General features: G+C 44.1%; 1 protein-coding gene, 1 long non-coding RNA gene and 2 pseudogenes across 19 annotated transcripts; 1 reads left to right on the top strand and 3 right to left on the bottom strand.

Moving 5' to 3' along the window:
- The first annotated feature begins 8,995 nt into the window (after window positions 1–8,995).
- Window positions 8,996–9,279, top strand: LOC129029029 (cytochrome c oxidase subunit 7B, mitochondrial-like; annotated as a pseudogene).
- A 10,924-nt stretch (window positions 9,280–20,203) lies between these two features.
- On the bottom strand, window positions 20,204–33,014 carry LOC129028997 (protein CREG2-like; annotated as a pseudogene).
- Window positions 33,015–39,028: 6,014 nt separating this feature from the next.
- LOC134737773 (uncharacterized) lies at window positions 39,029–43,190 on the bottom strand. The gene is made up of 3 exons (XR_010123022.1): window positions 43,072–43,190; window positions 40,733–42,499; window positions 39,029–40,369 (listed from the first exon to the last, which is right to left on the bottom strand). It is a non-coding gene; the product is annotated as an uncharacterized LOC134737773 (long non-coding RNA).
- Window positions 43,191–44,027: 837 nt separating this feature from the next.
- On the bottom strand, window positions 44,028–120,881 carry LOC129028744 (DNA-binding protein RFX8-like). 18 transcript variants are annotated; one of them, XM_063649255.1, is made up of 15 exons: window positions 120,160–120,881; window positions 112,551–112,674; window positions 98,490–98,551; window positions 96,900–96,986; window positions 75,373–75,436; window positions 68,762–68,872; window positions 68,089–68,166; window positions 65,232–65,345; window positions 63,904–64,054; window positions 61,235–61,293; window positions 59,310–59,466; window positions 57,014–57,108; window positions 52,678–52,975; window positions 49,128–49,444; window positions 44,028–44,393 (listed from the first exon to the last, which is right to left on the bottom strand). In XM_063649255.1, the coding sequence occupies exons 2-15, from the start codon at window positions 112,620–112,622 to the stop codon at window positions 44,217–44,219; spliced, it is 1,842 nt and encodes a 613-aa protein (XP_063505325.1). In that variant the 5' UTR covers window positions 112,623–112,674; window positions 120,160–120,881; the 3' UTR covers window positions 44,028–44,216. The 18 variants fall into 18 exon arrangements, with proteins under 18 accessions (XP_063505325.1, XP_063505326.1, XP_063505331.1 ...); XM_063649256.1 differs by having other exon boundaries at window positions 120,198–120,881; XM_063649261.1 differs by having other exon boundaries at window positions 52,678–52,792; window positions 120,160–120,878.
- Between the last annotated feature and the right edge of the window lie 23,298 nt (window positions 120,882–144,179).

Raw genomic sequence — 144,179 nt, 5'->3', positions numbered from 1 at the left:
TAATCATATAGAAAAGTTGCCCATTTGGGGGGTGTATAGTTCCTTTTTTTTTTTTCTTTTTTTTGAGACGGAGTCTCACTCTGTTGCCAGGCTGGAGTGCAGTGGCATAATCCCGGCTCACTGCAACCTCCGCCTCCTGGGTTCAAGTGATTCTCCTGCCTCAGCCTCCTGAGTAGCTGAGATTACAGGCATGCACCACCACACCCAGCTAATTTTTGTATTTTTAGTAAAGATGGGGTTTCACCATGTTGGCCAGGATGGTCTCGATCTCTTGACCTTGTGATCCAGCTGCCTTGGCTTCCCAAAGTGCTGGGATTACAGGTGTGAGCCACCACACCCAGCCAGGGCGTGTATAGTTCTACAATTTTTTTTTTTTTTTTTTTTTTTTTTAGATGGAGTCTCACTGTGTCACCCAGGCTGGAGTGCAGTGGTTCAATCTCAGCTCACTGCAACCTCCACCTCCTGGGTTCAAGTGATTCTCCTGCCTCAGCCTCCTGAGTAACTGGGATAGCAGGCATGCACCACCACGCCCAGCTAATTTTTGTATTTTTAGTAGAGATGGAGTTTTGCCATGTTGGCCAGGCTGGTCTCAAACTCCTGACCTCAGGTGATCCACCCACCTCAGCCTCCCAAAATTCTGGGATTATGTGTATGAACCACCTGCCCGGCCAGTACTACAAATTTTAAGACACGTATGTCCAGATTCATGTAACCACTACCGCAGTAAGGATACATAACAATTCCAACATTCTAAAAACTCATTCATGTTATTACTTTATAGTTATACCTTCCACTCACCCCCTTACCACTGATTACACACTATATACCATATAAATGAAATTATATGTTATGTAGCCTTTTGATACAGGCTTCTTTAACTCAGCGTAATGCCCTGGAAATTCATCCAAAGTTGCTGCTTGTAGAAATCATTTTTGTTTTCATTGCTGAATAATATTCCACAGTATGGATATACCACTAGTACATTTACCATTTTTAGGCCATTTGGGTTGTTACCAGTTTTTGGTGATTATGAATAGAGCTTCTGTAAACATTTGTATAAAGGTTTTTCAATGGACATAGTTTTAATTTTTCTAGGAAAAGGGTCAACAAACTATAGCCATAGCCTGTGGGCTGGCTGCCTGTTTTGTTTTTTTTTTTTTTTGAGACGGGGTCTTGCTCTGTCACCAGGCTGGAGTGCAGTGGCGCAATCTCGACTCACTGCAACCTCCACCTCCCGGGTTCAAGTGATTCTCTTGCCTCAGACTCCTGAGTAGCTGGGACTACAGGCATGCACCACCACGCCTGACTAATTTTTTTGTATTTTTAGTAGAGACGGGGTTTCACTGTGTTAGCTAGGATGGTCTTGATCTCCTGACCTCATGATCTGCCCTCCTTGGCCTCCCAAAGTGCTAGGACTATAGGCGTGAGCCACCGTGCCCAGCCATTAATTTTAATAAAGCTCAACTTAGCCATTATTTTCTATTATAACTCATCCTTTTGGTGTCATGTCTACGAACTCTTTGCCTAACCCTAGGTCAGTAAGATTTTCTCATATGTTTTACACTCATATGTTTACATATTTTCTCATATGTTTGTAAATTGATTTGTAAAATCAATTTACAAAGATTGCTGTAGCACCTTTGTAAATATCAAATGCCCATATTAGTGTGGATTTATATCTGGACTATCTTTTTTTTTTTCATTGATTTATGTATCTATCTCTTTGCACATACCTCGCTTTCTTGATTACAATAGCTTTTTTTTTTTGGAGACAGGGTCTCATTCTGTTGCCCAGGCTAAAGTGCAGTGGTGCAATCTAGGCCCACTGCAGCCTCTGCCTCCCAGGTTCAAGCAATTCTCCCACTGAGTAGCTGGGACTATAGGTGGGCACCACCATGCCCATCTAATTTTTGTATTTTTTGGTAGAGACAGGGTTTCAGCATGTTGGCCAGGCTGGTCTCAAACTTCTGACCTGAAATGATCCACCCATCTTGGCCTCCCAAAGTTCTGGGATTACAGGTGTGAGCCACTGCACCCGGCCTACTATAGCTTTATAATAAGGTTTAAAGATGGTAGTGTGATTCCTCCAAGTTTATACTTCTTTGTCAAAATTGTTATCACGTTCTAGTTCCTTTGATTTTCCACCTACATTCTCTAATTTAATTATCTATATCTATGAAAAAATCTGCTAAGAACTTGATTGGAAATGTGTTTGATCTATAGATCAATATGGGGAGAATTGACACCTTTACTGTGTCTTCCAATTCATGGGAATGGTATGTCTCTCCATTTATTTAGATCTTCTTCAGTTGCAACAGTATTTTGTGGTTTTGAGCGTATACAACCTGTACATGTTTTGTTAAGTTATAAGTTCTGTTTTTATAAAGCTAATGTAAATGCTATTTTTTTTTTAGATTTCAGCTTTAAATTGTACATTGCTGGTATAGAGAAATACAACCTCGTATCCTGTGACATTGCTAAACTAATCTCCTATTCTAAGAGATTAATTGTAAATTATTTGAGCTTTTACACATAGACAGTAATGTTATCTGTGAAGAGGGACAGTTTTAGATCTTTCTTTCCAATCTGTTTGCCGTTTCTTTTTTTTTTTTTTTTGTCTTATTTCAACATCTTGAACTTCTAGTACAATATTGAATAAGACTGGTGTGAGAGGATATTCTCTCCTACTTAATGATAAAAGTCTTTTTGATCTTAAGGGGAAAGAGTTTCACTGTTAATTAGGTCATTAACCACCATGCCTGGCTATTTTTTTTTTATTTTTTAATTTTTAGTAGAGATGAGGTATCATTAAGTTGTCCAGGTTGGTCTCAAACTCCCTGGCTCAAGCGATCCTCCTGTCTTGGCTTCCCAAACATCTGGGATTACAGGCTAGAGCCTGGCTAGCCACAGATATTTATAGATGCCTTTATCAGCTGTGCCTGGCCAGCCACAGATATTTATAGATGCCTTTATCAGATGGAGGAAATTTCCTATTCCTAGTTTGCTGACAGATTTTATCATGAATGGACATTGAATTATGTCAGATGCTTTTTCTACATCAATTGATATGATCATGTAATTTTTCTTCTTTACACTGTTAATATGACTGCATTGATTGATTTAAAATGTTATACCATCCAGCCGGGAGCAGTGGCTCACGGCTGTAATCCCAGCACTTTGGGAGGCTGAGGCAGGTGGATCACCTGAGGTCAGGAGTTCAAGATCAGCCTGGCCAACATGGTGAAACCCTGTCTCTGCTAAAAATACAAAAATTAGCTGGGCATGGTGGCAGGCACCTGTAATCCCAGCTACTCAGGAAGCTGAGGCAGGAGAATCACTTGAACCTGGGAGGTGGATGTTACAGTGAGCCGAGATAGCGCCATTGCACTCCAGCCTGCGGACAAGAGTGAGACTTTGTCTCAAAATATATATATATATATGTTATACCATCCTTGAAAGTCCCAGGATAAACCCTATTTGGTTGTGATGCATTTGTTTGTTTATTGTGGTAAAATACTCATAACATAAAACTTACCATTTTAACTGTTTTTAAGTGTACAATTCAGTAACATTAAGTTTGTTCACCATGTTGTGTAACCATCAACACTATCCATTTCCAAAACTTTTTGATCATCTCAAATAGAAACTCTGTGCCTAATAAACAATTACTCCCCACTCCCCACTCCACAAGCCCCTGGTAACCCTAACTCTACTTTTTGTCTTTATGAATTTGCCTACTAGCATTTTTTGTTGTTTTGTTTTGTTTTTTGAAACAGGGTCCTGCTCTGGCACTCAGGCTGGAGTGCAGTGGCATGATCTTGGCTCACGGCAACCTTCGCCTACTGGTTTCAAGTGATTCTCAAGCCTCAGCCTCCTGAGTATCTGGGACTACAGGCATGTGCTATCACATCCAGATAATTTTTGTTTTTCAGTAGAAATGGGGTTTCACCATATTGGCCAGGCTGGTCTCCAACTCCTGGCCTCAAGTGATCCGCCTGCCTCAGCCTCCCCAAATGCTGGGATTACAGGCATGAGCCACTGCGCCCGACCTCGTGGCTTTAAATGACTGAATATGTATTGACATTTTATAAACTACTTGATTCAGTTTGCAATCTTTTTTAGGGTTTTTGCATCTAATTTCATGAGGGATATTGATATTTTCTAATTTCCCTTCAGATATTCTCTTTGATACATAGATTAATTTAGAAGTCTGTTGTTTAATTTTAAGTGTTCAGGGATTCTCCTATTGTTTGTCTTATTGATTCCTGGTCTACTTTTGTTATGCTCAGAGAACATACCTGGCATGATTTCACTTCATTTAAGTATGTTAAGGCTTGTTTTATGACCCAGGATATAGTCTATCTTGGTGAATGGTTCTATGTGCACTTGAAAATAATGTATAGTCTGCTGTTTATGGGTAGAGTGTTCCTCAAAGTTCAATTAGATCTAGTTGGCTAGTGGTGTTGTTTCATTCTCCTCCTTTGCTGATTTTCTTTTTCTGTTTTTTTTTTTTTTTTGAGACTGAGTCTCGCTCTGTCGCCCAGGCTGGAGTGCAGTGGCGCAATCTCGACTCACTGCAAGCTCCGCCTCCTAGGTTCACGCCATTCTCCTGCCTCAGCCTCCCATGTAGCTGGGACTACAGGCACCCGCCACCATGCCCGGCTAATTTTTTGTATTTTTAGTAGAGATGGGGTTTCACCGTGTTAGCCAGGATGGTCTCGATCTCCTGACCTTGTGATCTGCCCGCCTTGGCCTCCCAAAGTGCTGGGATTACAGGCGTGAGCCACCGTACCCGGCCTTCTTTGCTGATTTTCTAATAGTTCTATCAGTGATTGAGAGAGGAGCATTGAAGTCTCCAAATGTAATTTTGGGTTTGTCTATTTGCTTTGAGAATTTTGAAGCTGTGGTGTAAGATGCAAACTATTTAGGATTATTATATCTCCTTGGTGAATTAAATATTTTATCATGATGTATGATCCTTTTTTGTCCCTAATGATTTTCATTGCTCTGGAATTTGCTGTGTATGATATTAACATAGCCACACCAACTGTTTTGGTTAATATTTCCATGGTATATCTTTTCCTTTTTTTTTTTTTTTTTGGAGATGGAGTCTTGTTCTGTCACCTGGGCTAGAATACAGTGGTGTGATCCCAGCTCACTGCAACCTCCACCTCTCGGATTCAAGTGATTCTCCTGCCTCGGCCTTCTGCGTAATTGGGACTACAGGCAACACCACTACACCTGACTAATTTTTGTGTTTTTGTTAGAGATGGGGTTTCACCATGTTGGCCAGGCTGGTGTATATCTCCTGACCTCAAGCAATCCACCCGTCTCGGCCTCCCAAAGTGCTGGGATTACAGGCATGAGCCACTCTGCCCGGCCTCTATTCTTTACTTTTAACCTACATATATAATATTTAAAGCAAGTTTTGGCTGGGTATGGTGGCTATTGCTTGTAATTCCAGTGTTTTGGAAGGCTGAGGTGGGAGGACTGCTTGAGGCCAGTAGTTTGAGACTAGCCTGGGCAAACTGGTGAGCCCCTGTCTCTATAAAAAAACAAAACAAAACAAAAAATCTAGTCAGATATGATGGTACATGCCTGTAGTCTTAGCTACAGGGGAAGCTGAGGCAGGAGGATTGCTTGAGTCCAGGAGTTGGAAGCTGCAGTGAGCTATGATCATTCCACTGCACTCCAGTCTGGGCACCAGAGCAAAACCTTGTCTCTAATAAATAAATAAATAAATAAATGAATGCAAAACATTTTTTTAAAAATGAAAAAATTTTAAAAAGTAAAGCAAGTTTCTTGTAAATAGCATATGGCTGGGCACTGCTTTTATCCATTCTGATGATGTCTTTTGAGATTTAGGTTTAGTCCATTGATGTTTACTGTAATTATTTATGTGTTTGGATATATGTCTACCATCTTATTTTATTTTATTTTTTCTGAGACAGAGTCTTGCACTGTCACCCAGGCTGGAGAGCAGTGGTGCCATCTCAGCTCACAGCAACCTCAGCCTCCCAGCCTCAAGCGATTCTGGTGCCTCAGCCTCCCAAGTAGTTGGGATTACAGGCGTGTACCATCATGCCCAGCTGATTTTTCTATTTTTAGTAAAGACAGGGTTTTACCATGTTGGCCAGGCTGATCTCAAACTCCGGGCCTCAAGTGATTCACCCACCTCAGCTTCCCAAAGTTTTGGGATTACAGGTGTGAGCCACTGGGCCCAGCCCCATCTTATTACTTTTTTTTTTGCTCCATTTTTTGTCCTTCTGCTTACCACTTTTTGCCTCCTTTTTGGTTATTTAAATGATTTTTAGCATTCTGTTTTATTTCATATATTGGTTTTGAATATATCTCTTTGAATAGTTTTTTAAATGGTGACTCTAGGGATTACAATACACTTAATTTTTCACAGAATGAACATATTACCACTTAAGTGGAATGTAGAAATCTTACAGCTGGATAGGTATTTTTACCTTTCCCTCTTTACATTATAGATGTTTTCTATTACATTTACATGCATTGTAAACTCCATTAATGTTATAATTTTTGCTTTTGCTTTCTTTTCTTTCTTTCTTTCTTTCTTTTTTTTTTTTTTTTGAGACAGAGTTTTGCTATTGTTGCCTAGGCTGGAGTGCAATGGCACGATCGCGGGTCACCGCAACCTCCTGTCCCAGGTTGAAGTGCTTCTCCAGCCTCAGCCTCCTGAGTAGCTGGGATTACAGGCATGTGCCACCATGCCTGGCTAATTTTTGTATTTTTAGTAGAGACGGGGTTTCTCCATGTTGGTCAGGCTGGTCTCGAACTCCTGACATCAAGTGATCTGCCCGCCTTGGCCTCCAAAAGTGCTGGGATTATAGGTGTGAGCCACCACGCCTGGCCTAATTTTTGCTTTCAACCGTCAAATGTATTTTTAAAAACAATAATGGATAGATCCACTAGACAGGGACCATCAAGAAAATACAAGACTTCAACAATGGGTTAAACAAGCTAGACCAAATAGACATCTATAGAAAATTCCACCTAACAATATCAAAATACACGTTCTTCTTAAGCGCACTTGGAACACTCTTTAGCATAACCCATATGCTAGAGCATAAGAAAAACTTCAATGATTCTTTTTTCAATAAGCCTTTTGTACTCCTAAACCCTCAATAAATTTAAAAGAATTGAAATCATAAAGCATATGTGTTCTGACCAGAATGGAATGAAATTAGAAATCAACAACAGAAATTTGAGAAATTCACAAACATTTGGACATTAAACAACACACTTCTAAATAACCAGTTAGGCAAATAAGAAATCACAAGGGAAACTGGGTATGGTGGCTCACGCCTGTAATCTCAACACTTTGAGAGGCTGAGGTGGGCAGATCATGAGGTCAGGAGATCGAGACCATCCTGGCTAACACGGTGAAACCTCGTCTCTACTAAAAATACAAAAAAAAAAAAAAAAATTAGCCAGGCATGGTGGCAGGCACCTGTAGTCCCAGCTAATCAGGAGGCTGAGGCAGGAGAATGGTGTGAACCCAGGAGGTGGAGCTTGTGGTGAGCCGAGATTGTACCTCTGCACTCCAGCCTGGGTGACAGAGCGAGGCTCTGACTCCAAAAAAAAAAAAAAAAGAAAAAAGAAATCACAGGGGAAATTAGAAAGTACACAGGAAATGAGAAGAAATCACGACATGTGAAATTAGAAAATTAGAGAAATTTGAGATGGATAAATGAAGATAGAGCATACGAAAACTTATGGGATACAGCTAAAGCAACATTAAGAACGAAATGTATACCTATAAAGACTATATTTAAAAAAAATGACCTCTAAAAAGTAAGTAACCAAAGCATACCACTACAGAAAGTCATTGAATCATAAAGGAAGACAGTAAGAGGGGAAGAAAGGAACAAAGGATCTATGAAACAACTAGAAAACAATTTTTTTTTGAGACACCATCTCACTCTGTCACCCAGGCTGGTGGAGTGCAGTGGCGCAATCTTGGCTCACTGCGACCTCTGCCTCCTGGGTTCAAGCAATCCTCGTGCCTCAGCCTCCTGCGTAGCTGGGACCACAGGTGTGCACCACCTCGTGGGACTAGTTTTTGTATTTTTAGTAGAGACAGGATTTCACCATGTTGTCCAGGCTGGTCTCAAACTCCTGGCCTCAAGTGATCTGCCCACCTCGGCCTCCCAAAATGCTGGAATTACAGGCATGAGCCACTGTGCCCATCTGGAAAACTTTTTTTTTTTTTTTGAAATGAAGTTTTACTCGTTGCCCAGGCTGGAGTGCAATGGCATGATCTTGGCTCACGACAACCTCCCCCCACTGATTTGAAGCGATTCTCCTACCTCAGCCTCCTGAATAGCTGGGGTTACAGGCATGTGCCACCACACCTGGCTAATTTTGTATTTTTAGTAGAGACGGGATTTCTTCATGTTGGTCAGGCTGGTCTTGAACTCCTGACCTCAGGTGATCCACCCGCCTCGGCCTCCCAAAGTGCTGGGATCACAGGCGTGAGCCACCGCGCCCAGCCAGGAAAACAATTTTTTAAATGACAGTGGTAATCCTTACCTATCAATAATTACCTTGAATATCAGTGGACTTAAAAAAATGATCTCAAATCAATAGCCTGGGGAGAAAAAAGAGCAAACTGTGCTTAAGGCAAGCAGAAGGAAGGACATAAAGGTCAAAGCTGGAATTAGTGAAATAGAAACTAGAAAAACAATAGAGACCTCAACAACAGCAAACAAGTGAGCAAAGGGCTGGACTAGACATTTTTTAAAGATGATACAGAAATGTATAAAAAGCGTAAGAAAAGATGCTTAGGCTGGGTGCGGTGGCTCATGCCTGTAATTCCAGCATTTTGGGAGGCCAAGGCGTGGTGGATCACTTGAGGTCAGTAGCTCGAGACCAGCCTGGCCAACGTGGCAAAACCCCATCTTTATTAAAAATACAAAAATTGGAATTTGCACCAAAGCAGCAGCTGCATTCCCACAGTTCGATCTTCACCTTCAGGATGTTTCACTCGTCAAAAAATGCACTAAGTCACCTCCAAGATCAAAGCATTCAGCAAACAATGGCAAGGCAGAGCCACCAGAAAAGTTCACCTGATTTTCATGACAATACGATAATGCTGTATTAGATAGTGGAGCCACTTTCTGTATTGCTATATGGACATATGTAGCAACACAAATCAGAATAGAATGGAACCTGGACCCTGCTGGCAGAGTCACCCCAAAGGAATGGAGAGATCAGTAATCATCCCAGCTGGTATAATAATGAATTGTTTAAAAAACAGCTCATAATTGATACCAAGTTAAAACACTGTGTACCCATTAAGTTATGGCATTATTGAAGAAATAAAGTACATTTTGAAACCTTCAAAAAAAAATACAAAACTTAGCTGGGCATAGTGGCAGGCACCTGTAATCCCAGCTACTTGGGAGGCAGAGGCACAGAATAGCTTGAACTCAGGAGGCAGAGGTTTCAGTGAGCCAAGATCGCAACACTGTACTCCAGCCTGAGTGACAGAGTGAGACTGTGTCTCAAAACAAAAACAAAAACAAAACAAAACAAAAAATGCTCAACATTGCTGATCATCATTAGAGAAACGCAAATCAAAATCACAAGGAAATATTATCTTACACCCATTAGGATGTCTACTATCAAAAAAGCAGAAAATCACAAGTGTTAAAGAGGATGCACAGAAACTGGAGCTTTTGTGCAATGCAAAATGGTGTAGCTATTACCAAAAACAATCTGATGGGTTCTCAGAAAAATAAAAATAGAATTGCCGTATGCATTTCTGGACATATATCCAAAAGAATTGAGAACAGGGTCTTTAAGAGATATTTGCACATTGCACTTTAAGAGATATTTGCTATTTGATTTATAGCAGTATTATTCACAATAGCCAACATGCAGAAGCAGCCTAAATATCCATCAACAGATGAGTGGATAAACAAAATGTGGTGTATACAAATAATGGAGTATTACTCAGCCTTAAAAAGGAAAGGAATTCTGTTACATGCTATAACATGGAAGAACCTTGAGGACATCATGCTAAGTGGAATAAGCCAGTCGCAAAAATGCAAATACTGTATGCTTCCACTTATATGAGGTATCTAAAGTAGTCAAATTCACAGAAACAGCAAATCAAATGGTGATCACCAGAAACTAGGGGGAGGAGGAAATGGAGAGTAGTTGTTTCATGGGTATAGATGTTCAAGTTTTAAAAGATAAAGTTGGGCCAAGTGGTGGCTCACGCCTGTAATCCCAGCACTTTGGGAGGCCAAGGTGGGAGGATTGCTTGAAGCTAGGAGTTTAAGAACAGCTTAGGCAACAAAGCAAGACTCTCTCTCTTAAAAAAAAAAAAAAAAAAAAAAAAAATTAACCCAGCTCAGTAGTGCACACCTGTAGTCCTCAGCTACTTGGGAGGCTGAGGCAGGAGGACTGATTGAGCGCAAGAGTTTGAAGTTGCAGAGACCTATAATTGCACCACTGCATTCCATCCTGGGTGACAACGAGATCGTGTCTCAAAATAATAAATAAATAAATAAATAAATAAATAGAAATAAAAGATGAAAACATTCTGGAGATATATTGCACAACAACATAAGGCTACTGCATTGCACACTTAAAAATGGTTAAGTTGGGCCGGGTGTGGTGGCTCATGCCTGTAATCCCAGCACTTTGGGAGGTCGAGGTGGGCTGATCACGAGGTCAGGAGATCAAGACCATCCTGGCTAACAATGTGAAACCCCATCTCTACTAAAAAATACAAAAAAAAAAAAAAATTAGCCGGAAGTGGTGGCGGGCACCTGTAGTCCCAGCTACTCGGGAGGCTGAGGCATAAGAATGGCATGAACCCGGGAGGCAAGCTTGCAGTGAGCCGAGATCATGCCACCGCACTCCAGCCTGGGTGACAGACTCCATCTCAAAAAAAAAAAAAAAAAAGGTTAAGTTGGGCTGGGTGTGGTGGCTCACGCCTATAATCCTAGCACTTTGGGAGGCCGAAGCGGGCATTCACCTGTGATTGGGAGTTGGAGACCAGCCTGACCAACATGGAGAAACTCTGTCTCTACTAAAAATACAAAATTAGCAGGGCATGGTGGCACATGCCTGTAATCCCAGCTACTCAGGAGGCTGTGGCAGGAGAATCGTTTGAACTCTGGAGGTGGAGGTTGCAGTGAGTGGAGATCGTACCAGTACACTCTAGCCTGGGCAACAAGAGTGAAACTATGGCTCAAAAAAAAAAAAACGTTAAGTTGGTAAATCTTTTTTTTAACCACTATTAATTTTTTTAAAAATCATTTTTAAAGAGTAGAGAAAATCAACAAAGGCAAAAGTTGGTGTTTTGAAAAAAAATTTTTTTTTTTTTTGAGATGGAGTCTCGCTCTGTCGCCCAGGCTGGAGTGCAGTGGCGCGATCTTGGCTCAGTGCAAGCTCCGCCTCCCGGTTTCATGCCATTCTCCTGCCTCAGCCTCCCGAGTAGCTGGGACTACAGGCACCCACCATCACACCCGGCTAATTTTTTTTTTTTTGTATTTTTTTAGTAGAGATGGTGTTTCATCATGTTAGCCAGGATAGTCTCAATCTCCTGACCTTGTGATCAGCCTGCCTCAGCCTCTGAAAGTGCTGGGATTACAGGAGTGAGCCACCATGCCTGGCCTAGAAAAAGTTTTAAAATTCATAAACCTTTTTTTTTTTTTTTGAGATTGACCAAGAAAAAAGAAAGACTCTAATTACTAAAATCAGGGATGAAAGAAGGGGTATAAAAACTGACTTATGGCCGGGCGCAGTGGCTAACAAAGTGCTTGTAATCCCAGCACTTTGGGAGGCCAAGGTGGGCAGATCACGAAGTCAGGAGTTCGAGACCAGCCTGGCCAACATAGTGAAACCCCGTCTCTAATAAAAATACAAAAATAAGCCAGGTGTGGTGGCGGGCGCCAGTAATCCCAGCTACTCAGGAGGCTAAGGTAGGAGAATTGCTTGAACCTGGGAGGCGGAGGTTGCCGTGAGCCGAGATCGTGCCATTGCACTCCAGCCTGGGCCAAAGTGTGAGACTCCGTGTCAAAAAAAAAAAAAAAAAAAAATTGACTTACAAGGATGCCTTCTTTCTTCACTTTTATTCAACACTGTACTGGATGTTCTAGCCAGGGCAATTAGGCAAGAAATGCAAACAAAAACTATTGAAATAGGAATAGAATAAATAAAACTATCTCTATTCTAGATGACATGATCTTATATATAGAAAACCCTAATGAAACCTCAAAAAAAAAAGACCTAAACTATCAGTGATAATACATGAGTTCAGAGATTGTACCATACAAGGTCAATTAAAAAAAATGAGTTGCCTACTTATACACTAGCAATGAACAATTCAAGTAAAATTAAGTAAACAATTCCATTTATAATATTATCAAAAATAATAAAATAATTATGAATAAATTTAATCCAAAAGTGTAAGACTTGTAAACTGGAAACTACACAACACTGTTGAAAGAAATTAAAGAAGAGCTAAATCAATGGAAAGGCATCCTGTGTTCATTAATTGGATGTAAACATGTCTACACAAAAACTTGTATACAGGCCAGGCATGGTGGCTCATGCCTGTAACCCCAGCACTTTGGGAGTTTTCGATGGGAAGATCACTTGAGTCCAGGAATTCGAGACCAGCCTGAGCAACACAGCAAGACCCCCATCTCTACAAAAAAGAAAAAATGAAAACAAAAGCAAACCTACACATGAATGTTTATAGCAGTACTATTTTTATTAGTAAAAGGTGGAAACAATCCAAATTTCCATCTACTGAAGATGGACTTTTAAAATGTGGTATTAGTGGGCACAGACACACATGCCTGTAGTCCCAGCTACTGGGGAGGTTGAAGCAGGAGGGTCGCTTGAGCCTGAGAGTTTGAAGCTGCAGTTTGCAGCTGCAGTGATGCTCCTTGATCCATGCAGGAGCTGTGATCAGGCCTGTGAAGAGCCACTATACTCCAGCCTAGGTGACATAGTGAGATCTCTGTCTCAAAGAAAAATGTGGTATAGCCATACAATAGAATATTACCTTTGCATAAAAAATAATGAAGTACCAATGCATACTACAACATGAATCAGCCTTGAAAACATTATTCTAAATGAAAGGAGCCAATCACAAAACCTCGTATATCATTTAATGTATATGAAATATCCAGAGTAGGCAAACTCAAAGACACAGAAAGTAGACTAGTGATTGCCAAGGGCTGGGCGGAGGGGAAATCTGGGAGTGCATGTGACTGCCAACGTGAATGGAGTCTCTCGTTGGGGTGATAGAGATATTTTGGAATTAGATTTTGGGGATGGCTGTAAAACATTGCAAATTTACTAAAAAAAAAAAAAAAATCATTGAATGAAATTAAATCCTATGGAGATTAGAGGTATTTTCATTTTGGCCAGGCAATCTACCTGATTAGGTTCAAGCCACAAGTTCCCACCCCTCCATTCTGCAGTCTGGTTCCAAAGTCAGTTCAGTGTCCAAAATCTTCACAGGACTATTCAGTTCTGTCTGACTTGTGCACTACCCAGTGGCCAGTTGTGTCTGTGGGTGATGGTCTCTCAGTTCAGCTGTCAATCTTTGGTGTGTTGAACAGGACCAGATCTATGCAGGAGCAGCTCAAGAATGAGCCCTGGGGTTTGTAGACAAGTTAATGGGGTTGCTTCACTGATTAACTCTCTCTCAGTAATTACCCTGTTGCTTTCATTTGCTGAGGCTTCTCTTTTTAGTCTTCCAAGCAGTAAACAGGCTTTCATTATCCGGCTCTACCATGCATTTCTACATCTGAAGCCAAGCAGTGGGAGGACTGAATTGGAAGAGAAGCAACATGGATTGTTTCTGCCCTCTTGGGACCACAGCTCTGTCAATTGGAGAAGGTTCCTCCTGCATCTTGGCTCCTGGGCTCCTCTTGGGGCTGGTGCTAGTGCCACTGTGGGACTGCTTGTGGGCTGAGGTATGAGAGAACAGGGAAAAGAAAAATGGGGAGGAACGAACTTCTGGGTTCCCTCAGAATGTTAGGAGACCCTTTTCCTGTTACTTGAGCCAGAAAGAGAGAGCATCTTCTGGAGCTCTTTCTATCTACACCCTGGTGCCCACTGCCAGGTTAGTCAGGGGATACCATAGGGGAAACATGGTTATCTCACCACTGGTTTGGTGGTACTTCAAGTTCTGGTCTTCTTGGGAAAGCTGCCTGCAACTCTTTAGTTTTCAATGTCTTCCAATAGCTGCTCCATGCATTCCGTACTGTCTCCCGGCTGGACTCCATGCAGGAAGCCTGTCTCCTCCACAGTGTGCACTCACTCAGGTCATTGCTCAGTTTTATTGTTGGCATTTGTTTGCCTTAATTTTTCAGACTGGCTTCCTAGAGGTTGCTTCTTGTCTGCATAGTTTGTCAGTCAAACATCAGTTAAAGCCAATGTGGCTTCCACCATCTGCTGCTGGATCTATGTGCAATGGCACATAGATTGCCCCGGGCCGTTTGCCCGGGCCATTTGCAAGGGTGTTCTGGCTTTTACTTCCTAACACTGGCACCGGCACAGACACAGGCTGTGTGCCCTGGGCATATGGACATGGATTGGGCTTGCTCTAATCTCTGCCAGCTATGAGCCTTCAGTCCATTTGGGTAGTGTGGAGTTTACTAAGCTCCCTCTGGCTCTCCCACCTCCTGGAGCTCCCTCTTACATCCCTGACTAATCTGCAGGTCATTTGCTTGTCTCCAAAGGCCCAGAGCCTCAGGCTAGGAGTCAGTGGCCTTTCTTCCTCCTGGTCACTGATATGACCACCTTAACTAGCCATGCTGCAAATTAAAACCTTCCTCACTCTTGCCTCTAGCTCCTGCAGCGAGGTGGCAGGGGAGCTTATTTCCACAGGCTGCCCTGCTGGGGGCCACTGTGTGTGTTATCAACAGCTGGGGTAAATGGGGGTAGCAGCCTGGGCAAAGATGCCACGGACACAGGCTGGTCTTATCCAAGGCTCACTTTAATTCCTTTTTTTTTCTTCTGAGACAGGGTCGGTCTCACTCTGTTGCTCAGGTTGGAGTGCAGTGGTGTGATCACAGCTCACCGCATCCTCAATCTCCTGGGCTCAAATGATTCTCCCGCCTTAGGCTCCCATGTAGCTGGGACCACAAGTGTGCACCACCATACCTTTTTTGATTTTTTTTTGTAGAGACGGGGGTCTCACCACGTTGCCCAGGCTGTTTTTGAACTCCTGAGCTCAAGTGGTCCTTCTGCTTCAGCCTCCCAAAGTGCTGGGGTTACAGGCATGAGCCACCATGCCCGGCCAGCTTTCATTCTTAAACACATCCCCATTTGTGCTGTGCCTTTGGTAAAATTACAGAATGCTAAATGGTTTGTCCAGCTACCTTTTGGAAAGATTTGTTGACCTCCTCACTTCATCGTGCTAGAAGTGGGAACTTTGATTACTCTTTAAAGAATCTGAAGATGAAGGGAAGACCAACACATAATTTGAGAGAATGTCAAGACTGAGAAAGGTTTCTGTAGCATGGTGCATGCATGTGTGTGTGCGTGTGTGTGTAGGGAGAGGCAAAAGGTTCTGACAAGAGGAAGAGGCTGAGGAAGCAGGCTTATCTCCACAAGGTGCTGCTGCCACCCAATCATAGGGTCTCTTGCAGCAATTCTAGTCCTGATCTCACAAACCTCATACCCTAACTACTGTCCCCCTAATTGGGGTCCCTCCTCAGAGCTTTCCTAAGGCTCCCTAACTTTTCCCCTCACCTCGGTTGAGGCCTCCATGGTTTGGACTTGTTGGTTTTGCCTTGCTCTTCCCTTGATAAATACACCGTTTATTCCGGTTCAGCCCTTGGAACTTTAAACCTTAACCTAAGCCTCCTGCACCCCACTATATGAGCCCAAGCCTAGAGTATCAGATCTGGATATTTGGGTAAAGATGCAGACAAATTTTGAGTTGGAAAAGAACTTAATTCATTACTAAAAGATGACCTTGATAGCTATATGGGAAACAAGAATGTATCAGGAAGTTAATCCTTTGCTCACACTACACCTGGTGCATGTAATTCCATCTCTGAGTTTTCCCCTTATTATTATTATTATATTTTGAGATGGAGTCTCACTTTATTGCCTAGGCTGGTATGCAATGGCACAATCTTGGCTCACTGCAACCTCCGCCTCCTGAGTTCAAGCGATTCTCCTGCCTCAGCCTCCCGAGTAGCTGGGATTACAGGCGCGTACCACCACGTCTGGGTAATTTTTGTATTTTTAGTAGAGACGGGTTTTCCCCATGTTGGCCAGGCTGGTCTTGAACTCCTGACCTTGTGATCTGCCCACCTCAGCCTCCCAAAGTGCTGGGAATATAGGCGTAAGCCACCGCGCGCACCCTATCATTTGGTTATTAATCCCTTATCAGATAGATAGTTTGCAGCTAATTTCTCCCCTTCTGTGGGTTTTCCCTTCACTTTTTTCCCTTATTGTTCAAGGCCAAGCTCAAGTCCTGCCCCTTTGGGAAAACTTCCTTGACCAGTCTATTACAGAGTGTTCGCTTTTTCTATCCTTTGAGTTCCTATCACATTACTATCCCGTTCCTCTGGCATCAATCATCTATTATGTCCTATCTTTCCTTGTATTATTCCCTTTTTTGTGGTTGCAATAGTACGGTGGGATAAAGGGCTCTTGCCTGGAGAGGCTTGGCAGGACTCTGTATGGTAGAATGGCTTTGATGAAACCCCCACCATCCAGGATCTGATTCTTAGCTGACAAGACACTGTGTTGTCAGTATCCCAAAAGCCAACCAATGTCTGACAGTTAATCAATCAGCAGATATTTATTGACTGCCTCTGCCATGTCAGGTGCTGTGCTAGGCATAGGTCCATGTTAGCCACCCATCTCCAACTTCATCTCTCGCACCAGAGCTTAATCTCAACTAAATGGGAATTCTCACCATTCTCTTATCACACCAGGCTCTTCTTACAGGTGGGTCTCTTTGCCTAAAAAGCCCACTCACCCCCCCGCCCCACCCTCCGCCCTTTCCCCTTTCTCCCTCTGGAAAGCTGCTTCCATGTCTTTCAAACCCCAGTGCAGCCATCACCACCTTTGGGAAATCTTTGCAGATGCCCTACAATCACCCAGTCTCTCTGAGCAATCTCTGTATCCCATTCATATATATATATATATATATTTTTTTTTTGAGATGGAGTCTCGCTCTGTCACCCAGGCTGGAGTGCACTGGTGCAATTGCAGCTCGCTGCAACCTCTGCCTCCTGGTTTCAAGCGATTCTCTTGCCTCAGCCTCCTGAGTACTTGAGACTACAGGCACCCACCACCACACCCAACTAATTTTTGTATTTTTAGTAGAGACGGGATTTCACCATGTTGGTGAGGCTGGTCTTGAACTCCTGATCTCAGATGATCTGCCTGCCTTGGCCTCTCAAAGTGCTGGGATTACAGGCATGAGCTACCATGCCTGGCCTCCCATTCATATTTCTAACATTGATTCTTACCACATTATATGCTGATGCTTTTTCTTTTTTTTTAGAAAGGTCTCACTTTGTCACCCAGGCTGGAGTACAGTGGTATGATCATGGCTCACTGCAGCCTCGACATCCTGGGCTCAGGGGATTCTTCCACCTCAGCCTCCCGAGTAGCTGGGACTACAGGTGCATGCTAGCACACCTGGCTAATTTTTTGTATTTTTAGTAGAGATGGGGTTTCGTTGTGTTGCTCAGGCTGGTTTTGAACTCCTGGACTCAAGCCATCTGCCTGCCTAGGCCTCCCAAAGGGCTGGGACTACAGGCGTGAGCCACCGTGCCTGGCCTCTGATGCACTTCTTTTTTTTGTGGTCCTCAACCTTTTTGGCACCATGGACCAGTTTCATGGAAAGCAATTTTTCCACAGTTGGTGGTGGTGGAGATGGTTTCAGGATGATTCAAGCATATTACCTTTATTGTGTACTTTCCTTCTATTATACATTGTAATATATAATAATTACACAACTCACTATAAGGTACAATCTGTGGGGGTCCTGAGCTTGTTTTCCCGCAACTAGATGGTCTCATCTGAGGGTGATGGGAGACAGTGACAGATCATCAGGCATCAGATTCTCATAAGGAGCACCCAACCTAGATCCCTCACATGCACAGTTCACAATAGGGTTTGTACCCCTATAAGAATCTGATGCCCCCGATGATTTGACAGGAGGCAGATGGTGATGCAAGTGATAAGGAGAGGATGTAAATACAGAGGAAGCTTCACTTAGGGACCGCTGCTCTAGTTGTTCTTTTTTTTTTTTGAGACAGAGTTTCACTCTTGTTGCCCAGGCTGGAGTGCAATGGTGCGATCTCGGCTCTCTGCAATCTCCGCCTCCCGGGTTCAAGCGATTCTCCTGACTCAACCTCCCAAATAGCTGGGATTACAGGCATGTGCCACCATGCCTGGCTAATTTTGTATTTTTAGTAGAAACAGGGTTTCTCCGTGTTGGTCAGGCTAGTCTCGAATTCCCGACCTCAGGTGATCTGCCTGCCTCGGCCTCCCAAAGTGCTGGGATTACAGGTGTGAGCCATCTCGCCTGGCCAGAATGTCACTAATTTTTATTGCAAGGGTAAATGGCTTCTGAGATCTAAAATTTTACCAGGCAGGGTGACTGGCTCATTAGAGTGAAGGCTTTACTTTTAACTCTACTAAGTTAGAATTTGTGATAATTAAGACAGGAGCTGCTTAAAAGCAGCTAAAGCTCAGCATGGCTCCATCTGTGGGGAAAATTTTGCCAAAAAATTATGAAAACAATATTGTAGCATATGCATTTGATTTAACAGAGCACGTTCAAAAAATAAAGTTACCATTTCCTATTATTATAGAATTTTGGCAAGCTGAAAACACCATCTGAAGAGTCCCCTTTCTCTACAAAAAAAAAAAACTCCAAACAAAAAATTTAAAAACCATTTCCATAACATTTGGATATATTCCCTCCATCTTTTCAAAAGGCCATTTTGCACATACTTATGATCATGTATAGTATTTTAGATCCTGCTTTTACTATTATAAGTATTTCCCAAGTAGATTTTTTTAATTTTTTTTTCAGACAGGGTCTCGCTGTCACCCAGGCTGGAGTGCTGGAGTGCAGCAGTGCGATCATAGCTCACTGCAGCCTTGACCTGGGCTCAAGCCATCCTCAGCCTCCAGAGTAGCTGGTCACCATAGGCATGTGCCACCATGCCTAACTTTTTGATTTTTTGTAGAGACGGGGTCTCACCACCACACCTGCCTAGTTTTTAATTTTTGTAGAACTGGGGTCTTGCTATGTTGCCCAGGCTTGTCTTGGAACTCCTGGGCTCAAGCAGTCCTTCTGCCGTGGCCTGGGATGCCCACTCCCTATCCTCCTTCCCTGCCTGGCCAACTTCTGTTCATCTCTCAAGATCCAGCTCCTCTAGGAAGCCTCCCCTCTCCTCCCCTCCCTGGGCTCCTGCCACTGTGGTCTAGCATGCTCTGTGCTCACCCCATCCAACACTTCCCACAGGGAGATGTAATGACCTGTCTCACCTCCACAGGGAAGGAAATGGAATGCAAGACTCAGACAGAGCCCCCAGGATTCTCTACATTTAAGGTGGATGCGGACTTCCCAACACACTGTGCACAGTGACTCAAGGCCTGCTGAATTGTTTATTAAGCTGTATATCTCCTTTCTTTTTTTTTTTTTTTTTGAGAAGGAGTCTTTCTTACTCTGTCACCCAGGCTGGAGTGCAATGGCACAATCTCAGCTCACTGAAACCTCTGCCTCCTGGATTCAAGTGATTCTACTGCCTCAGCCTCCCAAGTAGCTGGGACTACAGGTGCACACAACCACGCCCTACTAATTTTTGTATCTTTAGTAGAGATGAGGTTTCACTGTGTTGGCCAGGCTGGTCTCAAACTCCTGACCTCAAGTGATCCACTGGCCTCGGCCTCCCAAAGTGCTGGGATTACAAGTGTGAGCCACTGTGCCTGGCCTGTTATCTCCTTTCTTAAGAATAAGAATAATAAAAAAAACCCCAGCATTTACATTGAATAGAGGGAAGACTACACCATTGTTCTAAATGGTTCAAAATTTGGCTTATCTATAGTAACCAGGTCATTTTATTCATTTACTTGTTTCTATTATATATTCATGAATACTTCAATTTTCATATGTATTTCACATATATACCATTCAAATTAAACAATATACAACAGGTTATCGTTAACAATTATTAACATTTATTAAGCACCAAGAATATACTGTGATGGTTGCTGTATGAAAACATAATCATCGATATAGTATCCCTGCCATTGAGCTTACAATCTAAAATGAAACACAAGGCTATGAGCCTACCTAAAAACTTCCTTAACTTAGAAATGGCTACTTTGGCAAATGAATGAGGCAAAATGACCTATTATTCAGGTGCAGTGCTAATAAGGCTTTGAGTATGATCCAAAGAATGTTTTACTTGTACCCATTTTTCCCGATTATATTACACTTGCTAAGAAAAACAGTACTTAGAATTTTGGCATGAACAATGAGTTATTTCAAATTGTCTTGTAGGACTTTAAACAAAGAGATGCTTACTGGCCTAAGTTTTCCAGCAGCCAGGGAAAGCCCTATTAAAAATATTATGAACTAGACCAAGTTTCTCTTTTAATCCACTTAAACACTTTTTATTTTTTATTTTTTGAGATGGAGTCTTGCTCTGTCGCCCAGGCTGGAGTGCAGTGGCGCGATCTCGGCTCACTGCCAAGATCCGTCTCCTGGGTTCAAGCCATTCTCCTGCCTCAGCCTCCCGAGTAGCTGGGACTACAGGTGCCCGCCACCACGCCTGGCTAATGTTTTTTTGTATTTTTAGTAGAGACGGGGTTTCACCGTGTTAGCCGGGAAAGTCTCGATCTCCTGACCTCATGATCTGCCCCCCTCGGCCTCCCAAAGTGTTGGGATTACAGGAGTCAGCCACCACACCCAGCCCAGGTACACTTTTTAAACTTCTTCCTCTTCTCCTATACCTAAGGGCTCCAATGATACTACTTATCAGGGAAGAAAGTACTGTATCTAGATAAACTACCCTTAAGTATTACAGGCTTAGCAAGTTGAATTTCTAGAAAATACTCATTCATAGTTTATTTTTATTTTTTATTTTTATTTTTTTTGAGATGGAGTCTTGCTCTGTTGCCCAGGCTGGAGTGCAGTGGCGCAATCTTGGCTCACTGCGAGCTCTGCCTCCCGGGTTCCCGCCATTCTCCTGCCTCAGCCTCCTGAGTAGCTGGGACTACAGGTGCCCGCCACCACGCCCGGCTAATTTTTTTGTAGTAGAGATGGGGTTTTGGTGTTAGCCAGGATGATCTTGATCTCCTGACCTCGTGATCCACCTGCCTCAACCTCCCAAAGTGCTGGGATTACAGGTGTGAGCCACCGCGCCTGTCCACTAATTCATATTTTAAAAGAGGACTGAGCAAAGACAGCAATGGAACCTCTGGCTACAGGAGATGCCTGGCTGTGCCTGATATGTAAACAAACACAAGCAGTCGAGTTCAGGCCATGCATCTTCAAAGTGACGAAGAATATATGTAAATGCTTGTTTTTCTCCTCCATATTTCTCGTGTAGAGGTATATGAGAATTTAGCATCAAGACTCTATACTGCAAACCCTGTCCTATGTTGCCTATATTCATAGTATAATATTTAATAAATACTCCCAAGGTTGTCATTGCTGGTCACATATTAGCTGACAAAGGCACACTGAAGGGACTTTGATTCTTACTGTCAAATGCAAAGATTGTTTTAAACTACTGAACACATACAATCTTAAACTATGTGATTATTATTTTCAATCATTTATGATAATTTTAATTCTAAACGATTACTAAAAAAATTGGTTGTAGTGTATCTGAAAACAAAAATAGAATGTACTCTATAAAGTACATGCACAGAATTTTTAAAAATGCAGGCATACAAATATTTAATGGCAGAGTGGTAATAACCTGAGAATTTTAAAAATGGCAAAACCATATTTCAGCAATTTTTGAAAAAAAAAGTATTTTCCCTAAGAACTCTCTCTTGGCAACTTTCTTCTTAAGTAACAAAGCAGCAGCAACATTTTTAAATGTTCATAAAACTTGCTTTCCATTAACAAGTTTATTAAGGAAGAGTGGTCCTGAAACTTCAGGATAAAACTTTTGATAAAAATGGAATCACTAATTTTGACCTAAAACAGACACTAAAACACCCCTCCTTCCAATTTAAGAGTGTCATTTATACCTCCTACTTATAGAAAATAAATCCAATTAATTATAAGATTTGAAATGGAAAATCTGAAACATACCAACATCATTTTCTTCTAATAAGATAACAGAAATTAACTTCAATGGATTTCCCCAAAAAGAGGAGAATAGAGTTTCTAAAAACTTAATTACAGCTGTGGTAAATGAATCTGGGTTTCTCAATCTCAGATCTCAATGCACTTAGTTTTAGTTGGTATTCTGTGAGATGGCTAGAATTTCTGATTTAAGTATGTAGTATGTATTTTTTTAAGGCAAGGTAAGTTTGAGTACGTATAAAGCATAGATATTAGCATGGTTATAAAGGCAATATGACCGACATACACATTCAGTTTTCTGAAGCAATACATTCCAAGCTACATACAATTTAATTTCATGTCCTATTCTAAGACTACATGCTTAACATTAAGCTTAGAAACATAATTGCTGTAATACATTAAAAATACTTCATTTTCCAATATTGTAAAGTATATTTCCAAATACCTGGTATAAATTTTTTTGCACAAAAATTTAAAAGACATCCTACTAGCTAGCTATTACTACTGTGTTAAGAAGAATTCACAAGGAGAGCAGGTTATAAAACTAAGCATAATAATTATTGCATTTAACTAAAAAAAAATCAAGTAGTTCTGAATTACACTTGTTTTCTGTCTTAGCAATGTGCATATTCACTTTATAGCTACTAGTTTGATAAATATACTAAAGATTGTATAAGATTTGTTTTTCTTGTTTTTGTTTTTCTTGGGTGGTTATTTTTCTTTTCTGTGTCCTTCCCCAACAGCAGTTGGAATTTTCTTTTGAATACAAAGTAAATTAATGTTTATACTGTTTTTTCACCTGAGTCATGTAAAAGGTGGCTCCTTTCATTTTAAAAAGTCATATTTAATTTTGGGGGGCCTTAATTAAAATTTAACATTTAACCACGTGTGTTTTTTTTTTTTGTAAACAGTCTACATGTCAACAAATGGATAAGTGTTAACAAAGGCAAATACTGACTTCATCTGTGTTTTAAACACGATTATATGAATTTTTCTTTTTTAATTAAAAAAATGACATAAAACCATTCATACAGGTCCTCTTCTCTCTCAACTGCTTTGAGATATAGCTTTAAATATGGGTAGATCAAGACAAGTAATGTTGGTAATCTCTTATCTTGCATAGAAAAGAAAAAATAAAGGAACTTCCTTCCTTCCTAAGGTCTCAGCTAGTTTCTTAAGTCTTTTCTTCAGCTCCAATGGAAATTTCTCATAGCACTTCTTACAGACTGGCTTCATGTCGAACTCCACAAACTTATTCCTAAAGATAATAATTATAAAAAACAAGAAATTGGTGGAAACATATTCAACAAAGACATATAAATGATGTGAAGTAATTGTACCGAACTAAACGAAGGCCACTAGGTGATGATATTATATTCATGTTAGTAAAAAACCATAATTCTAACCTCAATTCTTATTGTGATATATATATAAAAATTTAGTATCATTTGAAAAAAAAGTCCTTATAAATTTGTTCTATACATCCATCTGTGTAACATAGACTGTAGATTACATTTTATTCAGTACTAAGTAAATAGGAAATCTAATGTAAATATAATTTACTTAAATACAGTCAATCACTTTTTTTTTTTTTTTTTGGAAACAGAGCCTCGACTGTCACCCAGGCTGGAGTGCAGTGGTGATCACAGCTTGCTGCAGCCTCTAACTCCTGGACTCAAGCCATCCTTCCCACCTCAGCCTCCTCAACAGCTGGGACACAGGTGCATACTACTATGCCTGGCTAACTTAAAAATTTTTTTTGTAGAGACAGGGTCCTGCCGTATTGCCTAGGATGGTAATCACATTTTAGAATACCTCAAAGATAAATTTATCTAAAGGAAAGAATCATATTTTTATAATGTGAATGATTTCTTTATTGGAGGCAACATGATCTTACTTAGTACTTTAAACTAGGTAGCCATGAGGTTTAATTAATTTTAAATTATAAGGGGTTATTTTGGTTATCTGACAGAAAGGTTGGAAGAAAGTTTTTAATCACTCTTAACATAAATGTAACCAGATCACCTGTGGTTGTATTGTAAGCGGTAGCTATTTGAAGAACTCAACTATTCTTTTGAAAAGCTAGAGCAATACACATTATTAATTTATTTTCAAAATGGTCCTGGAGAAGACAACTTTTCAGATAGCCTCCTGACCATCTGTAATGCATTTCCAACAGGTAACCACAGGAGCTTATTACTGTTGAAATCCACAGTGTTTAATTTTGAATTGAGTAAATATACAACGTGGTAACTTGTTCATTGTCTGTGAAATTATATTCAGATAGCATTTGTGAAATAAATCTAGTGGTATATTGCTATCTATGACAAAAATTATAAAATCTGCTGATATTTTTACTGCATTTAAACATTATATTAAACTAGACTTTGCTTCAAGATCATTTTAAAGGACAATGTTAGTAACAAAGGAAATTCCGAAAATCATATTTAAAACGAAAAATCTTCTATTTTAAAACACCACACTGGGAATTATTTTACAGCTTTTCTCCCAAGGTCATCTTAGAGCAAAAGCTATTAAAACTGCCATTTTTTTGATAAAAGAAAAAAAATTATTCCTGTTTTCAGACAGACTACCTTAGCAAGCTTTCCAGTTTTAATCTTTTTTATATTTTTTTTTTGAGACAGTCTCACTCTGTCGCCCAGGGTGGAATGCAGTGGCATGATCTCGGCTCACTGCAACCTCTGCCTCTCAGGTTCAAGCGATTCTCCTGTCTCGGCCTCACGAGTAGCTGGGATTACAGGCACCTGCCACCATGCCTGGCTAATTTTTTTGTATTTTTAGTAGAGACGGGGTTTCACCATGTTGCCCAGGCTGATCTCAAGTGATCTGCTGCCTTGGCATCTCAAAGTGCTGGGATCACAGGCGTGAGCCACCATGCCTGGCTTCATTGTTTTAATCTTACATTTACATTTAATTCCTCTTTATAGAAGGAAACATGTAAACTGACACAAAATATTTTTAGAGCTCCAAACACAATGGTAACTATGAGGGAAAACTGGAACAATCATGCTAGTAATTCAAGAGAATTTCAAAGATTGAAATACTTCTCATAAAAATCAGGAATAAAAAAAGGGTTTGAAGACACTGAGGAAATGAATTCATAAACAGTAGCATATGGGTATTGTATGAATGCATATTTGAACATCACAGAAGAAGATGTCTTACGTAAATCAGATGGACTTTGCTTAATGAAACATGCTGAAAGACTTTTTTTTTTTTGAGACAGAGTCTCACTCTGTTGCCCAAGCTGGAGTGCAGTGGCAGTCATGGCTCACTGCAGCAGCCTCAGCCTCCTGAGTAGCTGGGACTATAGGTATGGGCCACCACGCCTGGCTAATTTGTTTATTTTTTTTGACGGATGGGGTCTAGGCATGTTGTCCAGGCTGGTCTCAAAATCCTGGGCTCAGGCAATCCTTCCGCTCTGGCTTCCTAAAGTGCCGGGATTATAGGCGTGAGCCACCATGCCTGGCCATGTTGAAATAATTTAATACATAACTTAGAATATATGCATTTTAAAAAATATCAAACAACACTTATAATTTATCAATTAAATGATGTGGCAAGGAAACCAAAAATCAGGATTTTAAAAGCTACAGTTAATCAGACAAAAATTCTTTAAAACGTTTTCCAGGGTCTACTAAGAGATTAGAATTCTTCCCTTTAAATCCATTTTTAAAAAAATGAAAGAAATGTATACCATATGGTGTTTAAAAAATGAGGTGAGTGAGTGAGTCTACAGAGTAAGTGAAGTACATGACCACAAAATTGTATTAAGTATGGGGTGTATTCATTTAATTTTCGTAATTTTAGCAGTTATGCAAAAGGACCAATTCTACATAGGACAAACACTTGAATTTCAATCTCTGATGACTACAAATACATGCCCAAAAGTTGCAGGGGGGGAGGAAAGCAAAAGACAGAAACAGAATAAAGCTGGAAACTACGTCAGGCAAATTTGCCTCCTGTTTTATTGCTAAATAAGATAGCTACAAAGATACAACCTACATCCCTCCCTCATCATTCACCCACAAGAAAACTCCTTATGGAAAAAGGACAGACACAACTCAAAGTCATCCCTTTGAGGCTCACCTGAGACAAATGCATAACTGATTGCTTCCTCTACCCTATTGTTCATGCAAAAATGTAGGTTCACTGAGCCAGACACAATTGTGTATTCATTGGAAGGCTGATCAAGGACTCAAAAGAATGCAACTTTTTGTCTCTTATCTACTTCTGGCCTGGAAACCCCCTACTTCGAATTGTTCCGCCTTACTGGACCGAACCAATGTACATCTGACATATATTGATTGATGTCTCATGTCTCCCTGAAATGTATAAAAGCAAGGTGTACCCCGACCACCCCGGGGCGCATGTTGTCAGGACCTCCTGAGGCTGTGTCATGGGTGCGTCATTAACTTTGGCAAAATACACCTTCTAAATTGAATAAGACTTGTCTCAGATACTTTCTGGTTTACAGCAATGATGACAATCATGATGTAGCACTAGAGACAACTAAAGGGCTCAGAATCTTTCTCATGTCCCCGTCCTCTCAGGGCCATGTGCCACCCACCAAAACCAAGAGACTGTGAAATAAAATCTACAGAACAAGCACAAGGCACACTGATGGACAGTCACGGAACCAGCAGCGATAAACAAAATGCAGCAGAGACACCAAGTAACAACCATAAATAATGATATCCAAGAGTCAGTGAGTGCTTCCTATCACATCCCTTAATCCTTCCCATGGCTTCTGAGATAGGTGTTAGTTACAAATGAAGAAACTGAGGCACGAAGAGACTGAATAACTACTAAGGAGGTGGTGGAGTCAAGTTTTAAACCTAGGCACTCTGAGTCCAGAGCCTATGTTGTTAATCCCTATGTGAGAAAATGGTAAACATAATTACTGGGAAGCACAATGGTTAGCCAGAAAAGATTAGGGAGTGGGTACCAGATAGGACTGGAAGCAGGGGACCAAGTCTTTCTACTTTGAACCCTAAAAATCTCAGAGGATAGGTCAAGAACTCAAAGGCTGTGGGCTACACATCCTGCCCAGGCCCAAAGCCTGTGGCTGACGAAACAAGGGAACCACCATATTTAAATAAGAAAGGAACAACCTCATGGTTTAAAATTTTTCCTTTCAATTTATCTACATTTCCGAATTTTTTAGGTTTCTTCTTTACAATGACCATGTGAAACAGTGAGGAGGCAGGGAGGGAGGGAAAGAAAGAGACAGACAGACAGATGGATGAGGACAGAGGCAGGCTGACTCAGACCAGAAATTTAATGCATCTGGTGGGGGTGGCATGGTAGGAGGCAGGAAGCCACGTGAGCCTTCTGCTCAGAATTCTCCCTCACAGTCTCCCCAGTGCTCACATCTTACGTGACTACAGTACAGGAGCAAAACCAGGAATCTGACATTGCAACAATGCGCGTGTGCGGGTCTCTGTCATTTCATCACATGGGCAGCTTCCTGTAACAACAGCCTCTATCAAGTTACAGGACTATTCCATCACCACAGACTTCTCTTTCATGTTATCTCTGACCATCACATACCTCTGCACACTCCAACACTCCTAACCTGTGGCAACCACTCATGTGTTTTTCATTTATATGATTCTGTTATTTAAAGAATGTTACCAAATGGAATCGTTCATGTGACATCTTAAGGCTTTTCATTCAGCACAATGCCCTGAGACCAATCCAAGTTGCTCCACATGTCCACAGTTTGCTCTTGTTTACTGCCAAGTAGTATTCCATGACATGGATGCACAGTTTGTTTCACTGTTCACCCGCTGAAGGGCATTTAAGTACTTTCCTTCCCATTTGTGGCACTGTGAATAAAACTATAGAAATTTCTGTATTGAATACATTTTTATTTCTCTGGGATAAATGCTCAACAGTAAAATTGCTGAGTTGTATGGTAAGTGAATGCTTAGTTTTTAAAGAAACTGCCTGTGATATTGTGACTTTTCATAATAAATCTATTCTTGGTCTCTGCCCCCATTTCCTGGCACAGGACTCCTAAAACTCTTGGACTCTCTGAAGTGGTAAGTGTCTTTTGTAGGCTAATGTGACAGGTGTGGGGGTGGCTGCTGGAGAATCAACCATGCAATGAGAAGGCTGCAACTTTCAGCTCCAGCCCCAACCCCTTGGAAGGGAGAGGAGCTGGGGATTTGCATTTTGAATTCAGATAAAGGGGACTGCATCAATGTTCTGTTAGTGCTTAAATGTCTTTGGAAGTGTTTTCTTTCAGAGAGCTTTTGAAAAAGTGAATTAAAAAATGCTGGCTCCTTATTGCACACATCTCTGGGGACAGGATAGAAATAAATTGGAAAGACTCTGTGCTAGGGAGATGAACTACTGGCTCTTCCTTTACCAACCCTCACTCCCACCCTCGCCGTTTTCCATAACAACAGGAGCTGTCTGGACTCCTGCCAGTGTTGCACAAAGCATTTTGCACCTATTTCCTACACTTGCAATAACCCTCGGAGGCAAAGATTATTATTCCCATTTTACAGATGAAGAAACAGAGGCTCCCAAAGATCAACTAACTTGCTACAAATCACACTGCTTGGTGAGTGGTGGAATTCTAATTTATCTGATTTCAAGGGTGAACATCAATATGCATCTCAGAGTTCTGTTAAAGTCATGTGACCCAGAGAGAAACCCACCCCCAACTCTCTGTCAAAAACTTCCCAGGACTCGTGCGAGTGAGGGCAAACCATCTTCTACCTGCAGAACTCCCCTTCTGATTCTGGCAGCATCAGCGAGGCCATGGGGTTCTTCATCAGATCAGCCACCACGGGGTCCTTGGCTGTCATGTAGAAGAAAGGAATCCCAGTGCTATTGTTGAAGGGGCCATCACTGATGGGCAGGCAGTTCCCAAATGGCAGTCCTTGGATCTAACAAACACCAAAAGAGGTTTTTTCAGTGCAGAGCTGTGGCTCGACTTGATCTGGGAGCTTAGCTTCTGCCTCTGGCTAGGAAATACAACACCAGGGATGAGGGGGGATCATAGCATCACAGCGGCTCTGACAGGTAGTAAATCAAGGTGAAGTGATCCCCAGTCTGCCCAATTCACTCCGTGATGGCTGTAGAATTTCTCCATAGGAGATACTTAGCAGTGGCATCCTGTTTGGAAGGGGTGGTGAAAGGATTCTCCTTGAAGCTGCCTGTGCATGGCAAATATACTCACTTTGTTAAATTTCATGTTCTTTTGGGGAGGGACAGTGACATTTATGGGGGGCTGGCGCTAAGCCTTTTCCACAAGCTGCCTGTTACAGCCCCACTGCCTTAACTCCCAAGGTTAATTGCCTGTCCCAAATTTTGAGCAACTTTAGGGAGGATGTTTAAGTCTTTAACGTCTTGCCTGCTCTTCGGACTTCAGGAACTTTCTATTATTATTTCTTTTAGGGCTACATCACTTTCTCATTTATTAGCTGCATTTTTATTGTAATCAATAATATTTCATTGTATGACTCAGCAAGTTATGAGAAATTGATTTGTTACCCTTTTTGCATGAAGGAAGCCACAGAAACATGACATGCCAATTTTTCTTCATGATCACCCACTAGGGTGGGAGAAGGGTGGTGCTATAGTTTGGATATCCGTCCCTCCAAATCTCATGTGAAATTCTGATCCCCGGTGTTGGAGGGGAGGACAAGTGGGAAGGGTTTGGGTCATGGGGGTGGATCCCTCATGAATGGCTTGGTGCCCTCCTCGAGGTACTGAGTGAATGGTCCCTCTGTTAGTTTCCTTGAGAGTTCCCCTGAGAGAAGGTTTTAAAAAGCCTGGTGCCAACTGGGCGTGGGGACTCACCCTGTAATCCTAGCACTTTGGGAGCCCAACAGTTCAGGATCAGCGTGGGCAAGATGGTGAGACCCCCATCTCTACAAAAAGTTTTTTAAAAAATTAGATTGGCATGGTGGCACACATCTGTAGTCCCAGTTACTCGAAAGGCTGAGGCAGCAGGGTTGCTTGAGCCCAGGAGTTTGAGGCAGCAGTGAGCTATGATCACACCACCGCATTCCAGCCTGGGTGACAGAGCCAGACCCCATCTATAAAATAAATAAATAAAAATAAGAGCCTGGCACCTTCCCCTCTCTCTTGCTTTCTTTGTTGCCATGTGATCACTGCACACACTGGCTCTACACCTTCCACCATGAGTGGAAGCAGTCTGAGGCCTCCCCAGAAGCAGAGGCTGCACCATGCTTTCTGAACAGCATGCAGAACTGTGAGCCAAATACACCTCTTTTCTTTATAAATTACCCAGCCTCAGGTATTTGTTTACAGTAATACAGATGGACTAAGTCAGGTGGTATATCATGTTTCTGTGACTGCAGATATAAACAAAAATATTTATTTATTTATTTATTTATTTTATTAGTATTTTTTTTTTTGAGACACAGTCTCACTCTGTTGCCCAGGCTGGCATTCGTGGCACGATTTTGGCTCACTGCAGCCTCCATCTCCTGGGTTAAGCGATTCTTGTGCCTTAGCCTCCCAAGTTGCTGGGATTACAGGTGCATGCCACCACGCCTGGCTATTTTTGTGTTTTTAGTAGAGACAGGGTTTCACCATGTTAGCCAAGCTGGTCTTGAACTCCTGACCTCAAGTGATCTGCCCGCCTCGGCCTCCCAAAGTGCTGGGATTACAGGTGTGAGCCACGACGCCAGGCCAACAAAAATATTTAGTGCTGAGGTTTTCCCAAATCATGCCAGTCAAGCATCCCAATTTTCCACGATTTTATCCCTAACAAAGTGCACCTTGTTGTTACTTAGCTCAGAATTCAGGGGTTGTCTTTGTCCTTGAAATGTTGCATGATAATGGTGTGTAGAATTATAAAAGGCAGGGCTTTAATTTTTCAGGAACATGAAATGTTAAGAAATCTTCCAAAATGGTAACATAACTTTGTTCATATATCCCATTTTTCAGTTTGTCATAGCTGCCCAGAGTCATGCTTTGCGTACATGGCAGTACATTGTGTAAATGCTTTCTGAATTTATTGTTTAAATCAAATGTCAATAAGGATTAGAAAGAGGAACTCCTAACAAAGCTAAGAGAAGGAATGTTGAAAGTCAAAATATCTCTAATACATTGGCACTAGACTTTATTTAACTTCTTGAAAAGATTTGTGTTTTCAACTAAGATCAGTGTCATCTTTAACCTTTATGTCTTTTTAAGATGTGTCTTAGGAGTGCAAGATACAGTTGTGAAAAATCATCTGGATGTTGAGAATATCCAACTGGATCTGCATTTGACACTTAAGAGGTTAAGACCATTGCCAAACTCGAAATAAAGTTGCCATTTAGGTAGTTTTTAAGCAAAAAAGGACCTTAAAAACTAAACCTAATTTTATAGACGAGGAAAGCAAAGTGGAGAAGCCAGTGACTTGGCCACAGTCTTGGTGAGACCCAGAGCTGGGGCAAGAACCTGGCCAATGTCCTATGCCTTCTATAAAAGATTATTTCTTTTTTTGCAGGAAGTAAAGAGGAGTTCACATTACTGCCCTGTAGCTCTTTCATCTCTCTTAAAACCCCCAAAAGCCTTCTGGAGGCATGGAAGTTACATCTGCATTACTTATCCATGTCATTCTAGGTGGAATCATGTCTAACAGGTGAGTAAAGCATTTGCGAACTGAACAATTAAAAGTGCAGCGAATAGCTCATTCCAGCATTTACACACTTTGCATAATAAGCCTCCTTTCCAGAAAAAATCTTGAACTCCATTTTCTTAAATGCAGATTTCCATCGAAGCCCTGGTGCTGTCTCTCTCCCCATCCCCGCTTCAGCTCCAGGTCAGAAGGTGATGGGGAGTTCAGGTCTATGGGTTTGTGCCCTGCGCTGGGAAGGGCTGTCCCCGCCTACTCTGCGATTCCAAAGGCTCTGTGGCTGCCTTGGTCCAGGTCTCGGTCAGACGCTGGTTAGGTGTCCGTCTCTCTGCCTGGCCACCTCAAGGTGGGGATTCGGTACTCAACCCCACCTGGCAGGAAGCCTGGTTATTCATGTCCCTCTCCGACCCTCCCCCGACTTCGCCAGGCTCACGGAGGCACCATCGCCTTCCATTATGTACAGTGCCCAGGGTCCCGTCCAGCGCACCGGGCACGTCTGGTGGACCCGGATCCCAGTCCCGAGCGGTCGCGAGCACGTCCCAGTCCCCGTCCCCCGGCCGCCGCCTGAATGCCAGGTACCCTCGCGCTCCCCGCCGGGCGCTTACCTTCTCGTGGGCGGACACGGTGGCCAGGCAGCCCCAGACGCTGGCGTGGGCCAGGGAGCGGGCGGTGGCGGCGCGCAGTCTAGGGCCCGGGGGGCACCGGCCGCCTGGCCGCCCTCGCGCCGGTAGGAGAACATCCCGGGCGGCGCGGGGGGCGGCCTGGCGCGGGCGGCGCCCGCCCGGGGCCGCAGGTGCGCGTCCTCCTTATGAGCCGAGGCGGGGAAGCTTTGCTGCCAGATGCTGCCCGAATCCTCCAGCAGCGCGGGCATAGCCTCCTCAGTGGAGGCGCTGTCCAGCTCCTGTGCACCTCGTTGGTGACGGCCCAGGACACGGAGCTTACGATCACGTAGCCCGCGGCCGGGGACAGCAGGGCGCTGCGGCACAGCAGCCAGGAGAGGCGGGTCCCCGGCCGCGCCGGCCGCCGGCCGCGGCGCACGGACATCTTGCAGGCGGCACGCCCGGCCGCCGGGGCCGCCAGTAGCGCTAGTGCCGGGGAGCCCGGCAGCGCCCCCCTGCGGCGGAAGCAAGGAGCCCGCGACTCATTCCCACCCCTGCAGGATCCCCGGGCGCGGTCCCTGGCGCGAGTCCCGGCGAATCCCTGCAGCCGCGCGCCAAGCTCAGAAGCCCAGGCTTACAGAATACCAGGTTCCACGCACACGCCGCGCATCCTGCGGAGTCCTCCTGGCGCGCCAGGTCCCGGGATGGGTTCGTTTCCTGCAGGATGGCACAGGTTCCGCAGCCAGAGGGAGGGCGTTCAAATCCCGGCTTAATACACGCCTCTGCTCAACAGCTGTGAGACCTGCCAAGCTACTTAACCTCTCTGTGCCCATTTCCTTCATTAGGTGACAAAGATAATGTCTACCTCTTAAGGATGATGGATGGGACGGTCGAACGATTAATATTTGAAGAGGCTTGGAACAGTGTGTGGCATGGAGCAAACGCTCTACAGTAGTCCCTTGGTATCCGAGGGGTATTGGTTCCAGGACCCCCGTGGATACCAAAATCCAGGGATGCTGAAGTCCCTTATAAAAAAATAGTGCAGCATTTGCATATAACCCATACACATCTTCCTTTAATATCTAAATTGCTTATAAAATGCCTAATACAATGTAAATGCTATGTAAATTGCTGTTTACTGTATTGTTTAGGGAATAGAACAAGAAAGAAAGCCAATATGTGTTCAGTACAGATGCAATCACCCTTTTTTATTTTTTATTTTTCTCATGAAGGGTCTTGCTCTGTCCTCCCAGGCTGGAGTGCAGTGGCACAATCACAGCTCCCTGCAGCCTCAACTTCCCAGGCTCAGGTGATCCTCCTGCCTCAGCCTCCAAAAGTGCTGGGATTACAGGTGTGAACCACTGCGTCCAGCTTTTTTTTCTTCAAATACTTTCAGCCTGTGGTTGGCTGGGAACCCACAGATACGAAGGACTGACTGGATTAAGTTAGCTAGACACAAGGTAGGGATTGTTATCATCATCTTATTAGAGGAGAAAACTGAATAAATGGTGAAGGTAAGATTAGCACCAATTCCATCTGATGCCCATTCTCTTTCTCTGCAAGGACGATAACCCTTCTTACACTTTGCTGTGTCAGGAGGGCATCGCAGCCAGTTCATCTAATAGCAGAATCAAATTATTTGCATTTAAGCTGAAACAAACTGACCGAGGCCACATGGACAAATACCGCCTTGGCCAAGCCCCTCATTCCAGGTCATCAGAACTCCGGTCCAAGCCCTGGAAAGGAAAAATGCGGAGGAATATGGCAGGCTTTTGGCTGTTTTCTTTTCTTTTCCCTCCCTCCCTCCCCGCCTCCCTCTCCTTCCTTCCTTCCTTCCTTCCTTCCTTCCTTCCTTCCTTCCTTCCTTCCTTTCTTTCTTTCTTTCTTTCTTTCTTTCTCTCTCTCTTTCTTTCTTTCTTTCTCTTTCTTTCTTTCTCTCTCTTTCTCTCTTTCTTTCTTTTTTGAGACAGAATCTCGCTCTTTCGCCAGGCTAGAGTGCAATGGCACACTACAACCTCTGCCTCCCGGGTTCAAGCGATTTTTCTGCCTCAGTCCCCCGAGTACCTGGCACTGCAGGCGCCCGCCACCACACCCAGCAAATTTTTGTATTTTTAGTAGAGATGGGGTTTCACCATGTTGGCCAGGATGGTCTCGATCTATTGACCTCATGATCCACCCGCATCGGCCTCCCAAAGTGCTGGGATTACAGGCTTGAACCATCGCGCCCGGCCATGGCTATTTTCTTACTCCTGCCTCCTCATGGGAGAAGTGACCCATATGATGTATGAGTTTCGAAAGGCAAGCTTAACATGCTTTTCTCAGCCCCTGCAAAGCTATTCTTTTCTGAATGATCTGTTCACCCTTCTCTTCTGTCTTGCCTGAGCTGTCCTGCCCCTTCAGCAGGTGAGAGGTCGCCCCGCCCTGTCTGTGACTAAGGGAGTAAGTTCAGTTGCAGAACCTAATAGGAATCCTATTTGGTCAAAATTTCCCATTAGCTTTACTTCTATTACGCTTTCTGATTCTTGAGTTTTATTTCCCAAATTAGTTCCACACTCAAAGGGGATTTAAGAGGGTGATCAATAATCACTCTTCAAACCCCATCACACAACTTGTGCCAGAACATAGTAAATGCTCCATTAATGACAGCAATTGTTGTTTGTTTTGGCCATTTACCCCTGAATATTCAACAGATCCCTCAAACTCAAATTTTGGAAGATAATTCTCCATGGATTTCCTGGTTTCCTGCAGAATCCAAACCTGTTTGAATAACCTTGAAAAGCTAGAGATAGTGTCTTTCTGGAGAGATTTAGGGATCTATTTTGCAGAGGCATCCCAGGTAGTAAAGATATGGGTAGGAATATTTTTATATATATATAGAAAATATATATATATTTGAAAATCAAGCTTATTTTCAAAATGATTGTACCAGTTTATACTGCTACTGTCAGAATGTGAGAGTTACTGTTACAGCTCTACATTCTCATCAACACAGATTAGCGTTAGTTTTTTTTGCCCATTCCCCGCACCCCTCCCATGCCAACCAAATCTGGTGGATGAGCAATGGTATCTCATTGTTATTTTAATTTGCATTTACCTAATGACTAATATGGCTGATCATTTTTCATGCATTTATTGCCCAGTTCGAAATCTTTTATAAAATGCATGTTAATGTCTTTTGCCCATTTAAAAAAATGTGGTAAAAAGTGTAACATGAGATCTATCTTCCTAACAAGTGTACAGTACGGCATTGTTAACTATAAGAACACTGTTCTATAGCAAATCTCTAGAATTTTACCTTGCATAACTGAAACTCTTTATCCACTGAACAGCAACTCCCCATTTTCCCTTCCCCCAGCCCCTGGCAGCAACCATTCTATTCTCTGTTTCTATGAGTTTGACTATTTTAGATACCTTATATAAGTGGAATTATACAGTATTTGTCCTTCCATGACTGGCTTACCTTACTTAGCATGATGTTCAAAATTCATCCATGTTATAGCATATGACAGGAGGTTATTCTTTTTAAAAGGTGAGTAATATTCCATTGCATGTGTGAAAGGAAAATATCTTGGGACCCCAAAATCAAAATCTGAGACACGTCTCAGTTAATTTAGGACGTTTATTTTGCCAAGGTTGAAGATGCTCCCATGACACAGCCTCAGGAAGTCCTGACGACATGTGTCCAAGGTGGTCGGGGCACAGCTGGGGTTTATACATTTTAGGGAGACATGAGACATCAATCAATACATGTAAGAAGTACATTGGTTCAGTCTGGAAAGGCTGGACAACTTGAAGCAAAGGCAGGAAGACTTGAAGCGGGGAGGGAGTTTCCAGGTCACAGATAGGTGAAACAAAAATGATTGCATTCTTTTGAGTTTCTGATTAGCCTTCTGGGTTCACATATGTGTATATCACATTTCCTTTTTTTTGAGTCAGGGTCTCACTCTGTTGCCCAGGCTGGGGTGCAGTGGCAAGATCATGGCTCACTGCAGCCTGGATTGCCTGGATTCAAGTGGTCCCCCATCCTCAGCCTCCTGAGAAGTTGGTACTACAGGCACACCACCATGCCTGGCTCACTTTTATTTTTTATTTTTTGTAGAGATGAGGTCTTACTATGTTGCCCAGGCTGATCTCGAACTCCTGAGCTCAAGCAATTCTCTGACTTCAGCCTCCCAAAGTGCTGGGATTACAGACGTGAGCCACTGCATCGGGCCCATATTTTCTTTATCCATTCATCATTGATGGACATTTAGGTTGTTTCTGCCTTACAGTTATTGTGAATACTACTGCAATAAACATTTGAGTGTAAATGCCTCCTAGAGATCCTGTCTTGAATTCTTTTGGGTAAATCCTGATAATTGTGATTGCTGAATCATAAGATAGTTTGCTTTTAATGAACCTCCATACTGTTTCCCAAAACAGCTGCACTATTTTATATTCCCACCAATGATGCACAAGAGTTCTAATGTATCCACCTTCTCACCAACACCTGTTGTTATTTTTTATAATGGCCATTCTAATGGGTGTAAGGTGATATCATTGCAGGGTTTTTTTATTATTATTATTATTATTCTTTCTTGTTTGTTCATTTTAGAGACAGAGTCTTACTCTTTTGCTCAAGCTGGAGTGAAGTGGTAATGATCATAGCTCACTGTAACCTCAAACTCCTGTGCTCAAGCGATCCTCTCTCCTTGGCTTCTGGAGTAGCTAGGACTATAGACAGGAACATGCCATCATGCCAGGCTAATTTTTATTATTTTTTTTTTTTTGTAGAAATAGGGTCTTGCTGTGTTGTCCAGGCTGGTCTTGAACTCCTGGACTCAAATGGTCCTCCCACCTTGGCCTTCCGAGGTGTGAGCCTCTGCACCCAGCCACTAAGTGGATTTTGATAGGAATTGAATTGAATTTGTAGATTCCTTTGGGTAGTATGAACAGTTTAACAAAATTATGTCTTCTGATTCGTGAATATGGGATGTCTTTGCACTTATTTGTGTTGCCTTTAATTTCTTTTATCAATATATTATATATTCTATATATATTGAAGAGATTAAGGGACTTAAAATCATATATATATATAATTTAGTTAATGGCCATAAATTTGAAGTGTCTATATATATATAAATCATATATACGTATAGTATATATAATTTATATATATCGTATATATGATTTATATACAGTGTATACATGATTTTAAATATATATACAGTGTATATATAGAGAATATATATGATTTGAAGTTCCTTAATCACTTCAGATTTATGGCCATTAACTTCAAGGGGGCATTAGCCCTGCCTGGTAGTACTCTCCTACTTCTCTGATTCATTTTCCTCCCCTTTTTAGGAGACTCTCACACCTTTCCTTTCTCCTACTTTCTTCAGGTCTCTTTTCAGATTACCCCTTGTGAGAGAGGTCTTGCTTGAATGCCCTATAAGAAGCAGCATCAGGCTGGGTGCGGTGGCTCACGCCTGTAATCCCAATACTTTGGGAGGCAGAGGTGAGCAGATCACCTGAGGTCAGGAGTTCAAGACCAGCCTGGCCAACATGGCAAAACCCCGACTCTATCAAATAATACAAAAATTAGTTGAGCACAGTGGCACACACCTGTAATCCCAGCTACTTGGGAAGCTGAGGCAGGAGAATTGCTTGAATCCAGGAGGCAGAGATTGCAGTGAGCCGAGATCACGCCATTGCACTCCAGCCTGGGCAATGGAGAGAGACTGTCAAAAAAAAAAAAAAAAAAAAAGAGCATCTCCATCCCCATAGTGAATTTTCATGATAATACTTATATCTACTTAAGATATTTTGCTTTTATTTGCTGATTAGCTCAGTGTCAGTCTTCCTGTACCAGGAACATGAGTTCAATAAAGAGCACAGATTTGTCTATTTTATTCATGGTTGAGAAAGTCATGCCCAGCGTGTAACGCTTTGACATGCTGAGTACTTTGAAGTAAAGGACAGTGGAAGAGACTCAGAAGCAAAATCTCTTTCTGGCCTTTTCCTACCCTTCTTTCTTCTGCTCCCCCTCTCCCACAAGGCAGGCCATAGAAACTAGAATTTCTCTTCCCCAAGATGGATCACAGAAATTAGAACCCCTCTCCTTCAAAGCCAGCCATAAAGCCTAGAAATATGACTGTAACTCCCTCTGCCTTCCTGTATAGGAGCTGGCCGTAAAGAGGTTCTCGGACCCACCTTGTCCGAGAGTAGGTCATGAGACCTCATTCCAGAAGGGGTCCTGCCCCACACCTGGGGGAAGGGAATGACACACAGAAGGAGGAAGAAGACCCTGAACAGACAGGCCTTGCTGGGTTTCCCACTCGTCTATTACCATTAGATCATTCACTTTTTGTCCAATCACATTTCTTCATGGTTGTCCGTTCTTCACCGAACCTAAGCATGGAAATGGACAGTTTTCCCTGAGTCTTTGAGTCTTTTTTATTTATTTATTTATTTATTTATTTATTTATTTATTTATTTATTCTTTTGAGACAGAGTCTCGCTCTGTCGCCCAGGCTGGAGTGCAGTGGCGCGATCTCGGCTCACTGCAACCTCTGCCTCCCGGGTTCACGCCATTCTCCTGCCTTAGCCTCCGGAGTAGCTGGGACTACAGGCGCCCGCCACCATGCCCGGCTAATTTTTTTTTGTATTTTTAGTAGAGGCGGGGTTTCACCATGTTAGCCAGGATGGTCTTGATCTCCTGACCTGGAGATCCGCCTATCTCGGCTTCCCAAAGTGCTGGGATTACAGGCGTGGGCCACCGCGCCCGGCGAGTCTTTATTTAGGCTTTCATGTCACATAAAACTTTGATGGTACAGTTTGGATCTGTGTCCCCCGCCCATATCTCATGTCTAACTGTAATCCCCAACGTTGGAGGTGGGGCCCGCTGGGAGGTGATTGGATCATGGGGGTGAATATCCCCTTTGGTACTACTCACTAATAGTGAGTGAGTTCTCGTGAGATCTCATTGTTTAAAAGTGTATAGCACCTATCCTGCCCACTGCCTCCTGCTTCAGCCATGTAAGATGTGTCTGCTTCCCCTTCCCCTTCTGCCATGATTATAAGTTTCCTGTGGCCTCCCCAGAAGCCAAGCAGATGCCACCATGCTTCCTGTACAGCCTGTGGAACCACGAGCCAATTAAACCTCTTTTCTTTATACATTACCCAGTCGCGGGTATTTCTCTGTAGCAGTGTGAGAATGGCCTCATACATGGGATTAAATTTTAAATACATTTGTTATGCTTTTCTCTTTTTCCTTTTGTTACAGGAGTGTTGGCCATGACGGTTATGGTGGGTGAGGAAAGGTATCACGGCTTTCCACCCCTACAATCCCAAGTGTTTATAGAGTACCCGGTAAAAGAAAAAATACATGACAAATACTTAATTTTGGAAAACGTCACTGTAGATTTTGGATCAGATATGTGTTTCTGAAAAGTCTGTCTGCTGCCAGCATGTTAGTGGGCTTCCAACTTATCATCATGAGTGAACGTTTATGTTCCAAGATACATGCGGGTGCAGCTATTATTACTGTGAAGAGAAATGTGATGTGCCTCTCTTTCTGTACTCACCATATTGACAATCAGTAATGTGCCCGAGGGGGATATCTGTCTGTACAGGTTCTCATTATTGTTCCTATTTCAAATTACTGTTTCAGAAAATCATATTGCTTCTATGCATACTAATGGATCAAATGTTTGTTTCCTCTCGAGTTAAGTTGCATGGAGGGCAGTGCCATAATAATGTCACAATTGATGGGGGTGATTGATTGTGGAATCTGCAGATGGCCAGGATCTCACTGCTGCTTGAGGATCCTGAGCAGGGCATTTCCACCTGGGAACAGAGCAATTGGGATAATGATTTAGATGTTGTTTTGAGTGAGTTGAACTGAATAAGGTAGGTGGTAGAGTGACGTGGTTGACGACTCCAATTGTTTGACACCTCCCTGCATCCATACCGATTAGGAGTACCTTATCTTGCTAACTCTGAGTTTGGCAAGATGACTTGCTTTGGTCAATGGTACAAGACCACACTTGATGCAAAAGGACGTGTGAAAACAAGCATGTGTGTTTCCACGTCTGCTCTCTTGGACTCCCTCCTGTCATGAGAACATGCATGAACTGGCCTGTTGAAGGAATGTGGGAACCACATGGAGGACAGCTGAGGCCATCCTAGACTAGCCAGCCCCCTACATACCTGTCAGGAACCTTGGAGGGCTGAGTGAGCCCAGCTGAGATTTGTCGAGTCCAGCCTAGAACAGCAGAACCAGCTACGCAAGCAAACTGCGGACTGGTGAGGAATAATACCTAGACGGTGGTTGTTTTAAGCCATGAAGGATTAGTTTGTTACGCTGTAATAGTGAACTGATCCATGGTACAAGCAGAAAACAATCTTCGCAACCTGCTGTGTGAATTCTTTATGGCTCTTGAAGAAAAATCTAAGTTTGGGGTAGGGAATAGGGGGATTTCCTGTTCACATTCATGTTCGCCTTCAAGTAATAGACCACCAGTTACTTTCAATCATAGGAACCATCTCTGTTCAGTAATTAAAATGTCAGCATAATAATCAAAATGTCAAACTTCATGAAGTTTGACGTCTTCTCCTCTCTCCTGCTGGCTGCTTTAGGATTTGAGGGCTGAGGTGGGTGAGACAGATGTGTTTGCATTCTTTTTCATTTTTCTCTTTGCTGGGCCTCATGTCTCAGCTCATCAAGGAAGGGGATTGGGAGTTAAAAACAAAGACTTGCCTACGAGGCAGGTGCAGCTCTGTTCTCACACCAGAGCTTGTTGGTCCTGGTGGTTTTCTTTCTTTTTCTTTCCTTCCTTTCTTTCTTTCTTTCTTTCCTTTTTTCTTCCTTCCTTCCTTTCTTTTTTTCTTTCTTTCTTATCTCTTTCTTTCTCTCTCTCTCGCTTCTCTCTTTCTTTTTCTACTTTTTTTTTTTTTCCAGACAGGGCCTTGCTCTGTGGCCCAGGCTGTAGTGCAGTGGTACAATCATAGCTTACTGCAGCCTCAACCTCCTGGACTTAAGGTATCCTCCCACCTCAGCCTCCCAAGTAGCTGGGACTACAGGCGCTAACCACTATGCCTGGCTAATTTTTTATATTTTTTGTCAAGACGAGGGTTTCACCGTGTTGCCCAGGCTGGTGACAAACTCCTGAGCTCAAGCAATCCAGCCACCTTGGCCTCCCAGGTGCTGGGATTACAGGCGTGAGCCACTGCAACTGGTGACTTTTCAAGCCCAGCTCGCTTCCTCTTGAAATCCTCCTGTGTGCTTTTTAATCTTTCTTCCATCAGGAACCTCCAATCCACTCCCCATAAAGTGGGCAATGCCATTTATTTATTTATTTTTAAGACAGGGTCTTGCTCTGTCATCCAGGCTGAAGTGCAGTGGCATGATCATAGTTCACTGCAGTCTTGAACTGGGCTCAAGCAATCCTCCTGCCTCCTGAGTAGCTGAGACTACAGCTACATGCCACCACATCCAGCTGATTTTTTTCTTTTGTAGAGATAGGGTTCTCATTATGTTGCCCAGGCTGGTCTTGAACTCCTATGCTCAAGCAATCTTCTCACCTTGACCTCCCAAAGTGCTGGGATTATAGGTGTGAGCCACCGTGCCTGGCCACCTTGTATTTTTTAAGATACACTTTCATATATAACATATGCAGAAATGTAATCAAGTCAAATCATAAAGTTCGTGACACATTTTCGCAAGGTGAACACACGACACTGTATGGCCAGCCCCCAGCCCAAGAATGGGAGCACCGTGAGGGTTCCTGGCATAGACTTCATGGAGTGGCAGTCTTGACAGCCATTTTTAGACCTGACATAAGCTGTTTGAAATCCAGTTGAATCCTGTCATCCTTGTCTTCAGTGAGACTTCTCCTCTCTGTGTGGTGTTTGCAGTAGAGCCTGCTTGTTCCTCATCTCACTGATGCCAAATCCAGCTCATGCCACAGTTGCTGGCTGTGGAAAAAATCTAATGGTCAACACTGGAGTCATGTAAATGAGTTCCCTCTTTTATGTATGTTTTCTTTAAATGACTCAGATCCACAAGTCCCAAGGGAAAGCCTAAGGACTAGCACCCTGGGCCTTAATAAAGGCAGGTCCCACAGGCTCAACCACAGGCTGGCTGAGCTCCCTGCTGCCTCCAGTCTCCTCCTGGCCCTCCTAGTGATTCGGTGCCCCTAACCTCTCTGGGTCTGTGAGCAATAAACTTCTGCTTCTTGCATTTTCGTTTAACCAACACACCCAAACCTTATTCTCTCCCCCTCCCACCCCATCAGGGCTCTCCTAGACAGGCCCCAAGATCAAATAAGAAAGAAACTATAATAATACAAATCGCAACAGTCCCAGAAGTCCCTCCTCCTCTCTGCTATTACCCATCCGCATCCCCTATCCTAACGTCTAACGCTACAGAGAAACAATGAAAATTGTTTTCTTTGGTAAACTTGAGCATTCAAGGACAGAATGCCCAGAATGACTTCTGCTAGCTCTTAGCTAATCAGTTTACCCCAAAACATGCAAACAAAACTCACCGTTCCCACACTTACAGATCCTGTTGTTGCCTGTGTTGTGTGACTCAGTCCACCAACTGTCTACTTACTTATGAGCAAACACATGACATGCAAAGTCACCGAGCAGTGAGCAAAAGAATAAATATCTCTCTGACTCATTCTTCGACAAAGAACAACTCCTCCCAGATAGCTTGAGATAATATATTAAATGTAGTTAAAAGGGCTCTTAAATATGATTACTTTTTTATCCATAAAGATGAGTAATTCTTAATGAATCTACAGACGTATAGCTCCTGTGGTTTTTAAAAAAATTTCCAAGCATTTGGGGAAATGTAATTCATTTCATAAGTAAATTTAATTCATTCCATATGTAAAGATACATGAAATTTAGTTCATTTCATATGTAATATGAGATCAATAAAATATTCTCTATTTTTTCCATGTATGCCGGAAATCATGTGAAGCACGAATTTTAAAATTCCTTTTAAATATTATAATCAGTTACATAAAAGTGGATTTTCTGTAACAATGATCTATTCCTAGTTTCAGCAGTTTTTAGGATTTTGCTACAAAAAGAGAACTAAAGAGTGATTCAAAGCAGGACATGGGCCTCTGCTGCAGACGTTGTTGCATTCAAAATTCTCTCACTTTATGAAAATCGGGATAGTGAACCAAAGGTGTTTAATGGACCGGTGAATGAGTTTAACAGTGATATCATATTGATTTTTTTTCTGTTCCTCACTGCCTGAGGGGATCTATCTACAAATTCTATTTTGATTGAGGCACCACCAAGGGGAGGAAAAATATCACCACTGGCATTTTACTGCTTGTACCAGTTGGTATTCTTTGAACTTTTTCTTTCTCTGGAGCCTTAACTATTTCTTTACTCCCGAAAAGCATTCTCAAATTTCCTTTCTGCCGTGTCTCAAAATAGAAATACACGGACAGCCCCAAAAGAAAAGCAACAGAGGCAAAAATTATTCTCCAAATCAGTTTATATATTTTATCAAAACCACCTCCTTGAAATACATACAAACATAAAATAGACAATGCTACATCTATTATATACATAACATCGTCTTTCATCAATAGAAAAACTGTAGTATTTAATATTTTTAAGAATGCAAGTCTATCAGTTTTCTTATTCTCTATTCAAATAAATAATCTCACACATTAGCATTGCTTTCTCTGAAATAAATATCTTCAGAGCTTTGGGGTACATCTGATATCTGAATCACAAATTGTTGTCCGTCTTTTAGGGTTATGAGGGCTTCTTGTCCCATAGGAAGGCTGAGTTTAACTGCGCTTTCGGTGGTTTCATCTTCCAACAGCACGTGGATGAGCTGCGAGAGGGAAATGTTTAAAGGGAAAAGATAAAAAGAGACAGTTATACTATTCCTTGTTGCAGGAACTACCATTTGAATTCTTCTACCAAGCCCAAGGTCCCACCCTGGGATGTAAAGGAGAAGTTCATGCATTTATTCTTTTTTTTTTTTTGAGATGGAGTTTCACTCTTGTTGCCCAAGCTGGAGTGCAATGGCACCATCTCAGCTCACTGCAACCTCTGCCTCCCAGGTTCAAATGATTCTCCTGCTTCAGCCTCCCAAGTAGCTGAGATTACAGGCATGTACCACCATGCCCAGCTAATTTTGTATTTTTAGTAGAGACAGGGTTTCACTATGTTGGCCAGGCTGGTTTCGAACTCCTGACCTCAGGTGATCCACCTGCCTCAGCCTCCCAAAGTGCTGGGATTACAGGCATGAGCCACCGCGCCCAGCTCATGCATTTATTCTTACTAAGAGAACTCCTGATTTCTCAGGAAAACACTCAGGGTCCAGTGAGGACTCAGTGGGAGGCTTTGCAAGGCAGGGATGGTGCAGGGGCGGGGAGCTGATGGGCTCTCTTTAGGGAAAGGAAGAGGGCTTTGCAGTTTGTGAGAAATGTCCTCGTGAGAGCAAACCAACATTCTTCCTTAACAGACACTGGAGAAAGCAGATGAGTCGTGAAAGTTGGGAGGGAGCCTATGAAAGGTACCCACGGTCTCCATGTGGCTGCAGACCCCCCATCAATTTGGGGGTCTCAAGACGGGTACTAATCCCCGCATTCTCAACAAGTCTCTGGAGCTGACATAGTCGGTTCAAATTCCCACACAGGCTCTCCTTCCCCCATCCATCAGCAATCTGGTATTAGTGACTCAATTGGGAAGTAACAGGTTCGAGAGATGGGGAGGTTCTAAGTTAGCTGAAGCTCTCCTCAGACACTTCACCTGACGAGCAAGTAAGTCTTCCTATCTGAGAATGGCCAATGTACCATCCCTCCCTTAGCTCCAGGAAACTTGGCCATGACTACTTTAAAACCAATAGAAATGTATTCACTTGGTCTGATTTCATGAATAAACCTCCTATAAGCTAGTATACTTTGACAGAGATGTGTGCACCATTAACTTCAAATGCAAGGTTCATGAAAGTATGTCTCACTCCTCCTCTAAATTCAACAAAAACCATCGCCACCAATGAAAAGGCGTTTTTCTTCTTTTTCAAAAAATTGTTTTCACCTTTATCTTAGAGGCGAAGAGACACTTAAAAAATGTTGTTTTGCTCTGCTGTAATCCTGGAGTACATGACCTAAATTCGTTATTTGATATCAGTATAGTTTTTCACTTTATTCTTAAACATGCCTTGGCATCTGACTATTTTGAACGCCGCTAGAATGTAGAAGAGGGACAGATGGGTATGGCAATCCAGAATGCTGACTTTAGTTGTTACCGGAGGTGCAGGCCAGTGCTAAATTGTTCAGGGAATGAGGCTGCCACAGCTGTGCAGCTGAACAGGGTGTTAAATGGTGGCAGATGAATGCAGATGGGACACGCAGGGTGTGCTTTTTTGTTGATGATGAGTGCAAGTGCTGAATAATGGATGCAATGAAAATCAGATGAGCGTAACTTTTTGGTGTGATTGTTTAAGTCATTATAGCTAATTCAGCAGGCAGGAATGAACAGAAGCAGGTTTAATTAATCTCTAATGTGTATGACCTTGGATTACCTGACATTTGTCTGCTTGTATTGCTTTATTATGTAGTTCAATTAAGTGTTTAATATCTTCTCTATTGTTTCCACCCATTAAATATAGGTCAAACCTCATTGCAAGGACCTTCAGAGGAGCTAAGGGATTGGGCCAAGAGTGTTAAGAGAAAGTGCTCAGCTTAGGAGGCAGTGGTGGAGCAATAATAATGATGACCAGTGGTTACTGGGTACTTACTATATTCTAGGAAATAGCCTAAGCATTTTACAACAATTAACTCATTTAAACCTCATAATGGCCCTATAGAATTAGACATGAGTATCCCCATAAGTTAAGCAATTTGTCCAACGTTCTAGCTAACAAGGGGAAGAAGTAGAATTTGAACCCAGAAATGTACGTGCTAGGATTGCCCATATCAGACTTGAAGGTATTTTTAGTAATTAGTCCCAAGTGACCAATTATGGAATTAAAGCAGATGGCAGAAAACACTTTGGGGGAGAGAGAGAATGCTGAGAAGGACAGTCTTGGAAGGATCTGTGGAGGTGTAAATTCCTGTTCTTCCACTGATTAGTGAGGTGACCTTGGGAAAATTACCCAACCCCTTCAAGATCCTCAGTTATGCCAGCTGTAAAATAGGGTTGATGATAACACCTATTTCACTGAGATGAAAAGATGCATTTAAACGTTCAGCTACAGAAGACTGTCAGCGTCTGCTCTTCACGCCTTCTAACTGTGCCTGAAGAGGTAAAAGCTTACTCCTGGTTACCTTGCTGACTAATATATACACATTTACTGTATAAATGTGTATATCATTTGACTAACATTCTCCGCTTGGCTGAACTTTATTCTGGCTCCTGAACCTTCTCCTTTACCCACTTTCTTGTAAAATCCAGTTTTAGCAAGAACCCTGCTGAGTCACTTTAGCAAGAATGCCCCATCTCCATATGTGATCAGTTTCCTCATCCTCTGCCAGCCTCCAGATGACGTCTGGTCACCCCAGCTGGCTGGACTTCTACAAGAATCCTCTTAGGTGGGTTTAGCCAGAATCCCCCTTACCTCTGACATTTCTTCTTAGTAAGTTCCCATCCACTGACCCCCCAGCCGGCTCCTAGGCTATAAATTCCGCTCCCGCCACCCTGTCCCTGCTGTACTCAGAGTTAAGCCCAATCTCCCTCCCCGGCTGCAAAAGCCCTGTGGAGATGGTACTGAATGAAGCCTTCCTTACAGATAAAGCCTCCCTTATGGTGCTTTAACAAGTGTCACTGCAAGATGTTTTTGTTTTTCCTTTAACAAGTTGTCATGCTACGCGCTGACCTCTTGCTCCAGCTGGTGAGCGCAAAGAATTTGCTTTCACTTGGAGCTGAACACTGCAGCCCAGCATGAATGCTGGCCCTGCTAGGGCTCCACAGAATGCTCCAGAGTACACTCAGGCGCTTTCCACTGGTGGCCCTTGGAGGGCTCTGCCACAGGTACAGCAGCAGGGAGAGCAATTCTCCTAGGCATAGCCTAGCCAAGCCATTGCCTCTTCAGAACTAACTGGGCCTTCTTTCTGCCAACTGTCTAGAAACACCTGCTTCCTGAAAGCGCCTTAGCTGCTGCCAGCTAAGGAGGCCCAGCTCTCATTAGCACCCCCAAGTTGGGGTCAGTGTTTCACTGCTGCATGCTTCATCAACCATGTCTGCTCTTTTCACATGTACACTCGTGGAGGAGGTGAGTTTCTCATTTACAGACACACATTGGAATCTACCTCACAGAGAGCACTGAATGCAGCTGGATATGTGACTTACTATCTCAAAGTAAGAAACAAAGACCAAATACAGATAGAGAACTGGTAAACCTGAGAGATGCATTGAGATGCATTTCCCTGGCTCCTGTTTTTTTTTTTTTTTTTTTTGGTCTAGGGAGGTGTCTTGTCCAAGCATTGCTCAATAACAGGTGTGCAGGATCTCTGCAATCGGAGAACTCGGAATGAGAGTTTGCTCAAGAAGGAAAGGGCCCTGGAAGCTTCCTATTATTCTGCGGACTCTAAGGCATGAAGAGTTTTAGGCTGTGACTCATTGCCACGGCCAAGACCACTATTAACCTGCTTCGGGGTGAATGATTGCACCTACTTCAATTTCCTACTAAGCACAACTCATCTGTGTGAGAGGGGGAACTTGTGGGCACAAAAAGAAGATGAATAGCGGCTAAACATCAAACATGTGCAGAGAAATTAGCCCTAAGACAACTGCTGTCAGTTTTTTTTTAACCAGCCCACTCCCCACTCATCAATGGAGGCATTTCAGTTGTTCCTCCATCAGTCCAGCTCTGCTTCATGGTACTGACGTCCATGTCCGACCTCTACAACCTGCGTCCTGCACTCCTCAGGGCATAAAACAACCTCCTGTCTAGGGTTGTAGGTGAAGAATGGACTTGAGATCAGGCAGGCTGGGGCTCCAATCTCTGTTCCACTATTTCCTCGCATTTCCTTGCTGTGTGACTTTGTGCAAGTCACTCAGCTTCTGTGAGCCTCAGTTTCCTCATCCATCAAATGACAATGACAAGAACAAATATTCTACAGGATGGCATGGCTTCGAGATAACATACATAAGGGCTATATAGTAGGTGCTAGGTAAATAGTAACTCTAATTTTTGTATCTTTCAACAGGTATCCCAATGTAATCTTTTCAAAATCCTCTGTTCAGACTATTTGACGTTTCCTGTCTTTGAACACTAGGGGAATTTTCAGTGCATGCCACTCAGATGTCAGTGGTGTGCTATTGCTGAGTTAGTCTCACCAGGCCAGGCACACTCTGGGAAGGCAATAAATACCCAGGCCATCAGATGGCCCACACTTCTAATCATGCCAGGCATCTATCAATGTCCCACAAACCTGAGCCGACCAGTAATCAACAGACAGTGAATTAAACTCACCCCCAGCAAAATCGCCTAGTGTAAAGATGATTGTAGAATCCTTTATCATTGTTTGGACAAAGTGATCTTGAGGGTTTTCCTAATCACCTATGGCTCTTATTCCCCTTGAAACAGCTGTGTGGAAGGGGGTCCTGGTGTCCCTACCTTATCGCCCGTGGCAGTGTCCACCAAGAAGCCCAGGATCCTGAGGACCATGTTGCTCACACCCACGGGATATCGGCCGTGGCCCATGTGTGTCAGCATCACCCCCAGTGGCTCCACGCTGGGGCTGGCACACGCCTGCGACAGTGAGGAATTCAGAGGGTGGGAAAGTGCCTGATCTGGCTGGCTGAGAGTCGGGTCATCTGGTAGCATTTCCTTGACATTCCCCATGTCCTCCTCCTCCTCTTCCTCCTCTAGGCATGACTGAAGTATATGAATCACATATTCCAAAAGCAGCAAGTGAAACAGATGCCAGGAGCCTACATTTAGATAATAACCAAAAATGAATACATTTGATCGACAGACAATAAACAAATCACTGTGAAACTAACAACTTTTCTGGGGCTAACACCTGTGTAAGTGAGCCTCGTTCCAATAGCTTACCCAGAAGAGGACTGGGTGGGCCTCTTACATAGCATCCATCAGTAGAAAACCCCTGGCAGGGCAGCTTTTGGACAGAAAGGACCAAGAGCTAAACAGCCTAAGCCATGAAAAGGAACTTAAAATCCATCTGGTGTGAGATGGGAGGAAAGCAAACCCTACAGGGAACTGGGTGCTGCTCCCAGAGCTGGAGAGGGTACCCCTCAACCTCACTGTGCCCCATGTATGATCCACAGGAATGTCCAGAAGGGGTGGGAGGAAATGGGGGCAGCGTGCAGAGGGAGCCCTGCTGCTGTTTCATGGTGTTTGAAATGTAGCGCATTACCCCTCTTGCAGACCCTGTGGCTGCAGCTTTTTGTGTGGGAAGTGGGTAAGGAGGCCAGCTGGCTTTCCACCTGTGACAGGTGTCTTCTCAGGTGCGCCTGCAAGTGCTGTCATCAGAGAGGCAGGAGGGTATGTGACTTAGCTGAATGTTCCAAATCCCAAGGACTTTGCGCTCCCAGAAAGGAAAACAATCATTAATGTTTGCTTGAGAAACAGAGGGGGAAATCTGGCCTATTGCAATCATTAAAAGATAAGTATTAAATAAAGGTAAAACCATGACTCTTATACAGATATAAAATGGACACATCAGGCACAGTGGCTCACACCTGTAATCCCAGCACTTTTGGAGGCCGAGGCGGGCAGATCTCAAGGCCAGGAGATCGAGATCATCCCGGCTAACAAGGCGAAACCTCGTCTCCACTAAAAAATACAAAAAATTAGCCGGGCAGGGTGGCATGTGCCTGTAGTCCCAGCTACTCAGGAGACTGAGGCAGGAGAATCACTTGAACCCAGGAGGCAGAGGTTGCAGTGAGCCGAGATCGCACCACTGCATTCCAGCCTGGGTGACAGAGCCTGGGTGACAGAGCGAGACTCCATCTCAAGAAGAGAAAAGAGAAAAGGACGTATCAAAGGTTTTATTTAACTCACTAATTAAATGATGTATTACATCTTATCGCTACATCAGTAAGATGTTGTCACTGGTTCAAAAGAGAATTCAAAGTACTAACTATATACTATAGACAGAAAAGAATGCTGACAGTAACAAATAGATGCAAAAGGGATCTGTCGTCAAGGCAGCATCAATCACAACCACCTGACACAACTAGTTTGTATTTCTGTGGATGAGGGTCATCTGCATTGTCGGTTTGCTGCAACATACAGAGCTGTAAAAATAACTCAAAGACAATGGAATGTAGAGATAACCCAGAAGGCTGTGCCAACCTTTTGTCCATTTCAAAGCCTTTTGTCCATTTCAAGTAATCTTTTCATCCACTTCAAAAGCCCTTCACAGTTTTTTCCCTGAGTAGTGTTCTATTCCTCCACGGATCTGGGTGAGAGATCACTGTCCCTGTGGAAGGCATGACCTTGCCTGAAGTGAGCCTGACAACATCATCTGGCTTATTTAACCTTGGAAAATCATAGTCCAAGTCTTGAAACCATTGTTCAAACTACTGGTGTGAATACATTGATTTCATGTGGAGGTACAGAGAAGGTAGACTGGGAAAAGTAACAACTACAGACTAGATTTCTTTTCCTTTTTTGACACAGAGTCTGGCTCTGCTACCCAGGCTGGAGTGCAGTGGCCCAATCTCAGCTCATTGCAACCTCTGCCTCGCTGGTTCAAGCAATCCTCCCACCTCAGCCTCCCAAGTAGCTGGGACTACTGGGCCACCACACCTGGCTAATTTTTGTATTTGTATTTTATTTTTTTTGTAGTGACAGGGATTGACCATATTGCCCAGGCTGGTCTTAAACTCCCAGGCTCAAGAGATCTGCGTGCCTCAGTCTCCCAAAGTGCTTGGATTACAGGTGTGAGCCACCATACTCGGCTCAGGGCTAGATTTCTTCCCATGATGCATGTGAACTCTGCTGTCTCTCTGCTCTGGAAGAGCAGGAGCATAAAGCAGAGTCAGTTTGGACTTCAGTGAAGGGAAAAGTCCCACTATAAGTGAGTGTCACCTATATGGCAGCTGATAGCAGCAGCCCTCAGGAGCTCCAGGGTGTCTGCAAAGCTGGTCTAACAGGGCTTGCTTTCTCTTCCTTCTTGCTGTGAGAGCATCTGGCAGCTCTCTGTGCAGGGATCACTTGCCATAACTACTGTGCAAACTCACAGGAGTGGAGACTTTATCTTTTCACTGCAGTATGCCCAGTGCCCAGGAAGGTGCCTGGGAAGCATGAAATACCTTTTGAAGGAACGATCCAGTCCATGAAGCTGGTGGGCTGAGTGGTGAACTTCCCTTCCTATAATCCTTTTTGTTTTTTTTTTTCTTTTTGAGGTGGAGTTTCGCTCTTGTCACCCAGGCTGGAGTGCAACGGTGCGATCTCAGCTCACCGCAACTTCTGCCTCCCAGGTTCAAGTGATTGTCCTGCCTCAAGCTCCCGAGTTGCTGGGATTACAAGCGTCCACCACCACGCCCGGCTAATTTTTGTATTTTTAGTAAAGACAGGGTTTCACCATGTTGGTCAGGCTGGTCTCGAACTCCTGACCTCAGGTGATCCACCTGCCCCAACCTCCCAAAGTGCTGGGATTACAAGGTGTGAGCCATAGCACCCAACCCCTACAACCCTTTTTATAAGGCAATTGCATCAAAGATGTGACCTTCCCCAACAGAGGAAGACCAGGGATTTGACCAGGAAGTTTGCAAAATGAACATTACTTCACTCTCTCTACCATCTGCAGACAATGGCAACTTAATCATTATTCCTGACAGTTAAGTATGAGTGCTTCAAAGAATCCATTTTGTGCTCCATCTCAGTTGTCTCTCTCGGTGCTTTTCTCTAAATGTCACAAAGCTCATAATTCAAGAACAAGGAGAGGCTTCCTGTGTGTCTAACGATGATGAAACAGGAAGGAAAAGCATGGTCCATCTGTTTGACAGACTATCACACGGACACGAAAAATAAAAATTACTATCGTGTTGTATGGTTTGCTGCATCTATGTTATATTTTACATAAAAAGGTTAAAAGAAGATGGCTGGATTCTACATAGCAATACGCCAAATACTTATGCCATAATGACATTTTTAAAAGGTAGAATACAAAATATTTTCTTATTTTCTGACTTACCAAAACTATCTCCGTGGCAGAGGGTCATGGCTTTGCTCACAGCAGTGAGAAGATGATTCCATCTCAGCTGGAAGCTGGCGGCCAATTTGATAAACTCTTCTTTGCTTCTGCTTGGCTGTGAAGTTTTTGTGAGAAAAAAGGCTGCAGTTTGTGATAAAATCCAGAAGCAGAGTATGTTTTCAAATGCACACATTGTCATGCACACCATTTTTAAAGAGCCAGAGAAGAGGAAGATGAAATGACGGGCCAATGTCTGGTCTTTCTCTGTCTTCCATGGAGATGGTTCCAGAGCAGAGCCCTTTAAAGTTGGTGGAGAGAAGGAGGGAGGTAGGAAATTGGCTTACTTTTTCTCTTAAAATAAAAAAAAGCAATTTTTTTTTGAGACATGGTCTTCCTGTTCCCCAGGCTGGAGTGCAGTGGCATGATCTTGGCCCACTGCAGACTCGAACTCCTGGGCTTAAGGGATCCTCCCACCTCAGCCTCCTCAGTAGCTGGGACTACAGGCATGCACCACTGCGCATGACTAATTTAATTTTTGGGGGGAGGGTGGGTAGAGATAAGGGTCTCACTGTGTTGCTCAAGCTGGCCTTAACTTCTAGGCTCAAGTGATCCTCCTGCCTCGGCCTCCCAGAGGCACTGGGATTAGAGGCATAAGCCACCATGCCCAGCACCACACAGTTTTTCAAAAGAGGTCACTTATGATGTGTGACACAGAAACACTGTAGGGACAGCCTCATTGAAGTCCACTTGGGAATGGCCATCAAGAGGGGCAGGGGCTGTTTTATTCCTGCACTTCTGCATGTCAAATCTGATTGTGGAAAAGCGGCACAGAATCCCATAATAACGAAAAGCAGTGGTGCCTATTTGGAAAAGCTGGTCGTCATGCTTGCTGTGTAACCAAGCTCCAAACTGGAAAGTCCCAGCTCCTGCACCCAGTGGAACCAAGGTCATCTGACAGCCTCACTGGCACTAAACTGTATACCAATAAGATGCTGCTGCATGCAGACTAAGAGATTCCCTCTACCCAGACAGAGAGCAGCCTTGGACCACACTTGAAGCCATCTGTAAGCCATGAGTCATGGATTTCAAATGCATCTGTTGATATGCATGCTCCAAGCCTCTTCTCATCCTCAGTCACATGCCTGTGGACCCACCACAGCTCCACCACATGTCTTTGAGGAAGAAATAGAGAGCCTGGCTATAAACAAAGAATGCCCTTTCTTGTCATTGCTTCTCTTCCCTTCTGCCCCAGCGAAACCCTTGGCACACCAGAAGGTGGCCCTGAGCTTCAGGGGACGTGAGGTCCTTTCAGTAGCATCCTCCTCCTCAGTGCTCCTCACCATCTGAGATGGACTCTTGGGAGGAGCCCTTCCCATCGGTGTTCAGCAGAGGGTTTTATGTTGAAGGGACAATGAGAGTACAAAAGCACAGGGATCATATTGGGCATGGTGGCTCACGCCTATAATCCCAGCACTTTGAGAGGCAGAGGCAGGTGGATCATTTGAGGTCAGGAGTTTGAGACCAGCCTGGCCAATATGGCAGAACCCCGTCTCTACTAAAAATACAAAAATTAGCCGGGCGGGGTGGCACACACCTGTAATCCCAGCTACTCCGGAGGCTGAGGCAGGAGAATCGCTTGAACCTGGGAGGTGGAGGTTGCAGTGAGCAGAGATTGCGCCGCTGCTTTCCAGCCTGGGTGACAGAGCAAGACTCCATCTCAATTTAAAAAAAAAAACAACCCACAGGGATACTTCCTAAAAGCATCGGGGGATGCAGCTCTGAGTGACCAGGGCTCTCTCTGCACAAATGTTTGAAAGTCAGCATAAACACCATTGAGCGTTCTTCCCGTCACGTCCACAGTGTGGCACTTCATGTCCCCCAACATAGAAGCTCCTCCAGGGCCCGAACTGCCCTCTGCTCACTGACTGCCAGATGCTAACTGAAGCCATGGGGCATCTCTGACAAGCCCAAGGGTGTGCATCTTAATAGTCTGAGCATTTGATTGACAATAATCTGGTTTTGTAAAGATCAGCCAAGCTATTTTACAAAAACAAGACCTTCAAAGGCACACAGTTACAAAAACACCATTTTTCTAATGTGCCTCCTTTGTGAAGGCTGAAGGCACAATGATGGAGACTTGGGAAACACATAGCCCTCTGGTTTACAATGTAGGACGGCAGGGTTGGCAGTGATGATCTCAGTGGGTTCATCTGATTAAAGCTGGAGGCTGAGTTCTAGTTTCCACTTAAGGAACAGACAATGGACAGCTCCTGTCTGTGAGGATGTATAATATAAGCCTTTGGCTAGCGAATGAATAAATGTCTCAGTAGCCATCCAGCTCTGGACATGGTCACTGCTGTTAAAAATAAGCTTTGCCTAAGATCAACAGGAGGAATAAAAACCATACAGAATCTGGGATAATTATTTTCAAGAAGCATATGAGACCAGGCACCTGCCAAGGGTTGGAACTGGCTTTCCAGCTCCTTCCTGAGGATTTTTCTGGTTCATACCTAGGAGGTCGAAAATCCCAAAGTCCCCTGCAGTCTTCTTGGTCTCAGTGATTATTTCTCCTCTTTCTTCTCAACTGAGAGTTCAGGGATACAGACAAGGCCAGGCAGGTGGCACAAGGGAGTGGCCGCAACATGGCCAGAAGCTTAAAGAGAAAGCTCAGAGCCACGCTCCCAGCCCCAGGCCCTCGGAGTCTTTGTTCTCTCCACCAGTGTGGACTGCTCCTTCCTTCCTAGGTAAACTCACTCCTGCTCTTGAATGCCCGATCCCCCTCTCTCAGCTTATTTTAATCCTACACATGCTTCATATCCCAGTTTTAAGTCCCACCTTCTCTTCGAAGCCTTTCCCAACCACTTCAGCCTTGGCAAGCACAAAGTCTCAAGAGGTGGGGCCCGGGCTGCCTCATTTCCCCCTAGGTGTTTTTGTTTGTTTGTTTGTTTGTTTTTTGAGACAGAGTCTTGCTCTGCCCCCCAGGCTGGAGTGCAGTGGTGTGATCTCAGCTCACTGCAACCTCCAGTTCCCAGGTTCAAGTGATTCTCGTGCCTCAGCCTCCCGAGTAGCTGGGATTACAGGCGCATGACACCACGCCCAGCTAATTTTTTTGTATTTTTTTAGCAGAGACGGGGTTTCACCGTGTTAGCCAGAATGGTCTCCATCTCCTGACCTTGTGATCTGCCTGCCTCGGCCACCCAAAGTGCTGGGATTACAGGTTTGAGCCACCATGCCCGGCCAGACGGAGTCTTTTGTTGCCCAGGCTGGAGTGCAGTGGCTCTCAGCTCACTGCAAACTCCGCCTCCTGGGTTCAAGCGATTCTCCTGCCTCAGCCTCCTGAGCAGCTGGGATTACAGGTGTGTGCCACCATGCCCAGCTAATTTTTGTATTTTTAGGAGAGAGAGGGTTTCACTGTGTTGGCCAGGCTGGTCTTGAACTCCTGACCTCACGTGATCTTCCCGCCTTGGCCTCCCAAAGTGCTGGGATTACAGGTGTGAGCCACCGTGCCCGGCCTCCCTGTAGGTTTTAACCCGCAGCCCCTAGCTCTCCCCACCTGCCCTGGGCCCATGGAGTGAAGGACCGTGACCTCTCTCAAGGCATTCTCAGCTCTCCACTGCCCCCATGGAGGATGATGAAAATCAAGCCCAGGACCCCACTGAAGCAACTCCCAAGAGTCACGATGGTCGGAAGGATCAAACCTGCCCATATCCACAACGAAACCATCTTTGGGCTTTTGAAATCAAGCCAGACATTTTACTGGAACATGTCTGCAAAACATGGGCTGTTCTCCCCCTGAAACAGACAAAACCCCTCCTCCTTTTCCACACTCCCTTTGCTGCAATACACACCTGCACACACAGTCACCCACACCAACTTACACACATGCTCACACACACTGCACACACATGCTCGCCTGTACACACACTCATCCATGCATGCTCAAACACCCACACACATACTGCACACGCTCATGCACACCCACTCACCTGTACACCATGCTCACCACACCCACATACACACATGCTCACACACACCCTGACACACATGCTCACCACAGGCTCACCCCTCCACACACACTCCCACACACCCAAACATATGCACACACTCACACACACACACACACACACACTTGTGTGATGTGCTCCCCCAGACCCCCATTCTCCACCTGCTACAGAGTTCGAGGCCATCCCCTGCCCTCACACCCAGGCCAGCTTTGACACATTTCCGACCAGACCCTAAGAAGCCTCTTTCCCATCCCTTAGGCAATGGGCACTCATTTATCTAGAATGGTCAACACACTTTGTTTTTTTTTTTTTTTTAAGTCACAGCTTCCTACCTGGAACACAAATGCTTGTAGATGTGAAGACAGACAGCTGAGGAATACCCTGAGATCTGTTGATGTTCCCAGCAAAGAAATTAAGTTTCTTAAACCTGCAAAGACACAAAATAAACAAACTAAAGATTGCCTGCAGCAGAGCAGAATTTCTCTTAGGTATTTGTGTACTGGGTAACCTGGGAACATCATTGAACAATAGCTCGAAGGGACTCCCCAGGACCTCACGCTCATTGTGAACACAGAGGATGTCCTGAGGCTGGCTTTGTCACCTCTGCGGTCATCTATTCAGAATTACATGGACATACCTGTTGTGAGCCACCTCTGCCACTTGTTGAAACAGAAATATTTTGAAACCATAACTACACCTTGCAATTATCCAGACCTTGTCTTCAGATGAGCTCATTGCACGATACAGACATGACCTCACCTATCCTTGCCATCTTCATAAAAGGGCTGGTTTATTAATGTCATTGAAGTGATGGCAGACATACATCAAAGCTGCTGAGAGAGGGTGAGCACCTTGCCTGCAGTTATGCACTCAGTTAGGTGGAGCCTGGTGTGACGTCAGGTTCTGGATCCCCCACCTGCACAGGTAGCACTGACAGGGAAAGAACAGCCTTTGGCCTTCCCAGCTTTTTGAGTGCTTCTGCATACCAAGCAGAGTTTGGAAAACTGAGTCGTTTGCAGTGGCCCCCCTGACGCTTGGTGGAGGTATGCTTGGACCTGGAAGTGGAAGCATTTGTCTGCAGGTATCAGCAGTGGCTGACAGTCTGCTATCTCCCTGCAGAACTCTGCATCTTCCTGTTGGGACTCACGAAGATGCCAGTAGGAGCACAGGACCCCTGGCCAGACCAGTGGGCAGTCTCGAACGCACCTGGGCGTGGGGGGGTCTCATGCCTTCCTGGGACTCCCTGTGATCCAGCTGGGGGTAAGAGGGGGTTTTGGTTAGCCAGCACGTTGGGAAGGGGACCTTTTGGGTTCCTACTAATCAGAACTGCAGAATTACTAATCAGAATTAGGAATCCTACTAATAGCTCTGAAGCCTGCCGGATTAAGTGTTAACCTTTTAGTTGCTGGACTGGTGAGAAAAAAAAAAAGTGCCCTGTGGGAGGATCTGGAATTGGGGTCAGCCAGGGGACACTATCAAGGAACAGGACAGTGGAGGGGAGCAGAGGTCATTTACCAACAACTAGGGATATATTTTAGTATTTTAATAACTGGCACAACCCTACCAAGGCCAGCCCTACTGCAAGGTGAAAGAAAGAGGATGGGCTAATTTACAGGTGGTGCTTTTGTGTACTCCTGAATTCTGTACCCATCAAGTCACAAAACACTGAAGTGCTCCTGTGGGCCAGTGCAATGCTGGGTGGCCCAGGGTGACTAAGACACAGCTGACAGCCTGAAGGGGTTCATGGGAACTGAGAGGGCAGCTGTGGACACAGCTGAGAGTACTAGCAAGGAGTTATGCCCATAGAGGGAGAGGCCATTCGACTTACCTGGGGCATCGCAGCAGCGAGTGTTTGGAAAGGGCACACACAGGAGAGCCTGGCACCCTCCCTGTAGCCATCATAGGAGGGCCTAGAGATGCCCATAATTCATAATCGGTAACCATCCTGCAGCTCCCTGCCTCCCAGGTCGTCTCTGAGTCTGGAGAGCTCCTTCTGCCATTACGTTCGCTCCCCAAGGACGCAACAACACACACCAGCCAGCAATGCAAGCTCTTTATGGAAGGGGGATTTTTTTCTTGAAAAACAATGACAATGATCAATAGCAAATGGCAAGAATATCCACCTGCTTCCTGTCACTTCTTTGGAAGGTAGTGAAATATGGTAAAAGCACCATTGTTAAACTTCACATTGCAAGTAACAGGAGTGATGGGAGAATGTGTCAACGCAGACATCTAGCTCAAGGCAATTTACCATGATTGAAGAGACACAGGAGTCTGTGTGTGTACAACACAGATGCAGAAACTAAACTTTTCCCCCACAGGAGATATTCTGGAGATAAATACTGTCAAGCAGCAAGCACACTCATCTGATCGTTAATTAACTCAACTAACAGGTATCAGCACTGCTGCCCTGTCTGGCCCTGGGGTAGGTCCTGGGAGCACAGGGACAGGGCATTCCCTGGGGTGTTCATCACCCCACTACAGGAAGAGAAGTGTGAGCAGGAAACTTAGAACATCGGAGTTATAAAGTTCTATCCCTATTAAGAAATTCATAAGTTAATGATGGCCATGCTAGCCCCAGATCTATGCCCAACATGCCAATAAAGCAAGCTGCAGAAGGAAGATTACATTTCATCTCTGGGTTGTTCTCCAGTTCATCTGCACCACTCCGGTCACTTGCCAGGGCTTTCTTAGAAGTAGCCAAAGTGCCTTGATTGATGATGGCCTGCAGATCTGACTTCAAAACACTGACACGCCTCTTACTTTTCAATACCATTCGCATAGTCTAAAGATAATGGGGAGGCATAATACTTAATTCAATCTTGTCATTTTATTTTTACCTAACTCTCCCCCAAATTGCCAAGATTTTTGTTGTGGGGGAGAAAGAAACATTGATGTGGGTATTACCCATTAAAAATGAATCTTAAACAAGAATGAAAAGGTTAAAATTGCACACATTCTAGAACTGCCCTACTGGAAGAAGAAAGAACGAATCTCTAGGAAGACGCGTTCAGGGCTGTCTGGCACTGCTGCTGCTGCTTCTCTGCACCACACTCACCCCACGCCCGAATGACTCTAGCGAGGGAACCCGGGGATTGAGCCTCTGCAAGGAAGGTGTAGGTAGAGCCTGCACTGACCCTGAGGGAGCGGCTGTGGGATTCAGAAGCTGGCTGTCCCTTCTTCATGGGAGCCTTGGCCATAAGGAATTTGGCCTCTGGGAGGTGATATCCTCAGCTGTCAAATGGGGACAATCTAGTCCCCAACACTGTCCGACTGCCTGGGATGCACCTGGTGATCCTCACAGCAATCCTGTGAGAAGGCACGAGTTACCCCTCCCTTTTACAGAGGAGGACACTGAGGGCTCTTGGGGCATGAAGTAACTTTCCTGAGGGAATGCCTTTCCTGCTCTAAGATAAGGCTTAGAGCAGGGACAGGCTTCAGAACCCACGCTTACTGCTCTGGTTATGTTGAGAGGAAGAGCGCACTGCCGGGTCATTTCCAGACCGACTGAGTCAGGACTGTGAGAGCCCTGGAGGACAGGACTGGCTGTGACTGGCAGTGGGACACAACCCCTCTGAGCTCAGAGTCTGGGGAGGGCTCTGCACTGGGAGGATGGGGCCCAGCTCGGGGTCATGGAAGCCACAGCTGGGATCCTGCCACTGGAGACTGATTTGGAGCAGGGTGATGGTCCCCAGGCCCTATCCTGATAGGGCGCTCGCAGGACGTGAGAGAGGACTCCTGGTAGCCCATGAGCTGGGTGCCAGCATCATAGAATCTTTTCTTCAGCCCTTCTCAACCTTTCTCTAAATCACCCCAGGATTGAAAAGGTCAGAGCTGAAGTAACTGGCGGCCTGGCCACACTGAGTCCACGGGCCACACACACGGGAGAAGGGTGTGTCTGTCTGTCTGTCATAGGCCCTGTTACCTCTGACACTGGCACCTCTGTGTGGAGCCTCCCTCTGGCATCTTTTTATTTTTTTATTTTTTTGAGATGGAGTCTCGTTTTGTTGTTCAGGCTGGAGTACAGTGGCACAATCTTAGCTCACTGCAACCTCCATTTCCCAGGTTCAAAAGATTCTCCTGCCTCAGCCTCCTGAGTAGCTAGGACTCCAGGCACACACCACCATGCCCAGCTAGTTTTCGTTTTTTTTTTTTATAGAGACAGGGTTTTGCCATGTTGGCCAGGCTGGTCTCGAACTCCTGATGTCAAGTAATCTGCCTGCCTCGGACTCCCAAAGTGCCGCGATTACAGGTATAAGCCCCCCACGCCCAGCCATTGGCATCTTTTAAGTGTTGACCTGCTTTCCCTCCTGCCCTGAGAGAGCCAGGAGATTGGCGCCTTCCTGAGGATGGGTGGAAAGGGGGCAGGCTTCTAGCTTTGAATCACGGGGGCCCACCTGGACTCCTCTGCTAGCGGCCAGGCAAGGCCACCCTGCCTGCCCTCTGCCCTCCAGATGGACAGAGCAACCACTCACTCTTAACAGGGACTTAGAGCTTTCACCTCTTTTCAGGAAACTGCTCTGTTCCCTCCTATCTGCTTGGCTGAAACCTACCTTAGCCATGTTGGAAAGGTACGTCTTTCTTCTTAGTCTTTTGACAAATAGAGTAACTTCTGTTAAGAACAACACACGTGGCCATTAATACAATATCTTCAAGTTCTCATGTGGGCAGTGGGGAAGAGAAGGTGCATGTTTGGGGTAGGAAGGCACAGCTGGCTAAACTGCAACTTCCCCACCCTGTGTCTGCGGGTCCTCTCTGAGTGGCTAGGAGATCCTGGCAGGGGACACTTGGCTGAAATGTCCTCATGTGCCAGAAAAGTTAAGTAACCCCAGCATCTGACATGCGTGCTACTATGATGTGAATGTTTATCTCCCACACCCCCAGTTTCATATGTTGAACCTCACCCCCGTTGTGATGGTGTTAGGAAGTGGAGCCTTGGGGAGGTGATGAGGCCCTGAGTGTGGAGTTCCCATGAAGAGGATTAGAGGCCCCAGAGTGACCCCTTGCCTCTTTCACCATGTGAAGACAAAGCAAAAAGACAGCCATCTGTGAACCAGTAAGGAGACCTTCCCCAGACACCCATCTGCTGGTGCCTTGATCTTGGACTTCCCAGCCTCCAGAACTATAAGCAATACATTTCAGTTGTTTATATACTGCCACCTAGTTGGTGGCATTTTACTACAGCAGCCAGATTGGACTAAGACCGGTACGCAAAGGAGCACCCCCAACTTTCTCATCCTACAGTGCTTTCCTTGGAAAATAATCAAAGGAAAGGAAAGGATGAAAAGGGAACACATAGAAACAGGTGTTCTCTTCTTGAATGCATTCATTCATTTGACAAATATTTGGGAGAACACTCGTGCAGTGTTTGCTCAATAACTATTTTCTGGATGGCTGCTGAGCTGATGGACGGAAGAGGACAGCCCTTCCCTACAAAGGGCTCATGCTCCAGAGGGTGGGTCACCAGATATGCAAACACATCCCAAAAGCAGGCTAGGTGCTCCTATGTGATGTGAGAGCACAAGGAAGAAAGGGAGGCTGTCTGGAAGAACGTACTGAGGAAAGCTTCACTGAGAAGGTGACATTTCATCTGGGCTTTGATGCGTAGGTAGGAGTTAGCCAGGAGTAATGGGGCAGAAGGCAGTCCAAGCAGAGAAAATGGCAGGAATAAGGGCCTTTTCTGGGGACAGCCTGTCTAGCGTTGCTGAAGAGCACTGTTGGGTCATGGGAGTCCCTTGGGAGATGGAGACAGGGATGGGGCCAGAGGCCAAACTGTGAATGACTGCAGAGCAGTGGAGGAGAGTGGGCCATCTGTGCAGTGGGGGCCTGGGAAGGTTGGTAATTGATTAATTGCTGTTTTAGAATGATCACTGGGGGTGGAGGGGAGTGTGGCTGGGGAGGGGGGTGGAAGCAGGATGACCAACTAGGAAACTGCTGAAGTAGCCTACAGAGTGAAGAGACAGAGGCTTGAATTCGGGCAGATGTTAAAGGAGCACAGGAAAACTGGAGCGAGGCTCTGCTCCCCACTCCTTGGACCCCCTTTGCAGCAAGTCCCAGTCTCACCTTCTGCAACATCCCTAAAATTTCCAAGTGGGACAAACTGGATCAGGGCACCCAGCATTAGTAGTGAACACAGCTGGGGGAAGGGGTCGCGGGGAGTGGCGATTAGACATGGTCCTATGCTGTAGGCACTTTGAGAAGTCCCCTATCTGCACTACCTAGGAAATAATTGCAAAGGAAGCAAGACTTACAGAAATGTGAGGCAATAACCGGTGCCGGCTTGGTGACAAAATGGCCCTGAGCTGGCAAGAAGGGTGGGACCCCATAGGGAGTTTGAGAGCTGCAGGCAATGATAGCAAAACTGCACAAAGGCAAGAGGGAGAAAATGGGTATTTCCAGGATGATCTGACAGGGTATGGCAGGTGCGGGCTGGCCTTTGAAGGAACATGGAGATTCAGGGACACAAAGAGGACAGATTTATAGGGAACTGGACCAGCTGACAGAGCAGTTCAATCTCACACCCGGAAACCACTGCAGGCCTTGAACAGATAAATAGCCTGGTGGGACTGCAGCCTGGCAGCCAGACAGAAGGGGAAAGCATTCTAGAAACTCAGCAGAGAGATGGTGCAATTCAGGTGTGAGAATGCCCTGGTGAATATCCACACCTAGAACACCTTGACCTGCCAAAAGTCCATGTTATTATTCAAAAGAGAAATAGCTTAAAAGGGTGTGGCTGGATCAGCACAAAAATCCATCACCAGCACTAAAAGCCAGAAACCCTGAGCAGGCTGGGCCTTCCGGACTGTAGCTGAGTGCATGGGGCAGCCGCTGAAAGCTACCACCCAGGGTGAAAGTCAGGTGCTTCCTCTACACTTACACAATTTATTTATTTATGTATTTCTTTACTTTAAAAACAAGGTCTTGCTCCGTCACCCAGGCTGGAGTGCAGTGACATGATCATGGCTCACTATAGCCTTGACCTCCTGGGCTCAAGGGATCCTCCCTCCTCAGCCTTCTGAGTAGCTAGGACCACAGGTGTGTGCCACCACACTCAGCTAATTTTTAAAACTTTTTTGTAGAGACAGGATCTCACTGTGTTGCCCAGGCTGGTCTCAAACTCCTGGGCTCAAGCGATCCTCCTGCCTTAGCCTTCCGAAGTGCTGGGATTACAGGCACGAGCCACTGCACCAGCCCAGAATTTATTTTTGTCATTGAAACCTACCTCTGAGTTTGGAGATCTGCAAGAGGGCTGGGACACTTTCCAAAGCACTAAGAAGCCACAGCTTAAATTTCTTACTAAATAACCGCACAGATTTCAGGTACTGAATAGAAACATCTTCCAAGAAGTCATGAAGGAGAACATCCTCAATTCCCTACAACAAAAGTATCAAGACACTATGATTCTGCTGATGGTGCAGGTGTGACTGAAGCTCACGCATGCCACAGGGACAGGGAGGGTCTCAAGAAGTCTGAGAGCGGGTCCCCACCCAGGTTGAGGGGGCAGCACCATGTAGCCTGGCCACTGCTTCCCATGCAGGATGTTAGGCTGGTGCAGCCACAGTTGGAATTTTTTTCCAATATTTTTATTTATTTATTTGAGACGGAGTCTTGTTCTGTCACCCAGGCTGGAGTGCAGTGGCATGATCTTGGCTCACTGCAACCTCCGCCTCCCGGGTTCAAGCGATTCCCCTACCTCAGCCTCCCAAGTAGCTGGGATTACAGGTGCATGCCACCACACCTGGTTAATTTTTTTGTATTTTTAGTAGAGATGGGGTTTCACCATCTTGGCCAGGCTGGCCTCGAACTCCTGACCTCGTGATCCACCCGCCTCAGCCTCCCAAAGTGCTGGGATTACAGGCATGAGCCACCGCTCCTGGCCTCAAATATTTTTAGAAGATTGATAACTGATTCAAATATTTTTTTAAAAAATCACACAATGCTGGCCAATACTAGGTGGGTCAAACCAAATGTATTTAAGGGCTGAACCCAGCTTCTAGTTTTCAAACTTTGTGTTAAAAACTTGGAAGTACTAGATGGTTTCCTTAAAAATAATAAAATAAAAGGTTAGGCTTGTGACTCGCTGAAGGAGAACATCTTTTTAACCCAGAGAAGATGTAAACCTGACCCTCCAAATACAACCCTCCAAATACAATCACTTCAGAGACAGCGCTTCAACCAAAGCAAAGCAAAGCAAAGCAAAACAAAACAAAACAAAAGCCCTGGCAGTTAAGCATATTACAATTCCAATTATTCATTTTAGAATGTCTTCTTTTACAGAAATTCCCAGAGAAAGAACTTCGACTCAATTTGGACTTCACTGATATGGAACCAGAGGTTACTATGTGCTTTGGCTTTTGGTGTCCATGAGGTAATTCACAAAGGGAAACTGAGTGTTAGGCAGAGATCAGACAGCTCCTGGTCCATACACCCCACTATTCACTCCTCAGAGGACCATGGAGACTGCAGAGAGGTGGAGCTGTGGGTCCAAACCCAGCATTTGCTGCCAATTTCTGCAAAGGATATACTCTAGAGACTCACGCATCCTCCTACCTTGTACAGCTGGACGTCGTAGCATTTAAAGAGCTGGCACACGTCAGGCAATGACATCAGCATGACTGTGTCTTGCTGCAGAGACTTCCAGAAGGAAGTAAGCAAGTCCTCCACCTGGGGTAAGTGACAGCATATTGCCAAAACTCGTTTTCCACCTCCCAAGGCTAACCCCCCGCCACAGATACTTCCTTAGCCCCAGATGACAATGGGATGAATTTTGTTCCAGTGCGTGTAAAGCTTTGCCTCTCAGCTTTTCCGAGCTGTATTTTGATAGAATTCTTTCCAACAACCCATCTGAGAGAACCTGCCAGTTGGATGGGATAATGTAGAACATTATTAATATTTTCTTGAGGCAGTTTCTAGAAGGGAAGCTGTTTCTGACCACAAGGAGGGCTTCAGTTGATTATACTAGGATGAGGACTGGGCCACAGGGCACAGCCCAGAGAGAATAAATGTTCATTGACTGACTGGCTGACTGACTGACTGCCTGTCTCAATCATTTTTCAGCTCAGAGAAAGGTGTGATAGTACTTAATCTAAGAGACCCCCTCCTTGCCATCAAGTTAGAAGTCGCCTAACGACTGTGGAAGGAAAAGGAGACTGGCATGGTTCTACACAGGAGCCTTCTCTAAAGCCTTATGTGGACTACTTCGTGGCGGCTCCTCTTTTCTGTTTCTTCCCATGTTGACTTTTCAGTTTCCGTTCTTGAACCACGTGACCGATCTGTTTCGCCGCCAGTAAAGACTCTTGCCTGTTTGGGATTTCCACAGGCTCAGATACTGTGAGGCATCACAACCTTATCGTGTCTCCCCTGGTCCTGGTGCTAGGACCTGCCAGTGACGCCAGACAAGGCGCTGGCCCCATGCATCGGTTGTCATGGAAGTTAGGGTCAACTCCTGAATTACATGGCCACAGGCGCTGATTTAAAATCCTGTTATCAAGGCATTAATTCTAGAGAGGACTTCTCCAAAGACACTCTGAAAAATACAACACAGGGTGTAGCAATCCCTTTTCTCTCAGGCTGGGAACCTTGGAGCAAGGAGCTTTGGGGAAGGGGGGCCTGGGTGGAGGCACTACCACAGACTTGTCTCTGCCCACCCCTCACCACCCGCGTCCAAGTCACCAAACCCTGTTGCGATTACCTCTGAAATATTTCTCTAACCTGCCCCTGTTTAATCTCTGATATCACTGTCACTGCCCCAGAACCGACCCTTGTCGCTTCTCACCTCAACTGTGACAAAACCTCCTCGCTGCCTCTCTGTTCCACGACAGCCAAGCCCTATTGTCACTTCTCCCCCACTGTTTTCTCAACAAGTCAAGAGTTCTTCCTGGGGCATCCGAGGCCCCTTCTAGCATCAGCCTACTTTCCCACCTCCCCTCTGGCTTCTCTTCTTTAGAAATAATAAAATCTATGCTGGGCTCGGTGGCTCACGGCTGTAATCCCAGCACTTTGGGAGGCTGAGGTGGGCAGATCACCTGAGGTCAGGAGTTTGAGACCAGCCTGGCCAGCATGGTAAAAAACCCCGTCTCTACTAAAAATACAAAAAATTAGCCAGGCATAGTGGTGGGCGCCTGTGGTCCCAGCTACTCGGGAGGCTGAGGCAGGAGAATTGCTTGAACTCAGGAGGTGGAGGTTCAGTGAGCCGAGATCGCACCACTGAACTCCAGCCTGGGTGACAGAGCAAGACTACGTCTCAAAAAAAAAAAAAAAAAAGAAAGAAAGAAAAAAGAAAAGAAAAAAAGAAATAATAAAATATAGTCATAGTGACCTTTTTGTCACATCATGCCCGTGAACATCATGCTGCCTTTACCTGCACCATGGGTTCTACCTGGAATCCCTCTCCTACCCCATTTTCTGTCTACTGCACCTCTGCCTTTCCTACTAGAGTCAGCAGCAACGTGGCCTGCTTTGGAAGCACTCCCTGGCCTTCTCTGTTACCCTTCTCTGGGCACCCAGAATAGTCTAATCATGCAGCTATTCTAGAACTTTCCACATTGCATCATATTTATTGGATAATATTGCTCCTTTCATTACCAAATACTAACTTCTCAAGCCTTATGGAGAATACTTTCCTAGTCCTGGTAACGGTGTTGGTCACAGGGTAGGAATTAAATACGTATTTGATGAGTAAGTGAAGAAGGAAAGGAATATGTCAGATATCCAGTGTGGATGGATATTTGTAACATTGCACCAACAGGACAGGGGCCATCCTGAAGACATCTTGGTCTCTCCCTCACTACAATGCTTTACACCAAGTACGTAGTAAATGCACTCGTGCTGAATGAACGTTATCACCCAAAGTTGAAGTGCTTAGAATATACTAAAGCATCAGGAAAAAATTCTCATTTGAATGTGCACTTGTTTCCTTGGATTTTCATCTCACACTGCAGAAGATGAAACTCTGAATAGCTGAAAGATTTATTCATGTTTTCCACAGCCAATTCTAGGATTAAATCCAATCGTGACAATACCCATGCCAGATCACTCAGCTGTGAAGTCCTGCTCCATCTTCAGTTAGCGCATATCAATAAAATGGCTCTTCGGCACCACTGAAAATTCCAGGGTGAATTTTATTACCAATACTTTATTCAAAATGAGCAGAATTAGGATCTAAAAAAATAGCTGAATTTGTATTTAGAGCCTAAAGTTATCTGTATTAGCACCTTGGAGAATTTCCAACTGATTACACTGAACATCAATCTCACCTTCCAGAACTCAATGACTACAAGATAGGCACATAGCATGTAAGCACTTCAGTGCAGTGGGTTACCACTGGACATCTGTTGATGGAGTCTCTTCAAATAAAAATGATTAATAAGGAGTCATTAATGCTTGTATTTTATAGATAAAACCCTACCCTCTCAAGTTCTTGGTTCCTCACATTTCGTAAAATGTCTCGACAATAGTTGCAGTATTCGTCAGCAAGGAAGGCCATCTAGGAAGAATATGGAAAATTATTTCAGCTTGTGGGCCTTTTCAAAAATGAACTGATCTTCACAGATTTTCTGAAGCTCTCAGAGGCCGCTCTTGTTGCAATTCTCAAATGACAACAGCTGGGCCCTTCACTTGGGCCACAGCATTTTTTTTGTTTGTTTCTATAAACTAATGCAGACCTTATAGGCTGATAGTTCATGTAGCTTTAATTTCAATGTCATAACTCATATTTGCAGATTTATTCTACTACTACAAAGGCCACCAAACTTTGACACCTTTTTTTCTAAACTTCAATTTTCCCCTCCATAATCCCCAGCCCTAATTTCTAGAAAATCCATATATCTGTTCCTTTCTTTGTCTTGGGGAAGAGGCAGTCACAGGGGGAGCCTTGCCATAGGACGTGATAAGGAACCCTGAACTTCCTGAGCACCATCAAACCAGGGAAGGCTGCTAAGGCTGCTGGTCCTCACGGGTCTGGCAAAGCCAAACATTATTCCATGTGACACAACCATGACCACAAGCACAAAAGGAAGCTATTTACTGCCCTAAGCATCACACAGCCTGAAAGGCTAATCTCCCCATGAGTGTAAACCTACCGTATTACAGGAATATTTCTTTGCCAGTTCTTGCTCCAAAAATGGACATCTCCCGAATTCAGACAAAGGGGATCCAACTGGGTCTGTCTTCATCGGTGAATGATCTTCACACTAAAAATCATTTGTGCAATGGATTATGTCTTAAAATACAATACTTTTTTGGCATATAAATCATCTTATGATCATGCTACTCTAAGTTAGTATTGTGTATAACCTTTTAGCCACACCTCTGCACACATTACTGATTCCAGCAACTTTCCTCTCATATTTTACTCCAAATGCTGTTAGTTTTTGTCAATAATTCTATGAACGATGGACATCAGGGAAGGGATAGGATTTAATGTATTACCAAATGTATCTCTCTTGGGATCATCCATTTACAAATCCTCTATAGCAATGTACAATAAGACTATTATCTATGAATTATTTAATATCACAATACACTTCTACAACCCTTGTCCATGTAATTGTTCCTCCTTGAAATGAAATCATACCTTGTTTGGGTCATCCTGCCTATATCATAACAACGGTTGGTTGTATGAGAAATCTCAGGGCCATTGCCAACAAGGAAAATGAGGAGCATGGACTTTCCTTTAGAAGAGCCAATTACAGGCCCAGGCATGGTGGCTCATGCCTATAATCCCAGCACTTTGGGAGGCTGAGGTGAGTGGATCACTTGAAGTCAGTAGTTCAAGACCAGCCTAGCCAACATGGTGAAACCCCGTCTCTACTAAAAATACAAAAATTAGCTGGGTGTGGTGGCGGACACTTGTAATCCCAGCTATTCAGGAGGCTGAAGTGGATGAATTGCTTGAGCCCGGGAAATGGAGGTTGCAGTGAGCCAAGATTGCACCACTGCACTCTAGCCTGGGCGACAAAGAGCAAAACTCCATCTCAAAAAAAAAAAAAAAAAAAAGGAACCAATTACAGGATGGGAAGGAGGAAGAAAGGTGGCATTGCAGAAAGCAAGTGCATCATTCCTCCCTGCCTCCCTGTGTCACTCATGCTGCTGTCCCCTCTGGGCATGGGGAGGCATGAGGGCTCCTCCTGGTCTGAATAAAGGGTATCAATTTTATTTGAAATGATTTCTTCAGCATTGTCATAGACTGCTTTTAAATAATTTCACTTACAATAAAGTAGGATGAAAGAATTCCTCCAAGTTGAAAATTGAGCGGCCAACCCTGCTACGCCAGACTGTGACTTTTCATTCTCTCAAACCTCATGACCCGCTCTCTGACCCTGTAGTTCCAAGGTCAGCATTCCATCCTTAGCCTGCCCAGTCCTTACACACCCTAAGCCTCACTAAGCTACTCACTTATAGAATTGCTTCTGTGGGTTTTGGTAGGTTCCTGTCTATAAGACATGTGAGGGCAGGGCAGCTTCTCTAACCACCTGTGCCCACCCTTTACAGGAGGAGTGAGCTCAGCCACCATCCCACACAGTGCTGCACACACTGGAAACAGGCACCACTGTGTTTTCCTCCTCTCCGATGCCCCAGTGTCAACCAGTACTGCACTGAGGATCACGGAAGTTTAGAGAGCATGCTTAACTGTCCTCTCAGTGCCCTAAAGTCTGTACTTCATAACTCTGTTGTGATTCTGAACCTCTTTAAGAATCTGATGAAAGCAACTGACCCTCTCCCTGGAGAAAATGCATACTATGCACACAATATTATGAAGATGCCATGTTAAAACTTCCCCCATTAATACTGTTGGAATGATGTAGGGGTATAGATGTCTAAATAAATACATAAAGCAGGAACACAGAGGGGACAGCTCAAAGGAGTCTCTCTATTGGGTGCTGTCTAAGCCTCATTCACACCACACTTTAGAATATTGGCTTTATTCGGAGTCATCAGAAGATGGGTCTTCTTGACATTTATGCAGCCAACAGACACATGAATAAATGCTCATCATCACTGGTCATCAGAGAAATGCAAATCAAAACCACAATGAGATACCATCTCACACCAGTTAGAATGGTGATCATTAAAAAGTCAGGAAACAACAGGTGCTGGAGAGGATGTGGAGAAATAGGAATGTTTTTACACTGTTGGTGGAGTGTAAACTAGTTCAACCATTGTGAAAGACAGTGTGGCATTTCCTCAAGGATCTAGAACCAGAAATACCATTTGACCCAGCAATCCCATTACTGGGTATATACCCAAAGGATTATAAATCATGCTGCTATAAAGACACATGCACACATATGTTTATTGCGGCACTATTCACAATAGCAAAGACTTGGAACCAACCTAAATGTCCATCAATGATAGACTGGATAAAGAAAATGTGGCACATATACACCATGGAATACTATGCAGCCATAAAAAGGATGAGTTAACGTCCTTTGTAGTGACATGGATGAAGCTGGAAACCATCATTCTGATGAAACTATCACAAGGACAGAAAACCAAACACTGCATGTTCTCACTCATAGGTGGGAATTGAACAATGAGAACACTTGGACACAGGATGGGGAACATCACACACTGGGGCCTGTCAGGGGGTGGGGGGCTGGGGAAGGGATAGCATTAGGAGAAATACCTAACGTAAACGACGAGTTGATGGGTGCAGCAAACCAACATGGCACATGTATACCTGTGTAACAAACCTGCACGTTGTGCCCATGTACCCTATAACTTAAAGTATAATTAAATAAATAATAATTTGAAACAGAAAAAAAAAAGAAGATGGGTTTTCTTGTATGTAGGTATGGATGATGCTCAAGTTGATCATACTGAAGGATGGAGCTATTCCATGAAGCTCATTGGCCTGATCATAGGTGTTCTGTTAGAGAACTGAGGAATCCTCAATTTTAACTCTGGGCTAACCTCTCATAATGCAAGACCCCAACTGCATCCATATTTTCCAGAGCACTCACACCCTGGTTATGTCAATGTTCTCTGGGTGTTACTGCTGGTATTCCCAAAGCAGCATTCTCAAGCACATCAGAATCCCTTGGGGCCCCTGAGATCCATGTTCCTAGGCCTCTAGTGAATCTGATGAGACAAGAACTCTAGATGTGTAACCAGCTTCCCTACTGAGCCTTCTGCATGCCCATGCTGAGAACTGCAGCTTTAGGCAGACAGTTCTTTGTTGAATGCTACAGAAATCTCTACATTTCACCATGGCATATACAACACAGTTTCACCTGTTCAGAAGAAAACATCTGACAATGTACTGTTAAGATATTCAATAAACAATTACAAGGAAAATATAAAAGTGTTTTATTACACAACATAATGAAGAGCAAATTCATGATTTCCTGAAGTCAATTCCCTGAGATCTCTTCCTCCATAGACATTACTTATAGGCATAATCCTTTCATTAAAAACTGTGAAAAGAATTGTTCTTTCACAAACAATATTTTTAAAATCATAAATTTAAATATTTCCTTTACAACATAAACAACCGGAAATCTAAAGTAAAAGTAGAGTACAGACCACTAAAGTGTGGATCCCTGCAGGAGATTCTCTACAGCAGAAGGCATTCAGGAAGCATGCTGAGGAATTCCAGTGCATAAACAATAATTCGGCAAAGCAAAGAAGGGGATGGAGAGAAGTTGATCAATGGGTACAAACAGACACTCAGAAGAAATGAGACCTAGGCTTTGATCAATCTAGTAGAGTGACTATAGTTCACAAAAATCTATTTGATATTTTCAAATACCCAGATGAGAATCATTTGGCTGCCTCCAGATAAAGAAAAGATACCTGTTTAAGGCAATAAGTATCCCAATTATACTGATTTGATCTTTACACAGTATAGAAATGTATCAAAATATCACGTGTATCCAGAAAATATATACGTCTATTATATATCAGTCTTTAAAAATCCACCAACTTTTAAATAATAACTGTGTTGAGTGTGGTGGCTCATGCTTGTAATCCCAGAACTTTTGGAGGCTGAGGCAGGAGGATTGCCTCGGGCCAGGAGTTCATGACCAACATGGGCAACATAGTAAGAGCCTGTCTCTACAAAAAATTAAATTAAAAAAAAAAAAAAACATTTCTGGGCATGGTGACATACGCCTGGAGTCCTAGCTAATCAGGAGGCTGAGGTGAGAGGATGCCTTGAGCCCAGAAGTTGGAGGCTCCAGTGAGCTGTGATCGTGCCACTGCTCTCCAGCCTGGGCAAAAGAGCAAGACCTCGTCTCTAAAAAATAAAATAAATAAATAAATACTGCATAATGACAAATATGTATAAACAAAAGCTATATCTAAAAAATGACAAAGAAAAAAATGAGAAATTCTACGTGGATTCTTTAGCTATATTAAATGCAGTTTGAGATTTTCAATAGACCCAAGAAATGTCATTGGAGTTACATGCTACCATTCATCTACTCATTCTTTAGTGAGCGTGCACTAGGTGTCAGCCCCTGGGAGTCTGATGTGTGACACCTTCCCACCATCACCTGCTCCATCAGGAACCATCTGCCTCCCCTGGGTTACTCCATCAATTCTCCTGAATGCCTTTGACCCTTCCTGCATCCTTGAAGACACTGTTCCCAGAATTATCACCCCCCAAAGCAAATGTATCCTGTTACTCTCCTTCTGAAGATGCCTCGATGGTGCCCCATGGTCTCCTGGGTCAAATCCAAGTTCTCTGCCTAGCATTGACAAGCTCTGTGCCCTCTGGTCCTCTCCACCCACCTCGCCCAGTGCGCTGCTCCCCAGCATACGCACGCTGGCTTCCACACACGTTTGTCATCACCTCCCGGCTCCAATGCAGGCTACACCCTCAAAATGAACACCCTCCTAAGCGAGGAGCCAGTGACCCCCTTCAGGACTAGCTCAAGGATAATATGACAGGCAGAATCAGGCCCCTCCACCCCAAAAATGTCCACGTCCTAATCCCTGGAACCTATGAATATGTTCCCTTGCATGGCAAAGGGACCTTGCAGATGTGATTAAGGTTAAGGACCTTGAGATGGGAGGGTTTCCTGCCTTATCCAAGTGGCCTCATGTCATCACAAAGGTGCTTTAGAAAGGGCCACCTTTCCCAGCTGCAGGGAGCCAGACAGACTGCAGCATGAGAAGGGTCCGGCCTGTCTTTGCTGGCTTTGAAGATGGGGCGGAGGCCATCAGCCAAGGAATGGGAGTGACCTCTAGAAGCTGGAAAAGGGAAGGAATGGATTCTTCCCTAGAATGTCCAGAAGGAACACAGCTCTGCCAACATGTTGATCTTAGTCTGGTAAGAATGGTGTTGAAATTATGACTTCCAGGGCTGTATGATAACAAATTTGTGTTGTTTTAAGTCACTGACTTTGTGCTAATTTGTCACAACAGTAGGAACCGCACTCTTGAGTGCAGCCCTCTCTAATCACTCTTGCCTCCACAGCCCCTCTCCTCCACCCCCAATTTGGAGTTCCCAAACCACCCATGGCCTGCACTGCCCACTCGACGTGGTACCCATTGTTCCACATCTATCTTAGCTTCCCAACTACAAAACTGTGTCCTACTTAAGTAGAGGGACTTTGTTTGGTTTTAGCTGTTCTTTCACAACCCATTCAGCCCTCAAGAGGGCTGGTCACTAAACACGTTTATAAACAGTTATCTGTTCAATGGCACTTGTCAACAAGACAGTATCTGTTATGGACAGAATGTTGGTATCCCCACCGCCCCCCGCCGGGTCATATGTTAAAACCCTAATCTTGGCTGAGTGTGGTGGCTCACTCCTGTAATCCCAGCATTTTGGGAGGCCGAGGGGGGCAGATCGCTTGGGGTCAGGAGTTTGAGACCAGCCTGGCCAGCTTAGTGAAACCCTGTCTCCACGAAAAATAAGAAAATTAGCCAGGGTGGTTGCAGGCGCCTGTAATCCCAACTACTTGGGAGGCTGAGGCAGGAGAATCGCTTGAACCAGCCTGGGCAACAGAACGAGATTCCATCTCAAAACAACAACAACAACAACAACAAAAAACCTCTAATCCCAACATTACGGTATTTGGAGGTGGGGCCTCTGGGAGGTAATTAGGTCACAAAAGTGGAGCTCTCATGAATGAGATTAGTGCTTGCTCCCTCTCTTTTCACCACGTGAGACACAATGAGGAGTCATCTGCAGCCTGAAAGAGGGCCCTCCCGTAACCTGGCCACGCTGGCACCTGGGACTTCCAGCCTCTGGAACTGTGAGAAATAAATGTTTGTTGTTGAAGCCATCCTGTCAATGGTAATTTGCAGCTTGCACTAAGACAGTATCCAAGTACTATCATATCGTTTTGGCCCAGTAAAATAAAATCAACTCATGATGTCATACATTAGTTATTCATAGTTCTGGTGTCCTAATTCAGAGCTGTAACTGTAATAGGGAGACACTTCAGACACATTTATTGCCAACAGCCTATATATCCTTTTTAATTTTAGCTGAAGAAACACAGTTAAGCAGGGAATGTGCAGCCAAACAGTAGGCTCCTTAAGGACAGAGACTATGTCTGTCTTGGCACAGCATGTGGAAAGTGGTGGGCACTGAACATTTATGGTCAGATGGGTGAATGGTTAGGAGCTACCTAGAGTAAGAACATTACACACAGAAAAGCAGCTGGATCGAATTAAGCAATCACTGGTATTGCTAGATCTGGGTCTATTATAGTAAATCTATTTGATTAACACTCACTGTTGCTTCTTGTTGGATAATGCTGTTACAATTAGTAGATTTTTCAAAGGCAATGGCATCTCCACTGTGAAGGAACAGAAAACAGAGAAGTAATTTTAGCAAGACACCTGTCTCTGAGCAGAAGCACGAAGTTTCTTTTGCAGCAAGGTTATTTGTTTAGGGGTATAACTTTTATTGAAAAACCCTCTGCTATGTTTCTATCCACAAATGGTAATGATCACAAGCTTGGGGCTTTAAAAAATCCATTTCTGTAACTGGGACAACCACGCATTTATTTTTAAAGGTTTATTCCTTTCAGAAGCAAGAATATGATATCATCATGGGTAGAATTCGCTCCTGTGGGAAAAGAAAAATCATCATGAACGTGAATTCTTATTACTTTTTTATTTTGGTGCATTTTAAATAATCGATACAGAAATGATAACATCCTCTGAGTTGATGGATGTAGAAGAACACCTTTACAGAACAAAGAAACTGGTAATTAATAATAGAGATGTAAATTTCATTTCACCATGCCTCTTGGATTCATATAAGATAATGGAGAAGTTTATACATAATGGAGAACAGACTCGGTCCTATCTATGCAGTACAGTGCATTTTTTCTTTAATCATGGGCATTCGAGAAGCTGTGAGCCCAGTTCACTTGCACCAGGGAATGTCCATTCTCAAGATGCCAGAGGTGGTGGTGTCTCCTCCCACTTCCCCGTCACTCAGCCCCAGAGTTATGGCTGAGCCAAGGGCAGACATGACTTCGGTGGGTCCGTCCACTCCAAGTCAGCACGCATCCTCATGCCTGATGGTTTCAGCTCTACCTGAACATAAAAAAGAGAAGAGGAAGCCAGCAGCCTCTTGCTGTGCTTCTGGAAGCCAGGCAATGGTCATCCAGGTAAGGAGGACCTGGGAGGAGGTGGGAGTCAGAGGGGAGGTAGAGGAAAATGGCTTTCCTTCCAAATAGGATGGTTCTACGTCCTCCCCAGCCTCTTGAAAGCCCCAGGGGCTCTCTTCTGAAGGTTTGGGTCAGTCCACTCTCCAAACCAAGTCATAGAAAACTGGGCAGAATGCTTGATACCCATCTGATAAATGTTTCCACATAATGTTTTATTTCAAATCAGGGCACACAGATTCAGGGTCTGGACACAAACCCACTAGAAAGGCACTCTTCATCTTTTAATAAGAGTTGTTATCAAAATAGAAATTTTGCTGTGGACTTTCCAGTGGCTGCAGGACACAGCACCTGTTCAACCTGAAAGGGTATATGGATAAGCCCTGCACATGCACATAGGGTGATGGGCAATGCTAGAGGAGCCAAAGGCAAAGAATTTGGAGTGTCTTAGGAATTCCATTTGTCATGTGTTATGGACTGAGTTGCCTTCTCCTCAAATTCCTATGTTGAAGCCCTAGCCCTCTATGTGACTGTATTTGTAAATAAGATCTTTAAGGAGATAATTAAGGTTAAATGAGGTCATAAGAATAGGGCCTTAATCCAATCCAGGACTGGTGTCCTTATAAGAAGACACCAGAGAACTTGTTCTCTTTCTCTCTCTCTCCATGTGAACAAAGAAAAGAACATGTGAAGACACGGTGAGAAGGCGGCTAACTGCAAGCCAGGAAGAGAGCCCTCACCAGAAACCAAATTTTGGGGTACCTTGATCTTGGACTTCCAGCCTCCAGAACTGTGAGAAAATAAATTTCTGTTGCTTAAGCCACCCAGTCGGTGATATTTTGTTATGACAGCCCAAGAGAATGCATCACATCTCAATGATATCTTGGGTAGGTGTGACAATTATGCAGTTTCTTCAGGTAAAATTTATAAACAGCCCATTGCCACAGATTCTGGGACATTATAGCAACAAAAACAAGAAATAATAAATCAAACTTAGAATAAAGACTAGAATGAAATAAGACAGAAGAAAATATCAGAAGTGAAATTTCACTAAATAAAGGGCTAATAGAAAAGAAATTTAATCAGCAAAATATGGTCATCACTCTTTAGAGATGTCTAAAAATTACTTGTGAGACTTTCTTCAACTAAGTTGGAGGAAGGGCAATTTCTCCCCAATTCCATGTTGTGTCAGCATGCTACTCCTAATACGTTTTCTTTGGAAAATGAATGCAAGACCACAATATGAATACACTGAGTTCCATCCATCCATCCATTCATCCATCCGCCCATCCATCCATCCAACCAACCATCCATCCATCCATCCATCATCAATCCATCTCTCATTCATTCATCAGTGCCTACTGAATGTCAGGCATTGTGCCAGGCCTTGGTGGATATAGCTGTGATCCAGGGAGACAAGGTCTGTTTTCACAGAGGTTATACCCTACTGGGGAGGAAAAATGTCACACAAATAATCACTAATCACAAAGATGTTGAGTGAGGGTTATGACAACTGAAGTGTTGGGTGCTAGGAAAACGTACATCAGGGGGCCATCCTATTCTCTTGTTAGTCCAACAGCGCACATCTCTTGTCAATTGGCAGCTTGATGAGCTCAGGAGAGCTGCATTTGTGATCAGTTAGCCTGATCTGGTTGGTGTTCATCACATCACCATATAAGGATAGCTTATTAAACAATTTTGAATGGTGACATTGATCCTCATGGGGCATTCCTATAGATACTCAGAAACAGATATTTCAAAGCTAGAATGTCTGGTTTCAGACTTAAAGGAATGACAAGGAAAACTCTCAACTTTATCACTCATCCCTCTCCCTCCACCCTGACTCTGGGAGCTTTGGACTAATGAGTAATGCTCATTATGACTGAGTAATGTTCTCAATTATTTTGAGTTCCTAAATGATACTCCCAAGTTTCTGCCTCTGTTCAATGCAGAATATGGGCTTAATTCAACAGCAATCGAAAAGAAGGTTGCATCAACCTCCTCATCTTTATAGGGAAGCCTGAAGGGACCTGCCTGCCATGTAGGGGTCTGTGTATAGCAGGAATCCTCACTGGGAGAGCTATGTTACTTTTTAGCATTTAATTGGGAGACTTTATGCATCAACCTAATGGTGAGAAAGAGAAAATATTTCAACCTCATGGAGAGATGGGGTCATTTATGAAAAAGTCCCCATCTCTACCTGGCCGGACAAAGACATTCGTTTGTTCAAATGAATGGCAAGGCTGTCTCTTTCCACCTCTGGAATGTCCTAATTTAAGAGACTGGCTCACAACACGGGTCAACATGTAGGTTTAATGAGATCATATTTATTTTCTAAAATCACCTAGTTTCTGAGGCTTCTGCAAACAAAGAACCACAAAAATATTCAAGTGACAGGGGGATTAGGAGGCAATAACATTGTTGGGCTACAAGGCAGGTGAGCAGAGTTGCTGGAGACCAGCAAGTGGGGATTCATGAGGGTCTAAGTTCAGGTTACCAGCACCCTGAGAGTCTGGCAGATTCAGAAGAGTGAACAATGCAGGCATTGCTGGGCTTTCATCTGGCAGGCAAGGCTGGACTAGGCTAGAGAGGGAGGTTGAGGTAGACCAGCGCTCCACCAGGGTGCAGTTCCCCACATGGGACTGCCACCCAAGAGCAGGCGCAGGGAGCGTGAGGCCAGAGCAGGCTTGGAGGTGGCTGTTTCAGACAGAAGCCCTGCGTGCCCACCGGGACAGCTTTGTGTCTTTGGGCTCACTGCCCCCTGCATCATTTCCAGAGTGTGGCTCTGAGTCAGGCCTTTGGGACATTTATCAGGCTGTGATCAAAAGCACAGTCATTGCTAAAATACAGCGCCAAGGAAACCACACACAACATCCAGAGCTGGCCTTGTTGTGAAGGAAGGGCTTCCAGTCCAAAAGGCGTCTTCTCCACTTGCTCTCCGAGGCCTGTGATGCTTTAGCAATGCCAAATCATCGAGTCAGAGAAAAACAACAGAGCACAAGGCAGATCGTGACACAGCAGTGACTCCCAGGCGAGTCCATCCTCAGGTCATTTGCATTCCTTGGGAGCTGCCCCCCTTAGTGACTGCTCCTCAGGGCCCAGGCCAACCCTGGCCCAAGATGTTAGGATTTAATAACCACTGGAGGGAAGGGCAGGGTCAGCTGGGGATGGAGGGAGAAGAGCCCAGATGGGGAAGACTGGGGAGGGAGAAGGGCTGAGAATTCCTGCAGCACAATGGAACGGGCCTCCTAGTTCAGCTCTGCAGCTAGCTGGCTATATTGCTTTAAGCAAGTCACATGAAGTGCCAGGGCCTCAATTTTGCACCCTGTAAAGGGAAGGATTGGGATTTGGTGACCCCCCCCCAAGACCTTTTCCAGCTCTCACTGGAACATGGGGACTCAGAGGTCCCCCAGGTCTTACACAATGGTCTGAAGGTTCCTTCTGGGCTTCATGCAGGGACAATGGAGGTGGGCCTGGTTTCTTCTGGGCACCAGCAAATTGTCCACTTTACTCAGTACAGTGAAGTCACAGACTGAGAACCACGTTTTACTTTAATTTTTATGATCAATTTGTCTAAAAAATGTCAGGCATAGAGAGGACTGAGACACAATTATATAGCACATAACTCATCTTCTTTCTTTAATTTTTCCCATAAAGTCTTTCAAATGTAGTGTTAGCTTAATATGCTCTTTGGCATTAACTTTTTTTAGTCTAACTACAATTTGCATTTACATTCTCAGGTTTTGACATCATTTGTCATTAGTCCAGACTTTCATTGACATCATTTTGGCATCATAAATTGCCCTCGCAAATCACCCTAACCAGTGGTGAAACAACTTGAAGCAATTACAAAGGTAAGAGGATAAAAATGTAATAAAACCTAATTCATGTACCATACTTGTTCTGTGTCAGATTTCAGAGCAAAGGCGCTTCATCTTCCAATCATTAAAGGCTCTCATCGTAACTCTTCCTCAAAGCACATGAAGTAATTATTTTGGTTTTGATTAAGAGAAGATATCTTTGACTTGATGAATATTTTTACATATGTTAAAATAGTAAATATATATATATTCACATTGAGACATATGTCATTACAATTTTGAAAAACTAATGTAATTTTGATTATACTAATAATATGAATCATTAAAATACACTCAGCACTTACTCATCCTAAATGTTTTACTTGTTTTACCCTAGTTCTCATGAACACCTGTTAGGAAGGTAGATAAGAATTATCCCCAACTTGCAGATGAAGAAGGACAAACAGAATTCACAGAGCTGGAGACCTCACTCTGACTTCAGAGTAGAATATTACCTATTCTATGATTCTGTCTTTTAAGAGGGAATCACGTGTGTGACAAAAAAAATAATGTACACAAGAAGCAAAAAGTAAGACATCAATTTTTTGAAACTGAAAATTAACAAGAACAATCTTCCTTTAAAATCTGGTCTTGTGTGTGTTGGGGTTTAGTTGTTTTCTGCATTGGGGCCATTATTGTTATATTACTTAACTGTATCCTGACCCATTCGATTTTATGAACACCTTAATTGCAAAATGATGACCGAGGGGGAGACCTGTGGAAGTGCGGGAAGTATAAGACATCCACGTTCACCTTCTTGAGGCAAAACTCAGCCACTGGGGGTCAAGCTTCACTGGCAGACAGCAAATAACACGTTGCATTGCACGGGCGTCTGTCTGTTGGAGATGGGCAAGTGAGCGATAAAATGATACAGTTCCCGATGTGAGAGGTATTCAGAGCCGTACCTCCTTTTAAAACCTTTCCCAAGCAAGGAAGGGTGCAGTCTAGACTGTTATTCTCCACACATGTGTTTTAATCTGCCAGACAGCAACCAGGTAACACATATTTTTTAGCATTAGCAAGTTCTAACCAGCCTTGAAAACCACAGGGTGGACAAGGCCAAAAAGCGGGTTGCAACTTGGACACCTTATTAGTACCTGAGAGGGAGGCCCTCTGGGGTTCATCGGAGGCCTTGTGGGGGGCCCTGGCCCCAGGAAGACTCAGCCCCAACTCTCAGCCCCTCCAGGGGCCTTGGCTGCACACACAGAAGGAAAACAGGCTCCTGCTTGGGGCTGGAGAGACCCCTCTGAAAGAACCACTGGTGTCTGACATCACCAGGCTGTGGTACCACCGCCGCCGGCTCCCTGTGAACCCGCTCGCCCTCAGCGCGGTGAAGCCTGGAAGACGAACCTCTCCCTCTTCTGTTCCGCCGTCTGCACAGTCGCTGTGGACCCGCGGCCCTGCATTCCCCAGGCTCAGACCCACCAGGCAGCGCCCCTGAGCTCATGGCTGGCAAAAGAACAAAGGCGTGGAAGAACAAAGGCACGGCGTGTTGAAGGCACAGTTTTAGAAGCTTTTTAAAGGCCTTTAACAAGCCGAGTTGAAAAAGCTGACGTGGTGAGAGAGGAAAGTGTGTGTGTTTCGGGAGGGATGAGGGCGAGGCTGTTTCCACATATCCCCAAGGGAAACCTGAGCCTCCCAATGGCTGATTGCAGACTTTACATGACATAGAATGGGGATTCATGTTTGGAAAATGACAACAAATTTATCCTTGAAACAAAACCCAGGGATTTTGCCTAAGAGGTGGAGAATAAAGGTTAATTACACAGAGCTGTTTCTCCAGATGTGATATAATACACGCACATATACACACGTACACACACATACACACACACGTTCTCCACTCCCCTGTTCCCCTAGACAATAATAAAGTATTTTATACTTTGGCCTGGATCCTTCCATGAATTTCTGAGTCAGCAATTATTCCCAGGTCCAAACCTCAATCTGGTTGCCAACTAAACGGGATTGGAATCTGGGGAGGCCATTCTGCCCTGATAGGGGAGCAGGAAGGGAGGGGGAATGTGCTGGACTTTGTGAAGTGGTCTTGTTCGTGTGGCACACATTGCACATTTATGGTCATTTTCATTGAAAAAAATAGCCTCAAGCTGTTCATTTGTTTTAAAAATCAAACCTTGGTCTCTCCTTGGTGAGGACAGATGCTGCCTCTGCATTTTTCAGCACGATTCACCACAATCCCTATCCCACCCCAGTGAAAACGAACGCCCCCACCTGCTGCTCAGCCACCTCTCCAGGTGTCCAGTTAAGTGGACCACCAGCGCCCTGGTTCCCAGCTCTGTCACGACCCTCCTGCTGCATCTGTGGGCACCCTCTTCTCCCCTCCCCAGCAGATGGGTGTGGAGGGAGGAGGGGGATATGCAGGTTCAGGGACCTGGGAATCAGAATTCCTAAACTTACGGGGCTTAGGGGGCAATATGGAAGCAATAGAGAGGTGATAAGGGCTTATCTTGAGACTACATTTATTTTAATTAGATTCTGTGCTTCTTTGGAGTACTTGGTGGTAGTGAGAGAAGTTGCCCCTTTGCTACAATCCTGGTTCATGGCCAAATCTCTCTAAGACAATGCTCTTATTGGTGTTTCCATTTCTTTCCTTAACACAAGGTCCAGAAAGAAGAGATAAAGACGAATGAGATGCCCTTGAACAGCCTGCGCACAGCTCGGTGACTCTGAGAACTGATTTGGGAGAGCTTGTATGTTCTACTCTAAGATGGTCCTAGCAAGGCGTGCTCTTTTTAACCACCCTCACCCCCAACCAAAATGAAATTCCAGTTCCTCCCTTAGGCAAATATTAGTAGGAGAGTTTTTGCAAATCACTCCACAATTGCTGCACACATAGAGAAATGGCTGCTTCACCCAGGCATAAAACATTGGGGGAAAGACCAATATACTCATCGTAGGTTTGCTAGAGGGCTCGCTTCTGGGTTTTAAAGACAATAGAGATCACATCCGTAAAAGCCTTGTGTGAGAACGCACCCTGTGCACACACAGCTGCACACTGTGGGGACTGACCACCTCCAGGTGGGCAGCACTCTGGTCCTCTGTTGGCCGCTGACCTCCCTCTGCTAAGGAGCCCTGCTCTGGTTCTGTTAAAGGCAACGATGCCTGTGTGTCCAGAGGAAAAGCAACTGTGTGCACGGATGGAAATGCCAGGAGAGTGCTTTGAAAGAAAGGAAGGAGTCGCACTCCAACTGTGAGAAGAGAGAATGGGTGTCAGCGGAAGAAACCCTGAGACCTCGGACCCCCAAGAAATGGGCAGGAAAGGGCTGTGGGGTACTTCATGGGGCCTGTCATGATGTCATTTCCTGAATTATAGGATTCTGCTTGATTTATCATTTTTAATTGAAATTCTTATGAAGATAATTGTAGATTTACATGCAGTTGTAAGAAATAATTCAGGCTGGGTGCAGTGGCTCACGCCTGTAATCTCAGCACTTTGGGAGGTTGAGGCAGGAGCATCACTTGAGCCCAGCAGTTGCCCAGCCTGGACAACATAGTAAGACCCATCTCCTACAAAAAAAATAAAAATAATTAGACAAGTGCAGTGGCTCCCAACTGTTGCCAGCTACTTGGGAGACTGAGGCAGGAGGATCCCTTGAGGCCGGGAGTTCAAGACCAATGTGGGCAACACAACAAGACCCTGTCTCCACAAAAAAACAAAACAAAAAAATAGCTAGGTATGATGGTGCCTGCCTGTGATCTCAGCTACTCGGGAGGCTGAGGTGGAAGGATCACTTGAGCCTAAGTGGCCAAGGCTGTAGTGAGCCGTGATTATGCCATGTCACCACACTCCAGCCTGGGCGACAGATGTTTCAAAAAAAAGAAAAGAAAAAAAGGAAAAAAAGAGAAAGGAAGACAAAAGAAAAGAAAGAAGGAAGGAAGGAAAGAAATTATTCAGAGAGATCTCTTTTACACCCTGCTTAGCTTCCCCCAATGGTTATATTTTGCAAAAACTATGGTAAAATATCACAACCCAGATACTGACGTTGATACACTCTGCTGATCTTAAATTTCCCAAGTTTTACTTAAACTCATTTGTGTGTATATTTATCTCTAGACAATTGTATCACCTGTGCAGGTTCATGTATCCACCACCACAAACAACCACATTCATCTCTTGCTTTACCCACCCCTACGTCATTTCAAAATATTTTATAAATGGACTCATATGCTATATAATTTTTTGGGATTGGAGTTTTTTCCACTTGGCAAAATTCCCTAGAGATTCATTCAAGTTGTGTGTCAATAGTTTGTTCCTCTTTTTTTTTAATTTTTAATTTTTGTGTGTACATAGTAGGTGTATATATTTATGGGGTTCATGAGATATTTTGATATAGGCAATGTGTAATAATCACATCGGGATAAATGGGGTATCCATCACTTCAAGCATTTATCCTTTGTGTTACAAACAATACCATTATACTTTTATTTTTTAATATACAATTAAATTATTATTGACTATCGTCACCTGTTGTGCTAGTGAATATTAGATCTTATTCATTATTTATGTTGTTGCCAATGACAGGATCTCATTCTATTTTACAGCTGAATAGTACTCCACTGTGTATATGTACCAAATTTTCTTTATCCATTCATCAGTTGATGGACACTTAGATTGCTTCCAAGTAATAGTTTATTCCTCTTTATTGTTGAGTAGTGTTCCACACTATGGATGGATCATAGTTTATTTACAGTCACCTATTGAAGGACATCTAGGCTGATTCCAGTTTTGGGCTATTACACATAAACTTGCTATGAATGTTTGTATGCAAGTTTCTGTGTGGCTATAAGTTCTCACGCCTCTGGAATAAATGCCCAAGGTGCAGTTGCTGGTTTGGATGGTAAATTGTATGTTTGGTTTAATGAGAAACTGCCAAACTGTATTTCAGAGTGGCTAGACCATTTTACCTTCCCATTGTGTGAGTGACCTAGCTTCTCTACATCCTTGCTGGCATTGGGTACTGTCACTATTTTTTATTTTAGTCAATCTGGTAGGTGAGTAGTGATATCTCATTGTGGTTTTATGTTTTATTTATTTATTTCTTTTTGAGACGGAGTTTCGCTCTTGTTGCCAGGCTGGAGTGCAATGGCGTAATCTAGGCTCACTGCAACCTCCGCCTCCTAGGTTCAAGCGATTCTCTTGGCTCAGCCTCCTGAGCAGCTGGGATTACAGGCACCTGCCATCATGCCCGGCTAATTTTTTGTATTTTTAGTAGAGACAGGGTTTCACCGTGTTGGTCAGGCTGGTCTTGAACTCCTGACCTCAGGTGATCCGCCTGCCTCAGTCTCCCAAAGCGCTGGGATTACAGGTGTGAGCCACCACGCCCCGCCTCTTTGTGGTTTTAATTTGTATTTCCACAGTGACTAATGGACTGAGTGTCCCTTCATGTGCATATTTACAATTGCTTTATCATATGTTTATGTCTTTTGCCCATTTTCTAATTGGATTGTTTGTTTCTTTTACTGTTGAGTTTTGAGCCTTCTTTCTATATTCTAGATACTAGTCCTTGGTCAGTTATGTGGTTTGCAAATGTTTTCCTCCCATTTGTAGCTTGTCTTTCCCTCCTCTTCACATGGGCTTTCTGAGAGCAAAAGTTTTGATTTTGATGTGGTCCAACTTTACATTTTCTTTTTATGGATCATACTTCTGGTGTCTGGTCTGAGAACTTTTTGTGTGCAAGTCCCAATGATTTTGTCCAAGGTTTTTAAAGTTTAATATTATGCTTTAAGTCTACGATCCATTTTGAGTTAATTTTCATATACATTGTGAAGATTAGACTGAGGTTCATTTTTTTTTTTTTTGCCTGTGGTTTTCTAATTGTTCCAGCACCATTTGTTGAAAGCAGCCCCTTTCATTGAATTAATTTTGTACCCTTGTCAAAAATCAGTGGAACGTATTTGAGTAGATTTTTTTTTTTTTTTTTTGAGATGGGGTTTCACTTTTGTCACCCAGGCTGGAGTTCAATGACACAATCTCGGCTTACTGCAACCTCCACCTCCCAGGTTCAAGTGATTCTCCTGTTAGCCTCCCGAAATGCTAGGATTACAGGTGAGAGCCACCACGCACAGCCGAGCGGATCTATTTCTGTATCCTCCACTCTGTTCCAGTGATCTGTGTGTCCATGCCGCCATCAATACCACACCATCCTGATTGCTGTGGCTATACGGTGAGCCTTAATATAAGGGAGAGTGTTCGCCTCCCATTTTATTCCTTTTTGTCAAGTTTGTTTGAGCAATTTGCTTTTCCATATAACTTTTTAGAAGAGGCTTGTCTATGTCTACAAGAAAATCTTGCTGGGATTTAAAAAAACAATCTCATTGGGAGATAATTCATATACCATACAATTCACCCATTTAAAGAGTCCAAGTCAATGTTTTTTTAAAGCATATCCACAGGGTTATGCAGCTGTGCAGAAAAGAGATAACACTGCAGGCCTGAGACTGCTCTTGTAGAAAGCTCTGCTGCCAAGTTTGGCCCTTGGCTAGGGTCTGGGAACTTGGCTCTTGGAGTGTTCCCAGTCAACCGCTAACTGATAAGAGTGGCTCCCTGTGCCTAGACTGTACAAAGAATATGGTTTATGCTGAACACCTGCTTTCCTTTTAGGAGTCTATAATGTTGGCATGTGCTAGACATAGGGTGCTTATGTGACCAGCTTTCAGTAAAAACTGTAGGTGCCGAGTCTCTAATGGGCTTCCCTGGGAAGAAACCTCAAACACATGTTGCTGCATTTCATTGCTGGGGGAGGAGTGAACTTTGTATGATCCCTCATGGGGGAGGGGAGAGCACACAGGAAGCCTCACATGGGTTCCACCAGACTCTGCCTCTTTTTCCATCATGATCCTGGGTATCTTTACTGGGTCACTGTCATAAATCTTAGCCATGCGTACGATTATATGCTAAGTCCTGTGAGTCCTTCTACTGGATCTCTGCAAGTGGAGGTGGTCTTGGAGATCCCTAGCGCAGTGGTGAGATTTGCTAGAATAACCTGAATTCACTGAAGTACGGCTCAGAGAAAAAGAAAGGGCAGTTTGATTGTTCAGTGTGCACACATTTAGGATGGTTATGTCTTCCTGGGGGATTGATCCTTTCATCATTATATAAGGTCCTTGTTATGGTTTGAATATTTGTCCCCTCTGAAACTCATGTTGAAATTTTTTTTTTTTTTTTTGAGACAGAGTCTCGCTCTGTCGCCCAGGCTGGAGTGCAGTGGCACGATCTTGGCTCACTGCAAGCTCTGCCTCCCAGGTTCATGCCATTCTCCTGCCTCAGCCTTCTGAGTAGCTGGGACTACAGGCACCCGCCACCACGCCCAGCTAATTTTGTTTTTGTACTTTTAGTAGAGACGGGGTTTCACCGGGTTAGCCAGGATGGTCTCGATCTTCTGATGTCATGATCTGCCCGCCTCGGCCTCCCAAAGTGCTGGGATTACAGGCATGAGCCACCACGCCCAGCCCTCGTGTTGAAATTTAATCCTCAATGTGGCAGTATTGAGAGGTGAGGTCTTTAAGAGGTAGGTGATTTGATCTTGAGGGCCCTACCCTTAAGAATTCATGGATTCATGGATTAATGGGTTATCATGGGAATGAGACTGTTGGCTTTGTAAAAGAGGAAGAGACCTGAGCCAGCACACTCAGCCCCCTTGCCATGTGATGTCCTGGGCCACCTCGGGACTCTGCAGAGGGTCCCTGTCAGCAAGAAGGCCCTCACCGGATGTGGCCCCTTGAACTTAGACTTCTCAGCCTTCATAACTGTAAGAAATAAATTCATTTTCCTTATAAATTACCTAGTTTCAGGTATCCTGTTATAAGCAACAGAAAATGGACTAAGTCAGTCCCTTTTTGTCCCTAGTAATTTTCTTTGCTCTGAAGTCTGCTTTATTAGATATGAACATAGCCACTCCTGCTATCTGTGGATTAATGTTTGCAAGTTACATCTTTTCCATCCATTTACTTTCAACCTGCCTATGTCACTGAATTTGAAGTGAGTTTCTTGGCAACAGTATATTCTTGAGTCATTTTTTTCTTTTTAAATTCACTCTGCCAGTCTTGTCTTTTGGCTGATTATATAAGATAATTTACATTTAAGGTAATTCTTGGTATGTTAGCACTTAAGTCTGCCATTTTATTACTTGTTTTCTACTTGTTTCCTTTGGTTCTTATTCTTCTATTTCTCTTTTCTTGCCTTTCTGAGGACTAAACAGCATTGAGGACTCTATCTTGATTTCACTGTAGTATTTTTGAGTACATCTCTTGGTATAGTTCTCATAGTGGTCACATGAGTATTACAATAGACACGTGTGACTTACCAGTCTGTTGTTGGTGATGTTTCACCACTTTGAGTGAGGTGTGGAAATCTTTTTTCCATTTAGGCCTCTTTATCTTCCCCACTTTTAAATATCATTGTCTCAAGTACCAGATGGAGGCCTGATTTTTGTTTCATCAAACATGATTCATAGAACTTGTGACGCAAAGGACAGTGTATTGTATGTATCCCATATTTCTGCTCTTCCCATTGTTTTTTCTCTTCTGACACTCCAACATTCCTTCTATTATCATTTCCTTTCTCTTTGAAAAACTTTCTTTAGCTGATCTCTAAGGGTGAGTCAGCTAGTGGCAAATTCTTTTGGTTTTTCTTTGCCTGGGAATATTTTTATTTCCCTTTCATTCCTGAAAATAAATTTGCTGGATGTAGAAATTGTGGTTGACAGTTCTTATCTCAGCCCTTGAAACCTTTTGTGCCACTTCCTTCTGGCTTTCTTGGTGGTTTCAATGATAAATGTGTTGTCATTCAAATCACTGTTATAGGTAATGTGTTATTTTTCTGCCTGCTTCCAGGGTTTTTTTTTTCCTTTGTTTTTTGTTTTCAAAAGCTTAATTTTCAGAGCCTTTGTGGTGTTGTTTCAGCCTGCTTGGTTTATCTGGTGCCTCTGGGCCTCCCACTGGTTCCTGCTGGTGCTACCTGAGGAGGGAGAAGGGTTTCCCCGGGCTAGACCTTGGGACTTCTCTCCATGAGGGAGGTGCTCCTCCTACTGATGCTCCTGGTGGCCTCTAGGGAGCGGAAGAGTGTCAGTCAGGCTGCAGAACAAAGAGGCTTCCTGGACAAAGAGGCTTGTTGAAGCTGGGTCTCTCTAGGCAGATCGGCTCACACCCTCAGTATCTCTTGATAGAAAAGGAGTGTCTCAGACCCAGGAAGGAAGGAGAGTATTTTCTCTATTAACCACCCCCAAAATTATTTTGCCTGATATTATTAGAGCAACTCAAGGAAGGAAGAATGGATCTACCTGGGTTGCCTTCTCTTCCTACTTCAGGCTTGGAAAACATTGAGTCTGGGTTTCAGGGTGCAGGGCGGGGGATGCAAGATGCTCTGCTGCGGTGCTGATTGTACAGTCCTGGGTCCCAAACCAGCTCACTCTCTTATCACCACCTTTCGGAGTTTTCCTTTGGTTGCCTCTTGCATTATTTCCAGGGTTTACAGTTGTGCTTAGTGTGGAGGGGCATGAAGAAAGAGGTTCATCTTGTCCCAACCAGAAGTCTCCACTATCGTATTTTGACTGATCATATTTTGAAGTATTAGGCACAATAATATAATTAAGCATTCCACTCACTAGTAATATTGGTTCCTAATGTATGTATGGTTTGTTTTCAAAAAGCATCTGTGGTAGCTTGTATTACAAATCATGTACAGGGAACAAGGTGGTGTAGATTCACCTTCCTTTCCTGCCTCTAATACAACTAAATATTTGGAAATTATTCTACTGACAAGGATAGAAGAGCTCTGAAAGCTGGAAAGAAGAAGGTAGACTGGGTAGAGACGACAGGAGTAGAGAAATGACAATGTGGTGGGTTCCCTGGGTTTTCTTTTTGTCTTCCACACACCCCTGGACTGAGCACTGGAGAAATGTGCAACACAGTCTGTTATGTCAATAGGCGTAGGCATAAAATCCCAAGAAAAGCCTGCACTTTGGCCAAAGGACTAGGAAAGGGAAGGGAAGTCCAGTGGAGACCTAGTAGGGGGCTGCAACCCTCTTTCCACAACCAGGGCATGGACTGGTGACCCATCTGCCCACAGTAGCAGCTTCAGAGTTCTGGTAGACTGACCTCCATGCTCCATACACCCACACCCAGAGCACTGGCAGGCAGGCAGGCTCAGGATCAGCCTGCCTGCCAGTGCTCTGGGTATGTGTATGTAGGGTCCCTACTGTCCACCTGCATGCATAGTAGTGAAGCCGTGGGTCAACTCAATGCCCATTCCACATGTGGAGCACTGAAATGGCAGGTCATGCTCCCCACATGACAACATTGGCAGAGCCTGATGCCTCCCTCCTTACACCAAAGGGCATAAGGAGACCCAGGCCCAGCCACTCTGGCTCTCCCCACTCTCCACAGAAAGTGGTCCATGGAAGTGGGTTGAGCCCCTGCAGGTGGCACCAGTAGGGATTAATCAGAAGTCTCAGCAGTGCCAGAAGAATGAAGCAGACAAGAATATCATGCAAAGGCTCAGGAAAATGAGCTGGCATTGGACCCACAGCCCATAAAATTATGCCAGAACCTACACACTAAAGCTAAACAGGGCGACTGCCTTCTGTCTAAAACAGAAGATTTAAATAGGATCAAGAGTCTCCTCACATAACCAAAATTCCCAGGATACAATGGAAACTCACCCATAATCCCAAAGACCAGGTAAGTCACCATTTGAATGAGAAAAGACAATCAACTGATACCAAGACTGAGGTGAATCAGATGTTGAATTATCTGACAAGGATTTTCAAGCAGTCATTATAAAAATGCTCCAAGAAATAATTGTGAATTCTCTTGAAACAAATGAAAAAATTGAAAACCTCAGCAAAGTCATATAAGTCATACAAAAGAATCAAGTGGAAATTATGCAACTGAAAAATACAATAACTAGAGTAAAAATACTATATGAATACCATGAAAAAATCATGCAGACATGATAAAATAAATACATCAAAGTACAGATCAATATGCTTAGGAGCCCTACTGAATGTTTACTGTGTGCCAGATGCTGCACTAAGCATTTTCCCTGTATTAATTAATGTAATCTCACAACAGTCCCATGAAGTAGATACTGTTATCCTTAATTAATGGATGAGGAAACTGAGACACAGAGAGATTGAATGACCTGCCTAAGATCACACAGCTTACTAGCAGTAGAGCCAGGCAGTCTGTTCCAGTCTCTGCTCTTATCCACATGTAGTATTGCATAGTGTGCTGCTGCCTCTTGGGAGAATTAAAATGATTTAAGTCATTCATCTCAATGGGATGTTTCTTCCAGGGCTGCCACAAAAGCCTCTCCCTAGTCTCTCTAACCTCTACCTCACCTCTGTGTTCAGGTTCCTCTCCTCCCACCCTCCTGCTCACCCACTGAAGTCCACACTCAGACTTTCTTGCTCCTTGAACTAATCTCTGCCTCAGGTCTTTTGCACAGCCCTTTCCTCTGCCTGGAACGCTTGTTCCAGATCTTCACTTAGCTCCTTGACTGGCACTCTGTTCAAATGCTGTTGTCTCAGGGAGGCCTCTCCATGACTCCATTGTATTGTCTTCAGGTCACATCTCGAGATTATTCCTTTTTTTTCTGAGACAGGGTCTTGCTCTGTAGCCCAGGCTGGAGTTCAGTGGCATGATCATAGCTCACTGCAGCCTTGACCTCCTGGGCTCAGGTTACTCTCCCACCTCAGCTTCCTGAATAGCTGGGACCACAAGTGCACCACCATGCCCAGCTAATATTTATATATAAATATATATTAAATATAAAATATTTAATTTTGTATTTTTTGAAGAGATGGGGGTCTTGCTTTATTGCCCAGGCTGGTCTCAAACTCCTGAACTCAAACAATCTGCCCATGTTGGCCTCCCAAAGCGCTGGGATTACAGGCAGGAGCCACTATGCCTGGTCTATTGTCCTTTTTTATTCTTTTTTCCTAACTAAGCTAACAAAAGGAGAGACTTTGTCTATCTTCTTCACTGTTATATCACCGGTAGCTAGAACAGGCCTGACTTATTGTAGGAACTCAAATGAATGAACAAATAAGTAAATGGCAGATGAGTTATAGAGTTTTCATTACCTGAAAACCAGAGAGATAAACTTATTTATTTTGAGACCTAATTTTTATGAGGAATTTGTCACACAGGTCCTTATATAATAAAATAGACACTTTTCATCAGTACAGCTCATTAACAACAGCATACCATTTCTTATACTTCTGCTTTCTAAAATACACTTTTAGTATGTCCTGAATGTGGCATTGGTAGTGAAGTTATCCTTAAATCTTAACGCTTTAAAAAAAAAATCTTTTAGTTGGCCAAGACTTTAAAGTTGATCTATTATTTTTGTTTGTTTTTGTTTTTTGTTATTCTTTTTGAGACGGTGTCTCACTCTGTCGCCCAGGCTGGAGTGCAGTGGCGCGATCTCGGCTCATTGCAGCCTCCACCTCCTGTGTTCAAGCAATTCTCCTGTCTCAGTGTCCCAAGTAGCTGGGACTACAGGCACACGCCACCACACCTGGCTAATTTTTATATTTGTGGTAGAGATGGGGCTTCAGTATGTTGGCCAGGCTGGTCTCAATCTCTTAACCTCGTGATCCACTCGCCTTGTCCTCCCAAAATGCTGGGATTACAGGCGTGGGCCACCGCTCTCTGCCAAGTTGATCAATTATTAAGTATATGCTGAGCATAGAGTACATGAATAACACCTGTTGCTGGGCTTATCTCATGACCAGCCGATGTCACTCTTGCCTTTATCTTTGTCCTCTAGCAGTCCTCCTCTTCCTCACCGATGATAAAGCCTATTTTGATTCCCCCACAAAGGCCACTCCTAGCCCCTCTCTCTGTGACATCGGAAACAAACAGAGTCCCCGGGACAATAATGGTCTCTCCCCTCTGAGTGCCGACTGCCTGCCTAGTTACTTGTTTTCCTGGAGCATGCAGGGCTCTCCAAATTGCCTGTTAGTTAACTGACTGCTAGGTGCCAGGGGGTGGGGGTGGGGGGGGCACAAAATGGAATGCAGGATCTACACCCAGCCTTTCAGGAGCCTACAGATCAGCAAGTGAGAGGACACATTCGCACTAGGGATGTTCTAACAGTCACTAAAATAAATCTCTCATTATAGCTATTCCTTTTCCTAGCTCCTCTATTTTTGCCAATGTAACTTTTCCATCCCTGTGACTAAGAGATGAATAAGAGATGTAAGAGGAAGAGCTGGTTTAGCACAGAACACAGTGACTTTATTTGAGGTTGAGTTTTAGGTTTAGGTGGGACAGGCTTGACTGAATCATCTCTGCTCCCTTCTACTACACTGACTCGACCAACTGCCAGATCCTGAAGACCCTGCCTCTAAGAGGTCTCTCAGACCTGCCTCCTGTCTGATTCCAGTGTAAATCTGAACAACGGCAGCAGCCCTTGGGCCATCTCCAGGCTCGTTACCCTCTCCTTTCCCAACTCTTCTTCTTAAACCCCAATGCTGAATTTTCAGTTCTCCAATAGCTATTTCAGTGCCCACTCTGGGAATATGTCCTTGTTCCCACAGCTGTAACAAAATACCTTAGACTGGGTACTTTATAAACAAAAGAAATTTATCTCTCACAGTTCTGGAGGCTGGGAAGTCCAAGATCACGGTGCAGGCAGATTTGGTGTCTGGTAAAAGCTTGCTCTTTGCTTCTTCTTCTTCTTCTTTTTTAACATACTAATTGTATACATTTATGGGGTACATGTGATATTGTGATACATGCATCAGGGTGTTTAGCATATCCATTACCTTAAACACTTATTATTTCTTTGTGTTGGGACATTTCAAATCTTCTAGATATTTTGAAATACATAATATATAGTCACCCTACTAGGCTATCAAATACTAGAACTTATTCCTTCTATCTAACTGTATGTTGATATCCATTAATCATTAACCCACCTTTCATTCCTCCCTATTCTCTCCAGCCTCTGGTAACCACTATTCTACTCTTTGCCTCCACAAGATAAACTTATTTTAGCTCTCTCCTATGAGTGAGAACATGCAATATTTGTCTTTCTGTGTCTGGCTTATTTAACTTAACATAACAAACTCCAGTTCTTGCTCTCTGCTTCTAAGATAGTACCTTGTTGCTACATCCTCATGTGGCAGAAGGCAGAAGGATGACAGAGATGAACACTGTGTCCTCACATGGCAGAAGAGACGAAAGGGCCAGCTAGCTCTCTGAAGCCTCTTTTACAAGGTTATTAATCCCATTCATGAGGGTGGAGCCTTCATGGCCTAATCATCTTGGAAAGGCCCCACCTCTTAATATTGTTGCATTGGGGATCAGGTTCAATGTGAATTTTGGAAGGACACAAACATTCAAACCACGGCAGGACAGAAACAAACAAAGCACCATGGTTTCTGCCCTTGTGGATATTCCCTTCTATTTCTCAAAGGAAGCCTCCAAAGGACTTGTGGACACCCCCCACCGCCCAGCCTGGTAATCTAGGCCCCCTGAACTTTCCCTCCAGATTCATCTTCTCCTACTAGAGCTCCATGCATGCCTGTACAGGACGAAGCCCATGCCTTCATGTACCTTTATCTTTGCTCCCCTAAGCCTGGATGTCCTCTGCACTCCTGCCCCCTTCTCCGACACCACCTGTCAAAATTCTAATCTGTTCTTCATTGCTTCACTCAAAGCCCAACGCCCTTGTAGGCCCTTCATGGTCACCTACTTAAAATGTGTGTTCCACATCTTTGAGTTCTTATGGTACCTTTTGTACCTTTCTGACACTCGTCATGTTATATTTGAGGATCAAAGTAAATGGACATCTTAGCCTCCCTCTTAAGCTATCAGAGAAAAGGGTCCTTGTCTTACCCATACTGGAGGCTCCTCATCTCTCTACCACAGCAGCTGCCTCATACATAGGATGCTTTATACCAAAGGTAACCATATAATTCATTTTAATTTATTGTTCAAACTAGAACACCTTTGAGAGTGAAAGGAGCACAATTAATAATTATGCAGGGCTCCAAGTGAAATTGATATTGTCCTTGGCTACTTGGATATATGATCATCTTTTTATGCCAAAGAAGGCTCAAATAGCAGGAATGCTGGTTGTATGGATGGACAGTGATCAGCATGAAGAAGTGGAAGAAGGAGCTTTCCTGTAGCTGGCATTGTTGGGGATGGTCCCATGGGGCAGATGGTCTCTGAGGTATGTCCAGAAGGTACGGATGGGATTCAGGAAGGTCCCATTAGATAGAGACAAGAAGAAATGGCACTATGGAAGGTTGGATGGTGGGAGCAAAGGTGTACTGCATTTGATATGTTCAGGGAAAAGTGAGTGTGGCTTAAATTATGGTTGATATTGGGGAGAAATAGGCAACACGGTTGGAAAGTGGAGTCAGAAGGAACTTGGCTAACACTAGCCTAGGGTTGGTCTTTATCCAGGAGGTAAGAACAAGCACTCACGTGCTTCTGAGCAGGAAAGAGACAAAGCAAATGTAGAATTTTAGGAGGATTCATCTGGTAGCTGTGTTTAGAGCAGGGAGAGGCTGAGGAGGGGGAGGCCATATGGGATCACTGGAAATAATTTCAGTGTAAGATGACAAAGGATTAAAGGAGATATTGGTTACCAAAAAGAGTGAGTTCAGGAGAACTTAAAGAGAAAAGTTAACAAGGCTTTGTGACCCACAGGGGTCAGGGGTGGCTTTGGGATGACACTTTGTATAGGTTCTATCTGTTGGTATCAAGATTGAACTAAGAAAATCAAGGGGCAGAGACAATTTGGAGGAAGAGGCTAAATTTAGATTTCCATATGTTGAGGGTGAGGTACCAGTGGGTCATCTAAATGGAAATGTCCAGTAGAGAGCCAGGGAGGAATGCCTAGGATGTGGGCAAGGTCAGGACCAGTGAGGATTCAGGAGTCATCCACCTGCAGGAGGCCACAGGTGAAAGATAAAAAAGAATGAGATGTCTGGGGCCAAACAGTAGGAAGAGTAACGGCGATTATCAAGACGAGATCTCGGGGAAAGCCTAAGCTTATTGGAGAACAGAAAGAGCAGGAGACTGAGGATTCAGAGCTGGGGTGGGGGGTGTTGGATGACACAGTCCTGAGGGCTAAAGGAAGCTTTGAGAGAGGTGCCCAATTGTGTCCAATTTTGCAGAAAGGTTGAGAAGGATAGACTCGGCGAAAAATGGCTTTGGCAACTGGATGACAGTCAAAATGAGAAATGTCTTAAGGAAATGAAGCAGAAATGCATTTCTCTGGCCAATGACATTGCCAGAGGCTGACAAAGGGGCATTGGTTAAATGTTGATGTGATATGTGTGTTTCCTTAAGGAGGACTTAAAGAGAGAACAACCAAAAATTCAGTTAGATACAACTAAAATATGAATGGTTCTTTTATTTATTAATTTATTATTATTATTACTAGTTTGAGACAGGGTCTCACTCTGTCACCCAGGCTGGAATGCAGTGATGCAATCACGGCTCACTGCAGCCTGGACCTTGTCAGGCTCAGGTGATCCTCCCACCTCAGCCTCTCGAGTAGCAGAGACTACCGGTGCACAACACCATGCCTGGCTAACTTTTGTATTTTTTAGTAGAGATGGAGTTTTGCCATGTTGCCCAGACTAGTCTTGAACTACTGAACTCAACTCAAGCGATTCTTCCACCCCAGCCTCCCAAAGTGCTGGGATTACAGGCATGAGCCACCACACTTGGCCTGAATGGTTCTAACATTCACCAGGCTTGTGACCCAAGACCAAAGTACCAAAATGATAGTTACTAACCTGTGATACCTTTTTTCACCTATCAGGTAGCAATACTGGGCATAGAAGAAAGAGCTTTTCTTGATACAGATTCCATCATAATGATACCTGGAAAAATAAAGGCTGTCTTTAAATTTTTGTCTAACTACTGACATGCTTTATGGAAGGCAGAGAATAGGTGAGCTAACGAAGACTTGGAGTTCTTCTCCAGGTTTTATCATTGGCTGCATTTCTCTGGAAAAGCTAATCCTTCAGTCTGACCAAGCTCTGTTATGTAGACAAGCAACTTCATACACTTTCACACATATCAGCCTTGAAATAGGTTTGTGGAGGCTCTCCTCTGCTTGCCTGATGCAGGACATGCTAATCTTAGAGAGATGTGATAGGGAAAGCCTCCTTGTGCCCTGCCCCGCCTCCTCAACCACTGCCCCCCCACCCCCCAGCACCCATTAACCTTTTTCAGGTGAAGGGAAAATGACACCAAGGTTCCCTCCACTGAAGCTGTCAGAAACCCAGTAGGGAAGTCAAGAGCCTTCTCTGTAGTCCAGACCTTCCTCCGCTAAGCCCAGGGGACTATAGCAGCTTGTCCTGCCTTAAGACAACATTTTTTCAATTATTGCCCAATATTAGGTTTGGCAAACACTTCCACTGTCTTCAATTCCTTGGTGAGTGGCAGCCCCCTTTCCTAATTTGGCTTCAATGTCTTCTCACTGATTTTCCCTCACAATTTAAAACAAGCAACAAATAGCAATAATAATTGAGTGACAATTATGACACAAGGCACCCAATAATGCTGGAATTTATTTTCACATTAGAAATACAACCTTGGGGCCGGGCGCGGTGGCTCACACCTGTAACCTCAGCTCTTTGGGAGGATGAGGTGGGTGGATCACCTGAGGTCAGGAGTTTGAGACCAGCCTGGCCAACATGGTAAAACCCCGTCTCTACTAAAAATACAAAAAATTAGCCGGGCGTGGTGGCAGGCACCTGTAATCTCAGCTACTCAGGAACACAGAAACTTTAGTTCAAAGGGTAACTAAAACAGTTCCAAGGCCGGACATGGTGGATCACGCCTGTAATCCCAGTGCTTTGGGAGGCCAAAGTGGGAGGATCACTTGAGCCCAGGAGTTTGAGACCCACCTGGGCAGTTTAGCAAAACCTTGTCTGTAAAACACACAAAAACTAGCCAGGCCTGGTGGGACACACCTGCAGTCCTAGCTACTCAGGAGGCTGAAGTGGAAGGACTGCTTGAACCCAGGGGCTTGAGGCTGCAGTGAGCAATGTTTGCACCATTGCACTCCAGCCTGGGAGACAGTTGCATTACTTGATGTGTGTTAATTATTTAAATATTTCAAGAATGAGACACTTACCTAACTGTAGAACAATAAAAATATATTGTAACCTTCATATTTTAACAAAATAGAGGCCAGTGTTTGGTTCTAGCACCAACTGAATGATTTCAGGCACTGGGAATTAATGTGAATTGTGGACACTCTTTGGTAAGAGTTGTTATTTATAGTTTGTTTTGTTTTGCATTTTTTATCATTCATTTTGTGATTTTCCAAATCCTTGTTTTTAACATTTGAAATAAAACAAAAATTCTCAACCTACCTGGTGCTTCCTCTAGTGCCCAGCCTCCGAGTGCCAAGGTCCGGAAAAACCAATCTCACAAGCTAAAAGAATAAGCCAGGTTTAAAGTTGCAACTTGAAAACTTAGAAACAAACTTCCAATTTTTTATCTTACAATATTTAAATGATATTCCTTTTCCTCTTTTCTAATAAGCAAACAATAAAGAAAATAAATATAATAATAAAGTAATAAGGTAACAATAAAGAAAATAAATGTAAATGAAATTTTTGGGGAAAAAAAATCAGACAAGTGTCAAAAAGAAAACATACCACTTGGAGGCCAGGCACAGTGGCTCCTGCCTGTAATCCCAACACTCTGGGAGGCTGAGACAGGCAAATCACTTGAGGTCAGGAGTTCGAAACCAGCCTGGCCAACATGGTGAAACCCTGTCTCTACAACCTGGTCTCTACTACAAATACAAAGGCTGGGCATGGTGGCTCACGCCTGTAATCCCAGCACTCTGGGAGGCTGAGGCAGGCGGATCATGAGGTCAAGAGATTGAGAACATCTTGGCCAACATGGTGAAACCCCGTCTCTGCTAAAAATGCAAAAATTAGCTGGGCATGGTGACGCGTGCCTGTAGTCCCAGCTACTAGGGAGGCTGAGGCAGGGAGCTACTAGGGAGGCTGAACCCGGGAGGTGGAGGTTGCAGTGAGCGGAGATCGCACAACTGCACTCCATCCTGGTGACAGAGCGAGACTCCATCTCAAAACAAAGGAACAAACAAACAAACTTAGCCAGGCATGGTGGCACACACCTGTAGTCCCAGCTACTCTGGAGGCTGAGGCAGGAGAATCACTGGAACCAAGGAGGCGGAGGTTGCAGTGAGCCAAGATCATGCCACTGCACTCCAGCCTGGGTGACAGAGCAAGACTCTGTCTCAAAAAAAAGAGAGAAAAAAAGAAAACATATCACTTGGAGAAAATGCCATTTAAATCTTGATGTTGGCCAGGCATGGTGACTCATGCCTGTAATCCCAGCACTTTGGGAGGCCACGATGGACAGATCACCTGAGGTCAGGAGTTTGAGATCAGCCTGGTCAACATGGTGAAAACTCGTCTCTACTAAAAATACAAAAATTAGCCGGGCGTGAACCCAGGAGGCAGACGTTGCAGTGAGCTGAGAGTGCATCGCACTCTAGCCTAGGTGACAAGGGTGAAATTTGGTCTCAAAAACAAAACAAAACAAAAAACCCTCAATGTAATTTCCCCCAGTCTTTTTTTCAAAGCCCCAATATGTGTAAGTGTTCTCTGTGTTTCATATTTAATACCTGGCTTCACACAATTAGCATGTCTGCAGTTTTGCATTCTACTTTCTTCCCTCAACATTATGCCGTGGATATTTCCCTTTGTCATAAAAAATTCTCTGGAAACAGGGAATTATGAACCATAGTTATAATTGGGCTCACAGGTTGGCATCATAGTCCAACCTGTGAGAATGCTATAATTTTACCATTTTCCTCTTTTTCTAACGTGATAGTCATTTTCATTTTTTGAATTATTATTATACTTTAAGTTCTAGGGTACATGTGCACAACATGCAGGTTTGTTACATATGTATACATGTGCCATGTTGGTTTGCTGCACCCATCATCTCATCATTTACATTAGGTATTTCTCCTAATGCTATCACTGCCCCAGTCCCCCACCCCCCGACAGGCCCCAGTGTGTGATGTTCCCCGCACTGTGTTCATGTGCTCTCATTGTTCAATTCCCACCTATGAGTGAGAACGTGCAGTGTTTGGTTTTCTGTCCTTGTGATAGTTTGCTGAGAATGATGGTTTCCAGCGTCATCCATGTCCCTGCAAAGGACATGAACTCATCCTTTTTTATGGCTGCATAGTATTCCATGGTGTATATGTGCCACATTTTCTTAATCCAGTCTATCATTGATGGTCATATGGGTTGGTTCCAAGTCTTTGCTATTGTGAATAGTGCTATAATAACATATGTGTGCATGTGTCTTTACAGTAGAATAATTTATAATCCTTTGGGTATATACCCAGTAACGGGATCACTGGGTCAAATGGTATTTCTAGTTCTAGATCCTTGAGGCGGCACCACACTGTCTTCCACAATGGTTGAACTAATATACCACAGTGTAAAAGCATTCCTATTTCTCCACATCATCTCCAGCATCTGTTGTTTCCTGACTTTTTAATGATCATCATTCTAACCAGCATAAGATGATATCTCATTGTGGTTTTGATTTGCATTTTTCTGATAACCAGTGATGATGAGCATTTTTTCATATGTCTGTTGGCTGCATAAATGTCTTCTTTTGAGAAGTGTCTGTTCATAACCTTTGCCCACTTTTTGATGGGGCTGTTTTTTTCTTGTAAATTTGTTTAAGTTATTTGTAGATTCTGGATATTAGCCCTTTGTCAGATGGGTAGATTGTAAAAATTTTCTCCCATTCTGTAGATTGCTTGGTCACCCTGATGATAGTTTCTTTTGCTGTGCAGAAGCTCTTTAGTTTAATTAGATCCCATTTGTCAATTTTGGCTTTTGTTGCCATTGCTTTTGGTGTTTTAGTCATGAAGTCTTTGTCCATGCCTATGTCCTGAATGGTATTGCCTAGGTTTTCTTCTAGGGTTTTTATCATTTTAGGTCTTACATATAAGTCTTTAATCCATCTTGAGTTAATTTTTGTATAAGTTGTAAGGAAGGGATCCAGTTTCAGCTTTCTACATATGGTTAGCCAGTTTTCCCAGCACCATTTATTAAATAGGGAATCCTTTCCCCATTGCTTGTTTTTGTCAGGTTTGTCAAAGATCAGATGGTTGTAGATGTGTGGCGTTATTTCTGAGGCCTCTGTTCTGGTCCATTGGTCTATATATCTGTTTTGGTACCAGTACCATGCTGTTTTGGTTACTGTAGCCTTGTAGCATAGTTTGACATCAGGTAGTGTGATGCCTCCAGCTTTGTTCTTTTGACTTAGGATTATCTTGGCTATGCAGGCTCCTTTTTGGTTCCATATGAACTTTAAAGTAGTTTTTTTCAATTCTGTGAAGAAAGGCATTGGTAGCTTGATGGGGATGGCATTGAATCTATAAATTACCTTGGGCAGTATGGCCATTTTCATGATATTGATTCTTCCTATCTATGAGCATGGAATGTTCTTCCATTTGTTTGTGTCCTCTTTTATTTCATTGAGCAGTGGTTTGTAGTTCTTGAAGAGGTCCTTCACATCCCTTGTAAGTTGTATTCCCAGGTATTTTATTCTCTTTGTAGCAATTGCGAATGGGAGTCCACTCATGATTTGGCTCTCTGTCTGTTATTGGTGTATAGGAATTCTTGTAATTTTTGCACATTGATTTTGTATCCTGAGACTTTGCTGAAGTTGCTTATCAGCTTAAGGAGATTTTGTGCTGAGAAGATGGGGTTTTCTAAATATACAATCATCTCATCTGCAAACAGGGATAATTTGACTTCCTCTTTTCCTAACTGAATACCCTTTATTTCTTTCTCTTGCCTGATTGTCCTAGCTAGAACTTCCAACACTATGTTGAATAGGAGTGGTGAGAGAGAGCATCCTTGTCTTGTGCTGCTTTTCAAAGGGAATGCTTCCACTTTTTGCCCGTTCAGTATGATATTGGCTGTGGGTTTGTCATAAATAGCTCTTCTTATTTTGAGTTACGTTCCAACAATACCTAGTTTATTGAGAGTTTTTAGCATGAATGGCTGTGGAATTTTGCCGAAGGCCTTTTCTGCATCTATTGAGATAATCATGTGGTTTTTGTCATTGGTTCTGTTTATGTGATGGGTTATGTTTATTGATTTGCATATGTTGAACCAGCCTTGCAGCCCAGGGATGAAGCCGACTTGATCATAGTGGATAAGCTTTTTGATGTGCTATTGGATTCGGTTTGCCAGTATTTGATGGAAGATTTTCGTATCGATGTTCATCAGGGATATTGGTCTAAAATTCTCTTTTTTTTGTTATGTCTCTGCCAGGCTTTGGTATCAGGATGATGATGGTCCGATAAAATGAGTCAGGGAAGATTCCCTTTTTCTATTGATTGGAATAGTTTCAGAAGGAATGGTACCAGCTCTTCTTTGTACCTCTGGTAGAATTTGGCTGTAGAATCCATCTGGTTCTGGACTTTTTTTGATTGGTAGGCTATGAATTATTGCCTCAATTTCAGAACCTATTATTCAGAGATTCAACTTCTTCCTGGTTTAGTCTTGGGAGGGGGTAGGTGTCCAGGAATTTATCCATTTCTTCTAGATTTTCTAGTTTATTTGCATAGAGGTGTTTATACTATTCTCTGATGGTAGTTTGTATTTCTGTGGGATCAGTGGTGATATCCCCTTTATCATTGTTTATTGCATCTATTTGATTCTTCTCTCTTTTCTTCTTTATTAGTCTTGCTAGCGGTCTATCAGTTTTGTTGATCTTTTCAAAAAACCAGCTCCTGGATTCATTGATTTTTTTGAAGGGTTTTTTGTGTCTCTATCTCCTTCAATTCTGCTCTGATCTTAGATATTTCTTGCCTTCTGCTAGCTTTTGAATTTGTTTGCTCTTGCTTCTCTAGTTCTTTTAATTGTGATGTTAGAGTGTCGATTTTAGATCTTTCCTGCTTTCTCTTGTGGGCATTTAGTGCTATAAATTTCCCTCTACACACTGCTTTGAATGTGTCCCAGAGATTCTGGTACGTTGTGTCTTTGTTCTCACTGGTTTCAAAAAGAACATCTTTATTTCTGCCTTCATTTTGTTATTTATCCAGTAGTCATTCAGGAGCAGGTTGTTCAGTTTCCATGTAGTTGTGCGGTTTTGAGTGAGTTTCTTAATCCTGAGTTCTAATTTGATTGCACTGTGGTCTGAGAGACAGTTTGTTGTGATTTCTGTTCTTTTACATTTGCTGAGGAGTGCTTTACTTCCAATTATGTGGTCAATTTTAGAATAAGTGTGATGTGGTGCTGAGAAGAATGTATATTCTGTTGATTTGGGCTGGAGAGTTCTGTAGATGTCTGTTAGGTCTGTTTGGTGCAGAGCTGAGTTTAGGTCCTGGATATCCTTGTTAACCTTCTATCTCATTGATCTGTCTAAAGTTAACAGTAGGGTGTTAAAGTCTCCCATTATTATGGTGTGGGAGTCTAAGTCTCTTTGCAGGTCTCTAAGGACTTGCTTTATGAATCTGGGTGCTCCTGTATTGGGTGCATATATATTTAGGATAGTTAGCTCTTCTTGTTGAATTGATCCCTTTACCATTATGTAATGGCCTTCCTTGTCTCTTTTGATCTTTGTTGGTTTAAAGTCTGTTTTCTCAGAGACAAGCATTGCAACCCCTGCTTTTTTTTTGCTTTGCATTTGCTTGGTAGATCTTCCTCCACCTCCTTATTTTGAGCCTACGTGTGTCTCTGCACATGAGATGGGTCTCCTGAATATAGCACACTGATGGGCCATGATTCTTTATCCAATTTGCCAGTCTGTGTCTTTTAATTGGGGCATTTAGTCCATTTACATTTAAGGTTAATATTGTTATGTGTGAATTTGATCCTATCATTATGATGTTAGCTGGTTATTTTGCCCATTAATTGATGCAGTTTCTTCCTAGCATCGATGGTCTCTACAATTTGGCATGTTTTTGCAGTGACTGGTACCGGTTGTTTGTTTCCAAGTTTAGTGCTTCCTTCAGGAGCTCTTGTAAGGCAGGCCTCGTGGTGACAAAATCTCTCAGCATTTGCTTGTCTGTAAAGGATTTTATTTCTTCTTCACTTATGAAGCTGAGTTTGGCTGGATATGAAATTCTGGGTTGAAAATTCTTTCCTTTAAGAATGTTTAATGTTGGCCCCCACTCTCTTCTGGCTTGTAGGGTTTCTGCCGAGAGATCCACTGTTAGTCTGACAGGCTTCCCTTTGTGGGTAACTCGACCTTTCTCTCTGTCTGCCCTTAACACTTTTTCCTTCATTTCAACGTTGGTGAATCTGACAATTAAGTGTCTTGGGGTTGCTCTTTTTGAGAAGTATCTTTGTGGTGTTCTCTGTATTTCCTGAATTTGAATGTTGGCCTGCCTTGGTAGGTTGGAGAAGTTCTCCTGGATAATATCCTGAAGAGTGTTTTCTAACTTGGTTCCATTCTCTCCATCACTTTCAGGTACATCAATCAACGCAGATTTGGTCTTCTCACATAGTCCCATATTTCTTGGAGGCTTTCTTCATTTCTTGTTACTCTTTTTTCTCTAATCTTGTCTTCTCACTTTATTTCATTAATTTGATCTTCAGTCATTGATATCCTTTCTTCCACTTGATCGAATTGGCTATTGAAGCTTGTGCATGCATCACAAAGTTCTCGTGTCATGCTTTTCAGCTCCATCAGGTCCCTTATGGCCTTCTCTACACTGTTTATTCTAGTTGGCCATTCGTCTAACCTTTTTTCAAAGTTTTTACCTTCCTTGCAATCGGTTCAAACAACCTCCTTTAGCTTGGAGAAGTTTGTTATTACCGACCTTCTGAAGCCTATTTCTGTCAAATCGTCAAAGTCATTCTCCGTCCAGCTTTGTTCCGTTGCTGGCGAGGAGCTGTGATCCTTTGGAGGAGAAGAGGCACTCTGGTTTTCAGAATTTTCAGCTTTTCTGCTCCGGTTTCTCCCCATCTTTGTGGTTTTATCTACCTTTGATCTTTGATGTTGGTGACCTACAGATGGGGTTTCGGTGTGGATGTCCTTTTTGTTGATGTTGATGTTATTCCTTTCTGTTTGTTAGTTTTCCTTCTAACAGTCAGGCCCCTCAGCTGCAGGTCTGTTGGAGTTTGCTGGAGGTCCACTCCAGACCCTGTTTGCCAGGGTATCACCAGCAGAGGCTGCAGAACGGCAAATATTGCTGCCTGATCCTTCCTCTGGAAGCTTTGTCCCAGAGGGGCACCCACCATATGAGGTGTCTGTTGGATGCACCTGGGAGGTGTCTCCCAGTCAGGCTACATGGGGATCAGGGACCCACTTAAGGAGGCAGTCTGTCCGTTCTCAGAGCTTGAATGCTGTGCTGGGAGAACCACGGCTCTGTCTTCAGAGCTGTCAGACAGGGACGTTTAAGTCTGCAGAAGTTGTCTGCTGCTTTTTGTTCAGCTATGCCCTGCCCACAGAGGTGGAGTCCACAGAGGCAGTAGGGCTTGTTGCACTGCAGTGGGCTCCATCCAGTTCGAGCTTCCCAGCTGCTTTGTTTACGTACTCAATCCTCAGCAATGGCCGATGCCCCGCCCCACCCCTCACCTGGCCGCATCCTCGCAGGTCGATCTCAGACTACTACTGCACTAGCAGGGAGCAAGGCTCCATGGGTGTGGGACCCACTGAGCCAGGCACAGGAGGGAATCTTCTGGTCTGCCAGTTGCTAAGACCTTGGGAAAAGTGCAGTGTTTGGGCAGGAGTGAAATGTTTTTCCAGGTACAGTCTGTCATGGCTTCCCTTGGCTAAGAAAGGATATCCCCCGACATCTTGAGCTTCCCAGGTGAGGTGACAGCCCACCCTGCTTCAGCTCACCCTCCAAGGGCTGCACCCACTGTCCAACCAGTCCCAACAAGATGAACCAGGAACCTCAGTTGGATATGCAGAAATCACCTGTCTTCTGCGTCGATCTCACTGAGAGCTGCAGATAGGAGCTGTTCCTATTCGGCCATCTTGGAAGCCAGACCCCATTTTCACTTTTTATTATCCATTTGTTTGCCTAATTTGTTTTCACTTTCTGGGTTTGATTAGTGAATGCTATCTTGTTTATCAGCACTTTGTTAGAGAGCCATGACATTACACTTATGACCAATAGAAGTCTGGTCTAGTTTCCGAATCAGCGAGGTTCATGACAAGCGTGGCATCCACGACATGCGTGTTGAGTGGAAATCCTGGATTATCATGAAATTACGAAACACAGAGCAGGGAAGCCACGATGTTTGGAGCTGTCAAGTAATTACTTCTGTTCTTTTTCTACACCCTGTCCATAATCATTCAGCCCTTGCTTCTGCTTGGTTTCATGTTGCATCCCTCTTTCTTTCTTTTTTTTTTTTAATTAGCTCCCAAGCAGTGGGATTTGATGGAAATTTGAACCACTTTTCCTCTTTTCTGGCTCCAGGTCCTACCTCTTCCTGCAGGAAGCCCACACAAGCTGGGATGAGGGGGAGGCAAGAATAAAGAGCAGGGTAGGCAAGTTTGACACAATTAACACCTTGATCATGCCTCCAAATGCAGAGGGGCTTTCAGGGAAGGAGAACCAAAATGTACAGGAGAAAAATGACAGGAGACGACAGGCACAGTGGCTCATGCCTGTAATCCCAGCACTTTGGGAGACCGAGGCGGGCGGATCACGAGGTCAGGACATCGAGACCATCCTGGCTAACACGGTGAAACCCCATCTCTACTAAAATACAAAAAAAAAATTGCTGGGCCTGGCAGTGGGCACCTGTAGTCCCAGCTACTCCGGAGGCTGGAGAATGGCATGAACCCGGGAGGTGGAGCTTGCAGTGAGCCGAGATCGCACCAATGCACCCCAGCCTGGGCAACAGAGTGAGACTCCATCTCAAAAAAAAAAAAAAAAAGAAAAAAAAAGAAAAGAAAAGAAAAGAAAAATGACAGGAGACAAAAGGAAAAGTCAGCCAAATCTAAATGCAGTATTAGAAGCTAGAAATTCCTGTTGTCAACATGAGATTCTGACAACTTCATCTCCTCTAACTTAAGAAAATCATTGAAAAGCCTTCCTATATGTTTAGTTGCAAAGCAAAATCCAGATACACATCTTAAGTACCTAAAGAAATTATGAGAAAGTATGCAGCAGGCTCAGATTCTAGCCCTGAGAAATAATCTGGTGTTTGGGAGAGAAAAGCAGAAGTAAAGTGCCTGATTGTCTGGCAACATAACACTCTGTACATTTGATAATACTGAGTCACCCCAACCCCAGACTATCCTGTGATTTCATTTTAATATAGAGAGCAAACACAACACAGTTAAAATGAAAAAATCAACTGGGATAACTTGCAGAAAATATAATTAAGTTAAAAATTATATCCTGAACATAGAGAGAACTCAAACAAATCAATAGGAAATACACCCCAATAGAAAATGGTCTGGTGGTAATATGTACACACACAACATACACATGACCAAAGCGCATGCAAAAGTCCTCACCTTATAATCCAATAAATGCAAGTAGAAACAGCTAATTCTAATTTTTACCCAGCAAGTTTTCTGGGGTAGGAATGTTATGAATTTGTGTAAGAATACCATGAATCATCATCAGGGATGGGAACTGACTGCAATTGTTTATAGCTGGTTGCAAAAAGCAATTCGGGAGGCCACATGTGGGGATCTATCCTAAAAAAATGACCAGATATGGATGGGGACTTACGGTGTTTAAAACAAAGGAAAATTACAAACAACCTATATTTCCCATAAGGGATATGGTTAGGCTGGGCGCGGTGGCTCACACCTGTAACCCCAGCACTTTGGGAGGCCGAGACGCAGGTAGGTGCATTGCCTAAGCCCAGGGGTCCAAGACCAGCCTGAGCAACTTGGCAAAACCCTGTCTCTACAAACAAAAAAAACAAAATTAGCCAGGTGTGGTGGCACACGTGTAGTCCCAGCTACTTGGGAGACTGAAGTGAGAGGCTTGCTGGAGCCCAGGAGGCAGAGGTTGCAGTGAGCTGAGATCATGTCACTGTATTCCAGCCTAAGTGATAGAGCAACACTCTGCCTCAAAAAAAGGGGGGGATATGGTTAAATAAATTATGGTAAACCCCCCAAAATATTTCACAGCTATTATACAAGATGCACTTGAAAATATCTTAATGTGAAAATGTTTATGATATTTGAGGCAAAAAGAATGATAAAAGTTAGTATTTCTTGGGGGCTTTCCACATCCCAGGACTGTTTTATTCTCTTTACATGTGTTTCTCATTCATTTCTTAAAAGAACCTCATGAAGTAGGTACTATTATTAATATTACTATTATTAATATCCTCACTTTATATATGATGAAGTGGAAACAAGATGGTTATCTTACCCAGGGTTACAATCTAAGAAGTTCCATTCCAGGCTTGATGCTGTTAAAAATTTTACCATGTTACCTGATGGCTATCTGTCTGTCTGCCTGTGTGTCTGTCTATCTACCTATTTATTTTTATCAGTTAGGGTCCCAATAGGAAACAGCACACTCAAGTGAAAATAACTGAAGAAGAGTTTGTCGAAAGGAGTCTTTATAATAGGTGTGGCCAGGAGGTAAGGAAGCAATAAGAGGCCATGCAGTACTCAAGGCCCAAAGAGGAAACAAAAATCAAATCAGGAAGAAGAAAGTCTTCTCAGGGGTCCTCTCGTCTAATTATTATCTGTCCGTCCATCATCCATCCACACATCAATCTTTCAATCCATCCAGCCTTGCAGCCTCTGTATGACAGAATGAGGCAAAAAGACAGCAGATAACATGCCATAAAGTGAATTGTGAGACACATAACCTAGGGGACTTGTGTCTTCGGGCGTTTAGCTGAAACGTGGTTATAGAATGCTGCAGAAGCCCTTAACACTAATCCCCCACAACGACGTAGAGAGGATAGGACACATAAGTGGCTTTCTGGCTTCGAGACCACCCTCTTCCCTGGTGTGGGAGGGGTGTGGGCCCCCTCAGGCCTGAGTCACTCAAAGAGCAGCCTCAGACTCCTGGTGGGCAGTGAGGGCAGGGCTGGCCAGCAGCTCTGGCAGGAGAGTGGAAGAGATGGGTGCAGCTGTGGGTTCAGCCGGCTCATCCACCATCTGTGCAGGCTGAGAATGGCTGCGTCCTCTCCATGGAAGAGCTGGCATGTGGGAGAGCCCAGAATCTGCCCTGCGAGGCCCCCTGGTCAGGCGGTCAGCCACAGCAGCCCTGGCAGATAGCCTGCCGGGCAGGCACCACGTGACCGCTGAAAAGGGTCTTTCACCAAGCCTGGGGATGCACACTGGGACGGTCCCTGGGGATGCATGCGGAACACTACCACCGGGAGACAGGGTCCGCCTGCCCCCAGAGCCTGCAGCCATGAAATAAGTACTGTCCAGCCACTTACCTCCTTCTCTCCCTCCCAGAAGGGTCAGGCCACACCTGGTGAGCTGTGGGAGGAGGCAGAGGGAGGGAAGAAGCCCCAGGCCTAGTTCTCTGTGGCAAGATACCAAGCTGGAGGGGGTGAGGAAACAGCTCTACTTTAAACCGAGTTCAGAGTTTTGATATTTTCTGGGACTGGATACTCTTAAGCATCAGACTGATGACATTGTTGGGTAGTTACAGTGACAACAAAACTTGGTGTCATCCAAGAGTTTCCAGCAAGGTCATGCTGATTGCTCAAATGCTCACTCAGGAGCTGAGGAAGAACCAGCCACTGGACACCTTCAGACACAGAACAGGAAGATGAAGTCGCCATGTGGTTACTTCTCCAGCTCCTGCCAGTCCCATATGTGTGCATGAGCGAGTGTGCACGTCTGCAAATGAACTACACACACGGGCCTGTATCTCTGGACAGGGAAGTGATAGCTGGCATTCATTTTCTTCTTTTTACACATTCTCCTCTAATTTCCACATTTCCTACAAAAGGGATGTAGTCCTTTTATAATCAGAAAAACATCAGCAAATGTTATTTCAAAAGAGGAAGTCAGCCTTCTGGAAATTCCCTAATCCATGTAAAATATCACTTGTAACAGGAATGAACCTTACCCATCACATGCCCAGTACCGCCACAAAGAGCAAGAAACATTCCAACATCTGCACAGGAACTTGGCGAGAAACCGACTCTATTCCCAGGGGAGGAGGGAGGAAGTGAGAATTACGGATTTGGTTGTTTCTCTTGTAAACATACTTTGGGATCATATCCTTTTCCTTTCCCCTCCCTTCTCCATTTAGTCACAAATTCAGCAGCACAGAGACCCTTCCCAATACCAGCTCAACTGATGTGGCCCATTTTTTAGGCAAATTTCCAATGAGAGCTGAAAGTTAGTACCTTGGCATCTTAAGGAATTCTAGAGGAATCCGAGAGTACTGAGATAAAAAATGCTTCCTAGCTGCATGTAGTCACACACTGGAGTCTCTTTAACTTTTTTTCTAATGCTTTGCAGTGGAATTACCATGAACGTGAAACAGCCTTATAAAAAGATCTTTAAAAGTTCGTGAAAAAGAGTTTTTGCTATGTTAGAAAAGGAGGTAGGAATCCCATGGAGCTAAAACACGTCAAGCCAAAGTCACCCACTTCCCTCTGATAAGGGTAGTAGATGGCTGGATGGGAAAAGGCTGCAGGGCCAGGATACCCAGCACTCAGCTCAGCCTTGGATGATGTTTCCCAATATTTGGAGTGATGAAATGGCAAAATATGACCTGGATGAGAGCAGCTGGGGGAATTCCCAGCTAGTGGGAGAGCCTTAGAGTCACCTAGCAGGATGACTTGATAAGACACACTTTTCAAACATAGCCACTTCAGCAGGTTGGGAAGACTAGATGAAGCAGGTTGGGAATTCTGTGATTCAAGAATATGGTGAGAAATAGAACTGCAGGTCAAAACTGAATAGGTGGCCAGGCACACTGGCTCACCCCTATAATCCCAGCACGTAGGAAGGCGGGCAGATCATGAGGTCGGGGGATCGAGACCATCCTGGCCAACATAGTGAAACCCACTCTCTACTAAAAAAAATACAAAAAATTAGCTGGGCGTGGTGGTGCACACCTGTAGTCCCAGATACTTCAGAGACTGAAGCATGGGAATCGCTTGAACTCAGGAGGCGGAGGTTGCAGTGAGCCAAGATCGTGCCACTGCACTTCAGCCTGGTGACAGAGCAAGACTCTGTCTCAAAAAACAAAACACAAAAACAAACAAAAAACACAAAAAACTGAAGAGGTAAAATACAATAGGAATAAGAGAATAACTACTCTTGGGTCCAAATAGTTAATTACATGATGATAACACTCTGGTAACAACAACAACATTTTGTATTTATATAGAGTATTAATATTTTACAGTTTACAAGACTGTTTTGGGAGGCTTACCTTAATTTCAACTCTTTAGAAAAAAATACTTAAGGGTTGTTTCTGTTGACTACAAGCTTAAAGTGAACAGATACAGAAAAATAAAAGCCAATAGTAGCCAAAAAAAGGTAAGCGCTCTTGTCCTTTGAGCACTTCTGAGGCAGTGGGTTGCACCCTTGCGGCCACCTTTAAGAGAAACATCAATAATTGAAGTCATAACCAAACAGGTGGGCAGGGAGGCGAAGGGAAGACAGGAAGAGGTGAACAGTTGTTTCAAATATGTGAGCAGCCTCCATATTAGAAGATTCTGTGACTATCAGAAATGTAGAACTTCCACAAATGACCAGAAGTTTCAAAGATGAAGACTGTGTTTGGAAGAATGGATCTAATCATTTCGATGTTTTGCAAGTACAATTGAAATCCACAGGATTGCTGTGGGGAGGATAATGGTTTGGCCACATCCCTTGATGTCATTCAGCCATGCACTCCCTGACACTGCAAGGTCACTCCTGGACATACAGATGCAAGAGGCAGGAGGCTCATTTGAACCTGGGAGGTGGAGCTTGCAGTGAGCCAAGATCGTGCCATTGCTGCAGCCTGGGCAACAAGAGGGAAATTGTGTCTTGGAAAAAAAAAAAGATCTTAATCTCCAGAGGAGATCTTTTAAGAGCCAATGAGTTCTCTCAGCACCACCAAATTGTGAGAAACATCAGTTGTCCGATATCACAAAGTGGCTCTCAGCTTGTGTGGTGCCAAAGCTGCTCTCAGAGCTTGGCACTTCTATGGAGGGAATACCATCCCAGCAAATCTGGCTCCCTGAGGAGTGCTTGGAGCTGCCATAATTACATTCCCTTAGGTGCTACCCATTCCTCATCCTTCTCGGCCCCTCACTATGAAGTGTGGACAAAGGGAAGTGGCTAACAGGACGGCTCTTCAATTAGCTGAAGGATGTTGACCAGCTGGTGGGAAGGAAGCCAAAGATACCACTGAAAATCCATTAGACTCAAGTACATTGCAACATTTCCTCCAATAACTTGCTTCCCTTTTTTGCACTCAGTGAATAGAGCATTCTTAATCTTCAACAACTTACCTTCCCAAAGGTGGCCGGGTTGACTTGGTTCTCAGTGTTTTGCCCACAGGTCTCCACGTAAATCTCATACATGAGACAGCGAGGGATGCTGCACCCTTCGCAAATGCAGAAGTTGTCGACCAACCTGGAGGAGAGGAGGACAAAGAAGAGGAAATTGGCATTTGTTTTTCTAGAGCAAAATATTTTGACAAAATCAATGGTCAAGATGTGTATGAGATTCCATACACATGAAACATGTCTAATTTATTGGATGAACCCCTGCAAAGGCTCACAACTGGCATCACTATGTACCCGTTTGTCCTTAGGCCAGTGTTAAGTATATTGACTGCGGCTTTTAGAAGATCAGAAGCGCATTAACGTATTTCTGTTTTTGTTTGTTTCCTGGCAGGTTGGCATGCTAAAAAGAAGTTCAAATTAGGACTTCAGCAGACGCTGTTTCATAGACCTTTACAAAGGTTACAGCCAAGAGCTACATAACTACAAAGTGGAGAATTATTTATTCCACTTTATGAATAAGACACAAAACAATACCCAGGTAAATCCTATCACCTCTGCAGGCCAACCTGCCTTCCCAGGCCCCATTTTCACATCCTTCCCTCTGTGATCCCTGTTCCTCTGAAGCAGTTGCTTGCATGGTTCTTAAACCCCTGTGGTTTAGGGCAGGCCATTATGTTTGGATTCTTTGAATTGCAATGAGGTGTAAAACGCAAGACACCAAGACACACCAAGAGAGGCAGAGTGCTTTGGCTCTGCTTTCTTCCCTATTGGTACAGAGCCAGAGCAGCACAGAGAGAATGCAGCAGTGCCTGTGAACGCACCTGCGGTGCCTGTGAGCTCTGCTCAAATTGGGACCTTCAACTACCCAAATGCTCCTGGTCTGGGGACAGAATGTATTCCTTACCAATGAAGGGCTCTGGCTGAGGTTCACAGACCACCCCCGGCCCCTGGGGACAGCCAGGTGCCTGTTCCAGCAGCAGTATGTGAGTGTGGGGGTGAGTGGTGAAGGTGGCCTGGGTCAGAGAGCGTCCATAGTGACATCCAGCCACGACCTTCCTTTCCCAGTGGGATAGACTGTCGTTCTTTAAAAAAAATACACAAAGCAAGCCAGTATAACTCTTAAACAAAGAGGAATATTTATTTAGTAGAGACTTTACAAACAATACATCTCCTTGGCATTTGTTTTTTTAGAGCATAATATGAGTATTTTGCTCTAGTTGGGTATATAGGTACTATACAGCTTATCTTCCGGAATGAGGCACACTAGGCCCAAATTTACTTTCCTTGGGAACTAAAGGACATAGTCACAATTGTTAACCCCACTGGCTTCCCAGAAAAAAAGACACATGGACATAAGGAATGGGGGAATCTCTGGCCCTGCAATGCTTCCTTGGGGTAACAAATTACCACAGGCCCAGTGGCCTCAAACAACAGAAATGTATTCTCACAGTTCTGGAAGCTGGAAGCTTAAAAATCCAAGTGCCAGCAAGGTTGGTTCCTTCCAGAGGCTCTGAGGGACACCCTGCTCGATATTTTTCTCCATGTTTCTGGTGATTTCTGGAAATCCTCGGTGTTCCTCGGCTTCACTCCAGTCCCTGCCTGTGTCTTACACAGCCTTCTCCCTGTGTGTCCATATCTCTGCGAATTTTATTGTTTTTCTTTTTCGTATTTTTTTAGTAGAGACTGGATTTTGCCATGTTGGCCAGGCTGGTCTTGAACTCCTGGGCTCAAGCGATCCACTCACCTCAGCCTCCCAAAGTGCTGGGATTACAGGCGTGAGTTACCGTGTGTGGCTAGTATCTCTGTGAATTTTCTTATCAAGATACCAGTGACTGGATTTAGAGCCCATCCTAATTCAGGATGACTTCAACTTAACCAATTACATCTACAAAGATCCTATTTCCAAATAAGGTTACATTCTGAGGTTCCGGGTGGACATGAGTTTTTTTGGGGGGGATGCTATTCAACCCAGCACAGGCATCAAGGAAATAGATTTTTCTGGGATGCTTCCCTAAATCATTGTGGGAGCCTGACACTTCAGATACTTCACAATGGCTTAAATGCAGCTGCTACTGCATCAATTATTTGGCTCAAGGTTGAGTACAGGGTGATATCTATTGATGGGATGGTGGGATGGGGGAGTGGCAGATTCATATATATAGTCAGTATATATATATGTGTGTGTATATATATATATGTATGTATGTATGTATGTATGTATGTAGACAGAGAGAGAGAGAGTGAGAGAGAGACTCCCTCTGGAATGCAGTGGTGCAATCATAGCTCATTGCATCCTCAAACTCCTGGGCTCAAGGGATCCTTCTGCCTTAGCCTCCTGAATAGCTGGGACTACAGGCGTGTGACCATGTCCAGATACTTAAAAAAAATTTTTGTAGAGGCAGGGTCTCACTATGTTGCCCAAGCTAGTGTTGACCTCCCGTCATCGAGCAATCCTCCCACTTGGCCTTCCAAAGTGCTGGAATTACAGGCGCAAACCACTGCACCTGGCTAATATGTCTTTTGTTAAGACACTACTTGTTGATATATGAAAAACTCAATATTGGAAGTATCACAGAAAAACGTTGGCTAAATCCGGGAAACTGTGGCAAAATGTGATGTGCATTGAATTCAAACTCACTTCTGTTTATTCATAGTTACTCCAGATTTAGTTAGGGAATTATCTCCTTAAAAAAGAAGTGTAAAAAATACAAACTCCTTAAAATGAACTGTAGTTTTCCACATTTGCTGATTGTTCTTTCCTGTGACAGACGCTCATTTGTTCTAAGTCTCTATGAATTGCTGTCCTCCAATTTCAAAATGATACTACCAAGCCTGCCTGTTACCTAAGTGGAATAGGAAGGCCAAATAATACTCTTAATAAGAATAATAGTAAAGGTCTGTGGCCAAGAGTCCTTTCTATGCCACACATGTAAAGAAAGGGCTGCCTTCGGATGTGAGCCCTGTGTGGCTGCCTTGATCCTGTCAGTTCCAAGAGATTCATCCTGTTTCTGACCATGTGTCTGCGGTCATTTGCCCAACATTCTAAGCCAAACCCCAGAGACTGACCAATGGCAGCCAGTCAGCATACAGTAACCGGACAAGCAGAAGGTTTGAAAGTGGACTTTGTCACCCAGTAGTTGCCTCAGCCTTCAGTGTCCACGCACATGGGAAATTATGATCGTGACTATTACCCTGCACTTTGAACCTCAAAGACCCAGGTTTCCATGCTGACTCTGAGACACCTGAGAGATTTGTGATCAGAAAACAAGCACATGACGTGCCCACTACCCTGGCTTGCACACAGAAGCTCTTATTATTATCATTTTTATGTCTACCATCAAAATCCGGAATGGAAGCAAGAAAGATGCTGATGTTGGCAGAGTGGCTGTACAGAGCACCTGCTGTAGGTGAGCCTGACTTCCAACCGCCTGGGGCTCCAAGGAGAGACTGAATGGGGACTGGCAGAACTGCTGGCAGGTGACATTGGTTAAGGGTTTTATACTCTGCCATCAAAATGTCCCTTGGTGATACACCTGAGAATAAAGCCTGTCTACATTTGGAGTGAATCAGATCACTAGATTCCTTGCTTAGCTTCATAATAACACTATTTTCCTGGTCTTGCCATCAGACAAGGTGGATTATTAAGATCTTGAGACCATTCATGATGTTCTCCTCGCTTTGAGTGATGAACAATCTGATGATTACTGACTTCAGAGCACAAATACTTAGCCAGTGGTTCACACATTTTGAGTACTCTTTTTTTTTTTTTTTTGAGATGGAGTCTCACTCTGTCACCCAGGCTGGAGTGCAGTGGCGCAATCTCGGCTTAATGCAAGCTCAGCCTCCCAAGTTCACGCCATTATCCTGCCTTAGCCTCCCGAGTAGCTGGGACTACAGGTGCCTGCCACCTCGCCCGGCTAATTTTTTGTATATTTAGTAGAGACGGGGTTTCACCGTGTTAGCTAGGATGGTCTTGATCTCCTGATCTTGTGATCCACCTGCCTCAGCCTCCCAAAGTGCTGGGATTACAGGCGTGAGCCACCGCGCCCAGCCTCTGAGTACTCTTTAAAGAAAAATGTCATGAGCAACTGGGCGCAGTGGCTCATGCCTGTAATCCCAGCACCTTGGGAGGCTGAGATTGGCAGATCACCTGAGATCAGGAGTTCAAGGCCAGCCTGGCTAACATGGCGAAACCCCGTCTCTACTAAAAATACAAAAATTAGCTGGGCGCAGTGGTGCGTGCCTGTAATCCCAGCTACTCAGGAGGCTGAGGTAGGAGAATCACTTGAACCCGGGAGGCAGAGGTTGCAATGAGCCGAGATCGTGCCACTGCACTCCAGCCTGGGAGACAAAGCGAGACTCCATCTCAAAACAAACAAACAAAAAAAACAAAGAAAAATGTCATGAGCCCCCCACACTAGGAACTAGAGTACCTTTTCGATCCGGCTGATCAAAAGCTACCATGAATTCTGCAGCTTTCCAAACAAATCTGTATTTTTAAAATTTCAACAGAGTCTGCAGAAATTTGTAAAAGTCTATGTGGGAGATAGTTATGTAGTCTACAGCCAGGGCTCAGCATGCATTGGGATTAGGTAATGCTTAGGTTTTGCCTGGTCTGAAGCCAGGGGTCAGACCTGCTAGGTATGCACTCCAGCAAGGAAGTCAGATCACTGTTCTTCATTCCTTTGTGCTCCCCAGAGCTTTAACCCCACCTCTCCCCATTTCTGCAGTCTTTCCTGTCCATGAAACAGAAAGCTTCTATTACCTCTGGCCCCTGAGACTCGGCCAAGCTCTCCTGGGGCCTTTCTCCTGGGAGAATTTATCCAATGTGGATGACAATGGCACTGATGTCTCTAACACATGTTGGGGTCCTAACAAGTGACTGATTAGAAGACAAAACAATGAAGTAATGTGGAAAATGGCAGGTTTCCTCCACAGGACAACAGTTGGGCCCCTCCCTGGTCTTTCACTCAGACACTGGCTAATGGAGATGTCTCCGGGCGTTCAGACCCCTCACCCTGCACTACCCACCACTGCTCCTCCAGCATTGGAGATACTTTGCAATACCAGAGGCTGTTCTTGATGTTGATGTTAAAACCACTAGTACCAATGATCTGTTTTGGGTTTTTTATTTTGTTTTGAGATGGAGTTTCATTCTTGTTACCCACGCTGGAGCAGAGTGGCGCAATCTTGGTTCACTACAACCTCCACCTCCCAGGTTCAAGTGATTCTCCTGCCTCAGCCTTCAGAGTAGCTGGGATTTACAGGCGCCTGCCACCACACCCAGCTAATTTTTGTATTTTTAGTAGAGATGGGGTTTCACCATGTTAGTCAGGCTGGTCTCGAACTCCTGAGCTCAAGTGATCCACCTGGCTCAGCCTCCCAAAGTGCTGGGATTACAGGCCTGAGCCACCACACCCGGCCTCAACGATCTGTTAAACATACCACCTCATCAACTGGATGTCTAAAGAACAGCCTTCCCCAATGAAACGGTGAACCCTCCCTTATTTCTATTGCCTCCACCCCCCAACCTTGAAGAGAGGCCTATAGGGATAGGAACTTGTAATATGGGACTTGAATAAGTCAGACTCTCTGCTAAAATGGTCTATACCAGGGGCGTCCAATCTCTTTTCTCCTGGGCTACACTGTAAGAATTGTCTTGGGTCACATATAAAATACACTAACATAAATGATAGCTGATGAGCCAAAAAAAAAAAAGCTCATAATATTTTAACAAAGTTTATGAAAGCCCAGCGTGGTGGCTCACACCTGTAATCCCAGCACTTTGGGAGGCCGAGGCAGGTGGATCACTTCAGGTCAGGACTTCCAGACTAGCCTGGCTAACATGGTGAAACCCTGTCTCTAATAAAAATACAAAAATTAGCAGGGCATAGTGGCGCAGACCTGTAATCCCAGCTACTACGGAAGGATAAGGCAGGAGAATCACTTGAACTTAGGAGGCGGAGGTCACAGTGAACCAGATCATGCCACTGCACTCCAGACTGGACAACAGAGCAAGACTCTGTCACAAAAAAAAAAAAAAAAAAAGGAAAAGAAAGTTTACAAATCTGTGTTGGGACTCATGCAAAGCTGTCCTGGGCCTCATGCAGCCCTTAGGCCAAGGGTTGGACAAGCTTGGTCTAGACCATCATAGGCCCCCTGGTTACCATTTGAAGTGAGTTCACAAACGGCCTTAGGAGGATGTTCAGGTATTTTTTAATCAGTCTCATCATTCTTTCAAGTCTCTGGAGCATAATTTAAACACTGGAAACTCTAATTTACTAAATGGCGAACTGAAGTCATTGAAAGGCATCCTGAGTCCTTTCTTCTAAGAAGGATGCATGAGGGGCCTGGGTCAGTGGGTGTAGCAGAAACCTAGCCCGGCTGTGTAACACTGAAAAACGCTGTGTGCTTCAATATTTATTCATTTGATTTTTTTTTCTCTCATTGAAGATAAGACATATCAAAAATGTTCTTTTGGAGGAAAGTGGTAACTGTTTAGGCCTGCCAGGGTTATAATCACAAACACGCCCTTCATTTTTGTTTCACTCACATGACTTTTTCAAAAGTCTTCCCTGAGAAATATGCTTTGAAACTTAAAAAGAGAAAAATGTACTCTGTTATATAACAGTTATTCACCTTGTAAAACTAAAGGTCCTAGAACTGGTTTCAATTATTTTCCTATTTAAGAAGATCTGCAACCCCATGAGTTTCTCGGTCCCAGGGGCTGAGGATATTTTTCTTTCCCTTTTTTCCTGCTTCGACTTAAATAGCTAGAAGTGAATTTCACAATGTGGAATGCATTGCTAAAGCTAAAAACTCCTTAGCTTTAAATTAGGAAACATCCCATCCTGGATCTAGGGAGAGAAAGCTTTTCCTCCCCTGGCCAGTGGTCAGGCGCTTTTGGATGTACATGGAAGCAGGGTCCAACCAACGGGCCCCCGCGGGGCAGACCGGATGGCTTTCCGCGGGAAGGGTGACAACGGGGAACCCACAGATGGAAAGCCCGGCCCCATCGCCGATTCGGGCCCGGGGCTTTTACGCGTGTGCGTGCATGGGAGGCCCCTCCGCCTGCGGCGGGCGAGCATCAGAAAGCGCTGGGCCTGGGGCCGCTCCTCACACCCGGCTTTGACCCGGCGTCCCGAGGGCAGCCGTAGCGGGAACCACGCTTCCCCTCCCCGGCCCCATCTCCTCCATCCGAGCGTCCCAGGCGCCTGGCAGCTCACCACTGGATGACGCCGCTGTGCGGGCCCCGGCTACCCCCGCCGCTGGACGGCGAGGCAGGCACCCCCTCCGCCATGGCTCGGCCCCGGGCCTGCAGCACCGAGGCAGGCAGCGAGCGGCGGCCGTGGGCGGTGCTGGGTTGCACCGGTCCTGCCACCGCCGCTCCTCGGTGTTTACTTTAGAAAGGGGCGCGCGGCGCGGGGCGCGGGGCCGGAGCCCACTCCTCCAGACCCGAGCCCGGGGGCGCGGAAGGCGCGCGGCGAGTACGGGAGGCCACAGCTCCCCAAACCCCGCGCCCCGCCGAGGATGTGCGGACCCCGCCCTGCATCCTGCGGTGTGGGCTGGAGCCGCCTCCCGCTGGCACCCCGCGCCCTTCCCACCTGCTTACCAATCAAACAGGGACGCGAACAAGCAGCACCAACTTACACCTTTTCCAATCTGGTCGCGGTGCTGAATCCGTGGGGGTCCTTGACTTGCTTGGGCGTTGGAGTTATTCAGGCAGTTTTCAAAAATATTGATACCACGGCTGCCGCTCCCCCTCCCAGCCCCGCCCCGCCCCAAGAGGTTCTGATGAATTGGTCTGGGCGAGGGCAGCCTGGGCCAACCGGCTTTTTCAGGGTCCTGGGGTGATGCTAATGTGCCCGCTGTTGCTGAAAACCGCTGGACCTAGGAGTTTTGAAAAATCTCGGAGCTCAGAATTTCTGGCAGGCGGGCGCATCTGGACTTCTAGGAGGCTGGTCCCAGGTGACTCCAGTGTGCTGCTCCAGGTGACAGTGCCACCTCAACGTGAGTCCCCATATCTGTAGCCAGGCCCTGCCAGTCCTTGCCCTCAAGAGCCATTTATGTCAGTGTCATTGCTGTGTGACATGGAGCTGCTGGCCATCTGCAAATTCATTTCCTTTGTGGGGAACTGTGTGGTTGTTGTGAGTATTAAGCGACATTTACTTGGAAGGCTGTGGCATAGTCAGAGCTCAGTCATGCAGCCGTTACTGTGGCTGCTAACTGCTTCAGAGTCTCCGGGTAAGGATTTCTCAATCTAGATCAAAAACACATTTGCCGACTTAACAACAACAAAAACCAAACCGCCCAGTTTAAAAATGGGCAAAGGACTTGAATAGACATTTATCCAAAGAAGATACATAAATGCCTACTAAGCACATGAAAAGGTGCTAAACACCATTAATCATTAGGAAACGCAAATAACAACCATACCCAAGAGGATGGCTATTATTTAAAACAGAAACCAACGAGTGTTGGTGAGGATGTAGAGAAATTGGAACTCTTGTTCATTGCGGGTGGGAATTTAAAGTGGTGCAGCTGGCCAGGGCGGTGGCCCACGCCTGTAATCCCAGCACTTTGGGAGGCCGAGACGGGCAGATAACCTGAGGTCTGGAGTTCGAGACCAGCCTGGACAACATGGTGAAACCCCCGTCTCTACTAAAAATAGAAAAATTAGCTGGACGTGGTGGCAGGTGCCTGTAATCCCAGCTACTCGGGAGGCTGAGGCACAATAATCGCTTGAACCTGGGAGGTGGAGGTTGCAGTGAGCCAAGATCATGCCACTGCACTCCAGCCTGGGTGACAGGGTGAGACTCCGTCTCAAAATATATATATATTATATTAAAGTGGTGCAGCTGCTATGAAAACAGTATGGCTGTTCCTCAAAAATTAAACATAGAATTACCTTATGATCCAGCAGTCCCACTTCTGAGTGTATACCCAAAAAGAATTGAAAGCAGGAATGAAAACAAATATGTACAGCAGTGTTCATAGCAGCATTATTCACAATAGCCAAAAGGTAAAAGTAACCCAAGTGTCTATGGACAGATGAATGGATAAATAAAATGTGGTACGTATACATACACTAGAACATTATTTACCCTTAAAAAGGAATGAAATTCTGATACATGCTACAACCAGATACACTGAAAACATTAGCACACAGAAAAGCATGATTCCACTTACATGAGGTCCCTAGAGAAGTCAAATCCATAGCGACAGAAAGTAGAATGGGGGTTGCCAGGGGCTGGGGGTTGGGAGATTAGTGTTTTAATGGGGACAGAGTTTCAGTTGGGGAAGATGAAAAGTTCTGGAAATAGATGCTAATGGTTGCAAAACAATGTGAATGTACTTAATACCACACCACTGAATTGTGTACTTATAAATTGTTAAAATGGTAAATTTTATGTTATATATATTTTACCACAGTTTTAAAAAAAGTCTGCCCCCAAAACATACTCACACACACACGCACACGTTTGAGAACCACTTCTGGAAGCAGGAAAGAGATCAATTCAACAAAGGAAACAACTGCCGACTGCCTCCCAGGTGCCAGCCCTGGAAGTTGCTGGGGCCCACCAGAGATCTCCATGGCCAGCATCCTCCCTTCCACAGGGACACCATCACCAGGGTGACGCTCCAAGGTCAGTTCCAGAGAGATAGCAGGACATTCAGAACCTGGACCCTAAAATTCAACCAGGTGACTGGAGCTGACCCGGGATGGCATCTGACTCTCCTTTGGGGCACTGCCCCATGAATCAGCCTGGTCCTGAAGCCTCGGGCATTTGGAGTGTAGGGGTGGGATAGGCAAGGGAATGGGAATGATGTAATCAACAAGTGAATGGGGCCACTGTTAGTCCTATTTATCTTCTCAGCTGAGTTTCCTTGTTCAGGGCCAGCTGCTTTAAAACGCCACCCAGTAGAGGACAGTTCACTCCACATCATCCTCTCTCAAGCCAGGAGCTGGGGGGAACCTCACCTCGTGTCTTAAGAGCATCCATATCAGGATGGGAGGCCAAGTATGTGAGTAACAAACAGAGTCGGGGGACTGCTGAATGGCAACCACGATGAAGAACCCACAGGAAAATAGATGAAGCAATGAGGTGAGGCGATACGGCAGGGTTCTCCAAGGCCTCACTCTGCAGGTCAGCCTCTCTCTAGGAGAGGTAACACATCCCTTTGGACTTGGAAGGGGAGCCCCGTGAGGTTCCTTCATCTGATTTGCTTTGCCCTGAGTGCTAAGTCCTGTCCTCCTGCAGTGGGACAGGCAGGTCCTTCTCAATGGCCGGGGGAAACATGGTTCCTTCCCCTTCTCATACTGGTCCTACAGCAGCTCCTTCCACCCACCCAAGATGCCTGCTCATGTCCACAGAGACTGGAAATAACCAAGGGGAGAGCCTGCTGTTATTTAGGGCCTTATTATGTCACTGCTGGTGCCATAATATTTGCACATTTACTGAGCATCAACCAGTACCAGGCACTGGAACAGACCTTGGAACTACGATGGGGACACCGTGACCATCTGGTTGACCAGTGGTCTCTTTGCTAGCTATTGCATTGAATGTTAGATGCTATGAAAAGCAAACATCATCTTATCTTGGCTCAGAGCTCTAGGGCTTGTTGATTAGAAGACTCTAGAAATGAGGCCATGTGATCAATTTTACACCCTCCACCCAGAGGGCCTATTAATTTCATCTATTACAGGTGACAGCTGGTGTCCCTAGTTTGACCAGCCATCTTATAGATCAGACTCTGAGTAGTTTTGTGCTAATACAGCGACACTCTCTGAAGATTTATTCCCAGGGTGTGCCTTCCTAGTGTGCTAAATATGCAAAGGACATTTACCTCTGCACACAACTCCATTACTAACAGCATAATTAAGGCTTTCAGTTGAGTTGACCACATAGCCACATAATTCGCTCAGTAGAAATTAGGTATAAAATCCGTTTTCTTTTCAAAGAATGTTTAACTGGAAGTGACATCACAAAAAACTTCATTCTGTGACGTTCACTGAGGAGACTGCTAGACCCATGCATGTGCTGTCTTGTACCTGAAAATCTAGTCTCTCTCTAACTCCAGGTTGAGTATCTTTGCTCTAATATCTAAACCATGACAAGGAAAATAAATTCTAAGGTTTATATCAAGTAGAATTCCAGTTTCTTATGTCACATTTTATGTACACAAAGCTGGAGAACCACATCTCTTTTATCTAAACAGTAACTTCTTTTACCTACTTCCATCTAATTGGTTTCTAGCTTATCTAATTAGTCTCATTTCACCTTCTAAAAGGGCACCAGCTGTGTCTTCTCCTTGCACAAAACCATCTCTGATCTAGGGTGCTTAATTTCATTCAATTCTTGCAATTATTTATTTTCTGTGGATGTACCCAGGTGTCTTCAGGCAATAGATGTATTTTTAAATAAAGCTAATGAGCATAGCGGATTTGGTCCAGAATGCACAATGTAGCTGCATCTGCACAGACAGAGCATTACAGAGAACAGATGACTGCATGTTGCATTTAGCCTGGAAGAGACTCCTTAAGATCCCTGGGCTCTAAACCAGCAAGCTGTGGAGACTTTCAAACTATACTAGAGCAAAACAGTCTCATTGGAGAGATTCCAAATCACTATCATATGTTGCAGTTTTCCTTGGTCCACACTCACCTTTTGAATATCTGGCTTTTACCCCAGTTGAAATCAATGGGAACATTGCATTCAGGAGAATGTATGTAATGAGAAAACCTAACTCCAAATATAAAACACTTCTCTGCCATTTCTTTATCTAAAATCCATGATTCAGAGGACCATGATGATATCCCATTGCTATAGATGTTTTTTCCCCAATGCAGTTCTCCTGTTTCCCTTTTTGCAGAGAGGTGCTGGCCACATAAGGTATAACAAACAGCAATATCTGCAGAGGACCTCTGAGAATGTGTGGAATGAAAAAAAACAGCCTTCATTCATCACAGAGTGCTTGTAAACTGTAATTTGCAAAGTAATGCATTTGAATTCTTTTGTTACATTAAAAGTGGGACTTTTCTGGAAGTCTCATAGAAAAGCAAGCAAAAACAAAATGAAAAGTGGTTTCCTTTTCTGCAGATGGTTAGTAGGAATTTAATAAGTCATCTTATTAAAGCCATCGTGTAAGCAAGGCAGACACTTTTCCAAATCAGAATTATGAGCAAAATCATAAATCTTACCCCAATTTATTTAATAATTTTCCAAAAAAATGAGAAAAGGCACACTAAGTCAATTACTTTGGATGTGTGTAAATACTATTTTAAAGCTTTTTACAAGCATGAAATAATTATTTTTGAAAAGCAGTTTTAAACGATAGCATTAGCTGATTTTGGGTGTGATAAACCTTCATCTGTCCTCATGGTTCATATTATTCTTTGGTAGAAATGTACTGGAACAGCTGCCTGCTCCCTGCTGTTCTGCATGGAATTATTTCCTGGTACTATCCTCACTGTGAAATGAATTTCACTACAGCATCTCCAGACAAAGTACATGTTTGACACATCTTTCTAAAAGACAGCAGACTGCCTTTCAATTGGTCATGTGACTCTCCTTCTGCTAATTACCCATTGGAATTCCCCAGCAGAGAGAAGCAGGAAAGATGCTTTACAAAGAGCATCTGCCTGTGAGCTTTGCTGGAGAACAAAGGTAAACACATCCCAATAGATGTGTAAAGATTGTTAAAGCTCGCTTTATGAAACAAAGCCTGGCTTTAAAAACCACTAATCTTAAGACCCCGCAAAGCCAGTCTAAGATGCAAATAGTTGTCAATATGGTCTTTTTCAAATATTATTTTCACCTTATCGCTGTGCCGGAACTGTAAACACTTACCCAGTGCCTCTCAGTGCATCTGTGTGGCGGTGAACTGAGAGGCAGGAACCTCTCCCACCTGCCTCTGCTTGTTCCTCAACCAGGCCACTCCATTTAACAATGTCTTAGAACCTTGCACAGGAAGCAGGCAAGGCGAGAGAAGCTGAAGAGAGAGGCCACAGGCACCCGAGTCAGAAGAGCTGGAGGGGGGAGACCCCTGAGAATTTCCTGCCTCTGGTGTGGTCCAGGAGCTCCTCTGTGTCCTCCGACAAATTACCTCCCTTGAGCCATTTAGAGCAGGTTTCTTTTTCTTATCACAAGTTCATGAGGGTTTTTTTGTTTGTTTGTTTTTGGTTTTTTTGGGACGGAGTCTCATTCTGTCACTCAGGCTGGAGTGCAGTGGCACAATCTTGGCTCACTGCAACCTCTGCTTCCTGGGTTCGAGCGATTTTCCTGCCTCAGCCTCCCAAGTAGCTGGGATTACAGGCACCTGACACCCTGCCTGGCTAATTTTGCATTTTTAGTAGAGACACGGTTTTGCCCTCTTAGCCAGGCTGGTCTTGAACTCCTGACCTCAGATGACCCACTTGCCTCAGCCTCTCAAAATGCTGGCATTGCAGGTGTGAGCCACCGCGCCCCGCCAAGTTCATGAGTTTCTAATATCTGTCATTTGTCTTCTCAGTAAGGATCTGGGAGAAGGAGGTGGCTCCCATACCCTTCCGGAGGTGACCATTTTGAAGGACACTTGGTGCCCCATGGCTAAGCTAAGGGGGAGCTGGAGTTGAGTCATTCACTGGGCAGATATTTAGGGAGCACCCACATGAGCCTCTTGCGTGCCAGGGGCTGGGGAGACCTCAGGAAGGATACGTTGCAGTGGTCCCTGCCCTCGGGGTATCCACGGTAATCACCATCTCTAACAAAGACACAGGAGTGAAAGTAGGGCTACCCCCAAAACTTCTGTACAGCAGAAACCATTAGACGGTAGTTGGAGGTCTGGCTGGGGACCTTGTTAACACGGTCATGCAGCTGAGGACCACCACATGGGCCCCTTGGCAATCACAGGAGTCACAGCCAGACCACGGGACCCACAGAGCCCACGGGAGGAAGCAGAAACAAGTCCCTCAGGGAGAGTGACTCAGGTGCAGCCACACATTGGCCGTGGCTGCCGTCAGTGTGACTACCGCCCAGAGGACAAGGGCACTGCCTTAGAGTCCATGGTCCTGCGATGAGGAGGGACCCGCATGGGTGGGGCCTGCCTGCCACTTTGGGCTGCTGCTGCCAGCTCTCTTTCCCACTGTGAAGAATGCCCTGTCTTGAGCCAAGAGTTACAGCATCCTCCCACCAGGTGAGCCACGCCTCTTCCCCATAGGCCCTGGGGCCATCTTGGAGAAAGCCCGAGAAGAAAATAAACTGAGAGATAAGTCACGTTTACCTGAGGAGACTGGGCATGATCTCAGAGGACTGACTGAGTCGTGACAGTGGGCTAAGTCTAAGATCAGACCAAAACTTAGACCCCCCCAGCCCTAGTACTCAGCACATGCAGAAGAATCTATCAGTACCTGCTTAAGATCTTATGCATGAGTTCCTGAATCCAGTAGAGTGGACTCATTTCACAGGGAGGAAAAGGAGACTTGCAGGGAATTGAAGAGACTTGAAGTGAGTTTGCACAAGGTTGTGCAGCCAATGAGTGACAGAGCACATAGGGCCACGGATTTTTAACCGCTCTGCCTGGGGGACCTCTGAGGGGCCGTTTCCTGGATTGTAAAGTGTGCAGAGTGTAGCTGTGAGAACTAAAAGAAAGCAAGCTGAGCTGGGCGTGGTGGTTCACGCCTGTAATCCCAGCACTTTGGGAGGCTGAGGCGGGTGGATCACCTGAGGTCAGGAGCTCGAGACTAGCCTGGCCAACATAGTGAAGCCTCATCTCTACTAAAAACACAAAAAATTAGCTGGGCATGGTGGCAGGCACCTGTAATCCCAGGTATTAGGGAGGCTGAGGCAGGAGAATCACTTGAACCCGGGAGGTGGAGGTTGCAGTGAGCCGAGATCGCGCCATTGCACTCCAGCCTGGGTAACAAGAGCGAAACTCTGTCTCAAATAAATAAATAAATAATTAATAAATAAAAGAAAGCACGCTGATAAAGCTTTCATCCTGGCACGTCGTTAAGTGCTCAATAAACTTTTGACAGTTTCCCTTGACAGTTTGCCTATTTGACAGTTTCCCTTGCAGAGAAATACTTTAAATGATTTCAGTTATTTCAAAATTGTTGGTGTAATGATAGTATTGTGGCTATATATTTAAAGAGAATTTGTATCCCTTTTAGAGATACACCTTCAAATATTTATAGATGAAATAAAATGATGTCTGAGATTTGCTTCAAAATAACCCAGCTGGCAGGAGTTGGGGGTTGGGGGAGCAGGTGAGCCAAAGTTGGCAGGTCCAACGCCTGCGGAGACCGGGAGCTCATCGCACTCTGCTCTCCACTTTTGTGTGTGTTTGAAATAGTCCATAAGAAAAAGTTTTTATTTGTACATTTGAAGCTGTGTCCTGGGGGAGGATGCACATAAGACATTTATACTCACACACCATAGTTTCAGACTTGCCTAAAAGCCTTTTTCAACATGCAGAGCACTCAAACACAGTATGTGATTAACAGTATAATTAGCACTAGGTTTTGTTTTGTTTTTTAAAATCAGCACGGCATTATTAGAACTGTGGTTTAGTGTTCTGCAGAATACTCCTGCAACTTTAGCTGGGCATGGTGGCACGTGCCTGTAGTCCCAGCCACTATGGAGGCTGAGTTGGGAGGATGGCTAGAGCCTGGGAGGCAGAGATTGCAGGGAGGCAGATGTTGCAGTGAGCCAAGATTGCACCACTGCACTCCAGCCTGGACAATAGAGCCAGACCTTGTCTCAAAAAAAAAAAAAGGAAAAAAAAATGTTTCTTTCTTAAAAACTCCCAGGGCCAGGCAGAGGTGGCTCACGCCTGCAATCCCAGCACTTTGGGAGGCCAAGGTGGGTAGATCGCTTGAGCCCAGGCATTTGAGACCAGACTGGCCAACATGGCGAAACCCCCTGTCTCCACTAAAAATACAAAAATTAGCTGGGCATGATGGCGCATGCCTGTAGTCCCAGCTACTCGGGAGACTGAGGTTCGGGGGATCACTTGAGCCTGGGAGGCAGAGGTTGCAGTGAGCTGAGATTATGCCACTGCACTCCAGCCTGGGCAACAGAGACTATGTCTCAAAAACAACAACAACAACAAAAAAAAAAAACAGAAAGAAACTCCCAGATATTTTATCTCTGTTTTGGTGATTCACAGACAAATTATTATATTAAAGAAACTGAGAGAGGTCCTGCAGTAAATAAGGTTGTTTAACTTTATTTAACTTAGTATTTCCAAGTTTAATTGTCTACAGAAGCCCACCCCCCATGTGTTTTTTTTTTAATAACATTGTTTATTGCTTATAAACATCTTGAAGAATACTAAGGGTCCATGGTTCCCAGTTTGAGAAACACTGGTATGAGCTACATCATAGAATCAGACTTTGTGGGCTGTTCTGGGAGTTTAGGCTGTTGTTAAACAGGGTTTCTAGAGGTTTGACAAAAAGAAAATTTAGTGCCAGCTACGTACCTGAATGTGTCCCCTCCAAAATTCATGTTGGAACTTAATCGCCATTGTGGTAGTATTAAGAGGTGCGGCCTTCTGGAAAGTGATTAAGTCATGAGGGCCGTGCCCTTATGAATGGATTAGTGCCCTGTAAAGGTGCTGCAGTGAACTAGCTGAGGCCCTTTTTCCCTTCCACCTTCTGTCCCTTATGCCATGTGAGGACGCAGCATTCAAGGGACCATCTCGGAAGCAGAGACTGGGGCCCTCATCAGACACAAAACCTGCCAGCAGCTTGATCTTGGACACTCCAGCCTCTGGAACTGTGAGAAATAAATTTCTATTACTGATTAATTACCCAGTCTCAGGTAGTTTGTTATAGCAACAGAAACAGGTCAAGACAGTGCCTTTGTCTCATGCTCCCTTTGTCCACTCTTCCCCCCTTCTCCTTCCCCAATGGCTGCCACCCACACCTGCCACACACCTTGAGGAGAGAAAAGGGCAGGCAGCCTGGTGAGTATGACTTGCTCACCTCCCCACAGGAGCAGCATCTCTGGCTATGGATATAGAAACATTTCTGGCTACAGGGGCTCAGGGTGAAGGCTCAGCCCCGCCCTTTCCTCTCCACAATTGTCAGATGTGACTTAAGACAGGTATTCCTAAATTAGTGCTTGGCTCTATTTAATTGGGGGTGATATATACAGTTAAAACTATGTATTGGCTGGGCATGGTGATTCATGCCTGTAATCCCAGCACTTTGGGAAGCTGAATCGGGAAGATCATCTGAAGTCAGGAGTTCGAGACCAGCCTGGCCAAAATGGTGAAACACCGTTTCTACTAAAAATACAAACAAACAAACAAAAAAACCCCAAAAATCTAGCTGGGTGTGGTGGCAAGCACCTGTAATCCCAGCTACTCAGGAGGCTGAGGTGGGAGAATCACTTAAACTCGGGAGGCGGAGGTAGCAGTGAGCCAAGATCGAGCCACTGCACTCCAGCCTGGGTGACAAGACCGAAACTCCTTCTCAAAAACAAAAACCAAACCAAACAAAAAACTATGTATTTAGCCATGCTTTGCACATTCAGCATTTTGAAATGATGCAAATACATTTCCTCTGGTTTTCCTTTTAGCTAGCACTTGAACTCAGGCTTTGAAACCTGAATACACTTAGCAATTTAGGATTTCCTTGCTCCAGAAGCTTTATTTTAAAAAATCAGAAGAGTGTGATCATAACTGAGAGTCATAGAATATTGATTCACAAAGTCATTTTTATTTATCTGCCCACCTCACAACTGGCCACATCCCCTTCCCTCCCCATCTGCAGCCCAGCCAAATGCCCCCCATCTTCCTCCTCATCCTCCAAGCAGGCTTTCCCCTGTCAATGGTCCCCAGAAGCTCTGGGATTTAGGAGCCCTCTGCTCCTTCACTTCCATTCCTGTCTATTTCTCTATTCTTTCCTTTCCATTTCTCCTCCTCTCCTCATGTAGAGGGTTGGGAAGAGTTACTAACCTTGTAGGGATGATGCGGATTAGGATGATAATGATGCTAATACTAAACACTAATACAAGTGTTATTAGCATTCCATCACATATGCTCACAGAACTCATAAAACACTGCTACGGTCATAAACCTATGGAGTCGATATTTTTTATTGTTTTATAGATAAAGAAATGGAGCCCTCGAGAAGTGAAGCAGTTTGCCCAAGATCATACAGCTGCAATTCGTATTGCAACAAAATTTGTGACCTGCCTAAATTTTCACCATCATTCATATTTCTGTCACACTCTGGAAACTCCATCTACCAAAAATGAATATAGTGACATGGCCACACACCTGAGGAATTCTTTTACTTCCCACTGGTGTGGGGCTATAGTTTCAAATATTTGCACAAAAAATATTTAGGCCAGGCACGGTGGTTCATGCTTGTAATCCCAGCACTTTGGGAGGCTGAAGTGGGTGGATCACTTGAGGTCAGGAGTTTGAGACCAGCATGGCCAACATGCAAAACCCCATCTCTACTAAAAATACAAAAATTAGCTGGGTGTGGTGGCACACGCATGTAGTCCCGGGTACTCGGGAGGCTGAGGCAGGGGGATCATTTGGTCCCAGGAGGCAGAGGTTGTAGTGAGCCGAGATCACGCCAATGTACTCCAGCCTGGGTGACGGGAGTGAAACGTTGTCTCAAAAAAAAGAAAAGAAATTATTTAGATTTGCACGTCTGTTTCTCCAACCTCATCTCATTCGTCTCCTCTCTAGGCTCCCTGAAGCCCAGGACCGGCAGTTCCTTAAGGAACTGCGTGTTGGCATGCCTCAGTGTGTTTGCACAAGCTGCTGTTTCTGTCTGGAATCTCTAGACTTCTAGTCTTCCTCAGCTGAATGCTACCCAGCCCACTTCAGCTTAATCATGCTCCCTTTGTCCTAAAGGCTTCCCAGAGACCCTCCATCTTCTTCAGCCAGCCTAAGTGCAGGCTCCCCTGTGCCTTCCCATAGCCACTGGGCTCACCTCTGTCACAGTGTTGCTCCTGCTGGGCTCTAACAGTCGGTGTGCTCGGCTGTCCTTCCTCTGTAAAGTGAGCTCCTTAAAGGGGACACTGACTAGCAGAGTGCTCAACAGATAGTGGGAGCTGCTGAGTCATTGTTGGCTGAATGACTGGAAAAATGAGAATTGTCATTTTAGAGGAGGTGATAGGAATTGAATTCTGTGTTTCTCAAAGGTAGTTTCTTGCACCTTTTGCTCTTGCGTAATAGTTTCCATTTCTTGAGGAGGCGGGGGTGGTGTTCTTGTTTGGACCATCCTAGGAGCCATCACTTGAACTTCCTGCCACACCAGATTCAGCCCACTGCAAAGAGGCCGGCTGCATTTGATTTCCTCTGCAAGCAAGAAAAACAAAACAAAACAAAAGTCTTGATTTATCACAAAACTCAGCACAGGAAAGCTTAAACAATGGCTCCCAAACTCAGCTCTCATGTTGCTAAAAATTATTTGTCTTATAGGAGGAAGAGAATTCCTCAAATCCCACAAAGGCAACTCTTCTTCCTGAAGACGGCAGCTTTGCCAGTAATGAGGGCAACATTCACAGTACAGGTTGCTGGTCAAGTGACTTTTGTGAACCCACAAGCTAGTCAAGGGAGGAGGGGCTCTTGGGGTGTCACTGGGGAGTGGGTCCAGTTAGTTTTGAGCATAAGATGGGCAACAGCTATGATTTACAACATCCATGTTAAAAGCACATGATGAAACATCAAATGTTTTGGAGGACGCTGGGAGCCCATTGAGTGGCACATGGCTGTTCCTATGGGGAAACAGAGTCTACCTCTGTTCCCATCTTGCACCTTCCTCTGATAATTGCCTCCAGGAGCACCTGCTTTAACTTCTTCTAATACTGACCTCCTATCGTGAGGTCTGTGTTACTAGTTTCACTATCTGTTGAGCCCTCTTAGATTTTGTGATTAACTTTGGTTTGTTTGTTTTTTGAGACAGGGTCTCATTCTGTCACCCAGGCTGGAGTGCAATGGCGAGATCTCAGCTCACAGCTCACTGCAACCTCTGCCTCCTGGGTTCAAGCAATTCTCCTGCCTCAGCCTCCCGAGTAGCTGGAACTACAGGCGCCTATCATGACGCCAGGCTAATTTTTGTAATTTTTTGACTTCTCATTCTTGAACATGGTTATAGTATGCTAAGTTGGCAAGCACATTGAAAACTTCTCATCTTTGGTTCCTGACTTTTGCTGTCCCTGCTGAGAAGTCGGCTGGGTTTTTGTTTTTGTTTTTGTTTTTTGAAAATAAGCTGTTTTTCATTCTCTGTGGCTGCTTTTAAGATTTTCTTATTGCTTTTAGTGTTATTTTTTACTGTGAGGTGTCTGGACCTAGATTTCTTTTTATTTGTCTTATGCCAAATTTATAGGCCTTTTTTTTTTTTTTTGAGACAGAGTCTTGCTCTGTCTCCCAGGCTGGAGTGCAGTGGCCCAATCTTGGCTCACTACAACCTCCGCCTCCCAGGTTCAAGCGATTCTCCTGCCTCAGCCTCCCGAATAGCTGGGACTACAGGTGTCTGCCACCACTCCTGGCTAATTTTTGTATTTTTAGTAGAGACGGGGTTTCACCATATTGGCCAGGCTGGTCTCAAACTCCTGACCTTGTGATCCGCCCGCCTCGGCCTCCCAAAGTGCTGGAATTACAGGTGTGAGCCACTGAGCCCGGCCAATATAGGACTTTTGAGTTTTGGGATTGATGTTTTTCATCAATTTTAGAAGATTCCATTATTATTTTACTGTATTTATTTTTTTTTTTTTTTTTATTTATTGAGACAGAGACTCACTCTGTTGCCCAGGCTGGGGTGCAGTGGTGCAATCTCAGCTCACTGCAAACTCCACCTCCCAGGTTCAAGCAATTCTCCTGCCTCAGCCTCCTGAGTAGCTGGGACTACAGACGCATGCCACCATGCCCAGCTAATTTTTGTATTTTTAGTAGACATGGAGTTTCACCATGTTGGCCAGGCTGGTATCAAACTCCTGACCTCAAGTGATCCACCTACCTTGGCCTCCCAAAGTACTGGGATTACAGGTGTGAGCAGTTTTACTTTCTTTAATTTTGCCCCATTATTATTCTGCTTTCTTTCAGGGGTGCCAGATGAATGTATGTAAGACATTCTCACTTTATTCTTTATGCCAGTAATTCTCTCCTTTTGTATTTTTCATCCCTTTCACATTCTATGCTTCATTCTGGATAGCATTTTTTGCCCTGGCCTGTCTTGCAATAGGTTAATTTTCATTTCATCCATTTCTAATTAGCTGTTAATCCCAACTGTGGGACTACTTTGTTATATTGTATTTTTTCATTTCTAAACTTTCTATTTGGTCCTTTTCCATACCGATGATTTTACTTTTTAAAAATCGGTAGACTTTATTTCTTGTAATGATTTTATTTTATTTTATTTATTCTTACCTTGACTTGAAGCTCATGATTTTAGATTTATCAAAAAATTAAGCCAATAATACAGAATGTTCCATATGTGCTCCTCCCACACACAGTTTCTCCTATTGCTAACATTTTGCATCAGCGTGGCATGTTTATTGCAATTAATGAATCAATATTAATACATGATCATTAACTAAATGTCTCACAGTTTACAGTGAGGTTCACTCTTTGTGTTGTACAGTTCTGTGTGTTTTGACATTTGCATAATGTCATGTAGCCACCATTACAGAATTACAAAGAACAGTTTCACTGTCCTAAAATGCCCCTATGCTTCACCTATTCATCCCTTCACCCATTCCTCCTGAACCATGGGCAACCACTTGATTTTGCTTTTTTGCAATTCAGATGTTGCCAAGGTGATTATATTAAGTGAGGGTGCCTTTAATAAGTGATTAGACTATGATGATTTCTTTTTTAAAGTTTCCAATTTCCTGCCAGAATTTGTGAGTTTTTATTTCTTTGAGCATATTCAGCATGGTGGTTTGACAGTCTGTGTCTGACATTTCCAATATCTGTAGTCCTTGCTGCTATGATTCTTTTTTTCCTGCTATTTCTCATTAACATCATCTCTCTTGTATGTCTGGTAATTCTTTCAAATATTTTTTCAAATTTTTTTATTCTGGTAAAATACACCTAACATAAATTGACCATGTTAATCATTTTCAAGTGTACCGTTCAGTGGTATTAAATATATTCATATTGTTGTACAACATCACCATCATCCATCTTTAGAACTCTTTTCATCTTGCAAAACTCACACTCAATACCCATTAAATATTAACTCATCATTGCACCCTTCCCTCAGCCCCTGGCAACCACCATACTACTTTCTGTCTCTATGAATTTGACTACTCTAGGTACTTCACATAAGTGAAATCACACAGTATTTGTCTTTTTGTTACTGGATGATTTTTGTCCATCACTTACCATAATGTCCTCAATGTTCTATTTTATGTATATGCCACATTTTGCATGTGCATTTTATGGTCAGTGGAAACTTGGGTTGCTTCCGTGTTTTAGCTTTTGTGAATAATGCTGCTGTGAGCATGCTATAAAGATAGGCATAGCTGTATCTCTTGGAGACCTTGCTTTCAATTCTTCTGGGCATATACCCAGAAGTAGAATTGCTGGATCACATAGTAATTCTATTTTGAATTTTGAGTGGAACTACCATCCTGTTTTCCACAGTGGTTGCACCATTTTCTATTTTCACTAAGTGCATAAGGGTCCCAACTTCTCCACATCCTCATCAACATTTGTTATTTTCTGTTTGTTTTAATAGTAGCCATCTTAATGGGTAGGAGCTGGTACCTAGTTATTTTTTATTATTTGCTTGACATCATGTTTGAGAAATTATTTGTAGGAATAATTTGAAGTTTAGGATAATGTTATTTTCTCCTATAAAAAAATTTTTATTTGTTTCTGTCAGGTACTTTGGTGCACTACCAATAGAGTGTCACCTTAATCTATCTTCAGGGCTAGAGATTTTCTAAGTAACCAAAAGGACTTAAAATTTGGCTGTAGTCCATGCTAACACTGATTTCTTTTTTATTTCCTCTAACTTCTCAGGATCAAACATTTGTGGTTCCTGCCTAAGCAGGGGATTGATTAGCAGGGGACTCAAACTTAGCCAGCCCTGGACTTTTGACATTTGACCCCCATTTTCATAAGGCTCTCAAAAGTGCAGCTCAGCCTCTGAACCACTAATCCCATCTCAGATACCCTCATACCCTCCAAATGCATGGTTCATTGCTAGGATGTAAATGCTTCCCCTTGTCCGGGCGTGTGGCTCATGCTTGTAATTCCAGCACTTTGGGAGGCTGAGGTGGGTGAATCACTTGAGCCCAGGAGTTCAAGACCAGCCTGGGCAACATAGCAAAACTCCATCTCTACAAAAAATGCAAAAATTAACCAGGCATGGTGGCATGTTCCTGTAGCCCAAACTACCTGGGATGCTGAGGCAAGAGAATCGCTGGAGACCTAGAGGCAGAGGTTGCAGTGAGCCATGATTGAGCCACTACACTCCAGCCTGGATGACAGAGGGAAACCCCTGTCTCAAAGCAAAACAAAAACCAAAACAAAAAACAAAATAAATAAAAAAAGCTTTCTTTTCAAAATTCATGAGGGTTTCAGATTACAGCCCTTGCAAAACAGCCTTCATACAGCTTTTGGTAACTTCTTCTGCCTTCTACATGTGAGGACACAGTGCACCTCCCCTCCAGAGGATATACAATTAGAGGATATAAAATTAGGCACCATTTTGGAAGCTGAGAGCACCCCTCACTAGACAACCCAAACTGCTTGTTTCTTGATCTTGGATTTCCCAGCTTCCAGAACTGTGAGAACATAAATTTCTGTTTTTTATAAAGTACCCGTTCTATGGTATTCTGTTATAGTAGCAAACAACAGACAAAGCAAATTAGTACCAGAGAAGTGAGACACCAACTCACTAGCAGCAAATGCCTAAAACTGTGGAAGTAGCTTTGGAACTGGGTAATGGGTAGAGCTGGAACAGTTTTGAAGTGAATGCTGTAAAAAGCCTATGGTGCTATGAATGGAGCATCCAGGGTGACTGGGGAAGGCTCAGAAGAGGAGAGCTGCAGGGAAAGTCTAGAACTTCTGGGAGATTACTCAAGTGGCCGTATGCAGAATGTTGGTAGAAATATGACCAGGAGGCCGGGCATGGTGGCTCACGCCTGTAATCCTGGCACTTTGGGAGGCCGAGATGGGGAGATCACTTGAGGTCAGGAGTTCAAGACCAGCCTGTCCAACATGATGAAACTCCGTCTCTACTAAAAATAAAAAAATCAGCTGGGCGTGGTGGCGGGCCTCTGTAGTCCCAGCTACTTGGAAGGCTGAAGTGGGAGAATCACTTGGACCCAGGAGGCGGAGGTTGCAGTGAGCCGAGATCACGCCATTGCACTCCAGCCTGGGTGAAAGAGCAAGACTCCATCTCAAAAAAAAAAACAAAAAAAAGAAATATGAACAGGATAGACCATCCTGAGGTTTCTGATGAAAATAAGAAACAAGGTATTAGACACTACAGGAAAGGCCATCCTTGTTACAAAGTGACAAATAACTTGGTAGAATTATGTTGATGTCCCAGGAGTCTGTGGAAGGCAGAACTCAAGAGCAATGAACTAGGATATTTGGTGGAAGAAATCTCCAAGCAGCAAAATGTTGAAGGGGCTGTATGTCTTAACTGCTTACAGTAGAGTGCAAAAAGAGAAAAAGGATTTAAAGATGGAATTGATAATTAAAAGGGAAGCAGATGTAAAGATCTAGAAAGCTCTCAGCCTGGCCATGTAAAGAATAAAAAGGCATGGCCCGGCGACCTTTGCTACGGAGATTAGTAGGGATAGAAGGAAGCCAGACGCTATTCATCAAGCTAATAGGAGAACAACCTTGAAGGCACTGTGGAGACCTAAAAGGTCGCCTGCCCATCATAGGCACAGAGTGCCAGGCCCTTGAGGGCAGAAAGATTTCAAGGGAGGGGCCCAGGGCGCCTGTGGGATCTCAGGGCTCACGAGCCAGGGGCACCTTGGGACTCCACGCTCCATGTTTCTACACAGCACTCCTCAACTGACCCAGCTGTGTTCAAGTGGGCCCAGGTGTGGCTTGAGCCACTGCTCTTGAAGGCTGAGGCCATAACCCTTTGCAACATCCATGTGGCACTAACTCCACAAGTGCACAGATGCAAGAGCTGTGGAGGCATGGTTTCTCCCACCAGATTTCAAAGGATGTCATGGACAGCCTCGGGGACCAAGCTGAAAGTTGCTGCAGGGTGGGCTCACTGCAGAGAATCTCCACTAGTGCAATGCTCAGTGGACCCAATGGAGGCAGGGCTGTCCCCAAGACCCCAGACGTGTAGAGCTGCCAGTGTGCAGTGCCAGCCTGGGAGTCACAAGTACCCAACTCCAACTGCTGAGAACTGCACTGTGGGCTGCTCCCAGCAAAACCTTGAGGGTAGGGTCCTGTGGAGCCTTGGAAGCCCAACACCCATCCCACTGTATCTAGAAGGCATGACATCGAGTCAGGGAGGATTGTTCTCAGGCCTCAAGATTTAATGTTGTGGCTGGGTGCGGTGGCTCACGCCTATAATCCCAGCACTTTGGGAGGCTGAGGCAGGTGGATCACCTGAGGTCAGGAGTTCGAGACCAGCCTGGCCAACATGGTAAAACCCTGTCTCTACTAAAAATACAAAAACTAGCCGAGCGTGGTGGCGGGTGCCTGTAATCTCAGCTACTCGGGAGGCTGAGTCAGGAGAATTGCTTGAACCCGGGAGGCAGAGTTTGCAGTGAGCTGATATCACATCACTGCACTCCAGCCTGGGAGACAAGAGCAAGACTCCGTCTAAAAAAAAAAAAAGAAAATTTAATGTTGCTTGCCTTATTGGGTTTTGGACTTACTTGGGACCTGTTATGACTTTCTTCTTTCCTATTTCACCCTTCTGGAATGAAAGTGTATTGTGCCTGTCCCCTCCATTATAATTTGGAGACACATACCTTGTTTGGCTTCTTAGGCTCAGGCTGGAGGGAAATTTGCCTCAGGATGAATCCTGCCTTGAGTCTCTCACCCATATTTGACTTAGATGAGACTCTGGACTTTAGACTTTTGAGTTAATCCTGGGACAAGTTAAGATGCTTGAGGCTCTTGAGAGAGAATGAGTGTACAGTCGTGCGACACACAAGGATGTTTTAGGTAATGATGGACTACCTATATGACAGTGACCCTGTAGGATTTCACTAGGAAAAATTCCTATTGCCTAGTGACATCAGAGCCTTCATAACATCATAGCACAACACATCACTTACCTGTCCCAGGTGATGCTGGTGTCAGCAAACCTACTGTCTAGCACATACTATTATGTATAGTACATAATACTTGATGATAATAGATGACTATGTTACTGATTTATGTTTTTTATTATACTATAATTTTTATCATTATTTTAGAGTGTACTCCTCCTACTTATTTTTTAAAAAACTTAGTTTTAAAGCAACCTTAGGCAGGTCCTTCAGGAGGTATCCAGAAGTCATTGTGATCATAAGAGATGACAGCTCCATGCATGTTACTGCCCCAGAAGACCTTCCAGTGGGACACGATGAACGGGCGGAAGACAGTGAGTGATATTGAGGATCCTGATCTTGTGTAGGCCTGGGCTAATGTGTATGATTGGGTCTTAGATTTTTACAAAACAGTTTAAAAAGTAAGAGAAATTTTTAAAATTGAAAACAGAAAGAAGTTTATAGAATAGGAATATAAAGGAAAAGATGTTTTTATACAGTTGTACAACGTGTTTGTGTTTTAAGCTAAGTGTTACCATAACAGTCAAATTCTATCTATTTATTTATTTATTTATTTGACACAGAGTCTCACTCTGTCGCCCAGGCTGAAGTGCAGTGGTGTGATCTCGGCTCGCTGCAACATCCGCCTCCCAGGTTCAAGTGATTCTGCTGCCTCAGCCTCCCAAGTAGTGGGGCCTATGGGTATGCACTACCACGCCTGGCTAATTTTTGTATTTTTAATAGAGACGGGATTTTACCATGTTGGCCAGGTTGGTCTCGAACTCCTGATCTCAGGTGATCCACCCGCCTTGGCCTCCCAAAGTGCTGGGATTACAGGCATGAGCCACCATGCCCAGCCGAGTCAAAATTTTTTGTAAAAAATAAAAAAGTTGATACGGTAAACAGTTACAGTAAGCTAAGGTTAATTTACTATTGAAGAAAAAAAATTTAGAATACATTTAGTGTAGGCTAAGTGCATAGTGTTTCTAAAGTCTACAGTAGTAAACAGCAATGTCCTAGGCCTTCACATTCACTCACCACTCACTCACTGCCTCACCCAGACTAACTTCCAATCCTGCAAGCTCCATTCATGGTAAGTGTGCTATGCAATGTACTATGTTTTAAACTTTTAGCTCATATATTTACCATAACTTTTCTATGTTTAGTTGTTTCGATACACAAATATTTGCCATAGTGTTACAGTTGCCTACAGTATTCAGTACAGTAGCACATTGTGCAGCCTTGTAGCCTAGGAGCAGTCGGCCATACCACATGGCCTAGGTGTGTGGTAGACTGCACTATCTAGGTCTGTGTAAGCACACTCTATGATCTCTGCTCAATGATGAAATGGCCTAACCGTGTGTTTCTCAGAACATATCCCCATCATTACATGACATGTGGTTGAGTTTTGTATGTGAGAAGGACACAGATTTTGGAGGGCCAAGGGTGGAATACCATGGTTTGAATGTGTTCCCTCCAAAATTCAGGAGTTGCCAATGTGACAGTATTAAGAGGTAGGGCCCTTAAGAGGTGACAGACCATGAGCGATCTTGCTCATGAGGTTAGTGCCCTTATAAAGAGGCTTCACACAGCATTCAGCTGCTTGCCTGTCAGCCTCCACTCTGTGAGGACACAATGCTCCTCCCCTCATGAAGAGGCAACACTAAGGCGCCATCTTGGAAGCAGACAGCGGCCTTCACCAGACCACCAAACCTGCCAGCACCTTCATCTTGGGCTTCTCAGCCTCCAGCACTATGAGAAATAAATGTCTATTTTTTTAATAAATTGCACAGTCTCAGGTATTTTGTTATAGCACCACAAAATCGTCTAAGATACTCAGTTCTCTGGATTTTGGCCTGATAACATTTCAGTGTCATATTAACTCCTGGATGTTCGTAAGTTTTCTTAAAAAAAAAAAAAAAACATTTTATGCATCTTTTTAAGTTGTTTTCATCAGGCAGGTTGGTCGGAATTACCTAGTTGCTATCAGCTGTATTTCATTTTGCTTACTTCTCTTTCCTTTACCAGATCTGAAGCTTATTAAGGTCAAGGACTGTGTTGTATTTTTTTTTTTTTTTTTTTTTTGAGACAGGGTCTCACTCTGTTGTCCAGGCTGGAGTGCAGTGGCATGATCATGGCTCACTGCAGCCTCAACCTCCTGTGCTCAAATGATCCTCCCACCTCAGCCTCCCAAGTAGCTGGGACTACAGGTGTGCACCACCATACCTGGCTATTTTTGTATTTTTTTGTAGAGATGTTGCCCAAGCTGGTCTCAAACTCCTGGGCTCAAGTGGTCCTCCCACCTCAGCCTCCCAAGGTGTTGGGATTACAGGTGTGAGCCACTGAGCCTAGCCTGTATTCCTTTTTATATGCTCAGAACCGAGGCCTTATTGTTAGTGCCTGATGTGCTTTTTAGGAACTCACTAAATATTAGTTGATTAATGCGTTCTTAGTAGGGAGTCATTCCGCCTGATCTGGGGAAAGATATTAGAAGCACACTCAGCATTACGCAATGTCAAAATCAAGTTTGAATAGTGTAGCAAAGGTAGAGTTTCAGGGGCATGGCCAGGGTCAAGAAACAAAATAACTCCAAGAAACACCCATATAGGAAAAAAGGAAAGAAAACAACAAATGAAATGAAATGTTTGCAAATGAAAGCAGACAGGAAGAAGGCATAGGCTGTAAGATAGTAAGGCAGGGATAACATTGGTTGTCCTTCAAATTTCAATGACAGGTTTTTGTTGCTTATGATTTTTAAAAATGCTATGTAATCATTGTTACACTATTGTTGCCTATGAGATAAATTAGGCAGTTAAGAAAAATGCCTGTTGTTTCCAGGACACACATCATTCATCTGAGGATGCATATTAGACTTACTGGTGCCTGTATGGCATGAACTTTGGGAGTCAACTTGAAATTTTGCACCTGACTTGGCCTCTAAATAATTGTGAGCAGAGTTCTTAACTCTGTGAGCTTTACTTCCTCCCCTCCAAAGGGAGATGACACAGCTTCCCTTCAGGGCTGTTGGTGAAGGTTCCGTAAGATGAGATATTGCCAGTCAGTGCCTGGCACGAGCAGGTGCTCAGCGCACATACAGCTTGTCCATTCTCATGATCCCGAACCATGAGCTTAGCAATGAGCTGAGCCGGCTGCCGCCACTGTTGGATAGTAGACAGCACAATACCTTCCAGACAAAGGTACGTAACATATTTATTGATTGACCTTCTGCTGGCAAGGATGAAAATAAAAAATAACACATTTATTGAATATTTATTTCTACTTGGGGATTAAAGAAAATAAAGGTGATAATTTCTCTGCTTCTGTTCCCAGGACCTGTGCACTTGGGGCCAGGGCTTCAAACTGACTCCCACTTTCCTCACGCACTCCCAACCAGCCTCTCCGTGAGTACCCATTCATTATTCATTCATTATCTTAATTACTTATTAAATTTTAAGTTAATTATTTCGTTCACTATTGATTAATTAATTATTCCAAACACCCTGATGTCATTTTCTTCATTGGGCGAAGTGTTTCCTTATTGGTGCCTAGTGTCTTGAATAAGCTAATACATGTTTGCCTTACAGAAAATCACCTAACTTTTTTCTTTTTCTTTTTTTTTTGAGATGGAGTCTCGCTCTGTCGCCAGGCTGATGTCCAGTGGCACGATCTCAGCTCACTGCAACCTCTGCCTCTTGGGTTCAAGTGATTCTCCTGCCTCAGCCTCCCTAGTAGCTGGGACTACAGGCATGCGCCACTACTCCCAGCTAATTTTTGTATTTTTAGTAGAGATGGGGTTTCACCATGTTGGCCAGGATGGAGATCGATCTCTTGATCTTGTGATCGGGCCGCCTTGGTCTCCCAAAGTGCTAAGATTACAGGCATGCGTCACTGTGCCCCACCATGTTTTTCTTTTCTTTTTCTTTTTTTTGAGACGGAGTCTCCCTCTGTTTCCAGGCTGGAGTGCAGTGGCTCGATCTCGGCTCACTGCAACCTCCGCCTCCCAGGTTCAAGCGATTCTCCTGCCTCAGCCTCCCGAGTAGCTGGGACTACAGGCATGTGCCACCACACCCAGGTAATTTTTGTATTTTTAGTAGTGAAGGGGTTTCACCATGTTGGCCAGGATGATCTCGATCTCTTGACCTCATGATCTGTCTGCTTCAGCCTCCCAAAGTGCTGGGATTACAGGGGTGAGCCACTGCGCCTGACAGGGCCATGTTTTTCTTAATTAAAAACAACTACCTGCCATCTCACTGCAGAGAGAGGGCCTGTTCTCTTTCTTTGGTAAATGGAAGAAATTTAATCCACTCTGGTGATGGGGAATAGCAGTTTTAGTAATATAAATAGGGGTGGCCTTGCTGTGAGTAAAGTGTCAGACTCTGACTGGTGAGATTAAAGATATGGTTCCAGATGAATTACAAAAGGGTTATATTAGATTTTATGTCTGCTAACATCATGGAATGATGCTGGTACAGGATACTTAATGCCACAAGCCCCTCTACCCTGCAGAGACCCATGTAGTTTCTCTCCAGAAGAACTGCCTGCCTTTCCCCTTTCATCCAGAAAGCTTTTCGAGGCTTGGGCCCTTCACTGACAAAACTCTGAGAGCTCCCTTTGACCACGATAACATCAAGAAGGAAGGAGAATTATCTGAATAAGTTGGAAGATAACTAGCCATAGAGTACTCTAACTGAAGTCCCTGTGGGATGCTAAAAACAAAAGAAGATCAAATTAAAGCTGATGAGCATATTGGCTTACAACATATTGATTGATATCCCAGACAGCAAAAGAATTAACAAAAGAACACTTGGAAATGTGTACTGAGGTTTAATAAATGTCCAATAGGAGGAAAACAAGATTTAAAAAAAAATTTTTTTTTTTGAGACAGAGTCTTGCTCTCTTGCCCTGGCGGGAGTGCAGTGGCACGATCTCGGCTCACTGCAACCTCTGCCTCCTGGGTTCAAGTGATTCTCCTGCCTCAGCCTCCAGAGTAACTGGGACTACAGGCATGGGCTACCATGCCTAGCTAATTTTTGTATGTTTAGTAGAGACGAGGTTTCACCATGTTGGCCAGGCTTGTCTCAACCTACTGGGCCTCAAGTGATCCACCCACACCTTGGCCTCCCAAAGTGCTGGGATTACAGGCGTAAGCCACCACGCCTGGCCTTAAAATGTTTTTCATGTCAAAGTTCAGTGTTCAAAAGGCTAAAAACAAGACTTACATACAACACTAGTTGAGAGATTCAACAGGACATTAAAGCTGTTTCAAAGTAGAATTCAAGAATGTATTTAGTCAGGAAAGGTATGCTGAAATGACTTAGCTAAGAGTATTAGTTACTCGGGTTGCCATAACAAAGTACTGCAGTGAGTGATTTAAACAAGATAAGTTTATTTTCTCATAGTTCTAGAGGCTGGAAGTCTGAGATCATGGTGTTGGCAG

This window comes from Pongo pygmaeus, chromosome 12 (assembly GCF_028885625.2).
Source record: "Pongo pygmaeus isolate AG05252 chromosome 12, NHGRI_mPonPyg2-v2.0_pri, whole genome shotgun sequence".
NCBI lineage: Eukaryota > Metazoa > Chordata > Mammalia > Primates > Hominidae > Pongo > Pongo pygmaeus.
Note: the sequence above shows the minus strand (reverse complement) of the source record. Positions and strands in the feature narration are given on the sequence as shown.

Coding starts and splice junctions, on each gene's coding strand:
- LOC129028744 (XM_063649253.1), bottom strand. CDS start 119,847: ATGGCGGAGGGGGTGCCTGCCTCGCCGTCCAGCGGCGGGGGTAGCCGG. Junction 96,987..98,489: donor GGCACTAGAGGAAGCACCAG/GTAGGTTGAGAA, acceptor TTATTTTTCCAG/GTATCATTATGATGGAATCT. Junction 65,346..68,088: donor GGAACCAAGAACTTGAGAGG/GTAGGGTTTTAT, acceptor CACTTACCCCAG/GTGGAGGACTTGCTTACTTC.